This window comes from Leptosomus discolor, chromosome 2, assembly GCF_034619465.1.
Source record: "Leptosomus discolor isolate bLepDis1 chromosome 2, bLepDis1.hap2, whole genome shotgun sequence".
Taxonomy (NCBI): domain Eukaryota; kingdom Metazoa; phylum Chordata; class Aves; order Leptosomiformes; family Leptosomidae; genus Leptosomus; species Leptosomus discolor.
In genome coordinates, this window is record NC_141392.1 from 65,783,802 (window position 1) to 65,927,980 (window position 144,179).

At 40.2% G+C, this 144,179-nt stretch overlaps 2 protein-coding genes across 10 annotated transcripts; one reads left to right on the forward strand and one right to left on the reverse strand.

The window, feature by feature from the left end:
* Positions 1-1,370: 1,370 nt before the first annotated feature.
* Positions 1,371-45,809, reverse strand: ENPP3 (ectonucleotide pyrophosphatase/phosphodiesterase 3). Of its 3 annotated transcripts, none has more exons than XM_086482415.1 (25): positions 45,603-45,809; positions 41,448-41,526; positions 38,142-38,264; positions 36,519-36,644; positions 35,003-35,063; positions 31,890-31,987; positions 29,298-29,377; positions 28,644-28,763; positions 27,046-27,155; positions 25,615-25,680; positions 22,838-22,910; positions 21,337-21,445; positions 21,052-21,180; positions 19,637-19,668; positions 16,594-16,721; positions 14,720-14,786; positions 12,950-13,037; positions 12,027-12,196; positions 11,866-11,917; positions 10,813-10,967; positions 7,511-7,646; positions 6,923-7,000; positions 5,384-5,516; positions 3,561-3,717; positions 1,371-2,068 (listed from the first exon to the last, which is right to left on the reverse strand). In XM_086482415.1, exons 1-25 carry the CDS (start codon positions 45,717-45,719, stop codon positions 1,895-1,897), a joined length of 2,661 nt encoding a protein of 886 aa, XP_086338541.1. In that variant the 5' UTR covers positions 45,720-45,809; the 3' UTR covers positions 1,371-1,894. The 3 variants fall into 3 exon arrangements, with proteins under 3 accessions (XP_086338541.1, XP_086338542.1, XP_086338543.1); XM_086482416.1 differs by having other exon boundaries at positions 11,866-11,901; positions 12,008-12,196; XM_086482417.1 differs by having other exon boundaries at positions 38,142-38,260; positions 41,444-41,526.
* Positions 45,810-51,946: 6,137 nt separating this feature from the next.
* On the forward strand, positions 51,947-90,386 carry MED23 (mediator complex subunit 23). 7 transcript variants are annotated; one of them, XM_086482418.1, is made up of 30 exons: positions 51,947-52,008; positions 55,120-55,151; positions 55,261-55,348; positions 56,112-56,236; positions 56,382-56,493; positions 57,273-57,371; positions 57,943-58,044; positions 59,015-59,084; positions 60,715-60,827; positions 62,066-62,161; positions 62,755-62,772; positions 69,298-69,498; positions 70,951-71,094; positions 72,668-72,813; positions 73,359-73,604; positions 73,784-73,926; positions 74,487-74,661; positions 76,251-76,414; positions 77,559-77,683; positions 78,179-78,384; positions 79,506-79,686; positions 80,625-80,795; positions 81,817-82,033; positions 82,848-83,084; positions 84,467-84,632; positions 85,577-85,649; positions 86,751-86,965; positions 87,836-87,956; positions 88,447-88,578; positions 89,273-90,386. In XM_086482418.1, exons 1-30 carry the CDS (start codon positions 51,949-51,951, stop codon positions 89,444-89,446), a joined length of 4,152 nt encoding a protein of 1,383 aa, XP_086338544.1. In that variant the 5' UTR covers positions 51,947-51,948; the 3' UTR covers positions 89,447-90,386. The 7 variants fall into 7 exon arrangements, with proteins under 7 accessions (XP_086338544.1, XP_086338547.1, XP_086338545.1 ...); XM_086482421.1 differs by having other exon boundaries at positions 69,457-69,498; XM_086482419.1 differs by lacking the exon at positions 62,755-62,772.
* The last annotated feature ends 53,793 nt before the right edge of the window (positions 90,387-144,179 follow it).

Below are 144,179 nucleotides of genomic sequence, written 5' to 3' on the forward strand. Positions count from 1 at the left end.
TTAAGTCCAGTACCTGTCATGTGTGAGAGCATGGATGAAATTAATTTTTAGAAGTTTGTGCAAACCTCAAAGACATTATTTTGTCACGCAGGTACCCAGAGTTATACATAATTCAAACATGAATGTCACTGTTCACAAAAGCGTATCTACAGAAGAAAGTTACTTTCATAATTGAACTAGAGTATAGGCCTGAAGCTTGTATTGCTGCCATGGCTGGTGATACAGGGGTTAATTCAAATGTAAATATGTCAAGTCACGACAACATCACATCAGCCAAGCTAGTTCTGTTTTAAATTGCTAACATTGACATACCAACTATCATACTCTCAAGAAACTGTTTGTTCTTACCTCTGAAACTAATTTTATGATTGTAGACTCGTTAATTTACATACCTAAATTAGTATGTGTTATGTAGATTCGTTGGCTAGAGTTAGGGTATGATTTACTCTGCAGTGAAAAATCAGTTATATTCCTAATTGAGGCAGTTTAGCAGAAGTCTCTGATTTAGATGGACAGACTTAGATGCCACAGTGTTCCTGGGTGAGATACAATTCTATGTGCAAGGAGATGGTGTAATGGTTTAAGCAAACATACAAATCTTGACATTCAGATTGGTCCCACATCTTGATGTAAGATAAATATTGTACGCTATGTTTGGAGTGTATGTGCATACTCTGATCATTTAAGGCGTGGGGAAAAAAATGTTCTGTGGTGGTTTTGAGATTTTTATATAGGCTTTTAAGGCTTCCTTTTTTTAAACAGACTTATCTCCTTCAGTCCACAATACTTACAGATTGAAATACTCTTTAAACCCCCCCCACACACACACTGTGCTTATAAATCAGACAAATAGTCAATTGTCTGCTGTTATTCATCCCTGCACCTAGCCACATTTTCAGTGGAAAAAATCAGCTCAACATGCAATTAGCACGTGACATTTCTGTAACAGCAGAATCTGGGAATTTCCACTGCCTTGTCCCACTTACCTGTCCTCAGTAGCAACTTCTGTACAGCACAGCATGAGTTAGAGAGTTTCTGTGTGTAAAGTCACTAGGGAAAGGAGCACTATTTTTCAGATGCCACCACTAATTTTGTGCTCTAATCTCAGGTTTAACTATTTAAAAATAAACACAAACATTTAGGTATTGCGAGGCATTTTGAAATTGTTGTTGCAAATACAGGTAAATGTTCAGACAAAATTCTTCTGTCGAGAGTGTTTCCTTTACTTCTTCATGTTCAGAATGCTTTAAGATTTCTGAAGGGCACATTCAGAATATAGCTCTTTTACTCTAACTTCACTTCACTCGTTACTAGCATAATGAATTAACCCAAGTGGAAAACACAGGAGATGATCATAGAAGACACTTCCACCATATACAAACTTTTTATGAGTCTAAATATGTTTTTTAAATACATAGCAGTTTCCGTGTGAATTAGTAAGTGAGAAAGAGAAATTCAGAACATTTCAGGACATACTGGTATTAGATAACCATAATTTCTCTGATAAAAGCACGGGAAAACCCACACACTCTCCTGTTTCACTTTCCAACTCCATTATAGAAATATTTTCTACACAATTTACAATTCTGGGGTCTCTCTACTGTGAAATGGGTTCCTTTTGCAGGTTTTTTTCAAACCACTACTAATAAAATAATCTCCATTTTGAAAGCCTGGCTCAGGAATGATGATTTCATTTACTTTAGGTAATTTTTATTCAGTTGGCACAAAGCACTTGACCAAAGAACATGAATCTGAGCAAAGAAATTAGCTCCTCTAGGTGTGCTTTTGTACAGAAGAGCTGTAGTCATGTTTCCTGCATACTTTAGCACGGAAAAAAAAGTTGAATCACTTAAATCTGCTTTCTTCCAAGCACTGTCAATTTTTTAACAGATACTCAGTTAATTTCAGTCTCAAATACTGGCAAAAATGTCTTTAGCTGTAAGATCTCGGAGATAGATTCATTTCTTTCCTGGTAAAAGTCAAGCCCGGTTAGCAGCTCCACATCCCGAACACGTGCAGAATGAGCCTGAACTCTTTCTTCAACCCATTCAGAAAGTGACTTATTTTCCTGCCAAAACAGACAAGAACAATGTTCAAGCACATAAAAGGCACTCTGTTGTTTGGTGGTGGTGTTAGACAATAACCAGTGTTTGAACTGGTTTGACAGACAAAAGGCCTCCAGTTGGTAAGACTTCTTTCAGGTTTTCCTAGACATCTTTACAGCCTTGCATATAGGGATCTCATTTAAACAGAATCAGATGGATTTCCTCTCTCCCCACCTCCTAAGTAAAAGACAAGCAAAATTATGCTGAAATAACAAGTATGTCTTTTAACGACAAAGTACAGTTGAGTCATATTTTAAACATACATGTAAGGATAGGTTTAGTTACAGTATAAATTAGCTGCAGTGCTCAGGCTAGCCAAACAACAGCCACCTGACAACCTGAACAAAGTCCTTACAGTCTTGACTGTTGGACGGCAATAGCAATTGCTAGATAGACAGGGAAAACAATGGAAATGTAAGCACTAATCAATCAATCTTCTACTACGATGTTTTTTTTGCAAACAGGTGGTAATTTGCTTTTCTGTTAATATCTGCTTCTGACAGAAATGGTTCGCTAAATTTACATCACTGCAAGATACAACGAATATAAAGTCCAACAATATTTGGAGTTTGTCGCTAAATTTTAGAACTAACAGGTGTTAATTTCTAAAGTATAAAGACTAATTAATTCAAATTATTTACTCTGTATATTCAGTCAACTCTTAACCACACTAGGCAGTTGTGGATTATCCACACCACAAATGAGGAGACACCCAAGTTGTTTCTAAGCAGCACAAGCTTGCACCTGTCTGGAGTTATGAGTTCAAAGTTATAAATAAACTAAACAAACACAATTGTATTGCTTTGAGGTCCAGTTAAAGTCTGTGGAGCTACACTTGTGTGTGGGGAGACTCTGTAATACACTCACTGAGCTAAGGAACATTCTGCATCCCCATACATATTACACTCAGCTAATTGATTTTGTTTGCTACAAAACACGAGATTTATTTACACTGTTAGTGGTAAGCATAGATTTCATTTCATTCAAATATGAATTTCAACTGCAGAACATCCATCTAAATGCCTACTGTCTAATTTCTCATGAAGGTGGAACAAGGGAGTGAAGGAATTCTAGCTACCCTGAAGGGAGTAATAGTCAAAGTCCTCTGATACCTCTGGAGTAAGTTTATCCTGCCACTTTCCATAAAGGTATCTAATCATCCTGTTGGCTGTGCTGCTGTTCTTAGCCCTTCTCAGGTGACGGCATTTCCAAGTCCTCTTATCAAACCCTCCTTTCTTCTTCTTCCTTGCTTCCTATTAGCTCACTAATTTCCAGCTACCTCTCCTGGAGCTTCTTGCTCTCCTAGTCATTGGTTTATCTCTCAACTCACTCTCAACTCATGGGGAATGAATTAATTACACACTTAGACTTCTAAAGATTCTCCAGATGACTGGATCCCACTGGGAATCCGTTCACAAAGCTCATTGGCACACAGGAGCATAGAACTATACTTACAGCACAGCTTTCAGTGTTGTCAGGTCGATGAGGAATGATAAAAGACGAAACATCCAAGGAGCCTGAACAGTTCAGGGGAGTATAGGACTTGTTCTTGCAGCTAGTCAGAACCACAAAGTAATGGGTTGGGACAGGGATTTCTGTGTTGTTTACATGCCTACAAAACAAATGTTAATCGAGGGATTTACGTAGATATCAAGTATTAAAACCACTGATGCCATTAGTATTTTATAGAACTTATCTCAGCATAGATCTTTCACTACTGTATGACTTCTATTTATTTTATAATTGAAATAAATACCTGATGGGATAAACAGCCTCACTTTCTGTTTCACAAACAGCCAAACACGCATGGATTAGTCTTTTTGCTACAAGCAGTCCCACTGAAACCAGCAGGATTTCTTACATGGTCAACACTCTATTTTGCCAAAGCCAGAGAACTCCACATCTGGAAGAGGCAGGATAGAGCATCGTATTTGCCCTTCATTACATTAAGAATTTCAGCCATGTGAAACTGAATTGGAGAAAAATTATGAGAAAATTAGCCCCTGGTTCCTTGCCAGCATTTAAGAAATGCCAGAATGATGACTTGTGGCTATGTGCTATAGAAAGAGTTTAGGATACATGACTGAAAATGTCTTTGCCTCCCTTTTCCGGCTATTCCATGAACATAGTCACTTTTGTGTATAAACTTAGGACGAGCTGAAAGCTTCCCAGATTTGCTGTACATCTTCAGTATTCAACAAAACACCATCTCTGAAATCATTATACTGCTTTGTACCACTGACTAACCATGCTGAATAAAACATGCTTATTCCAAACTGTAGACAACATTATGTGGTCAACTGGGTATTACAGCATTCTGCTTGGAAGGAAGTTCTAGTCTCTCCTCCCTTCCACCCTCTTACTTCGTGGCAGAGCTGATTTTCCCATTCTCAAACCATTTTTGACAGATGTGGTATTAAGTCTAGCCTTGAATAAAACATCTCCAGTGACAGATTCAGCTGTGCAGATTTCCCAGCACTTTTCTACTACTTAAGTGTTCTTACTGTCACAAGGCGTTTCCCCTATATTTGGAAAAAATCTAAGTTGTTTGTTCTTACTCTTTTTTTTTTTTTTGGTCCTTCTGTCCTCATTCACTAACAAATAATTAGTCTTTATCTTTTATAGATTTTTTAATGTTAGTCTTCTCTTATTCCTGTTTTTACATACAGATCGTTTTTTAAATGTATTTTTTCATGCTACCAAAGCTCACTAGAAGGTCTGACAAGTTCTAGGTACGTTTAAGTGACCTGTGTAAGCCATAGCTATGCAAAGGTACTGCTCAAGAACATAACATTTTACATTCCCAGTTACATGATTCAGTGAAGGCAAACACAGAAATCTAATCTTTGAGAAAACGTATCAGCTTGAGACAACAGGGAGAAACAACAAACAGGTGGGTGAGCACACCATGAAAGTGAGGAAAATTATGCTTAAGCACATCTGCGTAGTTAGATGGCATATATTCTCCCAGTATTTCTGTTGCAGAGGCCCAAAAATCTAGGCATAAGCTTGGGAAACAAATTGGTCTGTATCAGTGCATGCGTACATAGATACACATGTAACTGCGAAGCTTTTTTCTCTTTACTGGAACTTCAATGTCTACTTGCAACTCTGTTTGCAAGAGTATTTGCTGTTCTGTGAGTAACAGTGGATGCAGTATTATAAAGGGAATACTCCATTCTCTTTGACACTTGTTCTTTTTAAATAGAAGTTTGTTTGTGTAGAAATACAGTGGGAAATAATCTGGAGTTTGACTCTCAGCTTTTCCATGTACTTACTGCTTAATTTCATCGAGAGTATCAAAATGGCCATCATAATTGTAATCAAACACGGGTCCGCTGATAACATTTACTCCATTCCTTTCTCTAGCATACTCCTGAAGAAGCACATTATGGAAATAGTCCCATATCTCTGTCATTAAAAGAAAATACAAGCATATTTAACACAGATTTGAAGTTATTTCAACACTAAAGAAAAAGAACGTATTTCCTTTTTTGCTATCGATGAATAACAAAATGTTCCAAACTAAGCTGCCTTTTTGTTACACAAAATTTGGATTTCATCAGAAGGAACAAATTCCCACTCACCATTGAAAGAGGCACGGCACAGCTTTGCAAGGCCCAAGGAGATAATGCACCTGATCTGAAGCTGAAGCTACAATTCTAGAGCTGAGAGGTCATTCATTTCTGGCCTATCTGCTAGCACCTGCAACTGTGCCAATTAGTAGAAACTGAGACAATGGCTTTGTGAGAGGAATATTCACCACCTGAGAGCTAGCCTATCTCTACAGAGCTCATGTCAAATAGCACTAGACAATTTGGCTTATTTCACAGATGTTATTTGAAAAAATACAATTTGTAGGATGAAAGATAGTGAGACTATTTGAATATTTACAGCTATCGTGGCAAAAAAACCCAGATGGATTTGGGGTATTGAGGGCATCCCCTGTTGATTTACTTCTTGCTTATGGTCTAAAGTAACTTCTTGTAAGTTTAAATCTCTTGTAGAGTTTTCCTTGGAAAACTGGATTTTTCATAATGTTTTTGATTTACTTGGAAGATTAAAGCCACTTAGATTTTCTGGATCTCTGTTTTTTATATGACATGAGTGAATAAATAAACAAGGTCTGAATGCATTAGAAAGGTAGTTACATCATTGCTTTTCCTCCAGTTTTTCCTCATGCAATTCCTCTTTCTATCCTTTTTCTAAGAAAACGAGTCTGAGCTTAAGAGTAAAACAGGACAACATGCAGTTGTAGAATGTTTCTTATCGGTGATTACAAACAAATGTGAGTCAGGCTGGATGGAAAGAGTTAATGTAGCTTACAGCACTTGTATAATAGAAACATCTGCCTGAAATAAATATTCCAATATTAATATTGTCTGGTTTGAGTTTCTACTTGATGAAACAGGCACTGTATCAGGGCATTGTCCACAAAGTTCATCCTGTCTTCTCTTGAGACCTTGCAAAAGGAAAGAAAACGTCCCATTTTCATTCACCTTGAGAATTTCCCTGAGGGGATATTTCCGTGACAGTTTCATAGCTAGCAGCACACAGGAGAATAAGAGAAAATTCAAAAGTGAACAGGTACATCTAAGTCAGACAGGACTACACACAGAAAAAAAATTATCTTGGATCATAGGTGCATTTTAAAATTTCGAACACCTACATTTAAAAAGTTTAAAATATATTTGCACAAGATCTGAAAATACTACAGGCCATGCATTAATGCTTTTAAGTCCTTGTCACAGCTTTATCAAATCCAGAACTATCATTACAGGAAATTGATCAAAATCTATCAAGACTTTGCAACCTACCTCTGAAAGCTGTATACATGGGGACAATATTGCTGGTGAGTAAGGCGTCATACTGTTCAGAAGCAGATGAGTTGAAGTCTACATAAAAGAACAAAGTGTAAATTAATGAAATACCATACAAAAATGTACTTGATTCATATTTCTCTATAAATTGCAGGTATAGGTAATTCAGTTACATTTTACATTTAAGAATTAGCATATGATCCTACTGCAAACATATCTCCAAATTTGTTTGTACAATCTGTTCAAGAAAGTATTTGTCTACTTTGACAATAGGAAATTAATATTCATACAGACGAAGAGAGACAGCCCTTCACTCCAACCCTTTACATCTTTCTAACTAGTTTTCATCACATTCAAGTTGTTCCATTTTTTAAAGAGAAACTTAAATGTTCTAAACTGAAAATATTTAGATACAAGTAGCAGTTGCCCTGCTTTGGTCAGTCTACAAACACTGGAAACCTTTTTCTGCCCAACATGCTGATCCGAAGAAGTTTGTTTTGGTGTTTGGGTATATGTTTAAACATAAACCCACATCCAGCTGATTAAGACTTTCTAAGCTCTAGCTATAAAAAGAACCATGCTCACTGGGAGGATAGAGGAAACTGCGGATGAAGGTCAGCCCTTCTGGGTAGTTGGAACAATTTTGGCTCCGAGCAACAGGGATTCTAACATCAGCCCGCAGACAGTCTGAAACAGTGGGAGGAAGAGGAGATGTGTTTTCCTGTGAAAAGGGAAAAAAAAAAAAGTATCACACCCACGGCTGTGGCTAAGCCAATGCTTTGCATGGTTTTAACTTTCTAGAACAGACTTCATTGAATCTTCTATTTTCATAGTGAATCAGGTCAATGCAAGTAATGGATGCTGACATTTTTTGCCTAGTGTTTTTCCTCTACTTCTGTTTTTAGGTAATTCAGGGAAATCCTTATGCAGCATGTAAAATTGTAGTAGCAAAATAAGGTTATACCTTAGGCAAAAACAGGTGACAAGTTTGGCTCATTCGTCACTTTTACATATTTCTGGAAACACAAACTTGATGTCACATCCTCCTGCAAAGCAGCTAGTATATAAAGATGACACTATCACCTCATCTTAGCACCTCAGGGTGGTATCTCCACAACAAGAGTCTGTGCCGCTGAAGAGTTAAAGCTAAATAAGCCCATAGTAAATTCAGTACATTTTACCAGCTCGCTTCACTAACTTCACTGAGACACGTTAACATGCACGCTAGCTAAGACCTGGCCAAAAGTGACTCTGATGAGTATGATTGTTTCTGTAACCTTTACTGTCTTTTCTATAACCTTTATCATCATTTGACAATAGCATTGACTAAAACATCAGAATATGCTTTTCTGTGTTTAACTACATTTTCTTTTTCATACTAATTTACATGTAATTTATGTTCCTTTTGGTAAGAACGGGCCATATTTATTTGCTTTATACCTTTATAAATGGTAATTAAACATCTAAATTGATTGTCAGTACATTGTTGATTTTGATTGGTTCAAACCAAGCGGAAATAAAGAACTAGAATGTTCTTCTTGTGCCTTTTTGTACTCCTTGATTTAATTTCTTTACTTACTTTTATGAGAATTCCTATAGATGCCCACTTTAAGGTCAGGTCGTATATCAATGGAAAATATATATACCACATGGAATGAAATATAAAAGACAAAAGATTGCCTTTGCTACCTGAGTAGATAAGTTGTCTCTTTGCTGTGTTCATCCCATTGCAGGATAGATTAGATTGTTATATATTTTAATATATCTTTATAGTAAAGTTCAGTGATTCTACATAGCAAAGCTTTTTAAATTCCACATGTGTCTGAAGGCAGGTGGAGGGATTATCTATTTGCAAGAAAATCTACCTTCCTCCCTGTCAGATGAGTATAAAACCTCAAGAAAACAAATGTCCTTCAATCTTAAATTTTCCTTTGGCTGAGAATACTAAGTAACTAAAACTCTATCTGATATAATTTAAGACTTCAACCTATATAATCTGATATCACATACAGGTGCAATAATGCTGTGCAGGCTTGATCAGCCAGCCCGGTTTCAAAACTTCCAAATCACACAAAACCAGCAAAACTCCAGCCTGCATCATCTATTTTATTGTTTAGGCCCTTCTTTATAGCTACCTAATGTCAAGAAATGCCCCTTACAAATTGTGTAAATCACTGCACAGGCTTTATCCACAAGATAAATAACCTAGGATGCAATAAAAACTGTAGAAATTGCAGTTTTCTGTCATTCCCAAGTATTGTAGTCAAAGCATACGGTCAAAGGCATTAGCTCTATCCCTCTATCCATCCACTGCTGTTATAATTTAGAACATTACAAATGTAATGAAGCAAAACCAATCTTTGCTGAAATGGACATTTGTTTCACTAGACTTTAAGACTTCTTAGGGCTGGATTTTTGACCCTTCGCCCAGATTGTGAAAAATCAATAGAAAGTATGGAGTAAAACTTTCTGAAATGCTAACATTCTAGCAGCATATATTTGATTAAAAAAATTTCCCCATATTTGTACTGACAGAATAAGAAATCATGCAGTCATCAATAACAGTTCTCTTCAGACAGAATAATCAACATAAAAGCTATTTCCTCAGAGCAACCTAGAAAAAGGGTCAAATTATAGGGTAAATTAAGCCCATGAATGTCCACTAGTTTACTGGCCTTGAAAATTCAAACAATTTTCAGGCCACACCTGGAATACTGTGTTCAGTTTTGGTCCCTGCTGTACAAAAAAGATGTGGACAGGCTGGAAAGGGTCCAGAAAAGGGCCACACAGACTGGGAAGCCTGCTATATGAGGAAAGGCTGACAGACTTGGGTTTGTTCGTCCTTGAGAAAAGAAGGCTTAGGGGGGACAGTGTTACCATGTTCCAGTATTTAAAGTGTGGCTACAAAGAAGATGGAGACTCCCTCTTTACAAGGAGTCACATGGAAAAGACAAGGGGTAATGTGTACAACTTACTCCTGAGCATATTCCAATTAGACACAAGAGGAAAATTTTTCACAAGAACAATCAGCCATTGGAATAATCTTCCCAGGGAAGTGGTGGAGTTCCCAATGCTGGACGCTTTTAAGATTCAACTGCACAGGGTGCTGGGCCATCTTGTCTAGAACGTGGTTTTCCCAAGCATGGTTGGACCAGATGATGGTTGGACCAGATGAAGGCTCCAGGTTGGATGGAGCCTTGAGCAACCTGGTCTAGTGGGAGGTGTCCCTGCCATGGCAGGGGGGTTGGAACTAGACGATCTTTGAGGTCCCTTCCAACCCAAACCATTCTGTGATTCTATGACCCTTCAGGTCCCTTTCAACCTGGTATTCTATGATTCTATGAATTTATTCCAGAGCCACATACCCTTGAATTCTCAGAAGTTCATTCATCTATAATTATATTTTTTAGGAATTATATAATGTAATAGAGAGCAAATAAACAGAACATACAGAAATATGCATTAGTACAAACTGTCTTGCAGAGTTGTACAAAGGTTTGTTAATAGGAGAAAGTTCATGATATTCATAGGAAAGCTTAAAAGCTTCTGATTTTGGAAATCACAGCCTGCTTTTCCTCAGGAACTGACAGGCAAGTTGCAGCACTGTTTTAACACCTTATCCTGTTTACAGAACAGGCTTAATGGAACCAGCTTACCCGCAGATCTATTCTTCCATATCCTTTGTGTCCCTAACAGATGGCCATTCCCAATTTTTAGAGTATTTTAAGATAGTTGAAATTTAAAAGATATCAGAGATGCTTTTTCTTTTTCAGACATAAGGGCCTTAGTCACATGATATCCATCAGTCCTTAACCAGGATTCCTGATGAATGAACCACATTTTCAATCTTACATGTTTAAGAACAGTACAGATATTTGATAACCTACAGGCTTATTCACAGTGTATGCAGTCCACAGCGGCATCCAGATATCATAGCTGTATCCACTCACATACTGATGATGGGAAAGGAGGCAGTAGACATTCTCCTTCTGAAGAACTCTGGGTCTCCCATATGGCAAATGATATGAGTTTGCCTTCATTACTAGAATTTAAACAATAATTATTGATTCCTTTTTCCGTAACATTTTGGATGGCACAAAGGTTTAAGAGAGCAGAGAAAAATGTAAATTAAAACATTAATAAATACAAATGAAACCAACAGTAAACATGGGCATGTGTTTCTTTAAGCTTTTAGCTCGTAAGTGGAATAAAAAATGTAGAAAATAGTTTTCACGTCACGCTTAACAAACAAAAGTGGATGTAATATATCAGACTTGCATTGTTTCTTTGCAGTTTCATACCAACATCAATCTTTCGAACTTACCTTGAAGGTGGAGTGAAATTTACATCTTATTTTCTAGGAAGAATTACAATGCTTCCTAAAATTCGCAGAAACCCCATAAAAAGCACTCAGAAATATAAATGGGAGGCTTTGATCAGAGAAAGGCAAAGTTATGGTTACAAGGTGGGGAACAAGAGTTATGGCATATAGCCTGCAAGTCTCTGAAGCCCACTAAAACCTGTACGGCTTTTTTCAAAGATTTTAATGGAATTCAGATCTGTTTCCTATGCATAAATGTTGCTGTAACAGTATCAATTAGCATTATTTAAAGAAACGCAATGAAAAAAGAAAGAACATTTCAGAGCAGTGGAACAGGCTGCCCAGGGAGGTTGTGAAGTCTCCTTCTCTGGAGACATTCAAACCCACCTGTGCAACCTGCTGTAGGTGAACCTGCATTATTGGGGGTTGGACCAAATGATCTTCAGGGGCCCTTCTACCATTCTGTGATTCTGTAATGTTATGCTTCTGACTTAGCTTTCCTACATCACTTTAAATTGTAATTAACACCGCAAAAATTCCCACTGAAACCAGTAATATAAAATCTAAACCAGGCATAGATTTAAAAATATTGCTGTCCTTTTCATTTCTTTCTACTTACTTTCTTCTGTGGTGAGATTTAACCTCTCATTTAGTACTGAAACATTTGTTATCTGTAAAATATAAGAGAATCACTCAGAATTAATCCATATTTTAGAAAAACAAAGAAAAGAAAACACACTTGACAAAGATGATTAAAAGACCCCAGAAGCCCCTACTTACATGTGTGCATGAGCATCCCAGGTTATCTATGGGAGTCAGATGGGAAACTGGACATGAAGAAGGAGATGAGTCTTCCTTTGCATGTGAAGGATTGTAAAAAGGATTTTTTAGGAGGTGATTCAAGCTGCCATGTGTTCCATTGTTTGGTGCTGGTGTAATATGCAGCAAATCTGTTGAAGCATTTGAAATTTGTAAACATATTTTAAGACTAAAATGGCATTTTTAAAAGCCCTTATCTTTCCAATTCTACGCATTTCCTATGTATTCATTCTAAATACAAAAGAAATAGCTTATTCTGTTATCTAAACTTGCCATCAACTTGCAATCTTGTAGGTATGAAGGTTCATTGCTCTCTTCCACTGCATCAAGATTCGGTAATTCTGTATTTGCATACTGTTGATACAATTTTATACATTGCCATAAAATTCGTAAGATATAGATGATTTAATGCAGAGTACAAATGTGATTGCAAATGCATCACATTATGCAGCGTACTAGCTTTTTGCATTTTTGTGTGATGCCTTAATCCATATTTGTGAGGCACATACTTCCTAATGCTTACTGCCAGGACTGCATTGGTCTGTCTCAAGCTGTGAGCAAGAACAGTAACTCTCTATAGATTCGTTTCCTGCAATTATTCCACAGGCATCATTTCAAGCCTACGTGGCAGGAATGCTTCTCTAATTCTTTAGTGGAATCCTTCTGCAATCGGAAACAACCTTCAAAGCAGAACCATTTTTGGCAGTGAATGTTTTAGCACTGTACAGAAGGCAAAAAAGCATGACTTCAGTGTTTTGTGTGAAAAACCTAGCTTCTGAACGAGTTCACTTAATTTTTAGTTATACTTCTTTTAGCTCTTACACCATTGGTATTTGAAAACACTGTTGGTTTGTCATCTAAAGTACTGGACTGTTTCTACTCACCACACATAAGGTTGTAAACCTCAATGTTTTCGAAAGCATCCACTTCTGTTTTCTCTTTAAAGCTTGGGCCATATGCTAAGAATATAGCCTAGATTGTAATAAAACAAAAGTTGTTATCTAAAGGAATTCAAACTCAGAAACAATTCAGTTGCATTTTATGGAAACAGGGACACTGAAACAAAATACAATCTTTTCACAGTCTTAAAAGTTAAAACACAGGATTGTTCGGGTAAAGAAGGCAAATTTTGCCCATTGCGGATAATTTGAAGAAAAATGCAAAACATAAATCCATTTCTCAGGATACGTTACATTATATAATGAATCAGGGTGGGGGGATGTTCTTTAATATTTTCATGCATACTTACAAAAATTATTGTTTGCTTTGTTTCAAATTCACACCTTTAAACGTTTTCATTGCAACAGCCAGTAACAATGTCATTTCAGCAAACACAGTTATGACACTCGCAGATCCTATATAAAGGCTAATATTGAGACAGAAGTATAAGCATTGGGGTGGGGGTGTGTGTGAGTGTGGGAGGGTGTTCGTACATTTGTGTGTTTGAATACATGTTGCATTCTCAAAAGTCTTTGGGTCAATTAAGAGCCGATAGCCATGGCTAAAGCAGGGACCGATCCCAAGCTGAGCAGAGACCTGCATCAGTACCACCTATGGTACAATGTAGTGCTGGGTGGCCCTCGCTGGGGTCTGCAAGCATTGTAGCACAACGTAGATACCAACAGTCTCACATTAGTCTCTGCTACTTTATAAGCCTCCTGAGCTTCCTGCCATAAGATACAGGAAACATGACTAAACAGGACAATGATCTGTTCTAAAATCATACTTTTATGTTCCCATAACAGAAAAGGAATTTTTAATTTATTTTTAAAAGACAACATTAAGACATTTTTCTCCTTTGAAGGAAAAAATTTTCCTGTCATTGTGCCACCAGCATGAGGTTTATCTTTGATTAACATTTGCGTGGTCACCAGAATTCATCTTTTCTTTCCATACAAATATTCAGCACCATTCTGATCAGTATATTGACATATGGTTTTAATATAGTTGTGAAGATCTGGAAGAATCTAATTCTTAGGCACAGAATATGGGACTAGTAGTGGCATGCTTGAACTTACTTAAAGGTTTACATCACAGAAAGTACATGAAAAACCAAAAGCTCAAGACCTCATAATATTTTCACTGTAACCAAAAGTGAAAATGAGATTAAACTGCAACATAGGCTATACTAACATACAGGTTATACTAATGACTTTTTTGCTCTGGTGATATGATTAAGTCTTGTAAGATAAGCAGAGACAATGAGATTTAGTTTATTCGAGCACAGATGCTCAACTGCACTCCCAGAGCCTATGGAGATTTTTCAGCCATTGCTTCAGTAGAAGAATGAAAGAATGAAAGAATGAAAGAATGAAAGAATGAAAGAATGAAAGAATGAAAGAATGAAAGAATGAAAGAATTCAGTGTCTCGTAGCTAAACATGGTATGCTTGGTTTGCTGTAGTCTATCTGGCTCCACAGAGTTAAGGTGAGCCCAGACAAGTTTTACTACAGGATCCCAAGGAAGCAGGCCTCGTACACATCGATGAAAGGCAATAGGAATATGTGGACCCAGTATGTACTCACAGTTTACATGTCTGGGTGACACAGAAGAAAAAGCACTCTGCTATATATATTTAGTGTTCTGATGGTTCACTTAGCACATCATGATTTTCTATATAAGAAGGTGCAAGACTTTGATCAAAATCATCTTACCTGCATACTTTTAAATTCATTGTTATAGCCATGGTTACCCCTATCGCAATACGTGTAAGTTCCGTCCCTAAGAAGAAACCATCATATGGTGTAAATAAAAATGGCACAAATAGAACCAGTTAAAACAGTCATCCTGACTCACTGGACTCTAGATCATATCATAAGAACAGACTCTGGCATAATATTGTAGTACATTTTGCTCATCCAGTGTTCCCTTTTATGAAGATTTCTTCTGTAACAGAGATTGCTATGGACAGAAATAAATTATCCTAGGTAGGTATAGAGTGTACAGCGAATCAGTGTTTTCAAAATAAAATGAAAAAATGGCTATGTTTTAAGTGAGGCCTTTACATACCTACAAGTTTCAGAACAAGTGTAATCTGCTTAGGAAGAATTCCTCAGTTATATTCTCTGGTATCTGCATTTTTATAGAAAACTTATAATGGGAGAACTCTGCTGTTAGCCTCTGTGGAACAATACAAATAAGATTGCAAGGTATTTTGCCTTACAAGACATGGATTCTGAAAGGTGAAGGAGAGATGTGGATGTGTGTGCGGGGGTTACAGAATTAATAACATGTCAGAATAGTCTGACTTATAATGACTAACATTTGTTTCAATTTACCCGTTGCTGAGATATACAGAAAGACAGAGAGATAGTCATCCCATACTGATTCAATGCACAGCTGACATGCACATGTATCCTGTTTTCAGAGGCACAAGAATATTTGAGCACAGTTAAAAATGGGTGAATATGAGATTTTTCAGTGGGCATTTATTTTTATATGTACAGGACAATTATTTGGTTGCATCAAAACAAAGAACCAAGTCATGTACTGATCGAGTACTTTCTATTATTTAAATGTCTTGAAATTCCAAGTCAGCTCATGCTTCTCCTACGGCAACACTGTAGCTCAGTAAATACAGTATTGCTACTAACACCGCAGGCTTTGTATTGAGTTTTCAAAGCCTCAGGACTAAGGCTTATCTGAACTGCTCTTGACTTGCTCAAAGCTATTGGTTTTGTTTAGCTCTTAGAACAATTTTTTACAATGACAAGGTGGTTGTGTCTAATCTGTTATCAGCTTATCTCTGCATGGCAAAGACATATTTTTTATACAGATAGCAGTAATAATTAGTTATTCTGCATAAAATGGAGACCCCAAAGCTATAAACAACTCTCCAATGGTCAATTAAGGAAATGCAGATCTGGAACTGAGCAAAACCAGACTTAGAAGAAAGAAAGAGAATAAAGAACAAATATCTAACACATGTAGAATGCACTCTGTCTATAGTGAACTGAGATGTAAAGTTAACTTGCAGGCCAGTGAAGAATGAACAAGCTGTAGTGTTAGCCACACGTATAGGAAGGAAAAAGTGAGGAAAAAGAAACATCACATTGTATTCCTCCTGGCAAAGGACTCATAATGCTGATTACTGGCCGTATCCACACATCCAGACTGAAGCCACCGACCTTAGGACCCAGAAAGGCAGCAGAGGAGTGACTGTAATACCAGATACTAGGAAGGCTTTGTATAAGAATTTTAACTGCATTATTTTTGAGACTTTTTCTGTGTAGTAGCATTCATTTATTTATTTTCTTTTTCCTTCCTTTTTTTTTTTCTGTAAAAATTTGATCTGGAGTAATGATGATTCTTTTATTAGACTGTTAAGATTTGAACTGTACTAATAATACATTCTTGGCTTTATGTATAAGGCTCATTTCCTTTTTATACATAGTGAGATCTTAAATGTAACAAACATGGAAATGTAACGAGTCTAAAGCCAAATAGGAAATGAGGCATCCGTGAGGGCAGTTAAAAGGATGAAAATGGAATGAAAAAGATAAGGTAACAGTCACACAGATTATGTTACCTCACAGCCAGCCACTGTTGATCCACCAAAAGATGAACTTTATCAATACGAATGTTGTTAGCATAGTGGAATCGTTTTGGCAAGTCAGGCGTCAGATAAGGCTTGAAGTGCTGAGGGGATCTTTTGCACTGTGCAAGAGGAAAGAGTCCAGTCATGAGTTTTGCTCAGTATCAAAAATAAACCCATAATTCAAAGTTATGACAGGCCCCTTAGTGACAGGAATGTAAGCACAAAGCACATTATTCACAGATATCTTCTGCGATACCCTGCAGATCTCATTTTTAGCCCAAGAAACAATGGAAGGAAAAGTGGCTTTTTTGGGGAACTGTTTGAAAATATACTGGTACACTATGCATAGCAAGTTTCACAAATACTGTGGTAAAAGTACTCCTAAGGCTGAAAGACATTTAGTAGTAATGCTTAGTCCATATATCCATACTAATGTCACTGGCATCTAGTACGTAAGATTGCACTCTACAAAAGAAAGTTCCCTGGCTGTTTATTTCTGCCATCTTCTATTACTTTACCATTCAATAAATAACAAAGAAAACCAAGTATACATAACGTAGCACAGTCTAGGGTTTTAGTAGTTAGACAGAACATGTACTCTCATGCCGTGTAAATGTCCAGTGCTCAGCTGTTAGCTGAAGGCCTTAGATTTTACATCCACATTAATACAACAATTAATATAACTGTTGTGTTAGCAGGCATGCCATGAACGAGTTTGGCATTGAGAGCCTAATGACAACCATATGACATACTGCAAAGATTTAACTACATATGGCCATCAGGAGCCATTCCAGCTGGCTGCAAGCATCATGGCAATGTTTCAGAAGTGTGGCTCCTGACAAGTAATTCAGCTCTGGGACAACACAGAACATCTAAAACGCTGAGGGAAGAGCTGCTAGGAGGCTGGGTAAGCCGAAGAAGTGGACCTGTTTTACCACACAGGGTGTGCACACTACAGCACGCTTTGAGTCTGATCTGACATCTTCACCTCTAAGTACTAGAACTGTATACTCTGCTCAGAATGACATTAATGTGTGAAATGAGAGTAAGTGTGCCTGGATAGTCATCAAAGAAGCATAGTGGAACCCAGGAACATGAAAAATAAGGATTCAGCAGGTTTGCTAGCCCAGGACAGGAGGTCTTTCTACAAAGGATAATCTAATTAAAGGGGAAAACAGAGTAGATCAACATATAATATGACTTTATGTCTATTGATTAGCAATTAATATACAACACACAACTCCCTTCTCTGCCCAAACCCCTCATTCTAAGAACCTGAAAGGGACAAAATACACTATTTATGAATAGAAAAGGCAAGAGGAATTGTCCTGTTACCAGGATATTCCTCTAAGGCAGAGATGTCACATCCCTGTAACTATTAGCAGCTGCAGTTTCAACTGGGGCTGCGAACATGCAGATTGTGCTATTCCCCTCACATTAATGCTCTTTGATATGACAGGCCCTACATCATACAATGGGATAGGGAATGTAGCACTGAAAAAGCTCCTTCTGCTGTTCAAAACCATTGATACCCTACTCCCGCATCTGCTTTGTATTCTGGGGAATAAAGGACGTGTTCTTAGGCATTCAGAATCAAGAAAAAATTAAAACGTAACGTTCACTGCCCTTTGGACTTCAATGGCAGGCTAAAGCTACATACAATAGTGCACAACGGTTGTTCAAAAGGTTAAAGGAAGACCTCTAGTGGTGAAGTGTGAGAAATACACCCAGCTGAGACGGCCCAGAATTTTTCCGAGCTGACAGCACTTATTCTAAAAGTATCAGAACATCTATGTGCTGCTTGGGCGAGTCACAGAATAGAAAACAAACTGGCAATGAAGGAAAGAAGGAAAAATTATGACAATACACAGAGAGCAAGAAGTTTAAATGTGTAACTCACTGTAAATTACAAATGCAAAGAAATACAAAAAAGACAACTTTCTTACAAGTATTTAGTTTGTCCACCATATTCATCTCACATGTATTAATATATACTAATGAACACTAAAAAGAAAAAAAGGCAGTGAATTATCTATGGAAAAACATGCACTGTCGTATCACCTTTCAGTAAAAGAAATAGGCTTGGTCTTCCTTTGTTTTGTGCTCTATTCCGTACTCCTTTGTCTGCACCCTTCAGAGCTCAGATGTCACAGAGCGTACCCACAAGGAGCAATGGTCTACATGGGAGACACAGACAAGCTTGGACCTGCCCTGAAGTGCTAAGTCCACACAGTATGGCAGAGATCCAAGCAGAACTATCACTATGGGGGCCAGTGGAAGTGCAGGATACCTAAAAGCACTGTCAGTACTTAAGCGATATGTCGTAAAAGATCCTGAAGGAGCTGTACGGCCTCACGCCAAAGGTCCACCTTGCCTAGTACTCTGTTTCCAATCAGATTTCTAGAACTTCTTGAATCAGATACTTAAGAGAAAGTGTGTAAAAACAAGTCACGTATTGAATGAACATTCTTTCTTGTACCTTCTCATTTTCCTCTAGGCTTCAGGGATTTCTTGAGTCAGAGGTTGCTTGTGGATCATGTTTAACAGGCCTTACAGGCCTGTCCTCCATAAATTTGTCTAAAATCCCCACTTCCTATTTATATTTCCAGCCTCTACAACGCTCTATGCCAATGTGCTCTACAAGGTCATTATCTGTTGCATGGAAAAGTTGCTTTAGCCTAGCCTGTGTGCAGCACTCATGGTCCAGAGCTAACAGATGCCTATTATCTAAAGCATCTCTGTGTTGTATCCTGTTTTAAAATGAAGATACACCCTGCTTTCTCCACATGAAGTCAGCCACTTTTTCTCTTTCGAAGTGAAGTACAGAAAACTCTTTTGCTCTGAACAGAGATCCCCCATGGCAAACCTTTGTGCACCATCTTTAAACAATTTCTAGAACTGCCTCCTACGATACACTGGAATCAGTACACTGTCTAAACTGGCACTGTAGTCTCAGTTTCTCACAAACTGTGCTTTTTGATCGGATTCCTATTAAGAAGAACTATGAGGAAAAATTATTAAAGTATTTACTCACTGTGAGGTTTTTAACAATTCCTTCTGAGTCAACTGTTAAAAAGAAAAGATGAATTAACATATAGTCAAACAGCTGAATGTTCAAAGCCTTATGAGAAAGATTTCAACATGCTTTTTGTCCATAAAATTGAATTTCTTTATCAGCCTGTGAAGATTATAGTAACTATAACCTTCCACAGGTAGGAATGTTGTGTTTCCAAGAGTAACTCTCTGTAAATGTGGTAGCCTGTGGAAGTACCTAGCACTTCAGGTGCATCAAGACAGACTGTAGAAAACTACCATGGTGATGACTGCCTACACCTAAACCTGACACATCATCAGAACCAAATTTTCTTCTCCCACCTAACCTCTGTTTGAAGTACAAGCTTTTTTACATTGAACTGGACCTGAAGCGCTTGTCTTGTATTCCACTTCCAGCGGCAGTCACAGAGAAAAATCCAGTCTTAGTACTCTCACCTTCTGCATTTTCAGAGAGTGACTTTAACCTTTAGACATTAGTGTTCTAAAAAACAAATCTGAGCACTTTACAGAAGGAAAATTCCTTCAGAAAAAAGTAAGACCATTAGCAGAAATCAGTCAACAATTATATTGAGATTGACACATACAAAATATCATTATTCTCTCCTCTGCTTATTACTCTTCTCCTGACTTAGACTGACTTCTATGTAAACCAAGTGAAGTCTGCTTTATGTTGTATAAATATTGTGCCTACAAATATAAATATAGTTAGAAAAGAGAAATAAAAAGTACAATGTGATCCCAGCTTTTATTTGAGATCTGCAAGAATTATGCCTTTTAGAATAAGTTATGAATTCTATAAACCCACTAAATAGAGCATATCCATGTTTTTACCTCTCTCCGTTCTTTTCCCTGATACAGAAAGTTTGGGGATGTTTTTTTTCCTTTCAGTACGGTAGCACAGTATCTACTCAAAGTCAGTCAGCTTACATGGTTTCAATTTTGTGTTCTTTCGTGATACTAGCTAAAGGGCTCAACCAAGGCTTAGATCCCTCTGTGCTAAGATTCAGATTCTGTAACTTTGTACACATAGTTAGAAATAGTCACTGCTTCAAAAAGACTGACTCTGCCAGTGTTGCACAAGAAATCTGTGAAGAGCAATGAGCTTACAGAAGACCTGAATTTCCAGTCCAAAACAATAAAACTATCTGTACTTCATCTTTCCACATGCCAAGAAAATGCAAACCAGAGTCTGCAACAAGCTTTTCTAACCTTCAATTTCAACTAAAGGTGTTGTTCTTGCAAAAAAACACCCCTGTTTAAACCAAGTTAAGTGAAACAGAAAGCTATTCACTCTGGCTATTACTACAGATGATCCATTTTCCCCTTTATTTATTTATTTATTTCCTATTATATTGGGTGTGCAAGCTCAAGATTGGTCGATTGGTCCACACTTACAGGTAAAATAGTCCTGTGGCACATTTCTTGCTCGAATCCGAGCTGCAGGCCCAGCATATATGTAGAAATCAATCTCATTGAAGTAATTAGTCATGTATTCTAACTGTCTGCAGTAGGTCATGTCCATCCCTAAAGGACAATATAGAAACAGTTATTTTTTTATCTACAATACATGGCAAGGAAGATAAAGTGAATTACAAAATACATTAAAGCTAGGAAGCACACATATTACACAGAGGAATAAACCAGTAAAATTTAGATTGAAAAAATAACTGTATACTTTACCATGATCAGCTAAAACAATGACGTTCACACATTTGTGCAGGTTTCTTTGTTTAAGTCCATCCATTAGCATCCCCAGTGCTTGATCTGCTATCTGTAAGGCTTTGATTACCTGTGAGATAAACTAGTTTAATTAGAATTTTTCTTTCTGATTTCAAGTTCTCACTTAAAAGTAGTCATCGAAGTCTGAAAAAAAGTGAGCTTTTCTGTCAGATTTCAGGTTCTTAATATTGCTGCTTCTTTTCTTTCTCCATCACCACTAGAGTATAGACGTGCAGGATTCCACTACCCTACCACACAATACGTGACTTAAAAAAAGACTCACAATTAATTTTTTTCTATTACCTTAGAAAAACTGAGCTTTAAAAATGTTTATTGAAAGAAAAAATTAACACATTTGAGCAAACTTGTTTCTTACCCCCAAATTTATGTAAAATACCAGATTTATAACATAAAATACAATTTTTGTTGTAGTATGACCATGTGGTTGTATTAGCAATAAGTAGTGTTCCAAAAATATTTACATATACATGTTATCTATAAAACTAGTGTAGCATCCAAAAAGGCATGGTGCCCTTCTCTTATATACACAGTCCCTTTAAACTTCCTACAGAACACCACTGACTGCCACTGAAGAAATATGGGAGAAATCCAGCACAACCCACTCTACAGACATTCACAGAGGATGGCTCTTCCCCAGCTGGAGCAGCTGACTTATAGTCTTCCTGTAAGTCCTACAGCAAGGATGATACCCGAGTGAGTCTGAGGACTCCACGTCTGAGCATTTGCAGTCTTCTTGTTCCCCTGACTCTGCAGCACTCTCTTGAATGTCTCGTGTGCATAGACAATGTACACACATACAATTACACGCACAATAACGGGGTTTTAAGCCCTTTATGTACAAAGAGAAATGGAGTTCCCTTTCCAATTAGGGAGCCTAAAACTATCCTACAAAGATCATTTTTTCTGTCCTTGTCCACTACAACAGGGCTTTTTGCTGAAGATCAATTTCAGATATATTAAACAAGACCGTTCCAGGAAGGAGCTGATATGATAAGTCCTAAGCTCCTTAAAGACTGACCTTTTTGCCCTCATGCAAGTAAAAATGTAATCTTTTGGGGTTACAAATTAAAAAACATTGAAGTACAGTGTTAGGAATAAATAAAAGACAGCTCTGAAGATTTGTGAGGCCACATGCTTACAAATATCACTTGGCAATAAAATTAAAGTTCAGTCTAAATACAAGCATTAATATTATTTCTAATAGTATGTCCTGAAATGATTTTCTGCCAGTCTGTTTGGTTTACAGCTCTTTTGATTCACAAACAGTGTTGGAATCATAACCAAAGGGTCAATCACAAGCAAGAGTTCTTAATAAAACTGGTAAAACAGTCATGGTAATTTTTGACCTACTATCCTTTCCAAGTTTATAAGTCGATTAAGTTCATAGTACAGCACCATCTTCAGTGTGGTTTAGTATAAGAAAAACACAAAAACTACTTACACCACCACTAACTGGTCCAAATGAATGTCCAGAAGAATCTGGTTCTTCAATATACAAAGTGTAGAAATCAGGCCTCAAGTTAGAAATAAATAAGAATGGTACATTATGAGAATTTGAAGACAGCGTTTCAAAAGAACACATACATTAAAAAAAATATATTAAATGAAACCTCAGATGGAATTATAAATAACTTCTTTAAACCTTAATAAAAGTCTATACAGCAAATATAATCATTCAACTTCCTGTGAGTTTTATAATTAATCAACATGGACTATTTGAAGTTACAGTTTCAGAACCAGTATCCAGTGTTTTTAATTGGTTTCCAGAAGAGAAGGAAAGCCAATGTCAACTCTAATCTTTAAAAAGGGCAAGAAGGAGGACCCAGGAAACTACAGGCCAGTCAGCCTCACCTCCATCCTTGGAAAGATGATGGAACAGTTCATTCTGGATGTCCTCTCTACACGTGTGGAGGAAAACAAGGTTATCAGGAGTAGTCAACATGGATTCATCACGGGGAAATCATGCTTGACCAACCTGATAGGCTTCTATGATGGCATGACTGGGTGAATGAGGGGAGAGCAGTGGATGTTGTCTATCTCAACTTCAGAAAGGCTTTTGAAATTGTCTCCTACAACATCCTCACAGATAAGCTTAGGAAGTGTGGGATAGATGAGTGGACAGTGAGGTGGACTGAGAACTGGTTGAAGAACAGAGCTCAGACGGTTGTGGTCAGTGGCACAGAGTCCAGATGGAGGCCTGTGGCTAGCAGTGTTCGTCAGGGGTCAGTACTGGGTCCGGTCTTGTTCAAGTTACCCATGAGCCAGCACTGTGCCCTTGTGGCCAAGAAGGCCAATGGTATCCTGGGGTGCATTAAGAAGAGTGTGGCCAGCAGGTCGTGGGAGGTTCTCCTCCCCCACTACTCTGCCCTGGTGAGGCCACATCTGGAGTCTTGTGTCCAGGCTCCCCAGCTCAAGAGGGACAGGGAACTACTGGAAAGAGTCCAGCAGAGGGCTATGAAGATGACTAGGGGACAGGAGTATCTCTCCTATGAGGAAAGACTGAGAGATCTGGGGCTCTTTAGCCTGGAGACAAGAAGACTGAGAGGAGATCTGGCCAATGCTTATAAATGGAGCAGTCCTGCAGGGAAGGACTTGGGGGTGCTAGTGGATGATAAGATGAACATGAGCCAACAGTGTGTACTTGCAGCCCAGAAAGCAAATCATATCCTGGGCTGCATCAAAAGATGTACGGCCATCAGGTCGAGGGAGGTGATTCTGCCCCTTTACTCTGTCCTCGTGAGACCCCACCTGGAATACTGTGTCCAGCTCTGTAGCCCCCAACACAAGAAAGACATGGAGCTGTTGGAGAGAGTTGAGAGGAGGGCTACCAAGATGGTCAGAGGGTTGGAACACTTTTTCTACAAGGACAGGCTGAGAGAGTTGGGCTCTAGGGAGACCTTACAGCAGCCTTCTAGTACCTGAAGGGGGCCTACAGGAAAGGTGGGAAGGGGCTTTTTACAAGGTCCTGCAGTGATAGGACAAGGGGTAATGTTAGGAAGCTGCGAGAGGGCAGGTTTAGACTAGGTATAAGGAAGAAGTTCTTCACCCTGAGGGTGGTGAGACACTGGAACAGGTTGTCTAAGGAAGCTGTGGATGCTCCATCCCTGGAAGTGTTCAAGGCCAGGTTAGATGGAGCCTTGAGCAACCTGGTCTAGTGGGAGGTGTCCTTACCATGGCAGGGGGGTTGGAACTAGATGATCTTTGAGATCCCTTCCAACCCAAACCATTCTGTGATTCTGTGATTCTATGATTCTATGAAATATCTAAAGGGCGGGTGTCAAGAGGATAGGGCCAGGCCCATTTCAGTGGCGCCCAGTGACAGGACAAGGGGCAATGGGCACAAACAGGAGCACAGGAAGTTCCCTCTCAACATGAGGAAAAACTTCTTTACTCTGAGGGTGGCAGAGCACTGGAACAGGCTTCCCAGGGAGGTTGTGGAGTCTCCTTCCCTGGAGGTATTCAAAACCTGCCTGGACGCCATCCTGTGCAACCTGCTCTAGATGAACCTGCTTGAGCAGGGGGGATAGACTAGATGATCTCCAGATGTCCCTTCTTCCAATCCCTACCATTCTGTGATTCTGTGAAATCACTCTGAGAAACTTCAAGATCTCAGACAGCAGAGTAAGTTGTTCCTTTTTGAGATGTATGTGGAGCTATCACCTAAAGGATTTCTTCCTGATTAAGCTGTGAGGTTCTAGAGAGCATCTCCTAACTGCAAATATATCACGAATTTGTTAACAAACTATCATATAAAAGATACCACTTTTTAAAATGTCAAAAAGTTGAGCACCATAATCAGTACTGACATCTACTTTTCATCCTAAATTACTGCCTGCAATTACTTTCAGATATTCAAACTTTTCTTGTGCAACATCTTTCGTATAAAATCTTTCATCCATACACTTAGACTAGAAATTGAGTGTTCTATGTTTCCTTTAGCCCATGTACCAAGAAAAAAGACACAACAATAAAAGAAAATTTATACAACAGTACATCCCATTCAGATATATGTTCATTTTTTTATCTTTTGTATCTACAGTCTCATCCTGAAAATGATTAGCTCTACTTACAGAATAGGCTAGTGTTCAGCAAGTTATCATTTGACATGGTAAGGAAGATTCCATGTTTCACAAACATCCACAGAAATTTCAATTGCTAAGCATTAAAACCTTTCTAAACTATAGTCCCACAAACCAGCTAGGTATTACTAAGTGTTACCTCTCAGATTTGGTATAATCAAGCCATTTCAATATTCCTGAAATTCTCTGTTCATATGAGACTGAACTGGGGGGAAAAAAAAAAAAAGATATGATGTTAACAAAGCTTTTCTGATAAGCCCTTCAAATACTAAGATACAGAGAAAGCGTCCACCTTCTAGTTGTCTAGTAAAGTCACAGACTGGGATTTCAGGAATGATGCATCTTAATAAGGTACCAGTGATCAGTTTTATTCTAATTCTTTATTGAATGTAACTGACTTTTAATGGTAAATTAGACAGATCCTGAATTTGCAAACACAAACATGTGATGTTGGTGGGAGTATATGAGTATATATTTACAATTAAATACATGCAAAAAAGAGATATCAAGTTCAAGACATAAACCTAAAGTCAGAATAATTTTTATTCTTTCCAGCATGTGTAAACGTTGGACTTTCATATTTCAAAAGCAAATAAAGCCCCCAGCAAAATCTTTGTGAGGTCACGCTTTGCCTCCTATAAAGGAATTCACTCATTCATAGCTTTGCTTTCCCCTGAAGTCACGCACAAGCTTTATGTTAGTTACCTGCAGTACTTGGATGTTTTCTGCGTACCAATCTTACACATCAACGCAAGATCTATGTTATTTATAGAGACTTAAAGTTGTATACCTGCTTTAGCTTATCTTTGTAAATGTGAAGAAATATAGGAGATTTACTGAAATTTTCATGAATATTTAGAAATAATTTACTAATACTGATGCCTTCCATAAAAAAAAAAGAAATACTATAAGGGTAATTGCCATATTTTCACATGTCTAACCTGTGACTTAGCTAGACAGAACATACAGAGCTATGATTCAGCAGCAGTGGGCACCTTATCACACACACAAGCAAGACCAGAGGGAATTGATCTAGAGCTCGTCTTCCTTCAGTAGCTTCCTGATCCAGCATCCTCTCTTCAATCAGCTTCTGCCTCCTATAGCCTTTTGCCATGGTTTCCATGTTTGTGTACATTATCTTAGGGTATAGGTTATCTGAAAGCTTATTCTCAAGTACAAGTGTTTTTAAAGGGGTATATAGTATGTATAGATTTTATGTGTGGAAATACAGCAATCATTGGTATAGCTTAGCAGTGGCTACTAATCAGCTACAGGATGATTTCCTAGCGGAGGCTCAGTGGTTTGCAGTTGGCTGAAACTTTCAAAACTGTCTAGGAGAACAGAATATACAGTACCTTTTGACTTTCTCATTGTGAAACTCCCTAAATAGCTTTGAAGATTTCAGCTATTATTGGCAGTTCTGTGGCAAAACTAGGATGATGTGACATGGCACTTATCTCTCAGACTGTTGTTTAAAAACCTTATGTTTCATTTCCTTCAACTGTCATATGGCAATTTGGATTTTGGAGTAATTTAGACAAATTTACTATAGAGCCCTATAAAAACTTACCCGTTGTATATATTGTACAAGGTGGGGTATGTTCCATTAATTGGAACATCTGAGCCCGGCCAAAAGAATGTGCCTGCTTTCAAATTTTGGTACATTGCTGTCAGCCAGACCTATGGGTAAAGATACAAACAAATGATTTTATGGCATATATACCACTAGAGGACCTCAGATCACCAAAGTAAAAATACATAATTGGATCAGAAACATGGGCTGCAAGCGTGCGTTTCTCGTCCTTCTTTCACACATCATGGAGTTGCCTAATGACCATATCTGATCTGAAGTTTATTTTCTATATACATATTCTGAAGAAAAATTAGTAGCACAGAACCCAAGATGTTGCCATTTCTTGAGTATTGCCAGCATAGAAAAAAATCATACAGGTATTTCCATAATTGGCAACAGGTAGTGATCTTGTTTCCTGTGGCAAATGCCAGTGGAATGGATCACGAAGATGGAAGAATGGTTCAGAGATGCATCAGGGATGCTCAGACTTGATGTTAGGAAACATTTGTTTATTGAGAGGGTGGTCAAACATTGGAACAGGCTTCCTAGAGAGGTGGTCAATGCCCCAAGCCTGTCAGTGTTCAAGAGGCATTTGGACAATGCCCTCAATAATATCCTTTTACTTTTGGTCAGCCCTGAAGTGGTCAGGCAGTTATACTAGATGGTTGTTGTAGGTCCCCTCGAACGGAAATTTCTTTTCTATTCTGTTCTGCTTTATTCTATTCTAAGATACGGATTCTAGTTATATGACTTTGTTATAAGACAGCATATTTCTTTTCATCTTAAAAAGCACATTGTGGTTCTGTCACAAACCTGATGAAATCCTTCCTGAAACTAAACACCAAAATGAAACTAAACACCTTCCTGAAAATAACACCAAAATTGAGTATACTATAAACATGACTACACAGACAATATATATACATATATATACACACACTTGTAAATAAATATATAAAAGTATATTAAGTAGATATACTACATACATGTGTATTTTTTATATTTTTGTACATTATTACAGATTGATATTTCTAGTGAATTAATAATATTAATCATAACTATAGGTACAATCAGGGTGGAGTTCTTTTATGAGATGTGCCATATGTAATATATAAGTGTTCATTTTGCTAGAAATTCGGCTCTTCACTATTCTCTCGCTTGCTTTTATATGCTTGGACTTTGTAAATGGGTATCATTTTGAGGTAGATTTTCAGATTTTATTTCGTAGCTAATTGTCAAAAGACAAACAAAAAAACAGCCCACAATAAAACCATACCAAAAATTTACTGTGGTTCCTGTGGCAAGAGATCCATTCCAATACTAGCCAAAATATGTAAGTCTTTTTTTACTAACTGCCACATTAAATAAAATTTTTAAGTCTCAGAATTAACATTTTAAAAGTTCTTTTTACTTTTATAAAAAGCAAACTGTTTTGTAGGCAACCTGTAACACGAAGGCTACAGGGTATTTAGCACGTACTGCAAATGTGTCACACAGCTTTGCATTTTATTTTCTTTTAATTTTGTTTTGGTTTATAATATGGCACATGAGCCACTCTAAACATAAAGGAATACCATGATGAAAAATAAACCTACCGGCTGCCCCTTCCACCATGAAGGTTTGAATTTTTCTGTTCCCGAAAGCGAGAAATGCTTGTTCAAGTCCACATCATACATGCTGTTATCAATAATACCATGGGATTCTGGATACAATCCCTGCAAAATGAAAATAAACAAAAAACCCACTGAATCTTGAAATCAAATGGAGCACTGCACACTCTTGCAGCATTGCAATTATTTTTAGGGCTGTTTTATCACAGATCAGAACACGCTTTCCTAACACAGATCATCAGATTTCTGCCAATGAATTCAGCGTGCCTGTCAAGTTCCCTCGAGTTTCCCTATTTTCTCCCCAGCCCAACTAAAACCTGATGTGCTATAGATTAAGTACCATATATGTCATGTGGCTGTATATCAGCTGCCAAACCCACCCTAACACACACTCTCATCAAACGGGTCTGTCCTCACCCATATTCCCCCATATCTAATTAGACTGACAAAAATCAGGAATAACCGGTTCACAGGTCAGAATCTGATACAATGCATACATAGCCACATGGACTATCTCAGTATCTCTCTCTTTTTACTCCTATAGCTTGAGTTCCCGTGTCCCACAAAAAGATTTGCACCACAAAAGCCTTTCTACGTCGTCCAGATTATGAAGAGGAAAAATAGCAAATTTGCACTTACTGTGACAATAGTATAGTGGTTTGGAAAGGTTTTTGTGGGGTAAGCAGCCCTCATGTATTTTGAATGTGTGCCACATGTTTCTGCAACAGATCATGGAATTAATATAAATTTGCTTATTTTTTTTTTTTTAAAGCGAAAATTCACAGTCTTAAAAACAAACAAAAAAAATCACCAATCAGAGGCGAAATGTGACTCCGAATTAAGACGCATACATTCCGGTGTCTCCTTGTGAGCTAGGCCTACTGTCCCATTGCAGTCAACGGACTCTGGACACGCAAATCATTTGCCTAAAGCCAAGACACCTAGGGCCGTTTGAGACATCCTTAATGATCCTTCTTGGTCTTCAGATGCTGCTCCTCCATCCTGACTGCCAACCTGAATGAGTGTCTCAGATACTTCTGAGATCCAAAATGGCACTAGACATACATGTTTAAGCAACGAGACTGAAGTCTCGGGTCAGCCCAGGCAAGATACTCTGCAGAGCTGTCTGGTGACCAGATGCATGGGAAGGACTCAGTTGCTTAAGCAATGGAGTCTGGTGCCATCTGAAATACTCTCAGATATCCAAGACATCTCCATGAAAATTGGCAGTTTTGATGCAGGAGATCAGTGTTCTCCTGACACAGCTGCTGAAGGCCACCTGAGACACACCACGGCACTCTGAAGTATACTAGAAATATAGCTTAAGGCAACAATTTGTCCTATGGCACCCTCTGTCTAGCTGTTGAGCTGACTTGCTTTCTAAACTCTTGCACTGCACTGTACAGCCTGTACTAACCATAAACGTGCTGACTACAATGAGCATGTAGACATCTCACAGGCAGACACCTCCAAGAACATATCTAAATGTTGGTGTCTTGCCCTGGAGTGAATCCCACCCCAGGTGTCTTACCTTTATCTCCAAACATTGCATCACTTTTCAGCGATCTAAGGCACTTACCGTGACGGAACATCTGTAATATCTAAATCCACTGTAGTATCCAACTTATTTACCCACAAAACAAAGGTGTGAAGACTGGAAGATGCCTTAATGCCATTTTTTAATCTAACTCACATGGAGAAACGATTCTGTATTATTAAGTTGTAGTCAGATGATTATTTGATTCACACTCAAACACACTTTATTCTTTGATGTACAGTGTTTCAGACAAAGAACAGAAATTGATTTTAACTAAGCAACCTCAACTAAACAATGAAAGCCTGAAATTATTCAACAAAACTGTTCCAGTATCTTACAGAAAAAAGGCTTAAAGAGTTTAAAGAAGGGCTGAATAATTGTCAAATACATGAGAAAATCAGCATAATTTTTTACGGATCTTTTCTTTTGCAAAGACAGGAATTTCCCTCAGCTTCCCACTATAGATTTCTGAGAAGCATAGGCATAAATGTGCATAAGCATTTGATAAAATTGACCGCAAGTATGAGTAATGCTGAATTAGATCTGTTCTTGTTTGAAAGGATTTCCTGGAAACATACACGTAGCATGGTTTTACATGCCTTTTACCAATTTAGCATTTCCTTTTTTCCCTGTTTCAACAGACTGGAACTGAACAATGACTTCTGCATGCATGATTTCATCACTGATTCAAGTTCTTTTCAAAGTCAGAATGACATCAAAGAAAAAAAATATTTGCACAAGAAGTCAGGTTTCCACACTGCTTCAAGTTCAGGCTTCTGGATACTCTCAGTATCCACAAACAAGATTGTTAACTATGCAGTAAAATGTAACATCCATGTGAAGTTTTCAAATGAGTACATTAGAATCAGAATATGATCTATTCGGAACAGATAGGAACACTGTCAATTTAGACCATCACTGCTGAGAAGAAATAAATAAATATGCAATCATTCTGTCCAAGTACAAAGTATCTTGAGAGCTGGGCTCTAAAGTACTCAGGAAATTTTAATGAAGTGTGCACTAATGGGTCTCACTTTTCAGAGCCCTTTACAGCACAAGCTAAAGGTCTTCAACTTACTGTTTCTCACAATACTCAGAAAAATGGGAAACAGTCACTTGAACCTTACTGCAATCATATCAGTATAGTCTACCAATATGTAAATTACATTGCATTTATGTCTAATACAATAATATTCACTGACATACTTTTAAATACGCAGCTTCTCTTTAGTATCTTAAAATACCTAACTGGAGAAAGTGCATCTTTGAGGAAAATTTTCCAGTAACCCAATGCATTTTCTCCTTCTTCTTTCATCTACTTTCTTCCAAACTATTATACTTTAATGATAATCTCCTTATCGGCTAGGATTTTTCAATAGAGTACAGAGAAAGCAAGAAATCCTTCTCTGGAACTTTTTTCAGTCTTAAACTGTATTTGAATATATATTTCAAACTATTTCTTTAATAACAAGCTGCTGACCAGTGTTAGAGGCCTTGTTAAAAAAAGTCATGTTTGCTGTGCACTCAAATAGAAGAATTAATGTAGAACATATAATAACAAAAACATAAAACTGATGAGGGAGACCTGAATCTTATTGCTGAGCGAAACACGTGCATGACAGCAGCAAAAGGGACTGGAGAGGTTGCATGCAGACTTTTTTAAAAACATAGTCAAAACACTCTTAGTTACTCACTGAGTTTTTCAATATTTGGCAGCAAAGAACTCCAGGTTTGCAAGTATTCTGCTCTAAACCCATCCATTGAAAAAAGGATAAGTGGTGGCAGATCAAACCTACAAGAAAATATGAGTTTGTCATGGTAAAGGAGTTTGGAGAGTTGGTGACTCGTTAAGATGTTTAACAATAAATTCTACTTTTAAAAGTAAGATCCAGAACTTCCATGTACTTCCCAGAATTAGTATCACAGTACGAGATAAACAAATAGTTCCATTCTGAGCAAATACACAATCCTGCTGAAAAAAAATACCAAACAAAACACTGGAGGAATAAAATACAAGCTACTCAGTATGTATAGAGCCTAGAAAAATAAATTGGTTTGTACATAGTAATGGGTTGAATACTGTCTCTTGTCTCTTAATGCATCTTAAAATATCTTTCAGGGTAACTGCACAAGGACTGTACAAGTACAGCAGCTACCCAGCAAGCAGTTAGGGTCAACTGGCCTCGGTGCTGAGAAAAGTAACCTCTTCACAACGCCAGGTTTGTGCTAACCTCTTACCTTACCACACTTCCCATGTGAAGACATCACTAAGCAGTCCCTGTTCTTTGTGGGTTACATCTTTCAAGTTTTCCAGCTCTCATGGAGCTGGAGAACACTTCTTTGCCTCAAGGCCTCTGACAAACTTAACTTAAAGGTACAAAAGGAATGCAGTAGCTGCTTATGTGCTTAGGGTAAGACTTTATGCAAAGAAACAAGGGCAAAAGCCTCAGATCTGACTTCATACAGTAGGTATGATAAAATAGGCACAAACTGCAGCTGATCTCTAGAGCAGTATTTAAATTCTTGTTATAAAAATTCTGAGTAGGGGGTGCTAGCTGTGAAAATAAACTTCACATTAAACATGCTTTCTCTTAACTGACCTAAACGGACTCCTAAAGAAAAATGCATTAGCAGTTATGAAGTGCTGGTGCTTTATCACCTTTTTTCATAACGCCAAGCGACAAAATCAGTAGGATCAAGTCATCTAGTTCTGCAAACTCAGTCTTTTTGTAACCATCATTATGTATTCCAGTCTCCTTAGAAACAGATAAAGAAACATGAAAGTCGTAAACATACAATTAAATTTAAAAAGTAGTTTGAAGTAGGCTCCACTACATGGAGTATCTAAAAAACCCATAACTATTTATAATTTATAGGAATGGCTCACTAAATAAGCCTGGAAAATGTTGGGGGCAAAAACGATTGATAATGATAAGTGACTCCAAACCAGTTTTTGGAGTAATACTTTGAGTGATAACTATTAAAAAAAAAAAAGTTACATATTCACATCAGCCAGTAATTACTATCCTAGCTCTCATTCACAGTGGTCCTTCCAAAACACAGAACTACGCTGGTCAACAGTTTGTATAAAAACAGTTTGTATAAAACAGCTTCCTGAACTGAATCTGAAGTTGAATCTTTACATAGCAGTGCTGTTTACAGCACTTAAATATGCCCTCTTCCATGAGTTTCCAAGCTTCAGCTTATGAAATTGTGTTAACTCAGCAAGTTATTTGTTAACCTAAAAAAGTATATTTTTATATCTATGTTGGGAGGTGCAGGCAGGAACTCATGAAGAGGACACAATACTAAAGGTATTATTGTTATAATTAAACTAAATTGTTAGTAAAATAGATAGAATAATGAATAACGTCATAAATACCATAACTGAACCAGGAAAGAATCCGTTTTACTTTGAAAACAACTCTTAAACTGTGTTTCTGCCTCACCTCTACCTATGATTCTGCAATGCTGCACAAATAGCAAAATATCTACAGGTAGACATGAGAATTACCATGTTTCAGTGTTTGTAGATGTATGGCTAATTTCATACCTTCCTGTTTAACACACCTTTCTTCCCGCAGATAATTCAAGTAAAAAAACCAAACCCTGTTACTTAGATAAAGAACTGCAGTCACAGACTCTTAACAGTTATTACAGCTTGCATAAAGTGATTTATCCAAATTATCACATACACAATATGGTAACATGAAATGGACTATGAGCAGTTTGTGACACATGAACTTTGAGATAACTCTAACAATTTTTCCAGATCTTTGCAAACTGACTTTCAATCTGGATCTGAACTCTTGTACTCTGCTTGTCCTGGGTTACAGTGTAAAATGTGCCAAAAGGAAAAAAAAAAGTATTCTATTACCATCTTCAGGAGCTGTTGAGACCAGGTGGGGCGGTGCTCCCTGCCTCCCCCCTCTGGACTATCTCCTGTTACTGGGCACAACAATTCCTTATCGCCTGACCCATCGATAACTCGCTCCTGGACTATCTCCTGTTAATGGCCCATCAAGGAACTGCCTCACGACTCCCCATCCCATTGTGAGATGCTCCGCCCGGGGGGAAGGAGCCAAGCAGTCCATGCCAAATAAAAACTGAGATTTCGAACACCCTAGCAGCCTTCTTCCACTGGATTCCCAGAGGAGCTTTTCCCCCCACTGGAGTTCCAGAGGACAAGAGCTACCTACCTACCACTGGACCTTCGGAGGAAGACCAGACTCTTTTACCTGATCGCTGCTTCCACAGAACTACATCCATCGCTTCAGGAGGACTGCAGCCAGCATCTTATCGGACTGCTACTGCCACCCTAACAGGGTGTCAGGTTGTATTTCTGACTCTGTCAGTGTAAACCAGTGGGTTGTTTTGGTTTTTTTTCCCTGCCTTGTGTTATATATGTATATATATATATTAGTAAAGAACTGTTATTCCTATTCCCCATATCTTTGCCTGAAGGCCCGTTAATTTCAAAATTATAATAATTTGGAGGGAAGGGGGTTGCACTTTCCATTTCAAGGGAGGTTCCTGCCTTCCTCCACAGACACCTGTCTTTCAAACCAAGACACTGCTCTAAACTGTAAATGATGAATGAATGTGCAAAAAAAAGATAGGTTTTAGAAAGAAAAAACGTTGCTAGCCACAAACTACTTCTATAGAATATTTTTCAGGGCAGGAGTGTATTCTCAGTGTATTCTCAGGAAAGATGAAAACCTCATAAAGACCTGCTTCAGGCCACTGGAGTATTTCTGACAGTCACAATGATTTTATTTGCTATGAAGACAAAATTATTTTATCCTACCCAGCTGGACACTGAGGAGTTTCAAGTGATATACATGGTTCTTCTGCCCAAGGTATTTCACCTAAAAGCACAAAAGAAAATATTGAGTCAGCATTAAAAAACCCCACACAAACAACGAAGCTGTTTCCTGGTTGATCTTTTTAGAGCTCTTCCTGGTACTTTTTCTGCTTCAATACAGAATTATAGAAATGTAGGGCTAAAGATACCTTTAGAAATCATTTAGTGCAACCTGTTAGGCCTTCAGACCCTGAAAGGGCTAATAATTACAATTGTAAGTTAAAAACAAAGCACATACACTATGCAGACAAGAAAAAAAAATACAAAATGGAGAAGAAAGCACTATAAAAGCTTAGCCTAAGTTTTATCTGGTTTTAAATAGAAAACATTTAAACTGTATCCAGTCCACATGGGATTACTGCCTTCTTTTTTGCAGATACATCTTACACATTTAGTGATGATTACCAGGGCTCCTTTTAGCCTTTTTTTTTTTTTTCTGTAAAGTGCCCAAACTCCTTCAGTATTTCCATGTTGACCATAGCTTCCAAATTTCAACTAATTCTTTCTGTTCTCCTTTAAATATTCTCCACCTGCTTCACTGCTATACTCATTTATGATAAAGTTTGCCCATCTCTTTGGAAGAAGTAAGGGAAGTCAATAAGAGAACAAAGAAGGAAAGCATCCAAAAAGGTATAGGAAAAAATATAAAGAAAAGAGAAGAAGCAGTGGTTGTTGAAGTTCTTGGCCCACCACAGAAAGCTTATCTCCCAGCACACAGCCAAACGCAGGGATGTACAGTGACCTTAACTACGTCAGCTCAATCAATTTTGCACCTAGTCAAACTCCTGACTGCTTTTAGCTTTAATTTGCATTTAGCTGACAAATACAATTTTGCAGGACTAGCCTTAAATCTCTGTCACTTCACAATATAATGGAATTCTGATAACAGATACCATGTTTTATGCAACTGGTATACTCCTCAGGTATCATTCCTGTAATCTAATTTTACCAGTGCTATTCTTTAAGTGTTTAGCCAGAGTCTATATAAAACAATCAGACATGAACAAAGATATTCAGAAATAAGTAAAACATAAGAAACCAAATCTGAAAATTAATGTCTAATAAAAAGGATGGGAATTTTAAAATTAAGGATGATTACTACAATATGTGCTTTGGATTGCATGAAGCTTTAAGCAGAAAACATGACTCCAACTATTTTTGAAAACAAAAAAAAGAAAAGAAATAACCCAAAAAACTCATATTCGATATATTGCTGCAATATTAAAACCAATCTGTATTTCTTAGGAATGACACACAGTCACATTGTTCTCCAGAAACCATCTTTTTCCTAGTCAAAAATACCAAAAGCTTCACCTCAAAACATCTTAATTTTCCAAAATGTCACTGTAAGACTCTAATGTTGAGAAACAAATGTATCTACCTTTGTATTTGCCATGTTTGCCCATCTATTTATTTCACAGGACAACTTACATATAAATCTTTTTGACTTTTGGTTTACCTTTGCAAACACTGTTGTAGTTTACACAGCAATCTTTGTTCTGCAAGCAGTCATCAGAACAAGAACAGTAACTTCCAGGTATCCGTGTCTCACCACAACGGAAATTAGTGCACCACCAAGATCGGGCTGAAAATTGGAAGGAAAACATTATGATTTGGTTCACAGAACCTTATGTAAACTCCTTTGCATGGAAATCCCCCAAAGAGATAAACAAAAAAAAGAGGTTTTGTTAAACTATAATTTACATGTCCTGCTTGAGTTGCTTTAAAAATTTTATCTGAAAGGTAAACTCAAGATTTCATTTAACACATAAAGCCTATTTCTGCAGCCATTGAATGGTAACACAGAGACATAGAATAATTTATTTTACAAAGGTGTCCCCAAAGTCACCCTCTTCAATGCTTTCCACCCTTCCAAGAAGATCATTTCTCATACAGAAGAGAAAGAGAAAGAAACAGATCTTTTGCTTGCTCTTGCAGGTGATTCCCAACAGACAGCAAACTAAGAGATGTAAGGGCTGAAGTGGGCAGAAAAAGTGATATAGATGAAGAAACCCCCAAGCAGCTGCTGGGAGAGCAGAGAGAGTAACTAGAGAGGAGTCTGGCCTCGATGCAGAGCCAGACCTGTCCTCTGCAAGACCACAGAATCACAGAATGACAGGGGTTGGAAGGGATCTCTGGAGACCACCTAGTCCAATCCCCTTGCTCAAGCAGGTTCACCTACAACAGGTTGCACAGGATGGCGCCCAGGCAGGTTTTGAATATCTCCAGGGAAGGAGACTCCACAACATCCCTGGGCAGCCTGTTCCAGGGCTCTGTCACCCTCAGAGTGAAGAAGTTCCTCCTCATGTTTAGACAGAACTTCCTATGTTCAAGTTTGTGCCCGTTGCCCCTTGTCCTGTCGCTGGGCACCACTGAAAAGGGCCTGGCTCCATCCTCTTAATACCCACCCTTTAGATATAATAAGCATTGATAAGGTCCCCTCTCAGCCTTCTCTTCTCCAGGCTAACGAGCCCCAGGTCTCTCAGCCTTTCCTCGTAGGAGAGATGCTCCAGTGCCCCAATCATCTTCTGTAGCCCTCTGCTGGACTCTCTCCAGTAGTTCCCTGTCTCTCTTGAACTGATATGACTGTTGACGAGTGCATCATTCCAATCCCAGGCCCCGCCCCCCCCTCCCCCCCTCCCCCAAGAGCTGCATGAGCCTGGAGGGTGCACCTGACCAGGAAACACCCATTCATTTTTGAAAGTGAAGGAGGTGCTGGCACAGTGTCATTGTTTCAGGGCCTTGGTCAAAGACAACCTGTGATTTCTGCTCACACTCATCCACGGCTTTATCTGGGCCAGGAAATACACAGTGCAAATGGTTTGGTTATCCATGGAGGACAAAAATACAAGGATCTGATTTGAGAAAGACACGGGAAAATTTTGTGTTTTGACAGGTCATCAAGTTATGGCCCTCTAGCCATCTGACTGCAGAAGCAGCTCGACACCGCCACGTCCTTCCCTCCCTGAGGGAACGTGACATAACTTCAGTATATCTGCATAAATACAAGAATTTATCCTTTTCCTATTACTATCACGTGAAAAAAACAAACCCAGCAAGCACTGCCTGTAGGGGAACATACTTGGCTCCACGCAGCTGTCCTCATAGTCCCAGCAGCAGTCCTGACGCTCCTGGCAGCCACTGTCACACCGGCAGCCTGGCACCTCTTTCCCACGCGGCTCATTGCACTTGTGTCTGCAGCTGACTGCAAGGAGAAGGCAGCGAGTGTGAGTGCTCAGACAACCCTGTCCCAGAGAGGTCAGTTAAATGGATCATGGACACAGGCTGTGGGGAGAAATGTGCTGAATAATTTCCCAGATCCATTTCTAGAGTCATTTTTTAACGCGGTCACTAGCACATGGGTCAGCAAGGCAAAACGAAAGCTGTAGGAAGTCCTCTGGACAACGAAGGTCCTGGTGGCCGTTTGGGCCGTGCTCACCCAGAGCCTGTGGCAGGGTTGGTTCTGCAGTGAGTCTCCCCAGGACCAGTGGCACAGGAGGCAATGCCTGGGTGTTCCACCCTCCCAGCATGAGGAGGGGGAAATTGGCATCTCCCTTGCTCATTTTTGGGTCCGGGATGAGTGACTCCCACTTTGGACGTTCCCTACTGTACCTGTCAGGGAGCTGCATGGGACAGGGCACCCAGAGCCATGGGGGCTCCCCAGGGATGGCTGGGCAGGGCCTGGCAGCCAGGGCCCATCCCACCACCCCAGCCAGGATCCGGGCAGGCAGCGGGGCACCAGGGCAGCCTCACCCCAGGCACTGGGCACCTCCCTGGGGTCAAGGACAGGACAAGGCCAGGCTGTTGGCCTATGGGTGGGCCTGGCTCAGCAGGACCCACGGCCAGGCAGGGCACAGCTGTGGCAACCTGGAGACCAGCCCTGCTGCGGCATTGCTGGGTCAGGGGCTGATGGCCCCGGGGGGCTGAAATGGGGTCCTGGGCTGTGGGCAGGGTGGGGGCAGCCCTTGGGGGCTGGGCAAGGCCCATGAGGCTTATTAGTGCACTCAGGACTCTGACCATACCTCTCCCACTTAACCATTACAACATCCCTTAAAAATCTTCAGTTTTGGTTGTCTTCATTGAAGGAAAGAAAAGGGTCCAAATGAGGGGCCTTGTGTTGGAAATGGAGACACGTATTTCCTCACCACAGCTCTGACACCTATGTTCAGGGTCAAGGGCCCTCTGGCACTCCCAAGGACACCGGAGGACAACCCGAAATCGCCAAACATCACCTGCAGCTCCACACTAGCCTCCACAAAGACAAGCCCTGTGTCCGCATTCTCTGTGCTGCAGAAATACTGTTTGAACAACTCTGAGAATCTACATTTCCAGCTTTCTTGTCTACTCACACCGTTAAACAGGGATCGGTATAACTACTTAGATTTGCCATTGCAATCCTATTATAGTTGCCACAAGATTCATACTTTTGCAGGGTACACTGCCTACAAAAATTGGGCTTTAATAACCACTATGCAGAAACCATGTAGAGCTAAAATGATCCTTTTCAAGCCAGCCAGCTTGTTTCACATGTAGAAAGTTCTCAACTTGTACCTTGCGCTTTAAGTGCCTACATCAACAACTGTTGTTCAATGCAAGAAAGTTTTGCAAATAATTAGAATAACAAACAATACATAAATTCATATGTAATGAGCATAGATGGATCTGTCAAAAGTAGAGATGGAATAAAGTAATTGAGGGTTAAGTGTTTTATGACTGGAATCTGTTCTGACACAAAAGAGCTATGATTTTTCACAAATGTACATAAACATATGCAAACAGTCTTCCTGTGTTTTTTTGGCTGAAGTTTAGAGTATTTAATTTAATTTTTCCTCTTTCCGTTAGCTCTAATTCAAAGTTGTTCAGATGGTCTACCTGATTTAAAAATATATAGAATGGTGAGTCTAAGTCATAAAAAAATAGAAATATAAAAATATAAACCTTTTCCTCTGTCTGTAATGGAACTGTTCATACCCCTCATAATTTGCAACCCATGCTTCTAATCTCTTTACAATATTTACATAACTGTGTGAGGTCAGGAATTTAGTATGTCGTTGATTTTTATTTGGACTAGTCAGTACAATTACAGGAGCTATAAGGAAATTTACCTTGAGTATATAAATAGAATAAATTGTACTATCAACAAACGTAAACTCTGTGCTAACCTTTAATCATATACAATGCCAGCTCCTCCTGACTCCTTTCCAGGCACCTTCTCCCGAGACCACAAGTGCCCAGCACCTGTCTTGACTGTGACTCCTTTTGCTCCTGAACAGCAACGCTCTTTCCCACTGCTCTCATAGCAAATGCAGCTGCACAAATGTGCATGCTGCTCAAGGCTGAGGCTTCACCTCCCATGTGTTGCTAATTCATCTTTCCCAAGTAGGTCTGGTTACAAAAGTAGCAAATAAAGTTAGTCAGTCCCTATTTAGGGTCCCTCTGTAACACCTGCAGTCAGAGGCACCAAAACGCTAACATCCTGGTTTGATGCCATCTTTCACTTACTACACTATGACCAAGTTCCTTAGGTAAATGTCAGTGAAGACTCAAGCTGGGGGTATCTGCATATTTTATACAGAAAGTTGCAATACAACATATGCATCGTCAAAAAGCAATTACAGTTCCATCTCTTCCTGTTTGCTAGGCTGGTAGTATTGAAAGATCTCAGAAGCAGCTAAGACTAGATGAGTAAGTAGGTAGACAAGTTCAATATGTGTTGATTAGGAACGAGAAAGAGATTGTGCTTCCTTGAACTCCTCCAATATGAGATTACTGTTGTTTCGATTCTAAAGGAAGTGTTTTATTTAATTCACCATGTTTGTTCTCATCTGGCTTGACCCTCTGATATCAAAATACTACTTTGTTTTTCTAATCAAAAGATAACATCCTGCGAATTCAAACCATTATCCCCTTTTTACCATAGGTTTACAGAAACTGAAGTTCTCAGAGAAAATTCATAATTGGTTTTAACATTAGCCACCTGAACTATGCCAGATTTACCCAAAGCATGAGTCCCAAAGATGGTCCAATGATATCTCTTCTACAAAACATATTGCTTAAATAATTGCAAGATATTATATGTAATAAGATAACTCCTATCTCAAATTTCCTAGAAGTATGAATATAATAAAATTCCCAAACTTTTTATGAACTAGGTTTAACACTTCTGGAAAGAGAAGAAAGGCACTCAGTGGTTTAGGATAGGATTTTCAAGTATAGATTGTGAGTGAACTGTTTTTATACAATCCAATTTGAAAAATGCAAGAACTTTATTTTCACAGGTGGTAATTTTTCACATAGCATTTACATTATGCTATAAAAGAGCCCCTGCTGAAGGCCTTCACCAGATCTAGCTTCAGCGGTAATTATGCTGAAAGTACCATAAACATACCTTGCTCTTGGTCCCCACGGTTCAGTCCCAGTCCTAAGCCTAGTCCCAGGGATACAATGACCAAAGTACACAGCAGAACCTGTCACATAGAAACAAGAAAATTCAAGTTCCCAATTGTGATAAACTGTTATGTTTATTAGAAATTAACTCTGTGATTTTTATTTCTATGAGTGTGTGATTTCTTATGAACTAATCATTTCTCCAAACTTGTCACTGAAAAATTGGAGACATTCTGAGCCTGAAGATAGGATAGGCACAAAAATTCCAATCTTGCGAAACTTTTACAAGCCAACACCTTAATACCACACTTTTAACCTATGGCCAGTCCCATGTTGTAATAGGGGAAGTCTTTGCCAGGAAAAAGATAGTAGGAAGTAATCAACATATTTACCTGTTTCGCAAACTCTTACTCTGTGTAAATAGAAGAAAATTGCTATTTAGCTTCTGTATTTTCCTGAAGTGCTTACAGGGATTTCTTAAGAGATTCAGCTGGATTGAGGCTGCAAGTGTCAAATTTTCAACCACGTGCCAGTTTGTCGTAACAAGTCACCCTGTTAGTGAGGTCAGAGGAAATTGGAAAGAGAAAAACTGCCCAAGGAAACCCCATAACAGAAAGCAGCATAATGTCTGGGAGACTGGGGAAGAGCTGAGGAGGCCTCTATCAGCTTAACAGACACTCAGGATGAATGGTGATATATGCTGGCTGAAAGGCACGGTGAGAAGTGACAACCCTCTCAGAGTATTTCATAGTCTATGCACTTTCCTCTTCACTAAGTGCAATAATGGAAAAGAAAACGCGTATCACAGAAAATCACCATAAACCAGCCCAGTTTACTTCCCGTTTTTGCCTCAGAGCCTTCTTTTGTCTCCTGCCATTCCAGGAACCACCAGGCACTAGCAAATCCTAGCATTCAAAATAAAATAGAAATGAGAGAGTCTTACTCTCATGCTCAGTATTACGGTAATGGAGCCTCTTAACTGAGACTACAGCAATTATAAGAAGCTGAGAAAAACCGTATGTGTGGATAGGATACAACCAAGTGCACATACACCATCCTGTTACTTTTTGCCCACCCCTGCTCACACAAGTACTCTATGCTCTTTGTTACTGCCCATCCTGCCTGGCAGGTGCTTGCCAGAAGCGTGGCAGCAGGGAGGGGTGCGCAGTTCTCAGGCATGGGTGTACAATTTGGCCACGGACCAGCTCCACACCAGGACAGTCTAAGCGCACGTACCTTCCCATAGACCAGAAAGATCCAGGCACACAAGCCAGAAAGTCAGGAGTGTGGCACACTGACAACTAGCCCTATCGCATGGACAACCAGGAGACACAACTGTGGGTTTGTCATGGCACATATGTCTTTCTCTGGACAGATACAGTCAGAGGGGCTCCTTCCAGACCCCACACTTTCTCCTCTTTCTGCTATGCTCTCTGTGACCGTGCTTAAGAATTTTCTGTTTCTCCCTTGCTGCCCACCCTCTCCAGCTTCATGTCACTGATTTTTTTCCAAAGCAACACCAAACACCAGCAATGCCAAAGTTACTTCCTTCACACTTTCGCTCTCCCACCTTATGCTCGGTTTGTGTCTGGTGGGGTTTTGGTAGCAGGTGAGGGGCTACAGGGGTGGCTCCTATAAGAAACTTATACAAGATCCCCTGGCTCCAATTTGGACCTCCCTCTGGCCAAGGCAAATCCTATCAGCACTTCTGTGATAAACATATTTAAGAGGGGAAAAACCTGTTGGGCAAGTCTTTGGGAGCAGAGGAGAGGAGGTGGATGTGAGAGAAACAACCATGCAGACATCCAGGTCAGTGAAGAAGGAGGCAGGGAACGTGCTGGAGCAGAGATGGTGAGATGGCAAGCTGACCACCTGCAGCCCGTGCAGAATAATGGTGGAGGACCCCATGCCACAGCAGGCGACTGTGCCTGAAGAAGGCCGTGCCTCCAAGGAAGTCTGCACTTGAGAAGTCCATTGCTGGGATGACGTGACAGCACCCCATGGAAGGGACTCACGCTGGAGCAGTTAGTGAAGAGCTGCAGCCCCATGGGAGGGATACCACACTGGAGCAGAGGAAGACTGCAAGGAGTCCTCCCCCTGAGGAGGAAGGAGCAGCAGAAACAACTTGTGACAAAACAACTGCAATCCCCATTCCCCATCCCCCTACACCGCTGGTGGGGAGGAGGCACAGAAATTAGGAGCCGAGCTGATTAGCCGAGTGAAGGAGAGGGGCAGAATCACCTCCCTTGACCTGCTGGCCATGCTTCTCTCGATGCAGCCCAGCATAAGGTTGGCCCTCTGGGCTGCAAGCGCACACTGCCAGCTCGTATTCAGCTTTTCATACACCAGCAACCCCAAGTCCTTCTTGGCAGGGCTGCTCTCAATCCCTTCGGCGCCTGTATTGATCCTGGGCATTGCCCCAACTCAGGTGCGGGACTTTGCCCTTGGCCTTGTTGAACCTCATCAGGTTCACATGGGCCCATTTCTCAAGCTTGTCCAGGTCCCTTTGCATGGCATCCCGTCCCTCAGGTGTATGTAAATAGATAGATGTAAATGAATAGATGATAAATGTAAATAAATATGTGATACTAAATTGAAAGTACAGCTATTACAGCAGCAGACATTCCCACGGCTGCAAGCAATGAGAGAGCTGAAGAGAAACCCATAAACTCATAGCAGGTATATAGATTAGACACTGCATTTATTACAGCATTCATACAAAGACCCTTGATTTTGAGACATTCATCTTTAAGGTGAAATAATGTTGGTAGCCAGTATTCAAATCCCCAGACGCTCCACAGCTAACTTCTATGTCTAAATTTAGGACTATGTCCACTTACTTATTCACAAAAAAGTTGTTCCTAAGGAATATGCTCTCTTCTCTACTTATTAGACAGTGTGACCGCTGTTTATGAGCACACAATTCTCTGCCTAAGCTTTCAGGAAAGAGTTGCCGAGGAAGCACTTCACACATATAGTTTATCAAAAACATAAATAAATGGTGTAGAATATTAACAGTTCACAGCTCAAATATTTAGATTTTGTTTCTTCATATAGGCAGCCATTTGAAACCTAGTGCATTTGAAGGAACGAATATGTTTTGGGATACTTAAATTTCTCACTTTATTCTTCTAAGTACCTCTTGAAAGTATAATTTCCTTCATAGGTAGGCATTTTTCCCACATTGTTTCTCATGATTCATTTACTTTTACTGAAGACTTAAGGAAAAACTGTTTATTATTTAATCCTCTCTTTTTTCCTCAATTTCCAATATTTCCCTCATATTTTATGCAATCCTTGCACAATGCAGCATTAAATAGGAAGTTGGTGTATGTGAAATTGTTCTGACGACATAGAGCTGGAGGGTATCATAACTGGACTATCTTTTTCATAGGGCTGTTTTAAAAACTAAGTTTTGAGTCTTTCTAAAATCAATACCTGTCACTTTCTCTAAATTCCAATTTATAGATGCAAGAGCTTGTTCAAACATATACACATACATATATATATATTTAATGTTTGTTTCTCTTGTGATCACAAACAGAAGCTTAAAACCAGGTTTTGTCTACAACAAAAGATTTAAAAAACATAACAAAACCCCTACACATTATTATTATTTACAAGGCAGATGCATGACTCTCAAAGCCCTGGCGAAGATGGAAAGAGTCGACACGATATTTGAGATGTGAGACTGAGAATACTGTACGAAACGGCTCATTAGTCTTTTCCCATGCCTTGCTTCCTGAGTGTTTTCCATCAATGCCTTGCCTACATGTTCGCTTTTGTTAATGACAAATCCAAAGATAAAAAAGTAAGCAAAAAGGAACGGTGGCTGCTTTGTCCACAAACACATCTGTTTTAAACAAATGTATAAAATACAGTATTGAAGCAATGACTTTGCTGTGCAAAAGAACTGTCAGTTTATCATAGTAAAATAAAAAGTGCAGTCAACTGCTAGAAAAAAACAAATTTGCTTGATAAGTGCCAGAAGAACTTTAGAAATCTGCCAGTGAAGTTAGTGCATTCATGAAGTAAAACTTTAAGCACCAATTACTAAGTTACCCTGAATGATTATATGAATACGATGAAACTTCTAAAAATTCCACAGATGTGAGAATTGTTAGACTAGTATTGCTGAACAACAGCACCTACTTACAGCACAGATGACTTTGTATTTCAGGAGGGTTTTTTTCTTCACATACTCTGTTGGTTTTAAAGACATCTCAACCAAATGTCCACTTTGATGCTCGATGATATCATCCTGAATCTCCATTTTGCCGAGATCTGCCTCTTGGCTGCACGTATGATGTGTTGTTCCTCAGCCTCCCCAGCTGGGTTAGCTGCGACTAAGATGCAGTTCCTGCTTCAAGTGTGTATGTACTTTGTTCTTCGGTTTTTTATGCGATCCTAGCTTTTGCATCAGTGGTAAGTTTGCAGGAAGCCAGAGTAAGCAGGGAAACGACTCAGAAAGGTCAAAGGCTGAAAAGCCTCTGTGTACAGAGAACCTGTTTGTCATGTTGCATTTCAAGATAAGGACGGTGTTAGGTAAACTCTTCTTAATGGGAGATTAGGAGTTAAGCAATAAAATGCAAAAATGACACATATTCAAGTACTCAACTATTTGGTTAAAAGCTTGTCATCCAGAGTATTTGTTATCTTCAAAGAAAGTGTTAAGTATATTAAACAAAACCGATACGAAAGTAGCCAGTTTCTTAACTCCTGCTCTGCACCACACCTGTTTTCAGGTGCCTTTCCTTATTTAGCAATCAGAAGATTCCTCCAATTTAGTTTCAATCCATCTTTTTCACATACTTATTTCAGCTTGTTACATGTTTTTTTACTAGTGATAGCTGTACTCCCTAAAAACAAGTGGTAAACATCCAAATCAAATTCAATAAAAAGTACAAAGGTTTTGTTTAAGTACAATTTGAAATCTATTTGTTTCTCAATTTGGTGGTTAACGGAAGGGTTGTTTGTTATGAAAATGTACCTTCATAGCCTACTAGGGCTATGCAAGTGTAACTATTCAAATGTTGATTTGATTCTAACATAAGCTGTAATTTATAATAAATAAATGTGTAATATTTATAATTACAAAACCAAATCCCAAACACAGTACTATATGAGCCGCTATGAAGAAAATTAATTCCATTGCAGCCCAAACCAGTACAATCTCTACCCCTTATTCTGTACCATTTGTGTCATGCTCAGGTCCCACATTATCCAATACATCCCCATTAATCACCCCCTCCCCTGCCACCCACCCTTTGATATATAGACAGATATCATTCCCTTAGTCTATGGGCCACCCCGGTAAAATGTCCATAAAATGTCCATTGAGTTCACTTCTTCCATGACTGGGGTTCTGTTTGTTACGGTGGTTGCTCAGGACAGGAGAGGCAGTGTGTTGTGTGGAGTTTTTGGTTGCCGAATCCTCTTCAGGTTGGGTCACACTTGCAGAGCTGGATGAACTCCTCCCCTTGCCCATGTTCCTGTATGGACTTATCAACAGTCTGCAGTCCCTTTCCTTGGCTTGAGAGCTGCCCAGCGGAAAAGGACCTGGGGGGGGGGGGGGGGGGGGGGCTGGTTGACAGCTGGCTGAATACAAGCCGTCCATATGCCCAGGTGGCCAAGAAAGCCAACAGCATCCTGGCCTGTATCAGAAATAGTGTGGCCAGCAGGAGCAGGGAGGTGATCGTGCCCCTGTACTCAGCACTGGTGAGACCACACCTCAAACCCTGTGTGCAGTTTTGGGCCCCTCACTACAAGAAGGACATTGAGGTGCTGGAGCGTGTCCAGAGAAGGGCAACGAAGCTGGTGAAGGGTCTGGAGAACAGGTCTTATGAGGAGTGGCTGAGGGAACTGGGGCTGTTTAGTCTGGAGAAGAGAAGGCTGAGGGGAGACCTTATGGCTCTCTACAACTATCTGAAAGGAGGTTGTAGTGAGGTGTGGGTTGGTCTCTTCTTCCGTGTCATAAGCAATAGGACAAGAGGAAATTACCTCAAATTGTGTCAAGAGAGGTTTAGATCGGCCATCAGGAAAAATTTCTTCACCAAAAGGGTTGTCAAGCATTGGAACAGGCTGCCCAGGGAAGTGATGGAGTCACCATCCCTGGAGATATTTAAAAGACATGTAGATGTGGTGCTTAGGGACATGGTTTAGTAATGGACTTGGCAGTGTTAGGTTTACATTTGGGCTCGATGATCTTAAGAGTCTTTTCCAACCTAAATGATTCTATGGTTTTATGATTCAGTGGTGTACCTGCTCAGCTGTGGACCTATCCACAGCCACAGACGCTTTGGCGTCTGTGTATCTGCTTCAGCGTGGAGTTACTCACAGGTCACAGTCCCTTCCACTGGAGTTCAGACTGTCATTACAGCATGCCTACTAGAGCACTACAGGAACATCCCTGGCCATATGCCAGCTCAGGCACGTGGCCAGTGCTGTTATCAAAATGTTCCCAGGCACAGCAAAGGAAGATGATAACCACTACAGGAAATAGCAGCCACTAACTATGACTGGACTCTAATATACAGCAAAGCAAGCAAGTCCCGTGGCAAGCACAGGAGCCTGCCAACTAACAGCTAAACAGCTGTACCAGCTATAAATACGGTCTAGCACATTCCGATGAAATCTGTCATTATCTCAAACCCCTCTGGTGCCGCACTGAGTGCCAAAAAGCACTCCTGTGGGTCAAACCCAGTAGGCAGCTCAGCCCCACCCGGCCCCTTGCTCAATCGCCCACAGTTGGATGGGGGCATGAATTGGAAGGGTAAAAGTGAGAAAGCTTTTGAGAAGTGAGTTGAGATAAAGATAGTTTTATAGGGAAAGCAAAGTTGTGCACACAAGCAAACAAAAATCAGGAATTCATCACCACTTCCCATCGGCAGGTGGGTGTTCAGACACCTCCAGGAAAGCAGGGCTCCACCATGTGTAACGGTTACTTCCTAAAACAAACTACGTAACACCAAGCGTCCCCCCTTCCTCCTTTTTTCCCCCCAAGGTTTTATTGCTGAGCATGATGTCATATAGTGTGGGATATCTGATTCATCAGTTGGGGTCAGCTGTCCCAGCTGTGCCCCCTCCCAACCTCTCGTGCACCCCCAGCCTATTTGCAGAGAAGGCCTTGAGGCTGTGTAAGCACTGCTCAGCAATAGCTAACACAAGGGGAGGTTATCAACACTGTTTTCATCACAAACCGAAAACATAGCACCACACAAGCTAATATGAAGAAAATTAACTCCATCCCAGTCAAAACCAATGCATAAATTTACAGAAGTAGATGATTTGACCTTTGAGAGTGTGGAATCATCAATATAGATACCTGGGGTGAATTTCTGCTCCTATTGATACAAAAGAAAATAATTTAACAAATGGAACAGGATGTGGTCTCGTATACTTGATGTTGCTACTTTTACCTAATCATTGCTCTAATTTCAGAAACCCATGATGAATTTCTCACTGATAAAATAAGAATATTAAACTTCATGAACATTGACCAAGAACCCAGACTTTTCTGTTTAAAGATCAAGCGCTTCACCTGTTTAAAAATACTTCTTTACATCCCTAGCAAAGGACAATTCACGTAAAAGAAGTGATCCATATGATCAATACTTAAAAGTAAAGAAAACAACAGGCAAGAGGAAATAATTATCAATTATCCCTTCTCAGTTATTGAATCTTACATTTAAGTGACCACTCTGCATGAGTCCAACACTATACAAATGCAGGGCTAGGGTACAGATAAACCCATTCCCCTATAGTCAAGTTGCAGTCCTCAGTTCATCTGGCACTTCCAGAAACAGGAAGACAGTTTCAAAGAACACAGGCAGGACATCTCTGCTGTATACATGTTAACAAGCACCTTGGGGACATTTCTGAACAGCATTGTGTTGTAGCCACTTTCAATTTTAATTACAATTCCTGTAGTTTTAAGCTACTAATATAAAGCAGCTGGAAGTCCTCTAAGGCCATCAAGACCTAGACAGGCCTTAAATATCATAAATTAAGACACCTTTATACTCATTTGTCATCCATCTTCTAAAATGAATGGCACTCACTCAGGAAAAAAACCCACAAAGCGCAACCATTTTTCTCATAAATGTTTATCATCCTTAAATGAACGGTCATTTTGATGAACGTTTTTTGCCAGAGTAACATGACTTATACAGTCATTTTGAAACGTGCATTTCCTTTTCTGCCTCTAGATGAACAGGGTAATTTCTTCCTTAAGCAATTGCTGCTTTTCTTCCTTGCTCGGTGAGGCTTGTGGCTCTGTCTTACCTAATACACAGAGTCTGACAGGGCTTCATGCCTTGGCAGAGACACCTGGGTGCAATCCCTGCACATAAGACCTGTACTGTTCCTCCTCTTGAACATTTGGTTCCCTTAGGCAAAGCAGGGTGGCCATCACTTAGGCCTGACCTGCTCCACCCCAATGACCGGATTCTCTGCCAAAGGTAGGCTCATTGGTAGTTCAGCTTTGCTAAAATGAGATCCAGTTAGATGAGGGGTTAATGTAGGAGATAAATCACTGTTGAGACCGCTTAGGGGGTTCAAGGTTATCGCACAGTCCAGTTTTAAAACGCAAAATTTGGTATAGTATTTGGTACAAGTTGTGGACCAGGACTCTACTTAAGGTTAGAAGAAGTCTGTTTAATAAAGGTAAACAGTTAGGTTTGGGCTGGCATGGTAAGTACAGTTTAGAATGAATGTTGACTAATGACATAAAATCAAGATAAAGCTGTATTAGGCACAAGGTTGTGGACAGATTGTGGCTTGGTACATATTAAGGGTGGATCAAGATCTGGAGCCCAAGGGACAGTTAGGAATGGCTGTTAGCCCGTGAGTGTGGCAGAGCAGTAAGGCAGGTAAAAGTAAGAATAGCAAACTGGTCCTCAAAGTAAGGATAAGACACAACAATGAGTAAAACAACTTCTTTTGCGCTCCATTTCCAATGCTGTTATGGGTCACTATGGGAATGGATTAGGATCTTGGCATAGAATTAGAGTAGGCACCTATCCTGGGCTTTGCTGTTTGAATAAAGTATGAGCCCATCTGCCCAGGGGGGGCAAGTACTGACACTAGATGTTGACAGGACATCCAAGGGCATGTCAGATTGTACTGCAACACACTTCAAATAAGCATACTGTGAAGAGTATAATGGGCATTTCTTACAGAATAAATAGCTTTGTGGGCAACTGAGACTGAGAGCAACCCAATTATACGAGGAATACAAGCAAGTACAAACGGACCTTCAATGATATCCTCTCTGTTTCCAATGATCAATCATTACATGTATATGTAGGTCAATAGCATACAGGTAAGCATTATTTGTTTCCCAATCAGGTATTTCCCATTACTGACAAGAATGCACTGACTTCATACTGTCGGTTGGCTACAGCACCTACCTTTGCCAGCTGCGCAAGTGCTGGTGCCCCGTGTATCACAATTTCCTGAGGTACTTTTTCAATTTATTCGTAACATTTCTCGTTGCTCATGTTATGTGTTCTTCTAGGCCTGTTTACACAAAAGCTGTTGGCATTTACAGCAAATGATCCTCTATCCAATTCCAGGTGAGCTTTTCCCCTATGGGCACAACCTGGGTTTTTCCACTCGACACCGAGCCTGGATATGTTAATTTCTCGCTGCTCTGAGGCCTTCATCTACCAGCTAGAATTTGGGATGATCAGATTTGTTTTTCTGCTGCAGACATAAGTTTGTATCTATTTACCAGCACTAGCTGAATGTAGGGTCACAACAGCCGCACAGCTCAGAAAACAGGGTTGGTGTCAGAGCCTGTTTTAAACCTGTCTTGACTTGGCATTTTACATTTAATTTTAATCTGAAAACCACTGCACATATATAATGTATCCTCAGATGTTTTCAGATAAATGTTTTCAGTTTATTCTATCTTAATATGGGAATGAGTAACTCTAACTTTATAGCAGTTACAGCAAACTAGTCTCCTAATAACGCAAGGGATCCTTATTGTAAGAGCCAGAACATGTATTTTGTCAAATTACTCTAAGAACAGATTACTCAAAAAACAAAGAAGCCTAAGCAAATTATTTTCGTAAAAAACAAACAAACAAACAAACAAACAGCAACAACACCCCCCAAACAACTCCCAAATTTTAAATGGTTGTTGCTTTTCCCCCTTGGCCATCGATTCTCGCTGTCCCCCGCCCTAGGACGCGCTCCCGGCCCGTCAGCGGCGGGCAGAGGGGTACAGGCAGGGGCATGGTCCGGGCACGGGGCACGGCGAAGGGACCGGGACAGGGGCAGGGGCAGGGCCCACCGCCGCCGAGCCCCGCAGCGGGGAGGGAGCGGCGGGCGGCGCCGCCCGGAACGCTGCGGCCCGGGGAAGAGCCGGGCCGAGCCGTCGCTTCCCGGGGAGCGGGATCAGGAACGGAACTTCCGGCGGGGGAGGGGGCGCCGCGCCGCCGTTTGCGCCTGACGAGGGTTCCGTCGGGGGCCGCTGCGGGGCCCGGGCCGGCCCCATGGCGATCCCCATGGTGCCGATGGAGACGCAGTTACAGAGCATCTTCGAGGAGGTGGTGGTGAGTGCGTGCGTCCCCGGCGGGGGCGGGGGGAGCGCCGTGGGCAGCCCGGCCCGGGCGCGGGGCCCTGCGGCCCGCCGCCTCCCCCTGCGGAGAGGGGCGGGGACATCCCGAAACAAAAATAAAAAAACGGGGAGGAAGAGAAAGAAGTGTTTGGTTTTCCTGGCCCCACTTTGTGTGAAAGGCCGCTGTCCTTCCGGGCGGTGGTTCGTGCTGTTGGCTTCGGCGGGCCCGGGAGGCGAGTGGCGGGAGGTGGTTCCTCCGAGCTGGGGTCCTCCCTCTGCCGAGGTTTTATAAGGAAGCTGACGCGGAGCAGGACTGGGCGTAAAACAGGGGGAGGCAGATTGCTTACCCCAAACCGAATTGTAGCGTGCTGAGTTTAGTGTGGAATAAGCAGTTTGAAGAGATGTTTCGAAGGAGATCCTGAGAAGATGAATGTCTTGAGGAGACGTTTTTCTTCAGCCAACGTAATGACATGAGCAAATCGTGGAAATATCCCTGCACGCTGGTACCTGCAAAACGAAGCATAGTTTGATGGGTCATTAGAATAGAATAGACTGTTTCAGTTGGAAGGGTTCTACAACAATCACCTAGTGTAACTGCCTGACCGATCCAGGGCTAACCAAAAGCGAAAGCATGTTATTCAGGGCATTGTCCAAATGACAGGCTTGAGGCATCAACCACGCCTCTAGGAAGCCTGCTCCAGCGTTTGACCACCCTCTTGGTAAAGAAATGCTTCCTCATGTCCAGTTGGAGCCTCCCCTGGCCCAGCTTTGAACCACTCCCATGTGTCCTATGGCTGGATCCCAGGGAGAAGAGATCAGGAAGCTGTAGAGAGCAACGAGGTCGCCCCTCAGCCTCCTTTTTTCTCCAGACTAGACAAGCCCAGAGTCCTCTGTTGCTCCTCACAGGACATGTCTTCCAGTCCCTTCACCAGCTTTGTTGCCCTTCTCTGCACACATTCAAGTAGCTCCACACCCTTCTTAAATTGTGGGGCCCAGAATGGTGCACAGCAGTTGAGGCGAGGGTGCACAAACACTGGACACAGCAGGATAATCACCTCTTTTGATCAGCTGATTCCTGTGTGTTTGATGCATCCCAGGATGTGGTTTGCCCTCTGGGCTGCCAGGGCACACTGCTGACTCCTATTGAGCCTGCTGCTGACCAGCACTCCCAGACCCCTTTCTACAGGGCTGCTCTCCAGCCACTCCTTTCCCAGTAATGCCCAGCATTACTCCATCTCAGGTGCAGGATCTGGCATTTGGCCTCGTTAAATTTCATCCCGTTAATCACTGCTCAGTGCTCCAGTCTGTCTTTTTCCCTCTACAAGGCCTCTTGTCTCTCCGGGTTTGGTATCATCAGCAAACTTGCTAACGATTTATTCAACTCCTGCATCCAGATCGTTGATAAATGTATTGAACAGGGCTGGCCCTAGAATTGATCCCTGAGGAACACCACTGGTGACTGGTCGCCAGCCAGGTGCGGCCCCATTTACTATAACCCTTTGAGCTCTGCCCTTCAGCCAGTTCTTGTGAACCCTCTCATCTCACAGCTGGAGAACTTGTCCAGAAGGATGCTGTGAGGGATGGTATCAAAAGCCTTAGTAAAATCCAGGAAAAACTACATCCACCGCTTTCCCTTCGTTCACTGGATGGATGACCTTATCATAGAAGGGTATCAGATTAGTTAAACAGGACTTTCCCTTTGTGAACCAAAGTCCTTGGGTCATTAAGTCTTTGGTTTGTAGAGCACAAATGAATGAGCTTCTTGGTAGATGTGAGCACTTCATGGTTGGAAACATGACGGTGACAGTAGCTGATAAGGTCTTGAACAGGAGCCAGACTGGTGTTTCGGGCAGAAGAGGCTGGTCGAATTGTCTGAAATGGAAAGAATATGTAGGCTCTCAGAGAAAATGAAAATTCTCAGATTGAAAATGGTGTCCGTATGATGAATTTCAGTAGACGGAAGGTTGGGTTTTTCTTTCTGTTTTAAGTTTGCCTTGTAAAATGCCTGATGTACCTTTCTTTGATTGGTGTTAAGTTGCTCAAAGCATATTAATTGCCCATAACCAATAGATTTCTCATTTTGGCACTGTCATTCAGATTATTTTTTTACATGTTCAACATTGTCATTTGACTGTGTTGTCGCATTGTCTGTTTTTAAGCAATGTTATTTGCCTGAAATTGTTATGGAACAAAAAAAAGACCTTTAGAAAATTTCATTGCATTTTTGAAGCCATAACTGAGAAAGTAGCAAGGTGTTACTTTCACTGCTGCTATTACCGACTTGGTGGACAGCAGTGAAATCTACCGATGTTTCTATGCCGAACAGATGAGTATTGGTTTCTCTTTTGCTTCTTGACAAAGCTATGAGTAGCACTGACAGGCAGTTCTAGGCTGTGTGATTGGAAAGGATCACCAGAAAGATTATTTTGTTACATGCTCTTATTTCTACAATATAAAAGTGAAAATTCATATTATATTAAATTCTTATAAAATAATTTTAGAAAAGTTGTAGGATAGTATTTTCCAGAACCTCTTTGCTGATGCATTAGAATAGCGATGTAGAAGCCTTTGAGCAAAATGGAGTTTAAAAAAAAAAAAAGAAAAAGGGATATTTTAGAGGAGATAAATTGGGTACTCACATGTAATCTTTCACCTAGTACAAGACCATATAATCATTCAGTGAAATTTAAAAAACAATGAATCTAAACTGAGATGAGAAAGTGACTGTATATAATGGATTTGTGTAACTGAGTGTCATGGCCCATAAGTGGAACAAAAACTTAATGGGATTCAAAAATACCGGTTATTTCAAACTATGAAAAAAGAGCTGCAGTAACAAAACCGAACAATTTCTCCAACTTTGGTAAGTAAATTAATCTCTAGGTGTTTAGAAGAAAAACAAAGAGGCTTAATCTGGATCTATAAGGTGTGTTGTTTATATGAAAACAAAGCCATCTCAACTTTGAGTCTAGCACAGGAGAAGAAATACATCTTTCCCTGATACAGTCCCGTAACACTACGACTTACTCTTTTGTGTTTCATCCTGGTGGTGTGATACTCAAGAAAACCTTTTCACAAAAGCTCATTTGCGGTTTTTCTATTACAGAAAACAGAAGTAATCGAAGAAGCTTTTCCTGGGTGAGTGTAATGCTGGTGTATTTGTACAAGACTTTCTGTATCAATGTATTTTTCTACTTGTGCTCTTCCATTGGGTACTGCTAATAACTCATGTTCTTGTTTGCGTTAGTATGTTTATGGACACTCCTGAAGATGAGAGAACCAAACTGATCAGCTGCCTGGGCGCTTTTAGACAGTTCTGGAGCAGTCTTTCCCAGGTTAACATTTAATTTATTGGTTACATGTACTTTATAACTTCTTTAATATAGTGATACCTTGTCTAGTAAACAAACACTGAAGCTGTAAGGTCCGTGTCCGGTCATTCAGAATCCGGTTTCAGCTATGACACAGTGAAGAATATAGGAAGACTTTGCAAGAAGATTAGTTTTGACATTTACAGATTATATAGCTGTTCAGCAGAGGTTGGTGTGCTGCGCAAATAAAGATAAGCAAATGGAAGTATAACAGTAAAGAAATTAACAGAAAAGGTAGTTTGTTACAGGATTTCTGGTGAAAGTAAGTAAGGAGGGGAAAAAAAGAAAATAGATGTTTATGTTCAAAAATTACCTTCCGAAAGTTAGATGCCTCTAGGCACTCTTCTGTAATTGGAGAACGGGTCATCTTTTTTTTCACTGAATTTGATTATAACTGTGAAAAGCAAAGAATAATATAGAACAGTTCTATTTTATTCTTCTTTTGTGCTAACTTATATGTGAAAAACGAAGTTGACTGTGTAAATCAATGTTTCAGCTAGGAGGTGTTTCCAGTACTGGACAACTTCTGTTGGACAACTGGACTTCTTCAAAATAAGATCAAAAGACTTGTAGAAAAAACTATGTGTTGAACAACTGGACAACTTTGACCATTTATAATCTTGTTCTTGTCTTAGTTTCGTTTCTTCATGGTAGGATACTATTTAAATCGTACGGTTTGTTTCACTACCTATAAATTCATTCTTTCTCTCCTCTGCTGCTTTTTCAGGAATCCCATGAACAGTGTGTCCAGTGGATTGTAAGATTCATTCACAGCCAACATAGTCCTAAAAGAATTTCTTTTCTTTACGACTGTTTAGCAATGGCAGTAGAAACTGGACTTTTGCCACCCAGGTGAGCTATGTTGGAATGAATCGATAAATAGGATATGTGGAAGTTGTGATATTGCGGGGTATTTTACACTGAAGTCGTAAAGTTGTTGTTGGGGAACACGTGCTTATTACCTGTCATTCATTCTTGCATTGTATCCTTCTGCTAGGATGGTGTGTGAATCTCTGATAAACTCTGATGCGCTTGAATGGGAAAGGACACAGTTGTGGGCATTAACATTTAAATTGGTCCGGAAGATTATCGGAGGTGTAGACTACAAGGTATCTTCCACCCATTCCTTTCTGTGTGCTGAGACATGTTATTTTCTGGCTTTGGTTTTTAATTTTGTGTCAGAGACATCCAGTGTTTCAAAGTCTGCTTTGATTATGAAAGAAAAATAATTCAGTGAGACCACTTCTGATGGTTTTTGGTAGTTGAGCTTTACCTTAATAGGTAATTCAGTATGGAGAATGTAACTCTTCCTACTCTTCTCTGTTACACAGTCATCTTTCATCCCTTTTTCAATTACGAGCTAAATAACCCCAGTGCAGTTGCAGAAGTGGTACACATGGGAAAGTAATAATATCGGGCATTAAGGCTGAAGTTCTGTCATCTGCTCTGACCCCTGTTGCTACACAGGAAAAAGGGCCTGAAAACTGGGTCTTTGGCAGGGTACAATTCTAACAGAAGAAGTAGGACACCATGCATCTCTTGCAGAGAATCACCTCATCAGCATTGGTGAGCGTGTTAGAGCAAAAACCATGAAGGACAACATTGTGCTTTGGTCAGCCTCCGCAAGCTGTTGTAGGCTGGACGTCTCTGGTTGCACGTTAATTTCAACAGTTACTTTCTTGTCTGGGCTATCCTAAGATTGAGAAATTCCTTGAGGAGTTTAATGTCATCAGTGTTCACATTCTCACTAGCAGTCTGTCTTCTGACTAGTTAGCAACAAACAACTAATTTGTCTTTCAGAATGTTGTCTGACTGTATTGATTGCGTAACCTTTCTGACAAGAATAAAAACTATCTGGGAATGTTAATTTTGCTGTGCCTTCTTTTAGGGCGTGCGTGATCTCTTGAAAGTGATCCTAGAGAAAATCTTAACAATTCCAAACACTGTGAGCTCAGCTGTTGTACAGCAGCTTTTAGCAGCAAGAGAGGTAACTATCTGAACTTTGTATGTTATCACTAGAGTGGAAGATAGGCCTCATTCTTCTGTTATTAGTGAGTTTCTAATAGCTGGGATGGCTCCCTCTGAGAATTGGTACAGTTCAACAGCAAAGACTTACTCTTTGTGCTGTAATTCTATTCTGTAATTGCATTTTATACAGTAAACAAAGAGCTTTTGGGGGATATAGATGAGCACTAAAATCCCTAACAAGAAAGTCAGGCCTAATGTTTGACTTGCCTAAGGTATGAGATATAATATTGAGTTTAATTTCTTTATTTTTTTTTCCTAGTGAATAAAAATAGTAATTGTTTTTAATATTTTGTAGGCAAACATAGAGGCATAGTTTTACGTAGGCTTGAGCAGTCTGACTTACACTTGAACAATTAAAACCAGGTTTTGAACTAATGTAGTGCTATCAGAATACAACTTAAGAAAAAGTGTTTCAATCCTTTTATCTGTTTTCATGGGCTGCGTCAGACTGCAGATAGACTACACCTTTGTTTACCTTATCCAAAGTCTTTTTACACTGATTTTTTTTTTTTTTTTTTTTTTGCTTATAGGTGGTAGCCTACATTTTGGAAAGAAATGCATGTTTGTTACCTGCCTACTTTGCAGTTACAGAAATCAGAAAGCTGTATCCTGAGGGAAAACTTCCTCATTGGGTAATGATATGGTATCAAATCATGTAATCTGGAGTTTTGTTCCACAAAAAAACAAAACTACTTTTATTTTTTTGAAACAAACTTTTAAAATGAAGATCTTAAATCTTCTATTTAACAGTAAGCTCTGTGTTTAGGCATGTAAATTAAGATACAGGCTTGATGTGACTGCAGCAGCAGCTCCCTGTGTTCTTGCATGAAATGGATGACATAGTTTTGACCTATGGCCTGATGTTTGAAACTCTTGAAGCAGTGAGTGGGTTTTGTTGAATACATTTGGAAATGCAGGTCATGCTTACCAGTTCATGCTTTATAGCTTTGAGATAAGAAAAATCACTTTAAAAGGCTGACCCGTGTTTTCTTTTTGTTTAAATTCAGTTGTGCAAAAATATTTAAGGCTCTGGTGCGTTGAAAATTGTCATTGTTTTAAAAAGAATGTAATATTGATCTAGTTTTTAATTTTGTATTCTGTTAAAATAGTTGTTGAGAAAAGGATAAAATCCCGACTCCCTTGAATTAGTGACAAAACTGTTACTGACTTCTTTTAAGCCAAGATTTAATCCACAGTGTGCTAATCTATGCCCTTTATCTTTGTGGAATTGTTATTCAGAGGCAAACAGATTTGTTATGAACAGAAATTCTAAAGCTTGTCTTAAATCATCTGTTACTAAATGGTGTTTACTGAAATAATATAGTACGCATAGGAGAAACAGTTATTATATAAACTCTTACCTGAGTGCAAACTGAGAAGAGTGCTTCCTGCCCCTTCTTTATAAGGTCACTTTTCTTCTTTTGTGGTTTTAGATTCTGGATTATTTTTCAGACTCGTTGAAATGTGTAGGAAGCTGGTTATTTTAGTAGATTCCTGTATATTTTTATTAAAATGTATAAACTATTTTTAAGTCTTAAATATTCAATATCAGTGTCTGGAACTTAAACCCTTAGTTTATGTTTTTCTCCTCTTCTCACCCAGTTACTAGGTAATTTAGTATCGGATTTTGTGGATACCTTCAGACCCACAGCAAGAATAAATTCCATTTGTGGTAAGAGAATGACTTCATGAATGACTTCAAAATAAATTAAAGTATTTTGAACTGTTTTGTTTTGTATAACCCTTTGGGACATACATTCATCTAAGCAAAGTGATTCAGAGGTTATGTTTTATGTAGCATCTTTACTCTTGTCAGTTTGTTCTCAGGCTTGCTTCTCTTCAGTTTTTGCTTTGAAGGGGAAAATTCATATTGATGAGTTCAAAATAATTTTTTGCTACAAGCTGGTAGTAGAAGTGTACTACCTGTTACATGGCCGTATAGTTTCTAACTACAGTAGACATTAAGAAAATCATAGGTTTTCTGTGATCAAGGATTTTGAGTTAATACAGATCCACTGTTATGCTAGTCATGGAGTGTTTTCTGACTTCAGTTTCCATTGAAGCTTTGGTGGCTGCTCAGCCTTATCCCTGATGTTGCTGGTTTCCATGTGAACATTTCCTAGCTCACATGAGTGCTGGCTCTCCTTTTCTGTGAAAGGAAAACTCACTTTTGTTTATTGCTAGAAGTCTGAAGATTAAAATTTGGCTGTTTTAATTGTGATGCCTGTTGCATTTTTCTTCAAAAAGATAAAAATGTCTCTGCTTTGAGAATTAAGTAGGTTAATAACAGCTGCATTATTTCTTAGGTCTGAGCAAGATTTATTGTAACTAAGCTTCTTCAGTGCAGAGATTAAGAATGTAAATTCATCTGTAATGCTCCAAAGCATTTTGTTTCAGAAGCATGTAGTTATTCTTCTATTGAAAGTGTGGCATAGCTTTTATGCGTATGACTTGCAGGGTTCACACACAAATTTTTACAAGTCTTGTATGTGTAGATGACCTGTATAGATATGGTTGAAGGGAAGAAAGAAATATTTATTTTCTTCGTGTTTTATCTGATAGTAATATGGCCAGTCTGGAGAGTAGAAGTCATGGAATTTGAACTGACAGTGAGATTTAGGTCAGAGTTGAGGCACCTAAATTTAGATGCTGATATACAGGTACACTAGGGGCTCAGTTCAGATGCCTGTGTTTAAGCAACTGAAATAAATACCAGGTGTCTAATCTACACTAATAAGTCTAAATTTACCCTACCAAAAACTCTTGTCATATGATCGGCTGAATCCCATTGGCTTACACTGACTGAATTGACTAGATCTCCGTTGGCTGTAGCTGGAGTACAGATGTTTGTATTTGACTAGTTTACTGAACAGAATCCTGCCCACAGTTTGTGTTACAGGGTGGATGAAGGAAAATCAAAAGACTAGATTATATCCTTGGATTAGTAATACCAGTGTCATTGTAGAAAGTGTTGATGTACCAAAATGAAATCATTAGGTCAAGCAATGTCAATGGTATGGTCTTCTGGTAACCTAAAAGGGCACTTTTAGATTAGTATTTGCAAATACTTCTATTTTTGCGGTACCCCATTTGAAGAAATGGGGATTTTACTCATTAGATATGTTATTAGTTGAGACTTAGTTGAACAAATAAAATCAGCCTGAAGCAGTCCTATGGGAAAAAGCTTTAAACAGTGGAAATTTAAGGAGAGCATGAAAGTGGCTGAGGCCAGCTTTTGCATCAGAGCGATTAAACAATAGACCAGTTTCACTATTTTAGAATTTATGTTTCATTGCATGTAGGTCGCTGTAGTCTTCTTCCTGTGGTAAATAACTCAGGTGCCATGTGTAACTCATGGAAGCTGGATCCCACAACCCTCCGTTTTCCTTTGAAAGGTCTCTTGCCATATGATAAGGTATGCCTTATTAAGCTTCTTAAATGTGTTATATTCAATAAATGTGAAGCTTTTATATCATTAAGGGGGAAAATCATTTCAACTAGTAATACCTGATTGTTCTAGCTAGGCTAACACTGAGTTAGCTGTTAGCCTAGCTAGCTAAACTAGCTGTTTTCACCGAGTTATGTATTTCAATGATTTCAAGCTCTATGTGCAGGACCTTTGAAGTAGCGTGTGGTATAACTGCTGCCTGGGATGCTGAAGAACATGAGATGTTTGATGTGCTTCGTGGGTGTGTGCATGTGAGAGAGCAAGGGAGAGCAGAGAGTTGATTGGAAAATTAGTTTAGCAGTGGGGAGATGAAAGAGAATGGGAAGGTAATTTCTTCTTTTCTGTGCTCTTTGTTATTCCATAGGAAAGATAATTTTACTCTTAAATATAAGTTAGCTTATTTAAACTTAAAACTCTTGAGTGTGAAATACTGTTGTACTGAAAGAATTTAGAAACTGTAAAGGATCAAGATAAAAATCCACATTGTCCAGCATCCCATTCTCCATATCCTATGTGTCTAAGGAAGGATATGAAGGTAGTGCATCTAATGACATACAGTGTTCACACTCTACAGCCATTGTCATTCGAGACAGATCTGGTTACTGTATATGTAGTAAACCTTCCTCTTCCGAATATTTGTTCAGTCTTCTCTTGAGCCTGTGTAGGCTTTTAGCATCCTCAACATCCCTTTGACAGGGAGCTCCGCATTTCAACTTCGTGTTGCATGAGGAATCGGCTCCTTCTGTTTGTTTTTAACTTAGCTTCAGATAACGTTTTTCTTTAAAGTAATTCAGCTATCGGAAGATACAGTGAGCAGTTGTTCTGTATCTACTTTCTTCACGCTACTCATGGTTTTTGTGCATCTTGGGTCATGTGCTTCCTCAGTTGTCTTACTTGGCTTCCTTTGAGTTCCTGATGGTCTTCCAGTATTTCAAGGCTGTTTCAAAAAAGTGTGCCATCATTTTATTGGATGAAGAATGTTCTTCTACTTGGTCCATACAAAATCTGTCACCTCTTAAGAGCTGTGATTATTTCCTCCTTTCTTTTCAGTATCAGAGAGAAAAAAGATTTGCCAGATAATACGTATCTGCATAAATTAAACATTCATTCTTACATTGTGTAACTCAGTTAAACATAAACTCAGTATTAAACATAATCTTGAGGCAATATGTGTTTGTATGTGATTGCTTTTGTTTTTTTTCAAGGATCTGTTTGAACCACAGACTGCTTTGTTGAGATATGTGCTGGAACAACCGTATTCAAGGGATATGGTCTGCAATATGCTAGGTCTGAATAAGCAGGTACTGTACTATGCTGTAACATGTAATTTAATTCTGCATAGAATCTGCACTATTCTTTTTCTCTTTTCTTTGCTATAGCTAACTAAGCAAAACAGTTTAGGTCCAGAGAGTGAAATTTTTATTTTGTTTTGTTTTGGTTTTTTATGAGATCATATTAGGTTAATTGGACACTGTTGTTCCTATCATTTGTATATTGCTTTACGAATGTTAAATTGAAAAGTAGAGATTTAAAATACGATTTTTTTTTTGCATTGCTTTTTTTTCCTATAAGGCCAGCCTCAAGTACACCTTTGACAGACAGTAGGAGCTAGCTCAAACAGTAAATATGGTTATGGTTCATTAGTTTTTAAAGCATTGTTGTATCTTGTTATATTGGTATTGGCATGTTATAGTACTAGAATAGTGAGAAGCTGGGTTTTGTTTGTTTTGTTACTTTTTTTTTTTTTTTTTTTTTAACACGTTAAAATGGGAGGGCTTAGTCTGACTTGGGGATCCTTGAGGCTGGCCTCATAGTCACTGTTTTGTCTTTTCTTTTTTTCTTCCTTTATTTTTGTTCTGTCCTGTCTTGTCCTGCCCATCCTCCAATGCTCTAGACCTTGAACATTGCTCAGGTATGTTCACAACCTTACTGTTGTATTGTGACTAACGATACGCTGGCCGCTTTGTAGCCACTGATTCCAGTTAGAGAATACATGTACAGTCAGGGCTTGAAATTGGCAGGACCAATAGTCAAGGGTAAATTCTCACTATGAATCTGTAGAGACATGAGAGGTGTAGCATAAAGCTTGACAGTCAGTGGTTCTTTGGTCCTAAAATTTTTGTTGGAATGGACTGCTACCACTTCCTTACCACTCATAAGAACTTTCACTTTGTCTGCTGGAATTTTCAGATGAGGAGAGATTCTTAGTTCAAAATTTCTTCCCTTATGCAGGTGGAAAAACATCCACAGCATTTGTAAAATTATAAAGCTGTAAATACATCTTTTTTTTTTTAAAAAAAAAAAAAAGGCAAAAGCTTTACTAGTGGAATTTCTTATCATTAGGAAGCCTCTGTAACAAACTTCCCAACAGGCAATTATAATATTCTCCAAGCTAGGTGAAAGAAAGGTAGTGCAGAATACCACATGAAAAGTAGTTCCCTAAAATTTGACTACTTGTTTAAATAAATAAATAAATAAACCCCTGAGCAAATCACCCAAGCGGACTTCTGCTTGAAATTTCAAATTATGGGTATTATATTTACAGTTGATCCCTTGTTACAATAATCGATTCCACACCTATTTTAAAAAGCATTGTTTAAGATTTATAAAATAGCGTTGCTGTTTGCAATACTATAGTGAAGGTTGTGTCAGTGTTTCCATTTAAGAAACTTTTTTCAGATTTGTAACTTGACTATAAAATTTACATGATCCTGAAACCTTGTGTATATTTCCCATTGTAAGTGAAATAACACCAGTGCTCTTTCTGGACTGGGACAATGTTTTTGGATGCGCAGATTCCTACATCTTGGCAAACAGTACTCTGTGTTGTATATGACAATCTTTTGTATTTGAGACTTAAAGCAGCTGGAATGTTAAACCTTGGAAACGAGCTGCTAGGTTTAGTGTTGAAATGAGTAGTATTTGTATTGCGTGTCTATTTCTGTGTCTACATTCGGTTATTAAATTAAACTATTCCTCTATGCATCTTGTAGCTGGTAAATAATACAAGATCTAGAAAAAAAACCATATTGAACCCATTTTACTCTTCTGACTATGGATGGTCTGTGCCTTCAGGTCAAAAATGCTGGTTTTTAACTTCTACTTTGCTGTCATCTAAAAGTAATGGAAGAAAATTTAAATCAAGTAATGCAGTATGTTGAACTATACTTCTTAAAGTTCGTTTACTAGTATAGGAATTCTTACACAAAGTTTCAACATGACGTGAATTTTTATAGCCAAGGAGCAAACTTGAAGAATGTAGCTTATAAAGGAAATGCTGACAGAACATGAACTATAGCTGTGCTACTACAGTTACACCAGCATAAAGATGTTTGGGCTGTTGAAAATTTGTGAGTTAAAAATATAAATATGGAGTAGGGTGGTGTAGTGGTATAGAACAGGAAATAATGTTCCATTTAATCGTTAATATATTCTGTTTAGAACTGGAAAACATTAAAATTTTACTCACTTTTAGGTACAAGTTAACTTCATGTTATAGTTGAATTTGTTAATGTAGCCACCTGACAAAAAATAATAGCATGCTTTTCAGAATTTGTGTAACTATATCGATGCTTCCAGTAAAATGGCTGATAATTTTGTATTTTATTATTAGAACTGAACTAACCTGCAGAAATGAATTGTCAGTATGATAGAAGACACTTAGAAATGCAAATAGTGCCAAGTTTATTTCAAAATAAATAGAGAAACACCTCAAAACCTCAAAGCAATGATCATTATTTGTTTATGATCATTAATTATTTATGTGAAGCTGCTTGTATGCCCTGTCAACTATTTACACAGATCCAGTTGCAGGATTGGAGCCTTCATTTGAATCTTTTGGCATCACAAACTAGGTATGGTTCAGCCAAATTTATCCTAGTTCTCAAATATTCTTGAAGACCAACAATGAAATTTTCCGGTTCAATCTTAACAAAGCAGATCTATGTTAGAAAACTGATCACTTAAGCCATCTCTGGGTTGTGTTAAAAAGAAAAAAAAAAAGTACAAATCCAGCTGTTCCGTGAACCTTGCAGAGAGAAAAATGAAGGTACAATTTGGTGTGTTTATAGATTCATATGTTCCTTTCAGGACTCTTTAAGTTTTGCTGTGGGATTTTGTTGTGGGATGAGGTTTTCTAATACCTTTATCAAGTATATGGCTTTAGGTCCAGATGTGATAATACGGACTTCCAAGTGTTCTTTTTGCTACTTGTACTGCTGTGTGGGACAGTACTTTCTCTTGTATATCTGTTTGAAATTGTCTGTAGGAAGTAGAGATTTAAATTGTATTTTATCATGTATGTTATCATGGTTCATGGTTTATGGTTGGACTCTATGTAATCCTAAGGATCTTTTCCAACCTAAATGATTCTGTGATTCTATGTCAATTTATATTCTGCTGTTAGCTGGGGTGATACTCCCAGTACTTAATTATCTTTTAAATAATGTGTTGAGATATTTAACAATCTGTTTTTTATAAAATTATTAACAGTTCAGAGTGTCTTAATACACTGATGCCAGATTAAGGTTCTTAAAATTGAGCTTTAGTAATGTCTTAAGGACATGAAGTCACTTGGAATGTTTTGGTTTATATATTTACCTTCTCTGTATGTACAGACTTGCATGAAGAATAAATGCCATTTTTGCTTGCGTAATTGCAGTCGGGATTGTATCGTGGTCCTCTAAGCAGTGAAAAGCTTTGTTAAATTTTGATTTCTTGGAGCTGGGGATTATTTGAAAAAAGAGGTAATTTTCAGTTGTCTGATTTCTGTAATGCTATACAAACTTTTAATTAACAGCTACTATATTAATGATTTTGCTCTTTAAACAGTGTGTTTGGCTGGTCACCTTTTAAACCAGCAGTGGTGACCTGCAGCTTTGAGTAGGAAATTATCTGTGCCGTACTCTGTTCAGGTGAATGTGTAGTTGTATTCTCTTCTAGCTATAAACCAGGATAGTTTGCTTGGGGAAGATGTTGCTTATTTCATGTCTGTCCATGCATTGTATGAGCGGAATCATTAAGTGAAAGGAAGGTCATAATGCAACATTAAACTTGACTTTCCTTTCCCTTTTGTTTTTAAAATACTGTAGGTTGATGCTGGGAACTTACTATTCAATATTACTAGTATTAACATGGCAAAGCGCTTACATTAAGGGGTGTGATTATTTTTTGTATATTTCTGATTGTAAGAATGCGCGTTGAGAACACTTGAGTGCCACTTCCTTGTTGAACTCCATTTTCTAATGAGGAAAACTTGACAATGCCCACTGAGTTTGGTAGAAGTAGAACCAGGCATAATATAAACAACAAGCTTTAAGGTTTTTGTGTCTTGGTAGCATACAGTTTTGGAAAATAGAAGTGAGAGAGAGACTGTAGTTCTGTCTTGTGTTAACTACTTCAGGCATTTAACTGCTGGATTTTGAATTGGACTTTTGCAGACGCCATTTACTGTTGCAGGGATCTTAGGCTCTGCAGTTTGGTCTTCTGAATTCATTTATGAAGCGTAGATAATTATTACATGTTTTTAAGCTAAATATTGTTTGCTTAAAATGTTAAAAAACTATTAATATCTTGCAGCTAGCCTTACTGGCTTCTTAAAATACTGTTCTTTTAGGGAACACTTTTAATGCTACCGCTGCCCCCCCGAAAAAACCCAGCCAAAACCAAACCAAACCAAACCCAACTGAAGCTGTGATCCACTTAAAAAAGTACCACTAGTCCATCAGAGGGCTGGTCTCAAGAAATGTTAGTATCAAGTTGTCATGGTAGCACTTTTTCCCCTCCTGAATTTCTTTATAGTTTAATAATGTTTTCAGTGAGATTATGTATTTTTCAGATCTTTAAATTTTATTTTCAGAGCAAAATGGAGAATATGTATTTATATAACCAAATTACAAAAATTTGAATATTGTTCTCTTTAGGAAGAAAGCATAGTGGTTTTGAATGCTGTATTTTTCCATATATAATAATCCAAAACAGTGTTTGGGGTTTTAATGTTGTTTGTTTTTCTTTCGTTTAAGCCATGCCAAAACATGAATTCCTACTTACTTGTCTCACTGTGTACCAAGATGCTCTTTCAGTTATGAGCAATCAATAAACCAAGGCCCCAATCCTGCAAATTCTTATGCAGTACAGTATTTTATTTGAGTGCTCCAAAGCTATAGATACAAAATTTGTGCAAAAATGTATATTCACTGAAAATACAGAAAAAAAAGCCAGAAAATTAAATTAATGAGGATAGAATGTGAAGTACTGCTATATTTCTTGTTGAAAATTGTTCTTAAAGCAACAAAAGCATGGTTTTCAGACTAGAAGAGTGGATTTATTTTTTTAATTTCATGGCTTCTGAACTTTTCCCAATCTTAGAATTATTCAGAATAGTCAAAATCCCTACTGGAAATTCTGGCTTTCTTTTTAACAGTAATATTTCTTGTTGTATTCTTTGAATAACTTTATTCTAAATTAATATAGCCTAACATGATTAGGCTTTTGGACATTAACCCAGTGCTTAGCAAACTATTAAATTTCAAGCCCTGTACGTAGTAGTTTTGCATGCTGGATTATAAACTAGTCTGTAGTGTTGTCTGTTGCACCCTGCTCTGCTTCATAATTAGTTGCTTTGGGAGGGGGAAAACCGAACCACAAAAACCCCGAAATATTCTCGACTGGTGGTGTTAATACTGCTCTCTGTAAACCTGTAACGTTGTTGATCTGCGATAATGGCATTACGTACTGGAAGAGAAGGTGAAACTGTAATCGATGCTTTCTGTTTTAGTTAGAGGTTTATGTTAAGCATGCTTCAAGAAAGCACAGCTGGAATTGTAGCTTTCTGCAGTTTTGAGCTGGCGAAGAGCATGCAACAGGGGATGCTGTTCTCTGTATTTCGTCAGCTTTTCCTGTTCTTGCCTTTTATTTGTAATTGAAGAAAGTATCTTTTTTTTTTCATGGCAAAAGACTACCATCGATGAAGGTAGAGCAAGCATCTCCTTTTAGCATCTCTCTTTCCTTTTGTTATTTCTTTCTTTATTAATTAAAAGGGTTTTTTTAGGCTGCCTGGCTAATAAGTCAAAGAACTCATCTAAGGCATCCCTAAAACGTTTTATGAGTGTTTGGGCGATCTTTTTACATACGCCTTTTTGCCTCTAGAAAGGGATACTGCATTTTCATGATTAGTGTTTGAGCAGCTCAGTTCCTTTTCTTTTGTATCATCAAAGTAATAATGTTTTCTTTAAGGCTGCATTATGTTACAGGCATCAGGTGTATTAAAAAAGAACAACAACAAAACCCCAAAAAAAGGTGACCATTCCTGCATAGACATTGTAATGAAACAAAGGTCAGATAATTTCTGAAGTGCCAGCACTGTCTGAAATAACTTAAACTCTACACAGCTTTTTGTCCTTAGTGATAGTACTTTGTACGAGTGAACGAATGCAGGGTAGTAACAGGTTGTTGCACTAAAGAACTTGTGATATGTGACATTACACTTGACTGTCTTAAATTGAAAATTTATAGTCCAAGTTGCAAATCACTGGTAGTGGGCCTGCTTTTCATGATGCATCTGTACTAACATATGTATCTGAATATGTAATGCATTCCTTACTTGATCATTATTAAAAGTCATTGAGGAAGGTGTGTATTTTAGATGATTTATATGTTTGCATAGCTCGCTGTGGAGATTGTGGGAGTCTAAATGTAAGATCGAACGAGCTCATCACTATGAAAGGTAGTGTCCTGTTCGCAGTATGTAGAATATACCACTTTCATCAGAATAATTTTCAACTCTATTTGATCTTGTCTTGTCACAGGTGGTGCTGTGTCAGTAGGACAGCACCTAATTATAGGGATATTAACTAGATGTTAGTTCTGCTGCTAGCTGTAGGGTGCAGGTGAGCCCAAAATTAGAGTGGAAAAGAGAATAGTCATTAAATGCCTATATTGTGTATTGGGACGTTTCCTCTGGGTTTGGTGGTATAATTGATATATCTTTTTTTTTTTTTTTTGTGGTGATCATTACTTTTGAAATGGACTTAAAAGAGAAAAGAAGGAAGGAAAAAAGCTCAAACCAAACTAAAAAAACCCCACCAGGATGTTAAAAGAATGGACTTTGTTTTCCATGAATGCAAAATCAGAGAAATAACTTTCTCCGTGAATTTATTAAAAAAAACCCACAAACAAATCCCCAGATGTTGTTTGTGCATTGATGATCTGTGTTTTGGAACTGAGTAGGGAATTATGTAATGTGTGATAAAATGTAAAAACCATTGTGACCTGTAACATAGTGCAGCTTTAATACACTGGCTTATCCTTAACTTGAGTTCAGACTTCATTTCATGCTTCCCAGCCTCCTGTCAAAATACTGTACTGTAACTGCAACTGTACAAGTTCTGAAGTTAATGGCAAGGCTTTTGGAATACTGTATTTGATCTCTGCCTTACAGCACAAGCAGCGCTGCCCTGTGCTGGAGGACCAGCTGGTGGATCTTGTGGTGTATGCCATGGAACGGTCTGAGACTGAAGAGAAGTTTGATGATGGTGGGACCAGTCAGCTTCTGTGGCAGCATCTTTCCAGCCAGCTCATTTTCTTTGTGCTCTTTCAGTTTGCAAGTTTTCCTCATATGGTCCTGTCACTCCATCAAAAGGTAAATTGCTTGTATCGCTCCCACATGATAAGAGAGATTTGAAAACCAAACCAAAACAAATTTTTTAAAAATAGTCACTCACCTGTGCAAGAAGTACCTTATGTGTAAGAAGTAAATTTGTGATCATTTTGCTCTGTAGAAGTAAGCCAAATTCTCAAGTTACATTGCTTTGAGCTAGGTCTGTTTCTAGTGTATTCAGTTACAGGATGTTGCATTATATTTGGATTCAAAATATGCTAGTAACTAGAATAAGGAGGTAAACTGGCCTGAGTCAGAAGATCCGAGTACTGTGCTGTTGCATCCAGTTTACAATGAAGCTTCAAACAGAGCAAACACCCTGTTCAGTTTGTGAGCTAAAGAAACATGGCATGTAAATGGACACAAGAACTTCCAGTTTGTTTGTCTAATCAAAGCATTCTAATCAAAGATCATTTGTCCAATTACAGTGATATTGGCTGTTGCAGTCCGGAGTTGTTATTACTTTCTAATAATAATTCCATTAAAACTGATACACTCCTAGTATTTACCCTTTTCTCTGGTGGTCAATGCCTCTCTGAACTCTAAGGGGGGTGGTGCTGGTCCTTCGTAGGAAAGGAGAAGAGGGGTTACAGTAAGTCAGCAACATCCTGAGCTCTTCGCTGAGAGAAGGTATGGTGTCATCCTTGGAAGGAGGGAGGTGTTCCTTCTCCTCACTGTAGGATTAGCTTGTGGCTATTTAGGTACAGTTACTAACATGCACTACACATTGCTCCATCTTTATTTGTCCACGGTTCCATGTTACATCAAAATTTACTATGTATATTATGTTTTGTTTGTGATGGATTCTAGTTCTCTGCTCTTCTTCGGTATCCCTGAAATTACTTTTACCAGGGTTGCGTTCCTTTAATTGTTGTTAATGAACTATTGAAACAATAGGCACTGTACAACACAGTTGCACAAATTAATCTAAAACTAAAGCAAGCTAGATGAGAGTAGAGGTTAAAAGTAGAGTACTGGTTATTAGAGAATTGCTGTTACAGATAAAAAAGTTAAATAACAATAAGTCCAGATGGGTCCAGATGAAGCAAGCCCAAGTTGTTCTGGTTCAGAAACTTTCTTTATAGATAGAGTTAATATAAAACCTGTGGCCTGCTTGGCTACAGGGCGGCAAGGTGACAATTGAAGTCCAATATTTAAGTGCTGCTAATTTTTCAAAATGGTGATTGTGAAGAGCTAAATACATTTTAAACCTTGCCGTTAATTGGTGTGGCCCTCCCGGAGTCTGTTTCTGTGTTACAATTAGTGTACCTGTTTGCCGTCTTTCTCTGAAAGCATGATGTACATATCTGCCTAAGTCCTGCTATAAAGTTCCCAGTAATCTCTGCTGGAACTGTTTTAGTTTTAGTCTGCCCTTTCATAGTAATCTTTGCAGTGATTTTTCTTCTGCATGCAGTTACTGAGTGTTTTTGACAGTTGGCAGGCCGTGGTCTCATTAAAGGAAGAGACCATCTGATGTGGGTGCTACTCCAGTTCATCTCTGGCAGCATCCAGAAGAATGCACTGGCTGACTTCCTCCCAGTTATGAAGCTTTTTGACCTTCTGTATCCCGAGAAAGAAGTAAGTCTTCTCTCTAAAATTAAAAGTTTTATTTTTAATTCAACTTGAGACCTTCATATGTCATTATTGCTATCATTCTTGAGTCACTGTTACAGCAGCGTGCTGCATAATTGGAGAGAGGTATTTCATAATTAAATGAAAATTATCAGGATTTCCTAGCTATGTTTTTCCAGTAACCATGTTTGTCCAGTGTTTTTAGGGGCGAAAAAGACTTCTGTTAACTCCTCTCTTCCTTGACTTTCGTTTGACTAAGGTTTTGAGGAATTTGTTGAAGCACCGAGGATACTATTAAGGAATAATGTGGAATTGTATTGTTATATATGGATCTAGCAGAATAATACACTGAAAGACACTGTCAGGTGCAAAGAACTGAATGAGACACTTTTAAGTAACCACTAATACAAACTAAATTTAAATTCATTCTATGGTAGCAAATCAAATCCTAGCCATGTTTGTCTAGAATGGAGGTTCAATCAAAACCTAGCTAGTACGTTTGTCTAGAATGGAGGTTCCTGAGGAAGGGGGCAGTTAGGGGAAGTTCTTAAATTTCCATCATGGGAACATTGTCAGCATGGAGTCCTGATTGCTTGCTCTTATCGTAGTGCCTTCTATTTTGGGTCAGTAGATAACGTTAACACAAATGTGTGGTGTACCAAACTGATATCTAGCAATTTTTCCTCCTCTTAAGTTAGTTTTAACCTGCAGAAATTCTTCAGTACAATTTGTTTCATGAGCCCGCAGTTGCTTTTGTCAGCACAAAAGAATGGGAAGAGCGACAGGACTATTTAGCTGTAGTGATGGGCTCTGAGTGACACTTGTATAAAGTGTTTGTGGGACTAGGGCATTTGTGAGGATTCAATTTCAGAAGCAGTTTAAATGCTATCTTTGGCTGTAGCTCTTAAGAAGATCTGTCTTGCTGTCCCCCTGATTATGCGTTGCTGCTGTCTCCCTTGTGTTATCAGTGGTGCTTGTGCAGTAGTAACTGTGCCAAAGGGAAAGAAGTGTGAGTGTGGGCAAAAGGAGAGAGCCAGAGTGCCTTTTCCAATGGCAGTCATGTACCTGAGTCTGTAGCCAAAACTTTTTCAATTTTGGGGTGCATCTGTTCCTTTTCATAGGAAGTGTATTAATCTTTAAGTATAACGGTGATGCTAGGCAAGTTAGATTTTTTAGAAAATGCTGGTGAACCACTAAGTACCTACTATGGAAGCACATACCATAACTGATTTCTCAATAATGTAGAAGTGTGAGGGTGAGAGTGGAAGTATATGCTTTGGAACTATATATGTCATGAATTTGTATACTCTAAGCATCAACCTCCATTTGCTGAGGTCTCAGATTATTTGTTTGTTCTGGTTTTGGGTTTTTTTTTCAGAATAATTACTGAGGCCCAGGTCTCTTCTAGAGCTCTTGATTTAAAATTGCATACACAGATGAGGGTAGAATCTGGTCTTTAAAAACATTACTTACGGTGTTTCAAGTCAGAAAAACTTGACCTTGTGAATGCTATCTATCTGAGTTGGTTTTCTGTACATTAATACATGCAATATGTCCCATTCATATGTTCTTTCTGTAGTGTATTCCTGTACCTGATATTAACAAACCCCAGTCAACCCATGCGTTTGCAATGACCTGTATTTGGATTCATCTGAATCGGAAGGCCCATAGTGACAACTCCAAGTTACAGATTCCCATTCCTCATTCTCTTAAACGTCACCATGAGTGAGTTTTGGGGGTTTTTGTTTTGTTTCGATTTGTCTCTAGACGTAATGGAATGGGAAGCTCCAAGTCTATATTCAGAATGTGTTGTGTGATGGGATGCTGTATAAGGGTTATCAAAGGAATGAAGCAGGACTAAGGAAGAGCTCAAAGTCAAAACATGCTGTTATCCTACAGCTAACAGAAATAATATGTTACATCTAAGATTAATAAATCTTTTTTACTGATGGAGAATCTGAAAGCAAACTGACTATTTTGTTTTATCACACTGTGGTTTGGAAAGGGTGGGTAAGTGGTACATTTGATTAAGTGTTGTTAGGAAGGGTGAATTTTAAATTGTATTTTTGTCCTGAGGTGTTTCTCTGATATGGGAAAATTGTGGCATAAGGTGTAGTCGTTCTGATGTGGTGCAATTAATAAATATTTTGTGTTGTCTACTACTTTACAATGGATTTTTGACTGGGGTTATTGTGGCTGTAATCCTGGAATGCATGTGTATTCTTCTGCTTGTTTCTTTCTGCTTAATGTTTAATCTCTTTGGCACACAGGTTTTTGCAACAGAGTTTGAGAAATAAAAACTTACAGATGAATGACTACAAGATTGCCTTGTTGTGCAATGCTTATTCAACCAATTCAGAGTGTTTCACTTTGCCAATGGGTGTACTAGTAGAGACTATTTATGGAAATGGCAACATGAGGATACCGCTTCCAGGGACTAATTGCATGGCATCAGGATCTATTACCCCGTTGCCAATGAACCTCTTGGACTCACTCACAGTTCATGCCAAAATGAGGTACAGTATGCAGCTAGCTTTTGTTTTTTTAACTTGTAAATTTGTAACTGATTATCATCAGGCAGGTTTTTATGTGTCTGGATATGTCACATATAGATCTGTTTGTTTATTTACTTCATAAATTTCTAAACTTTCAAGTCCTTGTTTTTGATTGAAAAATAATTTCTGTCTTTCCTCAGCCTGATTCATAGCATAGCTACAAGGGTAATTAAGTTGGCTCATGCAAAATCTAGTGTGGCCTTGGCTCCTGCTCTTGTGGAAACCTATAGTCGCCTGTTGGTTTATATGGAAATAGAGTCGTTGGGCATCAAAGGCTTTATCAGTAAGAAAAAACCTTTTATTTTTTTCCTCCCGTCTTCCTTTTGTTCAGTGATATTTTCTTTTAATGGCAACTAGAGACCATAGTAAAAATGGAAATCTAATGATGCAGCATGTTGAATACATGTATAAATTATTTTAATGTAAAATAAATTGCAATAATTATCTTAGTGCTGCAGTAAATTTCAGATGAGTGTGCTGCTGTCCCTTTATGCCATCACTTGTACGGTCAGGACCTTCCTAGTTATGCTGCATTGTGCAAAAATATGCCTAATGGAAAATCATAAGTAAAGTTACTTAGTTAGAGGCAAATGATATTTAATTGCACTCGTTAAAATAATTTGCATGTCTGCTGTATAAGTTCATTCAAAAGATTATTGAGCTCCACACATTTACAGCGTCGTCAGACAGCCCTTGTACACATGGCATTTGGGGGTCACACAGTTTTCAAATCAAATATCTGACTTGTAGCTAAATACAGCCATCTATGCATAGTGTATTCTGCAGTGCTATTTTAAAGTGTAATCACTCGGAAAACTTACTTTACAAACTCTTTTTCGTAAGGTCAGCTCCTGCCAACAGTGTTCAAATCTCACGCATGGGGAATTTTGCACACTCTGCTAGAAATGTTTAGCTATCGGATGCATCACATCCAGCCTCATTACAGAGTCCAGCTGCTCAGCCATCTTCATTCCTTGGCTGCTGTGCCACAGACGAATCAGAACCAGCTTCACCTGTGGTGAGTGATGCCTACCCTGTTTAACCATAATCTCAGATTCCTCCTTCATCATATGCTGAAAGCTGTGTGAGAACTGGGTTTTAAATGGGACACAAGTACTTCCCAGTCTTAGTTCTGTGGCTAAATTGTTTTGTGGTGTCTCGGCAGGCCATGTTTGAGAAACAGTTAGATGACAGTAGTAGTGCTCTGCAGAGTTGCAGGAGGCAGCCTCTGGCACGGACGTGACAGCAGTGTCACGGGTCGGAACACAGGAGTGCACACCAGCACCATCACGTCAGGAAGCGTCGGACAACTGTTGAGCTGCTTGCGCTGGAGATAAAGGGCAGTGTCTGCTCCCTGTGGTCACAGTGACTGGCTTGTCTGCCAGGGGGACAGCGCTTGCGTACTCCTGTAGAGGGTGTTTAATTCCATTACAAGAGTTAACTTGGTTCCGCTTAATTCTTTCGTGAAGTTAATTTTCAGTCAGGTCAGAGAAGTAATCTGATTCATCCTGCAGCTGTAAAGGGGTTTGCACAAAGCTATGGTGGCTGTATGTGAACCTGAGTGGAGAAAGAAGTGTCACTTCCACTGTATGCTGTGTGTATTGTATCAGTGTAAACCACATGTAAAACAATGGCTCACTTGGATACAAGAGAGATGGAGAAGCTGGTTGAAGAAGCTCTAGAGTTGATAATACAGAAAATTCTAGGGAAAAGCTTTGAGTTTTAACTTGCTATTAAAAAAAATTGGAGGGTATGAGGTTCAAAGAGTGTCCATTCACTCTTAGAAGATTTCTTGTGGGGGCGAGTGAGACAGAGCAACCTCATTATTATTAATTCATATTAAGGAAGTCTAATTACACAGTAATTTCTTAGTCCAAATTCAAATTGCTCAGTTGCTTATCCTTTACCAAGAACAAAGAGAGAACAAGTAAGACAAGTTTCATCTTAAATTCAAGGTCTTGCTCTTTTTATTCATCTAAACCTTGTTTTGTCATCTTAGTCTGTAAAATACGAATGTTAATCAGTCACTTTTGATAAGCACTGCGTGCAACTGGGTTGGAGTGAACAAAACCTATGGCTTTGGCATTTCAAAGACACAATGTTATAAAAGTCTTTAAATTACTTTGAACTACCTGATGTGAAAAGCATGGGAAAATAAAGTGCTTTTTCAAAAGCAGTACTTCCTTATTTCTTTCCCAAGGACAATTTAGTGTTGTCTGCTTCAAGGTGCCAGTTAGCTTTGAAACTTCCCATGCATTATTCATGCCTTTTTAATCTGTTTTTGCATATATTTATTCATATGTATCCTTGTTTAGACAGAGATGTTCAAAAGATGACAAAAGGGGGGGCTCTAAATTCTAGACACTTCAGGTTCTTTTTCGGGGACTCTGTGGCTGGGATTTTCACTAAATCAACTTTTGAGAGCATTATTTGAAAATAAAGTGCTTAGATAGTTGCTAAGTTTATGAAACGATGGAAAAAGCAAACTTTCAAAACAAATGTTTTTGTATATTTGAAGCAGAAAACGGAGGAAAAATAGGTATTTTTTGGGTATTAGAAGCAGCAGTATAAGCATTTTCTGCTAACTGGATTGTTTCCCTCTTACAGTGTTGAGAGTACTGCTCTGAGGCTAATCACAGCTTTGGGCAGCTCGGAAGTCCAACCACAGTTTACGCGATTCCTCAGCGATCCCAAAACAGTTCTTTCAGCAGAATCAGAAGAACTCAACAGGGCTTTGATCTTAACTCTAGCAAGGGCAACACATGTGACAGGTAATAGCAGTACTGTGAGGTAACATTGACGTGAAAGCTGTAGTCAAGGCGTTTCTCTAAAATACTGCTCAATAGAATATCCTGGAAATCACCCAGTCATAAGACATACTCCGTATGCTTCTGGTTTTGAAAAAAGTGTAATTTTAATTTCCAACTAGTTGTTTTTAGGCGAAATGTTATTATTGAAGCAGTAGTGAAATCAGACATTGTTTAAAAGTGTATTTTTATACAGAGATACTGTGTGACTAGTTGGGGTTTTTTACTGACTTATTTTCAGTTTCATGATTTTCGGTTTAAATGTTTGGATTGATTACTGATACATGCCATTTAAAGAAAACATGGGCCGTTCACAGCAAGTATGCTGCTCATGTGAAGCCACTCCCTCTGCAGCTTACCTTTAAGAAAAAGCAGTGCGTGTTTTGGGTTTGTTTTCTTGGGGAGGGGGGAGAGGAAAGCTTTTATTGTTTATTTTGGTGTTTTAACACTGTGCGATGACACGGGTCAGGTTTGTGTTAGCTTTGAGAGGTGTTTTTTCTATCTCCTTTTTTATGGCTGTAGTCTGGAGACTTGCTGGAGGGTGAGAACAACTGATTTCACAAAGACTGGTGGAGGCGATTTGAAAGGGAAAGGGCTTCTTTCTGTTAGGTTTTTTATTTTTTAACCTTTGCTCAACCCTTAATGTTAAATCAACACTGGGATGGCAGGGATGAGGCTTGTGTTTTATTTCTACAGCTTGATTGGGAAAGGTACTGCTGAGCATCCTTTTTGAAGCAATATAAAATGGAATCTGGCAATTTCATCATCATTATCTTCCTCAGGATTTTTTTTAAAGTCTAATCAGTTAATCAGCAAAAGCTTGTCTTAATGTCATTGCAGGAAATTAAAGATAAAATCTTAAAATAATGATTGCTTTATTTCTAGCTCATAATCTAAAATTAATTTTGTTATTGTTAATAGCGTAAAAAAGATAATACCCAGCTTGTTCTGTAGAGTAAATAAGATTCAGACAAAGGGGATGGGAAAAGTTGGCCAAAAAGGAAACGCTGTTGAACTAGCAAAGCCTTGATGCATATGACTACAAAAGGAATACCAATAAGAAATGGATTTTTGTGTGAAATTCTAATATCATCAATCCGTTTTCTAGACTTTTTCACAGGCTCTGATTCAATTCAGGGAACTTGGTGCAAGGATATATTGCAGACTATCATGAGTTTTACTCCACATAACTGGGCATCACATACACTAAGCTGTTTTCCAGCTCCTCTGCAGGTAATGGTTTCAAACTGATGATTTTATAGTTTGAAATACAGAGAATTTACTCTCCTCACAAGATGATTTGCCTTTTGCTACTTGATGCAATTCTTGTCCTGTTCAGACTGCATTAATCTCAAGTCCCTAAAGAATGCAGCATGACTGTAACATTGTTTTTTCTTCAGAAATGCATTAGCTTCTCCTGGAGTGTTCTAGGGCTAAGTTTGGCCGACTGGTGCTTCCGGTGGAAGGTAAATAGGATCTCTTAAAAATTAAAAAGTAAAATTTAAAAAAAATTGAAGAAGCCTTGTTTTCTTGTGGCAATGTGCCATGTAACTTTGCTAGTGACTAAAACAGTCACTGCAATGTCATGGTGAGGCAACATCCCTTCCTAGTAGGGTAGTAGTGTACAAGGAAGTAGGAACTCATAAGGTAGCTAAGTCAGGCAAAAGTTTGTCTGTTCATATGTTTTATTCCAGGCTCTCAGTCACAGCAAAGCCTGCTTTATTTCAGGTGTTCTTCAAGCAGAATAATGTACCTCAGGAAAGCCGTTTTAACTTGAAGAAGAATGTGGAAGAAGAATACCGAAAGTGGAAGTCTATGACCACTGAGAATGATATAATCACACACTTTGCTGTGCAAGGTTCGCCCCCACTTTTCCTTTGTCTCCTATGGAAGATGTTGTTAGAGACTGATCACATTAATCAGATTGGCTACAGGTGAGCTTAAAAGATGTGCTATTTCAAAGTTACTTAAATACTTAAGCTATTTCAAAGCCACATTCTCTGTTTCGAGGACATAGGCTTTGTGCATTAACAGCTTGATTTGTACTTTATTAATTCACAGCATGGAAAAAAGGAGTTACACTAGGTATTAGCAAGCATATTGTAATAATTGGGCAATGTTTAAGGCTGGTTACACCACACAGTGGTGTGCAATGTGTATTCTTCTGGTAAGAGACAAGGATGTGAGGTGTTTGAATTAAGCAGTTTACTTGTAATGGCAGTGTTTCACAGAATAGAATCATAGAATCATTCAGGTTGGAAAAGACCTTTGAGATCATCAAGTCCAACCATCAACCCTACTCTACCAAGTACTCTAAACCATATCGCCAAGGAATCATTTCAGGCAATCTGAAATAGTAAATAGAAAATATAAAGCATTTATTTACTTAGCTTTCATATATGAATAAAGACCAATTTTTTAAAAGAAACCCAAATGTTGGATTAAGATGAAAATTATTATAGGAGCAGTAGTCCTACAGTTTTTTTACCTGTTCTCATTAGTAACAGCATCAGCTCCAGATGTGAAAAATATTTTCTTTTCAGTCCTTGTTAGGACTGAAGCAGTTAATATTTATGATAGTGATGTTACTCTTCTGTGCAGTGAGGAAATACCACTGTTCTAATGCTATGGTTATGTTGAAACACGTACTGCAGGAAAATTAAAGCTCAGTTGCAGAAGATTGTTCTAAGTGGTGTAAAACTAAAAATGCGTAATTAAAGCATGAGTTCTGGGCAGAATACATAAGAATTGGTGAACATGAAGCATTTTTTCTGCTTAATATCCAGGCTTTGGAATTCCATTGCTCTTAAGGTTTTTTTTTACTTTGGGTTGGGGCTTTTTTCAGTTCACTTAGTAAATGACGTCTTCTGTCTTTTTTTCTTTTTGAAGACAATTGTATTAAAACCCTCTAACTCTTATAAAATAGACGAGTTAAAAATGTATTAAGAACATGACGATTACTTGTTGCTTTTTTAACCTGTGTGAGCATTCTTGTAACAAGAGTTCTTTTGGGTTTGTTGTTTGTTTCTTGATTGTTTTTCTTCTTCCCTGCTAGAGTGTTAGAAAGAATTGGGGCCAGAGCTCTGGTGGCACATGTCAGGACTTTTGCAGATTTCTTGGTGTATGAGTTCTCTACCTCGGCAGGAGGCCAACAGCTGAATAAATGTATTGAGATTCTCAATGACATGGTGTGGAAATACAACATTGTAACGCTGGATAGGTTGATACTGTGTTTGGTAAGTATTGCCTTAGAAGATAAGATACCAGTTCTTCATGCAGAGTCTGCTTTCTGAGTCACTTTTGTAGGAGCAATCTTTTAAAAAATGCATTGGTTTTAAATAATGACTGGTTGCTAACCCAATAATCAATTAAAATAATAGATTACTTCTGTAGGCAGCATAAAACTCAGTCGTACAGTTCTCTGAATCTTAAGGGGAAGCTTGTCTTGGTTATTTAATGGCAACCATTGAATTGGTATTATTAAATATTGTTATTGGTGCTTTGGGTCTCAGACCTAAGAGCTATGCAATTAATTCTGTAGCCTGAAAAGGTAGAAGGAATATGGCGTGCTGTCATTCAGAAGCAAATGGAAAATCTTGTACCCGTTAGAGTATGCTATCATTGCTTAGAATTCTGCCTGTTTCATCAGAAAAGGGGAGAAATGTCATTCTCATGTCTTTCCAGGTTATCCTACAAAATAAAGCAGGCCTTACTTGGAGAGAGTTAAATTTTCCTTCAGTAATTATCCTTACATTTTAAAATCTCATCTTAATCTAAAGTTGTTGTTTGAATTTTAGTTTGGTTTTCAAACTGAAGTCCAAACATATCAGAGCAGCCAGAAGTCTGAAGCAATCTTCAGTTCATTATCATTAATTGATTATTTTTAAGAAGAGAACTGACAGCAGAAAGCAAGCTAGAATTCTTGGAGAATGTGCTGTCACTGGGGAGTTTGTAAGACTTTCTGCTTATAGAATAAAAACTGTGGTGGGTACTTTTCACAGGAGGTGATTGAACCTGCCTCTGTTCTGTGTCTTCACTTGGAAAATACATTTGAGAGACTCTATGTTTAGTGTGAATTTATATGTGGCCAAATTTGCTAGCCAATGTTTAGGGCTTATAAAGCAGACAGCAGCATGAACTGTAATTCCATATTTTCTGATCCTTTTTGTTTAAGGCTATGCGTAGTCATGAAGGAAATGAAGCTCAAGTCTGTTACTTCATAATTCAGTTACTGTTACTGAAGCCTAATGATTTCAGAAACAGAGTGAGTGATTTTGTGAAGGAGAATTCTCCGGAGCACTGGCTGCAGAATGACTGGCATACAAAGCATATGAGTTATCATAAGGTATCAAAGCTAATAACATTCTTTTATTGCAATACTTTCTGTGGAGATGAGATCAACCAAAGAGTCTTTTGTCCTGTAAATGATGGGACAGCTCTACCAATTTTTTGAGTTACTTAGTAAGTAGTATTTTATTTAGGCTAGTATTAAAAATACCCAAAACGTTCACTATATTTATGTAATAATGTTAAAGTTGTAGTGCAGTGGTACTCAAAGATAGAAGCAGCTGAAAAGTTGGTTGGAGATTCATTCTTGCTCATCTAAATCCAATCATTTTGAAATCTTGGTTTTGCTGAAATTCATTTAGAACAGTTGTGCATCAGGGAGAAGGTATTTCCTTCCAGTGTTTTATGACTATAACAATAGTTAAACCTAGATTTTCTCCTAATTATTAAAGCTTCTTCCGCTTCCTGTGTGGCAAGAGCATGATATCCTGATATGGGTAGCGGGGAAGCAAATTATACAAGCCTGGGAAGTGCTCTGACATGGCTGCACAGTTACTAGACCCAATCTGGCATATAGAAATTTCAGTTGCAGGTAAAACACTGTAAGCTCAGCCTTCAGCTGTACTCATCTGGAATTTGAGTATACTCCAGTTCTTTCTTCACACGGTGAGCTATTACGTGCATATTATTTCTAGTGTTCTGATTCAGTGTGTGATGCGGAAACGTTCAGTGGTGCTGGTTTCCCCTAGGTCTTTGCTTAGAATACCTGACAAGGGACACGTAAGCACTGTTTGCTTTCAGCTTTACCTTGGGATGCTTAATGCTGTCTTAAGCCCACTTTGAGCAGTGTTGAAACTTTGTTTTGTTTGTTTTTTTTCTGATCTACTTGGTATCTACTGCATAATTTCACTCGGAGTGGAGTTTTCTTTGGTAAACTTTATGATGAAATTATCTCACTGCATTCATGTGTGATAATGAGGGTTGTGAGGTGTCCTTTTAAAGCAATCTAGATGCTGAATGTTTAATGCACTGCTTTTAAGGAAAGAATTTTTCATTTTGTTGGATTTCTTTCCCTCCAGAAATATCCTGAAAAGCTGTATTTTGAAGGCTTGGCAGAGCAAGTCAATCCCCCGGTTCAGATCCAGCCCCAGTACCTACCAATTTATTTTGGAAATGTATGCCTGCGCTTTCTGCCAGTGTTCGACATTGTAATCCATAGATTTCTGGAATTGCTTCCAGTGTCCAAATCACTAGAAACTTTATTGGATCATCTGGGAGGTTTATACAAATTCCATGGTAAGTTATCTGTGAATACAGGGGTTTATTCCTGTTGTGATCATTCTATTCTCCTTCATCCCCTTCATTCATAATTTCCATCTACTAGCACAGCAGTGTTTAATCCTTTCCTATTCTGTAAGCCCTGTGTGCATTTCCACAAAGAAGTACAATCCCTGTTTAGTGAATTTCAGCCTACTAACAGTGAACTTGCTTGTATTCAGGTAGATCTTGCTAATTCCTGCTTCCTTCACACCTTTCCCTTTCACTTCCTTCTAGCAGTAAGTACTTGCACCTGTGTCCTAACAAACTTTCTGTTACCAAGACTGAAGCAGCTAAAAAAGCAGTTCCTCCGTCTATCCTTGTTTAAGATTCAAATAATTTAACGTGGGTTTTTTTCACACTTTTATAACCAGTTTTTGTATAGATGTTATTGCTACGTTATGCCCAGACATTTTACAATATTCTGTATTTGCTGTGACTTTGTACCTGGATTCTTCCCGTTTAATACCTTTTACGTGAAGAGATGATTTAGGTGGTTTACTTACAAATATATTAGTATTATCATTAAGAGATGAACTGTCAGTAATACTGACTTTCTTTGGTTGACTTCTGCCCTTCTGCGTACACGTTAAAGTATGTGAACAAGATAAAGGATAATCAGTGTTGTGCAGTGTAGTGAAATAAAGAACGTGAATCAATTCCATGTGCACTGTTTTTAAGTACATACGACTTAGTTTTGTAGACCTCTTGATTTTAATTTTATGTTTGCCACCATAAACATAATAGTGATTCTAGAACTTATTTCTTGTTGTTTTCCTTTTCTTCTTGGCAGACCGTCCAGTGACTTACCTGTACAACACTCTTCACTATTATGAGGGGCATCTCAGAGAGCGCACAAACCTCAAGAGAAAACTTGTTCATGCCATAATTGGCTCTCTCAAAGATAATCGCCCACTAGGCTGGTGTCTAAGTGACACTTACCTCAAATGTGCAATGAATGCCCGAGAAGAAAATCCGTGGATTCCTGATGACACTTACTATTGCAAGCTCATTGGAAGACTAGTAGACAATATCCTTAAAGTTTGCATCAGGAAAGCTGTGCTAATGTCCTGTAGCTGCATTTCATCAAAATATAAAGTTCAATGACATAAAGCTTGGAGTATTTATTTAGCTGCATCTATCAGTCTAAATTCATATTAGTTTACTTCAATGTACTTTTTTAGTTATTCTACACAGGGACTAGGCTGCCGTAGTGAAAACATCTTGAAAGATGTGGTGAAAGCAAAGTATTTCACTGTTTGCGTCACCTATAAATACAAATACTGATGTTTATGCATTCTGAATTGCATTCTAATTGCCGCATAAAATCAGCTTGATACAAAGCATATTTAAAAAAAAACAGAAAATGAGATTACTCTTTTTTAATGCCATTATCAATATTACTAGGAATAAAATATTGTAAGCAGTGCAACATTTAAGGTGGTATGTAACTGGCTGTGTCTAGTTGAAGATCGGTGTATGTGCTGTTAGCAGCTGCTGAGAATCTGGAGGAAAAAACTAGAAGCTGTATTTTTAGCACAAACCTGTATTTTCTTAGTTGCTGCCTTTTATTGGTTTTTACAGTTATGACTATAGGTGATGTAAATTTCTGTGGAAATAGCTGGTGAAGCCATGCAGCTGTGTTCTAGAGAATAGCGCTGCTGGAATCTCCTGGACATAAACTTCTTTCTGGGTCAGCTTTATGGGAGTTAACCAGTTTTCGGGATGTTAACGTGTCTTCCTTCACTCCTCTTCCTGAACTTGCCGTTCTTTTATGAAAGAAGTTGAAAGAAGTTTATTAGATCTTATAACTTGAAAGAAGTTTGTTTTGTCTCTCTAAACAAAGCTAAAATTATATAAACCCCTGCTTTTATGCAAATGTTAACAGTGTGTCTGGAGATCTTTTCTGTATGCAGCTCAAATGAGTTAGTCTTGATTGGGAAAGTGGAGTATTTTCAGAGACTAAGCAGGTGCTCATTTTGCATAAACTGTCACCCCAGAAGTCTGCTAGAAGATCTTAATCTGAAACCATTAATTTGCTTCAGTATATGCAGAGTAGAAAATTCTTGTTATTTTCTTTTTCTTGTCTTGGAAGCAGATGGTGAATGAGGTGGTTGGTGTTGTTTTGTTCCACCTCTTAGGGAAATTTAACCTCTGCATGACCTTGTGTGTGTAGTATATTTATAGCTATGTATTCATGCGGTCCCTCAGTGATTGAGTGTCAGTGCCTTATATTCTTTCTCTTGTCCATATGTCTTATTTTTATGAAATGTGGTTGTTTTATTTCTTCTCAGCAACTTACCTTTCAGTTCAATTCAACTTAGTGTGTGTAGTAGACGTATTTTGAAGCAATGTGCTGCTTAGGCTAGTCTGTGTTGGAGCAGCTTTTTTTTTTTCCTTAATCATTGTCACCTATGGCAGGTAAATCACCTGGTCCGTTTCCAAATTGTGACTGGAGATTCAATGAGTTTCCTAACCCAGCTGCCCATGCTCTCCATGTTACCTGTGTTGAGCTCATGGCTCTGGCTGTTCCAGGGAAGGATGTGGGCAATGCGCTACTGAATGTTGTGCTGAAGAGGTATGTTGGATTTCTGAAGCTGTTTTCTGCAATATATAATACAAAATTAGAGATTTCTAAGGTAGTCTGTGATACTCATTTTCTTAGGGTTTCATAATTTTTTAATTAAGTATGAATGCTTTAAGTTTTATATATAAAGTATTTTTGGAGGACAAACAAGGCTGTAGGGATCAAGCAGAAAAATCATGTTGGATTTCTGTGCTGTAGAGGATTGTGTGTGCTTCAGGAACAGCTGATTCAGCATGATCCCATTAAAAGACAGAGGGAAGACCTTGCACAGGCAAAGATCTTGCGGCACAGAGGCTGGAAAAAGTCTGTCCTCCTTTCGGTTGTGCTGGGAGAGGACATTTCATCAGTTAATATCCCAGCATCTTTGAATGCAGAGAAAGGGGCGGGAAGCATTGGCAGGACTCTGAATCCTACTGATGCTAATGTAAAATCAGAGGTACTTTGAAACAGAGGGGTGTGCCAAGGCTAGCCTCTTGTCAGGGTGCATTAAGTTTGACCCATAGCTCTGTTTCATGCACACCAGCTGTGGAAAGAACTGAAGTGAAAGGAAGGGCCTGGTGTCCTTGCAGTGATTCAGATGTCATCTGTGAGCAATGACAAACTGAAATGATCGGTTTTCAGCCTCATTCAGCTTAGTAATACGTTATTGTTAGCTCTATTTGTGGCACATGGAGGGGTCAGTAAAACCTGTGAATAACAGTGTGATGACAGCCTTTGAAGGTACTAATGCAAAATCGTGCCTGAACAAAGTTTTGCAAGCAACGTCACAGTGGCGTTTATACCGTCTGTTGCCTCTCCCAAATACCTGTACGTGTATAGTTCTCTCAACTTGAGAAATATTCTTTGCATAAGTATACCTTGTCTTTAGGTGCACCAGAAGCACAGATTGCAATTGTGAATTTCAGAGCTTCAGTTTTCTTTTTCTCTGTCTCTAGTCAGCCCCTGGTGCCGAGAGAGAATATCACAGCTTGGATGAACGCGATTGGACTAATTATCACAGCCTTACCAGTGAGTCAATATGTTATATTTTAAAATTAAATAATTTCTTCTTCCATGTAAGGTTTATCATCTTTCTAGGGTATGTTGTAAAAACTTCCACAGTTTGCAATGTGATAGCCAACATCTGTAGATTCCATAGAGAGCTATTCAGAAGGCTACTTGCATGTTTGAGAAACACCTCCTCCTCCAGCATGGAAAAAATTACCAGGTTTTCTGTTTTACTGTCATGTTTTGAGGCTAGGATGGAAAGAAATCACTCCTATTTAAAACCATCGTTAATGCCACATGTGTAGTGTTAATTGAGAACTGGAACTATGAAATAAGAAGGTCTATAAGGTTTCCGATGCAAAGCTAATTTTCTGTTAACGCTTGCACTGCACGTCCTGTAATCTCTTAAACCATGTAAATGAGTTGTGCCTACAACTGCAAAAGCAAATGTATGCAGTATTAGAGTTCGTGTATTGGTAGAAATGTTGATCTTCTGAATATAATGACTCCTGCTTGGTACCTGACCAAGACTGCCTTGAATACTTTTGATCTTGCTTACCTGTTGCTTATATGTGCAACAGTTATCCTTTCCTTGAGACTTCTCTTCCCCCCCCAAAATGGTTACTTTTCTTGGAAGAAACGCAACATAGATTTAGTCCTTTTTATTTTTATGTTGCTTCTTATTCTTCTTCTCTTCCCTCTCCTTGCATTTTCACATCTATATTCTTTGACTTTTGTACCTTTTTTTGTTTACTGTTTCATTTTTGGATTTTAGGTCTATTTGTGCCTGTACTCAAAAAGCTCAGAAAACTCTCGATCTCATTCCATTAAGGCTTTTTGCGTCTACTCTGCTTCTTTTGGAGGCCTTTATATTAGCTAACTAAATAATTAAATTAATGAAATATGTCTTGGTAACACCACACCCTTGAGTGTGCCATGTCCACTAACATGAATGCTTTCTGTATTGTGCTTCTTAATTTTTGTGTTTGTCAGACAGGATTATAAACTACCATGTAGTTGAAAACATTTTGGAGATGCAGTAATAGTAGAAAGAGTTGAGGAAGCATTGTCTTAGATGGTATTCTTTTCAGAAACAGTTCTGACTTCTTTTGGTTTTTCCAGGAGCCATACTGGATTGTTCTCCATGATTGCATTGTGAGCGTTATTAACAGTCCCAGCTTGACATCAGAGACAGAGTGGGTTGGCTACCCATTCCAGCTGTTTGACTTCACAGCATGTCACCAGTCTTACTCTGAGATGAGCTGTAGCTACACTTTGGCTTTGGCACATGCTGTCTGGCATCATTCTAGCATTGGGCAGCTTTCTCTCATTCCGAAGTAGGTGTAATGATATTTGATTATTTAATTTGTCTTTTAAATTCCATGCATACTGTAGATAACAAAGCTGTACCTGTAGCGCTTACACCAGCAAATATGTACAGGGGAGCTCCAAAACTCACTGGATAGATGACTTTTTTTTTTTTCCAGCTCCCCCTTCCACTGACATAACGCTTGTTATCTGTAAGCTTCGGGGCTTTTGTCTGGAGTGTGACTGCCTGTCATGAGCCTTTTTAATCTTGATTAGCTTTTATGCTTTTATTAATTTAAATTTTTCTTAAATCATTGATTGTAGCATATTCCTAAAGCATCAACTGTAATCAGTAAATGTATCCTTAATTCTAGCAAGTACCCTCTAGCTGCAAGTTGAGATGCCTTGCTGATTGAAGGATGTGTTAGTGGTCCATTTAATCATTAAAGCAAGTGAAAAATACCACTGCATTAAAAGTTGATTAGACTTTCCACAGTGCTGTGTTGAGGAGAGAACTAACAGACTTCACTTACTAAGTCTTAAAATATTGGACAGAAGTGAAGGTGGTATGATATATTCCTCTCAACTAATCCTGAACCTTGATTTAAGGCTAGTATTAAAATGCCAGAGGTCAGCTTTTTGACTGTGTGTAGCATTCTGCTGAGCTGAGAATTGTTGCCTGTTCTAGTCCAGTAATAGTGCCTGGAAATGTTCTAGAGCTTCACTGAAATAACTAACATTTGGAATAACTAATATTTGCGGAACTACACTGTATTTTCTAAAATGAAGGCCCAAATCTGTGAGAGAGACTGTGATGCTATGGCTAGAATTTGGGGTAGGGGAAAGAAGGAAAAAAAAAAAAATCCAGCTGAAGTAGTAAGTGTCTTGAAATACCACAGGTTCCTCACGGAAGTATTGATACCCATAGTGAAAACAGAGTTCCAGTTACTCTACGTTTACCACCTTGTTGGTCCTTTTCTACAACGGTTCCAGCAGGAGAGGACACGATGCATGATAGAGGTAAAGAGAAGCTCTTGGTCGACTTTATACATTATATATAAAATGCACTGTATGCATTTCCTGAAGACCTTGCTGGAGTCTAGATACAAGCTGAATGTGGCAAACTGTAACGTCTTCTCTTTAGAAGACTCAAATCGTGTGCTAAGCTTTTCCTAGTGTTTTACTAAGGTCTACTTTTGCAAACTTTGGAGGCACTTACTCAAGCCGTGTTGCAGTCAGCGATGTTTAAGCACTAATTACGTAGCGTGTACCAAAACACCACCATCGTTGCACTCACTAGAAGTTAACTCGGGAAAATGGGATCACTTAGTTAAGCATGACGGGACAAGTGAGACCTGCCCATTTGCTCTGGTAAGAAAGTAAATAGTTAGGAATCACAGATACTTAAGAAACAGTACGTATATTTATTGCACTGTTTAACTGTATCTCTACTGTAAAGCGCTTTAAAACCTGTTTTCATTTGGGGTGCTCTTTGTGTCTGTGGGAACAGATTGGAGTGGCGTTTTATGAAATGCTCCTGAATGCAGATCGGTACAGCTCACACCTGAACTACATGGATCCTATATGTGACTTCTTATATCATATGAAGTATATGTTTACAGGTGACAGTGTGAAAGACCAAGTAAGTAAGCAGTAGGTACTGATACCGTAATTATCTTTCTTCCCACATAGCAATTTACTCTTTTTATGAATTACTTTTGTATGACAAAATGCTTAGTCTCTATATGCAAATTAGGAAGTTGGTACACGTCTACACATTTCAAAGCTCCTGGTGCAGTAGGCCAAGTATCTCAGATTTCAAGATTAATTTCTGTAGCCTGAAATTTAAGATGTAGCTTGAGGGTGCTTTAAGTACTCTTATTAAAGCAATCACTAGAAATAAAGCTATTGGATGTTTCATAACTTTTCCTCATTTCAATCTGTATCTCGTTTTAAGGTTTTACATAATTTCTGATTCATTAATATAACTTGACGTGTGACAAAAGCAAGAATGCATCCGTGGTCAGTAAAAAATCGTTCTCCCAATTCAAGTTTAGTTTGTAACAGTATGCACTTTTAAAAGTGTCACTTGTGTGAATTGTTTTGCAAAGCTTTGGGGTACAACTGTTACACCGGGGAGGGTTTCTTTTAAGGTTAGTTATCAGAAGAGGTCCAAAAGTTAACATGATAAATAAAATATTAGCATAAATACCACTACTTACTGTATCTGTTTCCTCTTTTCGTTGTGCTAATGGGATGTTTGTGTACAGTAGTGGCATACATCAAAATACACCTGTTTTACCAAATGCATTTCTGTCTTGTTTGTTTTTAAATAGGTCGAGAAAATAATTTGTAACTTAAGACCAGCTTTGAAACTTCGGTTACGCTTCATAACACACATCAGCAAAATGGAACCAGCTGCTGTCCCACAACAGCCTCTCAGTAATGGGTCACCAGCACAACAGCCCAGCCAAGTGCCTGTTAATGTTGCTTTGCCAGTAACACAGTGAAATGAAGTGTTCGGCTGGCCTTGGTGTGAAGGCTTCCTTTTGTTGCTGGTCAAGCGAAACATCCTCTGATCTGGTACCTGGTATGCTGTATAACAGGAAGGAGAGCCACGTGCAGATTTCTGCTTCGTTTTCTTTTGCATAAGGAAGCTGTCTGACTCTGCATGCCAGTCTTCTTACCTACTTGTATCAGACGCTAGGTGAGGTATGTGTTGCCTTTCTCTGAAAGCACTGGGTAAAGATTCTCTGCAAGCAAATACATGGATTTCTGAAGAGTTTACAGCTCCCTATCCTGGTTTGAGTCATCTGGATTTTTCCTTTCTTTCTGTCTGTGATATGAAAGGAACAGTCAATGTATGTAGCCTGGTAGAAAATGGCCTTAAATTTGGATTCTGTCATATTAAAAATTTCTATTTTTTTTGTCCAACAGAAGAATTTAAAATTCTTTTTGTCTTTTTGGGCAGACAAGTTAAGCTCTTATGCAGAAACGCTTCTAGACAGAGAGATTGCGTCAATTGTATTGAGTTAATTATGACATCTTTACAAAGACTAAAGAATGAGCCTTTGAAAATATTTGTAAATTTTTTATGTACAGTTCACATTCAACAGATGAGCAATGAGTTTGATCTAGCATCAGTTGCTAGACTGTTAGATTACTACCCAGAGGCTATCTCTAATGAATCTGTTGGAAGTCTGTGTATTCAGTCCAAGCTGTGCTGGTTCATATTTTACCTTTCCTATTTGGGAAGTGGTGTAGTTTTTAAGTCAGTCACATGCATTTTATTGATATCTTATTATACTTTAGATTTGTATAATATTCTACTTTAAGTTTTATGTGTACTGTGTTCAGCAGGATTTGATAACAGAACTGAAAGGCTCAATGTTTTGTAAATACTCATCTTGTTTGGCAAACTTTTTTAATTAAAAAAACACTTTAAATGACTGTATTAGTATTCTTAAGCTTCGTTATTTTCCATACCCATTATATAGAATCACAGAATCACACAGAATGTCAGGGGTTGGAAGAGACCTCGAAAGATCATCTAGTCCAACCACCCTGCCAGAGCAGGACCACCTAGAGTGGGTCACACAGGAATGTGTCCAGGTGGGTTTTGAACATCTCCAGAGAAGGAGACTCCGCAGCCTCTCTGGGCAGCCTGTTCCAGTGCTCTGCCACCCTCACAGTGAAAAACTTTTTCCTTATGTTCATGTGGAACCTCCTATGCTCCATCTTGCGCCTGTTGCCCCTTGTCCTGTCATTGGCCATCACCGAGAAGAGCCCGGCTTCATCCTCCTGACACTCGCCCTTTACGTATTTGTAAACATTGATGAAGTCACCCCTCAGTCTCCTCCAAGCTAAAGAGACCCAGCTCCCTCAGCCTTTCATCATCAGGGAGATGTTCCACCCCCTTCATCATTTCTGTGGCTCTGCACTGGACTCTTTCAAGCAGTTCCCTGCCCTTCTTGAACTGAGGGGCCCAGAACAGGACACACTATTCCAGATGGGGTCTCACCAGGGCAGAGGAGAGGGGGAGGAGAACCTCTCTCGACCTACTGACCACACCCCTTCTAATACACCCCAGGCTGCCTTTGGTCTTCTTGGCCATGAGAGGATATTGTTGGCTCATGGTCCTCCTGCTGTCCACCAGGACCCCCAGGTCCCCTTCCCCTACGCTACTCTCTAACAGCTCAGTCCCCAGCCTATACTGGTCCATGGGGTTGTTCTTTCCCAGATGCAAGACTCTACACTTGCCCTTGTTGTATCTCATTAAATTTCTCCCCGCCCAGCTCTCCAGCCTGTCCAGGTCTCACTGAATGGCAGCACAGGCTTAAAAGTACCTTAAAAGTAAGGATTGACCATAGCATGTATACGTCCATGTCCCAAGTTCCCTATCAGCTTTACAATAACGCCAGTTTTAACCTGTAACAGATAGAGTCCAGATTAGTAAGGTCGGGTCTGATTTATATGTCTCTGTAAAAATGGGTGGAAGTTTTTTTTTTTGTCTTTATGTTTTTGAAAGACAGCAAGCCTGGATTGCTGGAAACTGCTGTCATTTGTATTTTACTTGGAGCCTAAGTTCTGCCACATCTAATGTGAGTAACGGAGAACTGTGAGTGCTCTTCAGTGAATTTGTGGTCTGATAGAAAAACATGTTTGCCTGTTGTATGCTGTGTTTGGTTTAAAAGGTTTTGTATTCCATTCCGGAGTCAAGTGACTCTAATACCGTTGGGCTTCGTTTTGATAACAAGATGAACACAGTTGGTCTCTGTACAGGCCTTCCCATAGGCTTTCTGGGTCAGACCTGAGAAGCAAAATCGTGGTTGTGGGTTTGCAAAGTTCTGTCTGTGTTAAGACTTCTTCTCTTCCCAAACAATTTCTGAAGGACGTGAACAGAAAAGCCTGTAGAAGCAGCATGTTTCATGGCTGTCCTGCATGCATGTTCTCCCTGAGCTAATGCTGTACGCCGCAGGCATCTTTCTGAATGGTCTTATTTCGTATTGAAGTAGGTTTGGTGCTTGATGTGGGACCCAGAGTGTCCCTTCTAATATTTGAAGTAGCACCTGTTTTCAGTCACTGGCATTTCCGAGATAGTATGGAGGAAGTCGGACGGCTGTCTTCAGACAGAAATCGTGACAGCTGTTGGAATTCTTTAAAGCTTTGGGTGTTTTTAGATTTGGTTTGTTTTTTTTCCTTTCTCTTGTAGGTCTGGAAGATTAAATTCTTTAGTGCTATGGTAGGCAACAGTGGTGTACACAAACAGCTCCCTCGTTCAGCTTTGTGTCTTTCTAATGTGTACAGTTACGTTAGGAAGTTGGCTGCAACTTGCAGTATGTGAAGGTGACTTGCCACAGCTGGGCTGGCACCAACAAATCACTGCAAAAACGTTGTGCTTACAGCTTAGAGGCAGTATATCCCACTAACAGGGCTATGGATCGGGACCCCGAGCCCTTGCTTGCCTAGCAGAATTAGTGATTTACAGGGTTTACATATTACAGAATGCAAAGGGAAGACTGTCTCACCCTCTGAGCATGGACACTTGTTCTTTGCAAAACTTGCCAGGTTTCTGAAGGTGCTAAACCCTTGATAGTTGGAATAGGGTATCTCTTCTGCTAAAATCTACACATGCAACTTCAACAGTACTGATCTGAAAATTAATTCTGAACGATGCTTACTTTGAGTTAAATAACTTTAAACCCCAGCTAACCAAATTCACTTTCTAAAGTAGTTAGTAGTTCATTATGGCCGTCATACGGCTGGTTTTTAAAGCTCAAAATACTGCATTTGGCCCTCTGCTGGAACTTGCAGCCGTTCTGAGTAGTGAGGGGAAACATAAGTCTGAGGTTTTGGTTTTGGAGCTTTTTTAATATTCCAAATTACAGGTAGCCAGTATAGAATAGACACAATAGTACTAGGCTTCCCCCGCCTCATCTGACTTTTATAAAGAATTTATATTTATGAAGAGTTGAACAGTTTGTTATAATATGGGTGGGTGAGTCGACAGAGGGTTAGAAAAAAATTCAATTCCCTCTTTAACCACCAGAGGGAGATTTCTTCAAAAAATGTAGTCTGATCTTCAGCTGATGGTGCGTATAATGCAACATCCTGAACGCTCGGATCTTCCTTGAATCTACCAACATTTTGATCCAAGATTTAACAGCTTAGAAGCCATATTACGCTGTTGTCTTTGATGTTTAAAATATGCTTTGTTATTTCTCTTCCTCATAGTTTGCTGGAGGACTCTCTAGAGCAATGGGATTTGCAAAATCTTCCAAACAGATACAAAGATTTTTAATCTTTCAAAGTTGTCACAGATTATTCTTTTTAAAAAAGCCAATAATTTGATGCATGCAACAGTTACCAGAGTTGATGAGAGATTTTTGTACTTAATCACCTCAAAAAATAAGCAATAGAGAAGAACAGTGTATTTTGACTTTTATTTTTAACACTAAGACTTTTTAGGACATAAATGATAGTTTACATACTTGTGGCTTGGCAGACTATACCTGAAATCATGCAGACTTTTCTGAAGTGCAACAAACGGGGATAGTATCGCTGTAAATGGCTGCTTTGACCGTTCAGTTCACTTATTCCTGTGACTCTCCACAAGGTGGGTTTACCCCTACCATGCCTACTGCTGAAAGTGATCTTACAATAGTGAACGAATATCTGAATAAAATGATTGTGCAGTATTTAACTTGCAGTACCCTCTGCAACTCCAAAAGGTGGAGAATGGTTTTGGTTTCCCCTGTGCCTTTGTGCCTTCAGCAAATACAAGTGCAGTAAAAAGTAAAAACTTTCTTTTTTCTGGTTTAGGATCCAGAAGCCCCACATGGAGAGGTTCCTGTCCAACCCCCCTATTTCTTCACTTACGCATCTGCTATTAGCAGCGCTCAGAGAGACACCACTGTGTTTCTACATCCTTTCTTCTAACCTTTTGAATTGGAAGAAAGGTCTTTTTTGTTTTTTTTTTTTTATTATTATTATTTTTGTCTCCTCCTTTTTGCTTCCCTCCTCCATATGTCTGTTCTATATAAGCTCTTGTGAGCTGTAATGCTGGCCAGGCCTGGTCCTTCACCTCATTAGTGTTTTACACACAGACTGCTCTAGGACTTGGTGGTGTGCATCTGATGTCAGATTTCACAGGAGTGAGTTGTTTTAAAGATAAGTGGACACCTTCTGATATTTTTCTCCTGAAATGCGAAGGAATCCTGGCTGTGTCCTGGTGAGAGGAACGCGCTGGGGTTCTGTCAGCCATCAAAGGCAGAGGATCTGTAGTTCTGCCCTACCCCTTTTTTGGCACTGAGTGGGCACAGGCTGCTTTACAGTTTAGCTTTTAATTAAACAGCTGAAATGCCCCCACACCTAATTGCCACCCCGTCGGTGCTGCATGGAAAAGTTTCAAAGCAACACAGATGCTTTTGAAGCAAAAGGCTGAGCTGCATGAAGGAGAGACGGAGGGAGGCCATGCAGGCACAGGGAAAAAACCCAACATTATTAAATAGTTCCCAGGTATATAATTCCATCCACATTATGCTGGGCTCTGGTCCCTTCATATCATTGTTCTATAAAAAAGTTGGAAGTTCGACATTCCACATTTAAGATGGGACTCCATTAACGATTCTTGCTCATGAGAAGAGCTACATAAACTAACATAAAGCTTTGTTTGAGTTAGAATTGTTTATTGTGGTGAAGACTTGAGGGGATGAGATTTATGTTTGGAAAGTGAAAGCAGAAAATATTGATGCGATTGCAAATCGCTGTTGGGTGACACTAGGATTCAGATTTGAAAAGAAAGAAAAAATCATTTCACTGTAGTAAAGCTGCTGCTTTTTTGTTTAGAGTTGCATCTGTAAGCCCTGCCTGGGGACTTACACACAGCTGTGGTGTGGTAAGCCCACAAACGCAAGGTGATCCTCTTTCATCGTAGGCTGAGCTGAGTCAAATCAGCCTGCACATCAACAAGAGCTGTTCTCACAGTTACTGTCTCTTGGATGCAATTTCTTCATCACATGTATGAACAAAGATTCATATGCTTTATATTTTTGTGGTCACCATGAGTATGCATTTTGGACACCTCCACCTCTTTAATGCATGTCTTCATAACGAGGGCAGGCTGGGACAGAATATTGTTCTACCTGTGTCACTGGGGATAGGCTAAGGCTTGCATTTCATTCCCTGCAAAATACGTGATAAAACAAGGCTGCAGATGACCTCACCCTTGGATTAGCCATTAGAGCATCCATCCATCCTCTCCGGTACTGGGCACAAGGCAGATGAATGACAGCGAATTGGTTAGTTGGTTGGTGTTGTATTAACGAGGCAATCAGGAAGTCGAGTAACGTTGGTGTCCCTCTGGAGCCGGAGAAGAGGCGGTTGCAAACCTCTGCAGTTCAGTTCTTGCTCTGAATGGCCTCTGGGAAGGAGCCCGCCACTTCTCATCGACTGCTCATCGAGTCAAGAGAGACTGGCTGGCCAAGCTGGGGCCTGGTGTGAATACCATCCAGTCTAGTGCTGATAGCATGTAATACCTAGTGATCTCTAGGACATCCAAAATACAGCAAAACAAGCAAGGAGAGGACATACAATTCTTGGTGAGGTCCATGATTCACGTCATTACAAATAGATGACTGATAGCTCCAAACAGTGAAAAACGAGCAGACAAAGAACAGTCTGACAGTCCTGTATAACACTCGTACTGAGATACACAACTTGCAGGATCCTCTTCCACACTAACGTGAAGAACTGTGTCATAGAATCATAGAATCGTTAGGTTGGAACAGACCTCTGAGACCATCCATCATGACATTTCCTTTTTTTTTTTTTTCTTTTTGAGATGAAGCACATTTTCCTAATGCTGCTCTTGAAAGCAATGGCAGGTACATTTAAAATTAGTAAAGATCGACTGAAAGTTGTATAAAATACAATTAGCATGTTCAGTGTGAAATGACAGCATAGCATTATCTGTATGATTGCACTGGAGCTGAGAAATTCAGTGCTGATTCCCACTGCAGCTCTAACTCGGGCATGCCATTATTTATTAAATACTGCCAAAGAAAAGAGCACAAAACAAGGTCCTGAATGAGCCAGTCCCTGCACTGAAGGACTTAAAACCTATAAATGAAGGTGTGCAGAAAGAGGAAAAATTGTATAGTTGAGAAAAAAGTAACAACAACTTGTTGGGTTTCCTTATTAGCATACCAGTTTTCCTGTGAGTGCTGCAAAAGCAGGATGCATGTGTGATATCTTTGAATGAATTTATGGAGGTGTTTGGCAAATGGAGAAAGGCCTTAAGAGGTGAGGGTGAGATAAACAGATGGGAATGGAAACTGTTGACGGGCTCCGAAGGGTTGTGAGGTTGAATTCTGTAAGAAAATCCCCATAGGCTCTTTCCTTCCTTGATGCTGTTTCTGCTAAGATGTAATTTAGCAGAAAGGAAACCTGGCTGTAGCTTATCACATCAGTAACTTTTCTGTTGGTTTTTTTTTTGTATTCTCAAGCCCCAGCTGAACCAGCCTTTAAGGCCCTTCAGAGGAGTAAATCCACCTCACGCCTCTTTTTTTTTTTTTTTTTACGTGCTATCCTTAAAAGCCTAGGTGAAATGATTAAAGGAGTGTATATTGACTCCACACATGGCAGTAGAGGCAGATTGTCACCTGCCTTCAGCTGGCGTGTAGCCTCTTTTAATCAATGTCAGTGCTCTGACTATGGATAGAAAGGGGAAAGACAGAGAATATATCTCCTCTACCACTGCAGAATTAGCATTGCTCTGGGAGCAAAAGCCATGTTAGAATTTATGACAGAAAGAGTTCAGCAGCAATACTAGCTTCCACTTCTCCCTTCCCACCTATTCTACTTGTTCTTGCCCCCACTGACTCCCCTTCTCCCTAACTGCAGAACCGCTCTGTGAAAATAAAAATAACTTTTCCCCTACGGGAGCAGATCCCGACTGGGAGCAAGCATGGGAGAGGCTGGGTGGGCACCAGGGTCCAGGGGAAGCTTGGCGTCATCAGCATCTCCCAGCCTCCACGCTGCAGGTAGCTGATGCAGCTTGTGGTAAACGTGCTAGTGGAGGGCTATCGGCATGAAATGTAGTCACAAGTGTTGAATGTGGGCTATTTTGGGCTATTTAGTATCTTGAGAAGTAGATCAGTGATGGGGGAAGCTCTGTGAGGTTGGAAAGGAGGATGGGGTCCTCCCATTAGTTCTCATCTAACTAAGCCATGGCACAAGCTGTTACTGCTGGTTGAACTGCAAAGGACCGAGCCCATGCTGGTAATGCGTCTCTAGGCCTGGATGCTCCCGCACTTTGGAAGTGCAGGTCACACAGCAGCCATGTCACCTCCTCTTCCTTGGTGGCGTTGTGCCCACTTCCTCATGAGAGCTTGGCTGGAGAATCAGATTTTTGCGAAGAAGTGCCTTTTTTTGGAGACATTGAGTGCAAATGCTTAGAGCAGGTGAAAACAGAGACATTACACTCTCCTTCCTACCTATGATCTCAGATTAAGACCTGTGTTGCCTTGGGAGTATCCTGGCCCTCCTGAGGGCAGGATGGAGAGGATTTCACCTCTCCTGCTACCTCCTGGCTGTTGGCCTGTGATCCTCAGTGGCGGGGGATCCTCACTGTAGGTGCAGGGAGGGGGGTGCTGAAGGCTCACATGCTGCAGGTCAAGCTGAATTTTGACAGTGTGCAAATCAGCACGCACAATAAAGCTTTCTGAGCCTTCCACCAATTAAAGGAGCAACTGAGAGAAGTCTGAACATCACCCAGACATCAGCATTGTGGTCTGGAGTCCTGTGGGCCTCAAATTTAACATGTCAGGATTACTGTATGTGCTGTATCTAGTTGAAGAAGTAACCTCAAATAAGTTTAGTTTGCTATATTAAGGCAACTGTGTGCCAGGGTCTCCGCTCTTCAGGACAGCATTAGGATGAGTAAAGCTTCCACGCTACAGATGCAAGAGACAATTGCCATTGTAATTTAATTTTAACTCACTCTTATTCTGAATAAAAAGTCACCTTTTAATATTTAGACTCAGTTTTACACATTTTAATGCTGGTTTTGAGCTCTGCAAAGTTTGGGGTTTGGAGAAATAGGCCAAAAGAGGGGAGTGAGATGAGATGCTGCTGTGGGGCCAATTGCTCCGAACACCGGACAAAATTAACTTCTGGTTTTCCCCAAACAACTTCTGTGCTAAGTTCAAAACAAAGACAATAAATGTCAATCCTGAAAGCAACATTTATGAAAACACTTTTTCCTCCCCAGTTTAAAAAAATGTGGCTAAGAGTTTTCCATATTTTCTTCAAAGCTCCTTTTTTTGCACAAAAGGAATAAAAAGACTTGAAGAAGGGTCACAGTCGGTGTCGACTTCATCATTTGCAGCCTTGCACATTCTGAGCAAAAGTGTTTCTAGATCGGTCTGACAAAAGCCAGAGATGCTGTTTGCCCGTCCCTTTGAAAGTGGAGCTCCAATTATTCCAGCTCGCAGCTTCAACTTGACACTCATTATGACACCTGCAACAGAGGTGAAGTTACTGTCAGGAGGGGATTTGGTTTTCTTTCCACCCACAGGAAAAAACAAATACACACACCCAGGAGCAGCAGTTACTGTTTTCTCGTCCTTGAGCCTCTTGCAAGGCAGTAATTGTTTTATGGTTTTCTTAGACTGTTAATTTGCAGTCTTTCATGTGACTGAAATGTCACTTTAGCAGTTTTTAAGAAATACACGTACAATACTGGGCAGCATCTGTTGAGCATCTTTGAAGGACAAAGCTTTCACAGAATACATCCTATCTCATGTTGCTATTTATAATTTAGGTAATTTTTTTTTTTTTTTTCCCAACAGCTTCATTGTAAACAAAGGTATTTGCCTTAAAAGGATGGATAACCCCGACCGATAACAACTCCATCACCTCTGCAGTCTGGCAACTATTTCAAATTCCCTTTGAGATTTCCTTGGGGTTTTTTTCTATCATCTTTTTTTATTCAGCGTTTTCTGAAGGAAAAGACGGACAAATCAAGGCAAGAGGATTTTCATAGAATCATAGAATCATTTTGGTTGGAAAAGACCTTTAACATCATCAGGTCCAACCATTATCCTAACACTACCAAGCCATCACTAAACCATGTCCCAAAGCACCACATCTATATGTCTTTTGAACACCTCCAGGGATGGTGACTCCATCACTTCCCTGGGCAGCCTTTTCCAATGCTTGAAAACCCTTTTGGTGAAGAAATTCTTCCTAATATCCAATCTAAATCTCCCCTGGCAGAGCTTGAGGCCATTTCCTCTCATCCTATTTCTTGTTACTTGGGAGAAGAGACCAACCCCCACCTCACTACAACCTCCTTTCAGGTAGTTGTAGAGAGTAATAAGGTCTCCCCTCAGCCTCCTCTTCTCCAGACTAAACAGCCCCAGTTCCCTCAGACGCTCCTCATAAGACCTGTTCTCCAGGCCCTTTACCAGCTTCGTTGCCCTTCTCTGGACACGCTCCAGCACCTCAATGTCCTTCTTGTAGTGAGGGGCCCAAAACCACACACATGACATTCAAGGTGCGGCCTCATCAGTGCCAAGTACAGGGGCACGATCACCTCCCTACTCCTGCTGGCCACACTATTTCTGACACAGGCCAGGATGCTGTTGGCCTTCTTGGCCACCTGGGCACACTGATGGCTCATGTTCAGCCAGCTGTCGACCAGCACCCCCAGGTCCTTTTCCGCTGGGCAGCTCTCTGGCCACTCATCCCCAAGCCTGTGGCGCTGCATGGGGTTGTTGTGACCCAAGTGCAGGATCCAGCACTTGGCCGTGTTGAAGCTCACATGACTGACCTCGGCCCATGGATCCAGCTTGTCCAGGTCCCTCTGCAGAGCCTTCCTACCCTCGAGCAGATCAACATTCCCTCTTAATTTCATGTCATCTGCAAACTTGCTGAGTGTGCAATCGATACCCTCATCCAGGTCGTTGATAAAGATATCAAACAAGACCGGACGATTCCCCACACTGCATTGCCACATTTCAGAGAAAAATTCCTGTGCTTCAGCATTTGCAAGAAACCCTACCCCAGATGCAGGGCACAGCTGGGCAAGCACGTACTGGGAAGGCTGTTCAGAGAGGGGGACCCAGAACATTTCCACGCCTGCCTTCCCAGGCTCCACTGCATTTGACTCCTGCAACCTTGAGCTTTCTCCTGTCTCACCCAGTGAACAAATGGAGAGATATCAGATTAGCCCATGAAGGATGGCCCCATCATGAACCACTGCAATGCAGTTTTGTGAGTCTCCATGCTGGCATTATCCCATGTCCCGTTTTCCATGCTCCTGTTTTCACTGCTGTCATCACAGCTTTCCTCTGCAGAACCTCAGTGGCCACCAGCCACGAATTCCACTGGATTCAATCTCCCCCGGTTCTGAGCTCCTCACCCCTGAGAGCACATGAAGCAGCCAAGAGCTGAGCATGCATATCACAAACAGAAGTAACCATTTGGTGAAAACATGAGACTTTTTGTCTTTAAAGAGAACAAGAGAAATTATAATCATCAAGAAAATAATAAGCACATTCACTGTAATTTCTCATTATTATTTTCGGTTGAAATCTAAAAAAGCCCTTGGGAATTCTGGAAAATGGAGTGAACCACATTTGCCAGGCAGCTTTGATAGAAAATTATTTATTTAGGGTTTTTTTTTCCTCTCAGTCACTCTAACACATGACCATGATTAGGATATTTGCCACCTGCAAAGGAGTATTACTATGTAATTTTATTTTCCATAGCTTTGTGAGAGATAGGCTATCACATAAGCTGTGGCAACAGTCCAACCTCCCAGCTCGCAAAGAGTTTTATTGAGCTTGTTGATGGTGCTTTTGCCTCTGAGAGAGACAGTTTGGGCCACCACTTTCTTCTCTTCAAAATGAGCGCTCTAGCCAAAATGAAAATAACAGGGTGCTATAATTATTTTCTCTTGGTGCATGAAATAAACACTCAAGATGTTGGCTTGATAATGTTTACAGCCAGCCTGCAAGCAGAACCTGCAGTACTGCAAGCTGTGAAACAGATTTTTATATACACATTCCTCATCTGGGCCTTATTTACTGTATGTAGTGTATTCAAGCTGTCATGCACAGGAGGTTTTCTGGTGTTGTATCCTGAAATACGGTTACAGCCCTTAGGATAGTCCCTGCTCTAGGCACCTTCCCAATGTTTTGGGTCATGTAAGAAAGCCTTAAAGCAGAGAGGTTGCTCAGACATGTTCCTTCGGGTCTTCTGTCAAATCTCAGTGAAGCCCAGGTGACCTTGTCATCACTTCACTGCGATTTGGATCTGGGATTTGGCCTTTTTCTGTGATTGGCACTCACACCCCAGCCACCAGGTTTCCCCGGTGGGGATGTTCAACAGCCAGCTGCAAGCAAGTGATGGCCCAAAGCAGGTTGCATGACATCAGCCCTAAACATTTAACTTGTGTGTGTGTAAACATTTATTTTTTCAGATTAAGACATTGGAACATATGGCGTTCAGCTAATTTGAGGAAAACGCGGGATGGACAGTTGTATGAATTTGAAACAGAGACGGTCCTCTGGAGCACGTGCAATACTTCTGGAGTGGCATCCTGTGTCAACCCTGTCAGAGAAAAGAAAGCCCTTTGAGACGGATGGGACACCATAAAAATCCAATCTCTGTGATCCATCAGCAAACTGTATCTTCTGCTCCAGTAGATGACAAGCTGACAAAGCTTGTTTCAAAGAACATTTTCAACTTGCTTAATAAATTAGAAAAGGCAGCTTGCAAATGGCATATTTCATTTGCAGTGACATAAATCCCAAACAGATTTTTCAGTAGTGTTACGAATTAAATAAAGTGATTTATGGTTTTCCTTGGCATCAGTTGTCTGTCTTTCTCCCTGAAATTAGATGAACTAAAAGACAGAAAAGTAGGACAGAGTTAAAAAAGCATTAGGTTGAAACATTACAGAGTAAGAGTATTTAAGAAATTAAAATATAAAATGCTGACCACCAAGGAATGATGGGTGTGGCGGATTAAGGGCGCGGACTCCGATTGGGGATAAACTGAAGACCTTTATTGTTTGCTACAGCATCATTATATACTTTTCTCTACTAGTACACGCGCCACTAAGTAAGCTGTGATTAATGTACAGGCATTGTCCACGCGCCACTACGGCCGACCCCATTGGCTGCAGGCTTGTGTTCCTCTCCTGTCTAACAGTCTGCACCTGTTTACTTCCCTGTTATCTTCCTTTACTCTTGTTCAAGGCTTAGGGCAGGAGCTGCCTGAATCCTGTTAACTCTTCCCATTCCTTCTTTCCTTGTTCCTCCTCAGATGGGCTCATGGCTGAGGTACAAGAAGGGACTTCAAGAACCTAGACTCATTCTTCTCTGACACGGTCTTCCCAAAGCTCTGAGATTCATTGTGACTTTATTGTCCATCAATAAAACATGGCAAATAAGGCTCCCCTACCTCCTGGTTGGGCCATGAAGACTGTAAAGTACTCATACATACATAGTGACAATCAGGGCCATGTGATGGCCATAGGGAAACAACAGGAAAAATCACAAACTAAACTGCTAAGAGCATCCTTTCTCTTGAACCTGGGACTGTCTGCTTTGTCTTCTGCAGAGGTTCCCAAGCTTGTTGTGCTCCTATTCTGTCACCATCATCACTGTCATCAGCTGCTACCCTGTTTTCTGTGTGTTACAGAAAATTTTCAGTCATTTGGTCAGCATCTGTAGGATCTGAAATAATAGCTTATGTGCCCCATACCAAATCTTCCACAATTCGGGAGTCCCAGGTCAAAATGCAGAATGATCATTAAGATGGAGGTGGATTTTGTTTTCCCCAGAGAAAGGAGGGTAGAAAAGGAAGTTTCAGATAGAGACATAAGCACTCACAGGACAGGATCATATTTATCCTGTAGATATTTTTTTTTATGAGCTGTTCTACACACACACACATCCCCCTTATTTATCTGGGTGGGTAACATTTCCTGCTGAAAGGTCCTGTCCACAGCCCTGGTTATCACCCCAGGACACATGCCACCCTCCCTGGACTTGGACCATGACAAGGACATATGCCTTCCTCAGCAAGAGGAGCAGCACGACAGCTCTTTTACTCTGGTGTTCTTCATCCTGCAGCCAGGTGAGAGAGGGAGGACAAAAAAAAAGTATTAACGAAGGTATGGGAAGACTGTTGACAATCCCCCTACAGCCAAACAATTAAATTAATCCCTGTAGTAACTTAGTCAAGCCTCCCAATTTGAAACCGTCAGAAAGTACTAGTCTAGAAGAGATCTAAGAGCTTGTTTACAGCAGAGCTTGTATCGTTCAGCCAGGCTTGTGTGTTAGAGTGGTGCAACTCCATAGCATATGTGGTGGCCGATATGTGGTGCCCCTCATTAACCTCTTCCACCTTGCAGCAAGGTTTCTGTGCTCGTTGTTCTATGCATTGTCCCAAGGTGTTTTTAAGCTTCTTTCACCCTCTTGTCTACAAAGCGGTGAAGCAACATCACAGCTGTAAATGAGGAAAAATTGGACTCTCATCGTTTTCTCGGCTGTGTATCAAGCTGTTTTTCCTGTAAACAGCACCCCTGCGGTACTACCAGGCGTTGAACAAGATAGACAAAAGAGCAGATATGAACTGAGAGCACGGGCAGGCTGTGAGTTAACACCTCTCTGTAATCCCTGCCTAGTGTTAGGTGTGGGGATGATGTGGCAGCTCCTGCTGCCATTAAACCAGGCACAACTGGGCCACATGGAAAGCTAGTTTTCTTTCAACAGAAAAATACTCTTTTATGGATAATAAAAGTCCTTGTTTTCTCATCTTAAATACATGATGTGGAAGAAGCTGTTACAGAGAAGGATTTCTCCACCTCAACCTAAGAGGCAGCAGGGATCACTCTTAGGTTGCAATTTTCCTGTTTCTCAAACCAGCTTTTTTTCTGGGCAAGTATTTCCCAGCTGAGCTCTGGAAAAAGAGAAGGCAAACTTAGGCAGTTACTTACTCCTTCAAGTGAAAGGTGGGATGGGGCGGTCTTCCCTTTCCCTTCCCCTCCCCCTTCCCCTTCCCCTTCCCCTTCCCCTTCCCCTTCCCCTTCCCCTTCCCCTTCCCCTTCCCCTTCCCCTTCCCCTTCCCCTTCCCCTTCCCCTGCCCCTGCCCCTGCCCCTGCCCCTGCCCCTGCCCCTGCCCCTGCCCCTGCCCCTGCCCCTGCCCCCTCCCCACTGCCCCATAGGGTGTGTAAGGCCCTGGGCTGCACACTCTCTGATCCCCAGAGACCCAAGGACAGCCACTGCAGTGCTGCTTGCACTCAGCACACTGAATTTTGGGATGCCCCTTCATGTTCCCGTCCTGGCCCTCGCTCATCTGACAGGCTTCACGTGAGGCCAGTGAGGGTGCAAGGAGGAGGGCAGGACAGGGGACCCCATGCCCACTGCCCCCCACAATGTCAGCGCCCTGAGCTCTTCTCTCAGGAGCCTGATGCTCTGAGGAAAAGGCAATCCAGACAAATAGGAGACAGCAGGAATACAGCCCTGACTTTTGTTGTCATGAGGAGGTTTTAATGGAATAAAATGAAAGCTGAGATGTTTCTCCATCCTTTCTGAGTCCCAAGAGTGCTGAGAGCAGTGCTCAACTGAGATGTGGGGAACCCGGGCTTTCACTCAGAAGCGTACGTAAATCCAGCTACTGTAGGTTTATACATACAGACCCTAAGCTTGCGATGGTGTGCCTAACAATGCATTGCAGCTCATCTCATTGCCTTCAGCATTTCAGATTAATATATTGAGTTTATGCAGCCATAATTGAGAACCAAAAGCAACAGTTGTATCAGTGACAGCAAATTTCAAACTTTCAGGCAGCTAGAGATTGTGTTTTTCCCACATGCAAATATGCAAGCCCACAGCGACCTGAAACCTTCTCTCTTGACTGCATGAAGAGGTGAGACATGATTTCCCCCATGTTTACAAGTCACCTTCTCATCTCACTGTTACCAGCTGTTCAGAAACAGGTATCGATGGGAATTTGTTGTGTCAGACACTCTGGTGCAGAGAAACTTTCTCTTCTATCGTGTTAGCTCTCCTCCTCCTCTTTTTCTCCTCTCCCTCTCATAACAGACATTTCCATTATTTTTCTGACCATTCAGAAGAGCTCAAACACTGAGTGCAGCAGAGCCTTACCAAAGTTACTGCTTCCAAACTAGCGGCTTCTTGTTTCAGCAGGTAGTGCAGGGAAAAGAGGTTTGGGTGGTGTCATGAAAACTTTGTGTGGAGGTTCTGGAGTGTGTGAAGGAAGACAGATAACATACCAATGCTTTAGAAATCCCAGTAGTCACACAGAAAAATTACACTCAGCTTTGCTATCCCCCTCAGTTTTCAAGTGAGATATTAAACTATCTTTCAACTTCAACTGATGCTCATACTAAACTTGTTCATTTTACATTGGCCAAATTCCCTACATATTTGGTGTTTTCGTCTATTGTGTCTCATCACATATGAGGTCTAAAGTTCCCTGGGGCAGAAACTCTCTTTCCTATTGCATCTGTTCTCAGTAACTTATAAAACAGAGCTTTAACTCCACTCAGAAGGGCTTTTAGGCACAGCTATGCTGCAGCATTAGGTGCCCTCAAGCCCTGGAACTTCAAAGGTGTAGAAATCTGCAGATTCTGACATTTACTGTTCCTTGAGATGTCTACACAGCATCTCTCAAGAGCTTTGCTTGTCCTGCTGGGAATGCTGTGAAGTAGTCCTCTGCTGTTCATATTTTTTGGTTAAGATCCTTGAAACCAAACCAATAAATTGCAATTTAGAAGAATCTTTAGTAACCTACTCAGAGGGGGAACTAAATGCATGTATTTATACTGGTGTTGCAACCTTCATCATAATTGTAATGCTGCTACTTCAATAAAAATTCCTGACTTCCAGGGGAACTGGATTTTGCCTCACTAAGAATATTTTAAAGAATGAAATTGGGTACCTGCTCCATCTCAGAATGCATGCTCTTTCAAAGAGTGATACCCTTGTCATATAAACTCCCACCAGATTATAGGTGGCAATTCAGTCATGTTTTCTTTTATGTATTCCAAAAATCGCTAATCCAGACTTGGGTGTTCACCTTTACAACATGTAGTGCCGTAGCTGTAATAAACCTTGATGACAGTGCTTCAAAGCCACGTGGAATTGATTTTAGCAAAGCAGAAATGTATTGCAAGGTATTCAGTAATATGCAGAATTGTAATTTTGTGCGTCGGATTAAACGAGAGAATGAAAAAACCACACAGAAGTAACAAATGCAAACCTGGAGTTTGCTCAAACAATGCAATTACAAAGGAAGAAAGTCAGACGTGTGTATTGGACAGCAGTCAAATTGTGACACAAATGCAATTCCTACATTAAAGATAAAAAAAGTATATACCATGCAAGATTTTATACTCATCAGTGTTTTTTCTTGGTTTTATTTTAGCAATAGAGATCAGTGATGTTCCTTCATTATTTGTCAGCTAGGGAAAGACTATTGTAATTTTTCCAGCTTCTAAAATGCTGTGATAGCACCATGGGGGATTCACAAGTGCTTTGATTAGGACATAAAATCGCAAGGAAAGTGAAAAAAAAAAAAAAAGAAGAAATTAAAGAAAAGGGTAAGGCAGCTTTTTGTAAGTGTGGTTTGAAATGAAACAGAAAGGAGGGTAAGATACGCTCCAGTGTTCCCTTGCTGTGCAGAGACCTTCCCTGCAGTGGCTGGGGGTCAGGAGAACAAGGTGAGTAGAGCAGACCTTGCAGTGCACTGGAGATGCCAGGGGTTAGTATTCAGCTCACCTGAACAATGTCTGGTCTATGTGGTCTAAATAATTCCTCAGGCCCAATGGGCTGTTAGTAGGCAGAAACATGTCTTCAGGTGACACAGGCAGAGGGATAGGCAGGGTCTACCAGTCTCCCCAACCTAAGACAAGCACAGTGAGATGGCACCAGGGGACCTGGGGTGAGGAGTCACCCCAGGGAGGCTTAAAAAGAGCTGAGCTTGCTGCTGGCTGCCCCTGATGCTGTTCCTCGCAGATCTAACCTGCCTCTGAGAGGCAGGCTGAAACACCGTTGTCTCACACGGTAGTGCAGGACAGGCAAATGTGAGCCGCAGCAAACGCAGAGGCAGTGTCCATTCGTGTCCCTGTGACCGCTACACCGAGAGTCAGTCAACGAGCACATTGCCTAGTGCCGCCAGAGCGCTGCGCTCAGCCTACGCTGCGCGAGTTTAACCCGGCGCATCTTCCCTGCCATGTCTCCTGCGTGAACCCCGAACTTTGCCCCTTTGCTGTGACAAATGCCATACGGCTTTACCAGGAGCCTTTTCTGCTACAGTGCCACTGCGACATCTCCCACTTCTGCAAACGCTTCAGTTCCCCGTCAACGGAAAAGCTGTGGAAGGCAGAATACGGAAAAGATTTTGGAGGGCAAGAGAAATTCCTGGGTTTTGAAGATCTTGTGGTAATATAGCAGGCCACAAGACGGAGCCAGAGTAGTAAAAGCCATCTCTAGAAGGGCTTTTTTTTCCCCCACCAACAGATGGACCAAAGTCAGAGGTTTTAATGTAAGCTTCTATCAGGGGAAAAAGTGTCATAATCTTAGTAGAACTGAAATACTGTTTAAATATTGCATACTTGCATTTAAATAATTTAATAAGTACATATTTAATATGCAACATTAACTTAATAATTCAATGTAAGTCAATAATTTAATATATAAATCTAAAATACTTAAAAATATGTGTTCTATGATGTTGCTGTGCAGAATGACAGCATGAATAGATAAACATGTTTGAGTTTTATTTACATTTTTGAATGTATAAATAGTGGACTTGGGAGGATAAAGTATTTCTCTGTGTCCTCTTCTCCAGGACTGCTACTGGCACATCATAGAAACAGAAACTTAGAACCAAACTCTAAGAAACAGTAAAACAAAACATGCTCTTTTCCTTAGCATATCCTCCCAGCATTCATAATCTGCAGTTTAAGAATTTGCTGTTGAAAGTCGTGTTCATAGGGTCCCGTATAGTAATGATTAATGAACCTTGTCTGCTTCGTCTCTGAATCTATTTGTATGTCATATATACGTATTTATATAGCCCTCAGTGCTATAGCATACTAGCACCTCAGAAACAACCCCAGATGCACCTCAGAAAACTCATATGTAAATGGGTCAGTTCTACTCGTACTCTTTCCACCTGCAGCATAGGTCTGTAAAATGCCTCAACAGTAAAAATAAAAGAGGACAGGAAACAAAGTCTTGGTTTGAAAAATGTCAAAAAGTGCTTCATTTTAATGCTGTTGGACTAGAATGGTTTGATGTTTCATTCAAAACAACAGGTTTTGGTATAGAAAGGAAGAAAAACTAGAAAACAAAATTGAAGGGCGTTTAATTACGCGCAACATATTTTGTTTTACTTGAATGAATCATCGAATTATTACGTTGTTTTAATCTGAGAGGATAATATTTGTTTTAGCTTGTTCAAAGCTTTTTGTTTCCAAGAGTGGGGAAGGACAAGGTAATTCCTACTGCTTACCTGTGGACCCAAACCCCTGCATTTATACACCTGGTCCACTCTCACTCTGTGCTCTTTCTGAAACCTTTCAAACAAGCCTGGTTTTGGCCTCCTGGCCCTCTGGATCCCAATACCTCCCTGTGGTCCCTCCCTTCACTTTGACTCTGCCATGCTTCCCCTGAGTTTTGCATTTCACCAGGATGTTCCCACAGCCCTTGCCTTCAGCTGATGGGCAGTTGCAGATGTGGCAAGTGTCCTTGGACTAACCAATGGTCATTGCCTATGCAGCTTGAAAGCAGCCAAGGAGTTTATTTTAGCAAGTTTGTTTGCACAAAACTAATTCTTTAACAATGGTTTCTGTGCATTTTCCTCATCTGAGCAAGGTCAACCCCTCTTAAACCTGCCTGGGGACATGATTTTACCATGTTGCTTTCACTATGGTGCAACACTTTTTCAGTAGGACCTTTGTTTGGCTTTTGGCAAGGAGGAGTAGGACAACAAAAGCACTAGTATCAACTCAGTTTTGAAAAAATATGAATAGGAAACTGCCTTATTTTTATCCTTGAATAATTTAGATCACAAACAGAGTGAATTGTGTCAACAAGCAGCTACCTAGTGAGTTAATTAGCTGTGAATTTTCTAGTTTGAATTCATCAGCAGTCATACCACTATAAGCCAAAGACAGAAATTAATACGTTATTGTCCTAATATTCACAGCTTTTACTTTAAATGAGAGAGTGAGAGAGGTTGATTGACTGACTAACTGACTACACCATAGTCTGGTGGTGAAGAAAAGCTACAAGGCTTTTACTGCTGCTTGGGAGTTGACACCAGATGATGATGGTGTCATTCCTGTTTGAGCTGGAAAACCCAACCACGTCACACACGCAGGTACAGAGAGGCAGACTTTTGCTTACTTGTTCATAAGCTCCAGCAAAGGCAGGTGACACTGGAGCTGTGAGTGTGAAAACATGTAACATTCTCAGGAAATAAAGCTTTAGTGACCTAAATGCTCCTAGAAATACTGCATCTGAATAAAGAAAAAAGGAATTGATGAGGAATGTGTCCTACACAATTCTCATAAGGGTTCCTCTTTCTAAATAGACTTTTTAAAAAAAATTATTCTAAAGTGACTTAATAATGTGTAAGACTTGCTTTGTTGCAGGAAGCATACATATGTATTTTTAAAGACTGTTCAAAAGGCTCTGCTTGTTCAAGAGGCTGCTCTGTCAACAAGCCCCTCAGTGTTTGGGTTCTTTTATTTTGCAAGATTCAATAAGACCAAAGGCTAGTTAATGAAAAAGATTTTCTATGGAAGTTCAAACAGAATTGAGTGATAAAAAATGATTTACACTTTCTTACAAACAGTAACTCTCTCTCTATATATGTTTACTCAGTACCCCTGAGATCGGTGAAACCAGGTGCAAATTGCCTGCTGTCCTGGTTTGGTTGGGACAGAATCACAGCCCAGCCACGCCAGGCCGGCCGTTAGCAGCTTCGAGTCAGCCAGGGCAACTGACCTGAGTTAGCTATAGGGGTAGCCCATACCATAGTGTCATGGTCATTGTAAAGGGGGAAGGTTGGCTGAGGAGAGGGAGTTCCTGTGGGGTTTCTGTTGAGGTTCCTTCTGCTCTCCCTCTGGCTTCTCCCAAGGACTGCTCTCTGGTTGATTGTGGGAACTGGGTATTCATTTAGCTGAGTATATTTCTGTTGGTATTGATGGTGTTTCATGAAATCTGTTTTCACTTCAACTCATGGGTCTGCTCTCTTTTTTTTCCCTGATTGCCCTCCCTGGCTGGTGAGGGGTTGTCAGGTGATGGAGCAGCTGTCTGCATTTAGCCCTGGGTACAGGCTAAAAGTAGACACCTTCTTTCCTAAAGAACTTTAATTCTCTTGTGCCTTCTGTTGAAGGTATTGCAGAAGTTGAGGACTTTTGTTGCATTAACCTTGCTTGCATAAAACACTAAGGATCTCCTTCAATACCTGTGTGGTAAGACTATTTAGTGCTTTGTTAGTGGTGTGCGTCTAAATGACATCAAGCCTGATAGGAAGACAATAGCTTCACTGTGAAAGCTTTTGTGCTACAGATTGAAGGAAGTGGATCATCTTGCGTTAAGCCACTAGATCAAAGCTCAGAAGAGATAGCTTACATTGTTTACTCTCTCTGAAGCTGTGATCTTGCCTCTTACACCTCTGTTCTACAAGGCTGTTGTCAGGAGGGATGCTTTGCATGTTTGATCAGGTACTGTATGTGGACTGTAAATTAAACTGAGTAAAAATTGTAACTTCAGGTAATTATCCTAGCAAATTCAAGGGGGTCTTCCTATAATCTTTCCTTATACCTTCTAGTCCAGGCCAACCAAAAATAATTAAAACAGAGGAGTTCTAGTTGATGTGCTGATATTCTCCCTCAGCTGAGAGGCTAAACTACCTTTCTCTTTCCTTTCAGGACAAACATTGAAGTTTGATTTATTTCCACTATATTTCTTTTACCCTTATGTTAGCTAAATAGCTTCTGCCTTCATAATTGTCAAGGCAGGTCTTCAATAAAGACCCAGTCTGATAACTGATGAAGTTCATGGGAATCTTGCCACTGGCTCTGATAAGAGATACTGATTGAAATGAAAAACCTCCTAAAAAGTTTCTGTATCCTCCAGCCCAGTGTCCTTACTCATGGACAATCTGTCTTGCTGCCTCAGCTTGGGGTTAAAAGAAAGAGATTTTGATGGGAGAAGACATGTGTGAGAGGTCGAGCACAAAGCATCCAAAACAGAGCAACAGAGTGTAAAACCAAAAATAAAATCTGAAATAAGCAACAATGATGAGTAGTACTCAGAATGGCAAATTTATGTGGCTGAGTAAACTGAATCTGAATTAATCCAGCCTGTTACAAGAAGGAGGATTTACTTTTCAAGCTGGAATTACTTTTCTTGCTCTGGAGTTCAATTTTAAATGACTTGGAAAACACAAGAAAAGGGAAGCACTGCAACAGTTGGCATTTATACCTAGTGTGCTTTGTGAGTACGCTGGAAACGCACTTCTCTGAAATTCTGGTGTATGCCTTACAAAGACAAAATGCTCATGAGTGTACTTCTCAAATTTTTGTGTTTATGCCCTCCTTCCAGAGGAAGAGCAACTTGTAGTACTTCCTCCTAGGCACATCTCAGATCTGGGGTCACAAGTGCAATGATTCCTTCCCTGAACATCCCAAGCATCCCTTTTTCTTCTCCTCCAGATACTCTTTTTCCTTAAAGGGCATAGCACAGAGCCTGGGGAACACTAGAGCAGTGCTATGGCTGCCACTTATTTTTATTTTCTCCTTGACACTGAGTGTCTCTACTTTCAGTGTTGAATGTGAGTCCCCTTTTGCTCCCTGGTATCAATGACTTCTTGACAATCTACCTATAGAAATAATAACAAGCAAACCAAATGGTAAAGGTTCAGTCAGATCTTCAATAATTAGTGTTTTTGTTTCACATGCTCTGTTTACCTTTATAGTGAGCCAAGGTGTAAGTACCTGTCATTTGTCCCCACTAAATTCAGCCAGAGGAAGAAAACTTCGAAATTGACAGGAGGGTTGTCTGGGCCTCTTGCAATCTGAAACCAATATTCTACTCATATTTACAAAAGATAAATTATTGTAAAAATAGATACCTAAACTATAGCAAAAACCAGAGAATATCAAGATCAGGATCCCTAGTTCTAGCCATTGAAGTTTGAAAATACTGCTATGTAAATGGATAATTCCTCAAAAGTTTCTACTGTAGCCTATTTCCTTGCATGTCCTATATAATCTTTAGATAAATTATTCAACTGAGAATGTTTTCTTTCCATTTTATAGAGGGTTAGATTCCTTTTAAATTGTGTAACTGTTCCCCTCTGCAGATGAGAAAATGCAAAGGAATTTATTATTTATGGAGGACAAATATTAATAGTTCATGATGAATTTGGTATGGTGGTGGCAACAGAAAGGTATCTGGGTAAAAGCTACTTTATGACACCTTTTGTTGTGAATGCTTTCACTGATTAACATTTACTGTGTGAATACGCTCGATGGGAGATGAGGAGGTTGGTTTCATTTTGACACTGGCTGTGACTGCTAGCGCACTGATTAACCAAAAGCAATGGCATCATTACTGAATGAGTCATTAGCATCCTCAGAGAAAAGCATTAATGAGGAGGGGAAAAAAAACACATTTGATTCGAAAAAAAGCACGAAGCACATGATGGAGTACTTTAATTTGTTAAAAAATAATTACTGTTCCCCTGCTCCTATAATTAAGATTTTATTAATTTAGGATGGGAACAGATGAGAACATGAAGCTTTGTGTGTCTGTATCAGCTCAGGCACAGTTCAAAACCCTGAAGAGAGAAGCCAGTGAATCTCAAGCACCATAGCCACTTCCAGAGGCAGAGGTTCATCTGTTCTACAGACTGTGGGAGAAATGAGTACCAGCCTTCTCTGTATTGATACCTATTTCTACACCAGCTTTTTGCAGCGTGCCCATATGGACAATGAACAGACCTCAAAAGCTTGACAGCTGAATCATGTTCAGTGTAATTTATTTACCACAGGCTCCTAACAACAACCTACAAGTAACAGGCAAAAGAGGCAAAATCCTACGTCTCTGCATGTAAATGGGAATGAGCATTGGAGTATAACCAGGAGTTCAGCCATAATGTAGTGATCTGCTAACACCATTTTGAGTATCTGTGTTGCAATTACCTCCAGAAAGTCCTTGGGCAAAAAGCCACTGAAACTAAGGATGAACCACTGTATGTCAATTAATGAAGCTCAAAGCCTGGGTCTGGCAAAGTGATTTTTTTTTTTTTCTTCCCAAAAAGTCTAGATTGGCATCCCAAGGTTCTCTGCTGAACCACTGTACAGAAGTTCAGAAATCTTCCTGGTTAATTCCACTGAGTGTATTTAAAGGAAATAAAGCATGACATTGTCTAGGTTGTCCACTTCTATGTGTGGACACTGAAAACAACTCACATGTTGAACATATCCAGAGAGGGATCATAGCAACGAGTGAGCAAAGATTGAAGGCTCGTCCCTGACAGGTTCTGTGTGTCTTCAATCAAGGATTCAGAAAATCACAAAATAATTTAAGTGGGAAATGATGTCCCAAGGTCCTATGTACCCTGACCTCCTGCTTAGAGCAGTTCTGGTTGGATTACCTTTCTCAGGACTGTGCCCAGTCAGATCTCCAAGGCTGGAGGTTCCCCTTGCAACCCTGAGCCTTGTTCTAGTATCGAACCAACCTCATGGTCAAAAAAAAAAAAAGTTTTACTAATATCTAACAAGAATTTCACATGTCTTCTGTCCTCTCAGATCCTCTGATCTGGCAACTGCAGACGGCCATAACCTCTCCCTTGAGCTGCCTTTTCTTCCTCATAGGCCTTTAAAGAAAAGTGCAGTGTGTTCAACTCCTACAGATTCAGGCTCTGCACTGCTGCCTTATATCAGGCAGCGATCCTTGTTGTAGGTAGCCAGACTGTGACATTACTCATTTCTACCCACTTTTCTCCTCTGTTTGTACCAGATACCCTGTCGCTTTCAGAAATGCTATTTTAAGGGAATCATGACTTTTAATCTAGTTGCTGGCATACCTCCCTCTACCCACAGGAAAGCACAGCAGCAACTGAGACAAGCACAGAAAAGCTGTGCCTGCTATTCTCATCCTATATTCCCCTGTGTCACGGTGGTCTGCTCCTGTGCACATGGGATTAATCTCTGCAGAAAGACTCCTGTGAACCAAGGTGGGATTTGAGTCCAGCACTTTAGGTCCAGATTTAATAAGCTGAAAATCCATGTAAATCCTCAGGTCAAGACTTTCCTATTGGCTTACTCTGCACTGTCAGGGCAAATATTAAGCATGGGGGATTTGGCTGAAAATAAGTTGTGATTTAGGATTTTGGTCTTTTTGTGGCTGGGGCTTGTTATGGGCTGTCCTTTCTGCTCAGTGTTGTGCCATGCATTTTAGCAGCCAGAAATGGGAGTGATTTCACAGAATCATAGAATCGTTCAGGTTGGAAAAGACCTTTGCGATCATCAAGTCCAACCACCAACCCTACTCTATCAAGTACATCTCTAAACCATATCTCCAAGCACCACATCTAAACGACCTTTAAACACATTAAGGGGTGGTGACATCTCAGAATTTCTGCATATTAACTACCACGCTGTCTGAGTCTACATGTGTTGAAATCTCAGCGCCGAGGATGTATTTCAATGGTTTTTGTGCATGCAACACAAAACAAAAATGAGAGAGAAATAGGAAGAACGACAAACCAGCTGGAGGCTTGCATCTGTGGAACCCACTTGTTTTTTTGCATTCTCTTTACTAAACAACAGCTGGAGCCAAACGGTTGGATAGCCTAACTATTTACTCACTGATCTTTAATATAAATCAATTTTTACTCATTTTTACTCATATTCCAGCTTAATACTTTAATAATAATTTCAAGGTGATTTGCATGAGACTCCAAGCAGAGCACTTTTCAACATCTGTGTGGGCTTGGTTATCGAAGGCAATAGAGTAATGTGGCCAGTGGGATTCATGCAGACTACTCAGGTAGGGCCTTAAAGCAGCATGGCTGATGCTAGAACAACATAGAAGCCAAGCATTGCTTCAGTGATCCAGGTCTGGGCCAGCACAGCTGACTTGCATGGCTGGTCTGTGTGAGTACAACAGCAACTGGGGGACCTCCAAGCTTCACTGTGTAGCATAGGTGTGCCTTAGGATCCTTTTCCTGGTGCTAGTGTTGTGATTACGTGACAAGTAGTTAAGCTTTGTGCAGGAGATTGGAGTAGATGACCTTCAATCTAAATTTTTATGTGATTCTGTGAATTGCCAGAGTAAATTTTGAGACTTTTCCCTGCCCTCTAGCTGAGGTTTTCCATAACTTGGTATCACAAGGGCCAAAGATTTAAGGATGTTGAAGGAAAGTTTTAGGTCAAACCGCTCCTGAAGCCCTCGAGGCTTTCATGTCTGATCCAATATCCAGATCCATGTAGCTTTCATGAGTCTTTTGTAAAGCAGCAGTATCATACTTTTAAGAACAGTTCTTTGTAAGAACCCCAGTCAGTAGAGGTGGGCACCTACAAGTATTCCTGGAAAACAGGACATTGCAATATCTAATTTTTAGTCATGTTTCTCTCTAGGCCATTAAATTCCTTATTAAATTCACAGGCATACTTAAATATCTGAGACCTAGTTAAATAAAATACAGGGAGTAAGAAGGGAGCTATCTAGAATAGCTAATAAGTCATAGTTATCATTCCTTATCCCATGCAAAATGGTACAGTCCAAACCAGAAGGCCTGACCCCAGAGTATCTCACAGCTGCATTGTCCACGAGTACATTGGACATGTGAGTCTAACACCATGCAAACAGCAAAGAGAGTAACCCTGGTCTTCCCATCTCAGGTGAGACTTATAGTAAGTGGTTAAGGCAGTAAACGATCCCAGCTGTGCCATGGCTTTTGTTCACCAGATGTGGCAGTGTGGTGGGCATTCTGTACCAACCCCAGCAGGGCTCAGAGCAGGAGTGAGGAGGGAAGTGACCTCCCTGAGAAGAGGGCTTTGCAGGGCTTTGATGCCACAAGCAGGAACCCACAGAGCTTGTTAGAGGGAGCACCAAAACCCAGCAATGTGAGGTTCTTTGAAGGTTGCAGAGATGAAGGTTTTTAAGAGCATCTACATTTTGGGGACAAGTAGGTAGCGAAATCCATCTGTGAAGTCAGTCTCCTTGTTTGGAATGGGCCCTCTTTGTGATATAAATCAACAGATAAGTAAACACAATGTTACTCTTAAATTACACCAAGTAACATACAGGGCTTCAGGGGAGAAAAAGAATAATTTATCTCATAGTCTTTAAAACTTGCATAATTTTAGTTGAATCATATTTAAAATCCATTAATCATGTAATTGCATGTTTGTCTTTTAAACTGATGGATATTTTCCAACATGTTGTCATGTAGTACTTTTTTATATTTTTGATACAAGAAAAAAGCCCTTAAGTACTGGAAGCAATTATTTTAGAGAGAGAAAGAGAAAGAAAGGGAAAGTAAAACATCTCATCACTTCTCTCCCTGAACAGGAAAGTAGTTCAAAACGATTATAATTTTTTCTGAGTGTTGAAGAATTCTGGTTACCGTGAACCCTGGAAATACTGTGCATTTGCACATCAGTTTAGCAAACAGAAGTCTTGCTGTGCTCTTTGTTCAGAAAGGTTTAGTTCAGAATTAATAAAGAGATCAAATACTTCGCTATAAATTTTTATAACCATTCACAATGGGTCACATCGCTACGTTATCACGGTGATGAGAAGTGCAGATGTCAAATTAGAAAGTGGTATATACAATGGTTTGATTTTGAAAAAGATTTTATTAAAGCAGCTTTCAGGGTGTTCAGATGTTCTTTCTTCCAACAGATTACTCAGACTTCTGTAGCTAGAGGCCCAGTCCAGAGACCACCACACCCAGTAACCCCCAGGCTGTTGGTTTCAGTGGACTGTGGACATGGCCATTAGGAAGGTATTGATGTGAGACAAATGCATTAGTTTCCTCTTTGCACAGAGACAAATCCCTCCTACAGACTGAGGCCCTACAGCTGCTTGAAGTACATGTAAGCTTAATAAGGATTATTTTTAGATGGTTGTGTTTGATATATGGCAAATGGAGTGTTACTCTTGGTAAAGCTTGCTGTTATCTGAAGGGTATATTAGAATTAAATTAGAATTCAAATTCTAATTTATTTAACCCAAGTGTTGAGTAAAAATATAACCTCACATAGAAATTGCCAACATAGTACAAAATATGATGAGTGGCAATTTAAAAAACAGCATTGACTCTACTGAAGGCAAGGGAGACCAGCTGCAGGTAAGTCGTGGCGCTGATCAGGGATGGAGTCCTTAACAAGGATGACAATATCAAAGCTATTCTTGTCTTTCTGTTCTGCCTTTGTTCACATTTTTTTGTACCTTCTTGTAATTTCCATTGTGCTTTCGTACATGTGTTTGATATATGTTCCTTGTCTCCTTTGTTGTGACCTAAAATTTATTCTGTTCAGCTCTCAAGGTTGTATCCTTTCGTCGACCTGTACTTTTCTGACCAATTTATATTTATACCCTGGGGCCCTCTGCTGTGAGGCCTCTCGAGGCCTCCACCATCAACCTTTGCTTATACCATTGGGGCCTAAGGCCTACAGGTTTCTTGGTGGTATTATGTGTTCACAGAGTGAGCTGTCCCTCCAGGGCCCTCCGAGATGAACACCCAAAGCACTTGCTCCTGGTGCAAGCCCTCACAGCTCTGCTGGACCTAAGGAGGAGCTTGGTCTGTGTCAGCATCTTATGTGTTGACGCCAGGTTGTCTTGACTCACCTTCTCAAGAACCACATCAGCTGATGACTAGTTGTGGAGGAGTGCCAACCATGCCTACCACTAAAATCCAGATAGGGCATCAAAGCCTTCTGTTATGTTTAAGGATTGACTTTTTACCTTCTAGGACATGCTCAGCTTCAGAGCAGAAGCTGCAAGATGCAAACAGTAGATGACTACCTGATTTATCCAAGTTACCATCAGGAGGTCACATGCCTCTTACGCCTGGAATAAGCAAGGAATAAATGCGAAGCTGAATTATTTCTTTACCTACTCTGTTTTTCTTACGAAAATATAACAAGAGGATTACTGAGAAGATACGCTTCATGTTTTTCCATCATTTGACTAGATGAACTTCCCCACCTGCATCACCTTTCTGTGTGCAAACACACAACAAATTATTAATGTTGCACGCAACAATCCTATGGCAAATTTATGCAGGACTTCATCCTTCCACCACCTTTTTTTTTTCCAGACACCGGGTCCTAGGTCTGCTCCCAGTTCTTGTGAAGAGAAGCAGACATGGTGAATGCTGGCTCTGAGGCCCAAGGTGAAGAGGAGAGGTGCCTGGCTACTGCACACCTTGGTCCTGGCTGTCAAGGGGAAAGGCTTGGGTGGGAGCAGACACATACTGTGGGTCAGTACCTAGCTGAGTGCCTGGTGTCACAGGAGGGTTTTAGTGTCTGCGCCTAGTCTCAGGATGAGGCTCCTGAGCAAAGACAGGATCCACCTGAGAAAGCATCTTTGCCAATAGCCTTGCTAATGTAGGGAGGAGGGCTTTAAACAAGGTTCACCAGGAAATGAGACCAAAGCCAGCAGATGTGGGGGGAAATTGAGTATGGCAGCAGTGTGCTTGGGACAGGGCAATGGACACTCCCCTTGAGAAAGCAAGGTATCAAGAGCCCAGATAGGTGCCTGTATCTGGACACAAACAACATGGGAAACACAGAAAGCGGGAAGTTGAAGTCAAACAAGAGCCTGCTCTGCCTCCATGTGAGATTACCTCCTGAAAGTTAGATGACAATATATTAACCAGAGCATAAGGAGCAAGCTGATGGAAATGGTTAATTTGTGTCTAACTGGCATTTGTGAATCTACACCTAGAGCATTGTGTTCAGCTTTGGACCCCCCTATTACAGGACAGATGTAGACACCTTGGCCTCCAGAGGAGGATCACCAGGAAAGGTTTGGGATGAAAACATGAGCATGTGTAGGAGGAGAGGCTGAGGGAGATGGGTTTGTTGAGCCAGGAGAAGAGATGGCTTTGTAGGGAACTAACTACAACCTTCAACCACCTTATGGTTAGTATCAGAAAAGACAGAGACATTCTCTTCTTAGAGGTGCACACTGAAAGGACAGGATACAACAAACACAAGATGCAACAAGAAAAATTATGATTGAGCATAGGGAGGAAAAAGGTTCACAACAAGATTGGTCAGGCCCCAGGACAGGAGCCCGAGAGGCTGTCTGTCCTTGGATGTATTGAAACTCAGAGGGATGCAGCTCTGAGAAGTCTGCTTTAACTTTGAAGATAGCCTTGCTCTGAGTGGAAATTAGGACCAAATGACCTCTAGGAGTCCTTTCCAACCTAAGTTATTTTATGATTCTGTGTTTTTGTGATTTAAATTGGAGATATAAAGGATCGTTGTGATAAAAGAAACTAGGCTTCTCCTATGCAGTGTAATTGCCCTGAACTTCCTGCTTTGCTTTTCTGTTCAGATTTAGTGGCATTTTTGAGCCCCTTTGTGTTGAATGGTCAGTAACTCTAAGACCACACTTCACAGAAATGTCAGTGCATTTAGCTTTAAATGTTCCCCCTTTCCCCTTTTAGGTCTGTGAAACGGTTGTTACTCAGCCAGAGACCAATCAGCAACATAGGCATTTCTGCTGTAGTCAGAGGCTTCTGTGTGGAACCACTAGCCTAAAGCTAAATTCATTTGGACAGCTCAAAACCAGCAGTGAGTCAATGGTTGCAAAGTTTGGGACCAGTTGCCATAAAGACCACCCCAACGCCCGCTGGCCGTCGGCTGCTTTGTTTTCCCAATGAGATCCACCCTGTCAAAAGGCCAAAATCTGGGAACAGCTCGAAGACCAGTAGCCAGTATACCTACATGACACACAACTGTGATGACAGTTCAAGTGAGGGTGCCAGCCTTCTCCACCCTGTGGCCTATACTCCCTGCCCAGACACACCAAGTTCACATCCCTTGGCATCAGCTGAAACATCTCTGACTCCTAATACTGACTGCAGCCACCATGAGCCTTCTCAGATTGTGCAGCACCTTTTCTGACTCTTGGATGTTATTTTCTAGGTACAAAAATAAAAATTCCTGGAAACATCTGCCTCAAGTACAGTTGTGATGTTGGGCTACTCCCAGTGCAATGTGGACACCACTGACAGGCATCTTATAGCCAATGAGAGGGACATGTGGAGTCATGTTAGTGTGAGCTGGGTTTTTGAGCTCCAACCTGCTGAGATTGCATTGGGGGTTTTTTTGCCCTGCCCAAGAGGTGAGTCCCTAACTGTGACATAATCAATTCTACGTGGTTGGTTTTCTGAACAGAGTGGCTGTTTTTGCCATCATCAGATCTTTCATATTTATTGGCATCTGTGTAGTGGTAAGAGAAGGAGCAGAGTCAAGACCAGAGGGATTTAGTTGAAGTACTAGTAGCGAATGATGAAATGTCTAAATAATTTAAAAGAGCTACAGTCCTCAATGTTTTCCAGAGTTTCCAGCTCCAGTGCTCTTTGGCTGAGAATACATCTGATTAGATAGTAGTTCAAAATGGTCCATTCTGGCTGCAGACATTTCTTTCCCCCAACAATGATAGTATTTTATGTGGGCTGTGTTGTCCTGCCACAACACAGAGCATGGAGATCTGAGTTTCTTTTACAGAGTTGTGTTTCCAAAAAATGTGGTGAACACTGAGAATGGAAGAAAGAGAGGAAACATGTATTTTTCAGCAGAAATCTCTGAGATAAAGAGTGTGGTTGAAAAGCTCTTACAACAACTGTATGAACCAGAGTAACATGTTTTGCATTAACCTGTGCTGCTGTGAAAAAAATAAGTGGCCTGAGCCTTCTCAGAAGCCCATGGAGATACCTGCAGGGGCAGCCCAGATCCAGCTAGGCTGATGCTTGGACAAAAACCCAGTGACCAAAAATAATCTAATTGGGCAGGTGCACCAAAAGGAACTGAAAAGGACTTTAGAGATCAGAGCCAATAAGTGGAAATCTCATACATTAATTCAAGCATGTTGTCCTCTGCCACATTATTTCTAGATAAATAGAAATCTGACTCATTTCCAAGATATAAAATTCATTTACTAGAATCGCAAAGGGAGTTTTCAAAAAAGCAACTTGACTCTAAGTGCTCTGATGACATTATTAAAAACGTAGTTAGCTGACAATCTGAATGAACTTCTCTGCATACAAAATGACATATTGCTACATCCAAACACTACTTTTAGTAACCCAGCTTTTTGCCTAGCCCTTTCAGACAACATTTGGTCAAAGGCCTTAAATGATACGACAATCACAGGGATTTTAGTTTAGATCATTTCACATGTAGGGGATAGTAGTAAGGCTATAATTATTTGTTAGCTATGGGGTGATGCTCAGCTTCTGAAATGAAGGGAAACCTTTGGCTGAGAGTACAAGCACTGCAGTAGAATCAGCAATGATGCGATGTGACGTCCATTTTCTGTAATTGTTGCAGCTGCTACCACAATTATGATTGTTATTCCATCAGGAGATAATGCTCCTGCTATGGAAGGAAAGGGAGAATTTTTGGCTAGTCATTTGGTGATGGCTTAACTTTGGAGACTTGTTCAGAGATCATAAGTTCTGTTACAGCTCTGATACTTCTGCTGCTGGGTGAAAATCGTTATTCAACCACTCATGTCTGTTAATGGTCTGTGTGAAAGAGTAAACCTGTTCTGCAATGGATTTTTGCATCCATATTTTACGATTCAACATGTTTGTTAGAGGGATTAACAGAAATGAAAATGAACATCTGCTAAGGGCCGTAGTCTGGAAGGTGCAAGAGATTTTCGCTGATGTCAGTGGAAATTTAAACCAGCAAATCCTTAATGTTCTTGAAGACTTTTTTTCATAAGAAACAGCTTGAGTTTTGCACTCAATGCAAACACAAGAAGAAGAAATTAATTATTGAAGCAAGTGTTCTACATTGAATAGTAACATCCAGCTCACCCATAATAATTTGTTTCATGAATAATCAAAGATGGATCTGCAGTACACTGTATACACTGTATTCATTAGGAAACAGGTTAAGGTCAGCTGGTTGCATAACTGTACTACCAACTTCGTCTGTACACCATAAATCTCATTTTGAAATACATAATTCAATAAGTTATATCAAGTTTACAAGAAAGTGCTTTTAAAAAGACATATTAGTGAAAACTAACTCAAGTTACAACTCACACTCCTGTGTAATACAAAAACCTTCTGATCTGTAAGAAACACCTCAAAAACATTCATAAGGACCTATTCAGAGAACAGGAGTAGAATCACATGATCTTTTTTTCTTGATATCTTCAGAGTGGAAGTGTGTTCCCCACTATACTATTGCAGCAGAGGTTGTTTCTGCCTAGCATGAGCTACGGAATCACAGAAGGTTTGAGGTTGGAAGGGACCTCTGAAGGTTATTTGGTCTAACACCCTGCTCAAGCAGGGTCACCTAGAGCTGGTTGCCCAGGGCTACGTCCAGACAGCTTTCGAATATCTCCCATGATGGAGATTCCACAACCTCTATGGGTAACCTCTGTCAGTGCTCAGTGACCCTCACAGTAAAAAAGTGCTTCCTGATGTTCAGATGAAATCTCCTGTGTTTCAAGTTTTGCCCGGTGCCTCTCATCCTGACACTGGTCACCAGTGAAAATAACCTTGCTCCATCCTCTTTGCACCTTCACTTTGGATATTTGTACACATTTATAAGACCCCCTTGAGAGTTCTCTTCTTCAAGATGACCAGTCTCAGCTATCTCAGCCTTTCCTTGTAAAGTAGATGCTCCAGTCCTTTAATCATCTTTGTGGCCCTTCACTGGACTGGCTGCAGTATGTTCATGTCTCTTTTGTACTCCTAGGACTCCAGGTGTGGCCACACAAGCGCCATGTAGAGGGGAAGGATCCTCTCCCTTGACCTGCTGGCAATGCTCCTCCTGATGCAGCCCAGGGTGCCATTAGCCATCTTTGCCCCAAGGGCACATTGTTGGCTCATGTTCAACTTGTCCCTGGACACTGAGGTCCTTTTCTAACAAGCTGATTTCCAGCCAGTCAGCCCATAGTCTGTCCTGGTCCCCAGGTGCAGAACATTGCAATTCCCCTTGTTGAACTTTATGAGGTTCCTGTCAGCCCATTTCTCCAGCCTGTTGAGGTCCCTCTGGATGGCAATACGATGCTCCAGCATATCAGCCACTCCTTCTGGTTTGCTGTCATCAGCAAACTTTCTGAATGTATACTCTGCCCCACCATCCAGATCATTAATGAAGATGTTGAATGGGACCAGACCTGATATTGACCCCTGGGGTACACTGCTAGTGGCCAACCAGACTTTGTGTCTCTGATCACCACTCTCTGGGCCTGGCTGTTTAGCCAGTTTTCAGTCTACCTCACTGTCTCTCATCCAACCCATACATCAACAGCTTCTCTATTAGGATCTTATGGGAGACAGTGTCAAATGCCTTAGTGAAGTCCAGGTAGACAATATCCACTGCTCTCCCCTCATCTACCAGGCCAGTCATTTCATCATACAAGCTTATCAAGTTCTGCAAGAATGACTTCCCCTTGGTGAATCCATGCTGACTACTGCTGATGATTTTCTTGTCCTTAACATGCCTGTTTTCCACGATTAGATGCTCCATCACCTTGCCAGGGATCAAGGACTGGCCTGTAATTCCCTGGGTCCTCTTTCTTGCCCTTCTTGAAGATAAGATTGTCCTTTACTTTCCTCCAGCCTTCAGGCACTTCTCCCAGTCACCATGATGGATCAAAGATTGTCAAGAGTAGCCTTGCGATGACATCAACCAGCTCCCTCAGCAATCATGGGTGCATCCCATCAGGTCCTATGGACTTATGTTTGTCCAGTTTGCTTAAGTATTCCCTGACCTGAGCCTCTACTACCAAGGGTACATGTTCCTTGCTCCAGACGTTCTCCCTGTTCTTTGGTGCCTTAGATATCTAAAGGCCAGTCTTAATAGCAACAACTGAGGTGAAGAAAGCAGTTAGTATGTCAGCCTTTTCCACGTCTTTTGTCAACAGGGCCCCTGTCTTATTCAGCAATGGGCTCATGTTTTTCCCCTACTTCCTTTTATCACTTAAGTACTTAAGCTTTTCTTGTTGTCTTTGACATCCCTCACCAGCTGGGCTTTGGCTTTCCTAACCAAGTCTCTGCATGCTCTGGCAGTGTCTCTGTATTCCTCCCAGATGACCTGCTCCTGCTTCCAACTTCCACCTGCTCCCCCTTCCACCAAAAGGTGTTGCTTCCTCTCAGAGACTGAGTTAACAACTCTCAAATTAGTCCATACAGCATTTCAGAGGCACCTCCAAAGCCCTCTGAATATCTAGGAAAATAGGTGCAGGCGTGCTGGTTATTGTAAAAGAGTCAAGTACGCAGATTTTTAGACTTTCTACCCCAACAGAAGGGCATACTCTGGAATTAGACCCATTTCAGCTGCATCAACAGGGAGGAATTAAAACTCAAAGAATCTACTTAAAGACAGAGTTTTATATAAAGGTAAAACATTGAAGTGTGTCATTGTATGTTGCAAAAATTATTTTCATCTAATGCTCAAGTGTCTCAGCTTGTAAGCCTCTGCAACTTTCCTCAGTGCTAGCCTGCCTAGAAGGCTTTTAGAGCTTCAGCTTTCCTGCCCTTGTTGTTAAAAGGAACAACTGTAGCACTTGTTCTATGAAAAGCATCCTTCTGTCCTCCAAGACTGAAAGATTTTTCCTCTCCCTCTCTTCTAGTATGGATGGACACTAGGTAACATACAGTACTGAAGAGAAGTGTCTTTTCATACATTACTCCTTCAAAAAGTTAGAAATTAACATTTAAATCTTACTTGATATATTATACATCTCAGCAAACATGTTTCAAATCTGAAATTCCATGCTGATTTCTCTTTATCTGATGTCCAATAAAACACAGTGGTATATCTGCAAACTGTATGTCATGAAAAATAGTTAAGGTTCAAGCTTCCTTTATTATTTATAATGCATAATCTTGTGCAAGCTTTGCACAGAGCTTACATGTAGTATATGAAGAGAATAAAAGCTTGATTTAAGGATGGACTTGCTGGCTGAACACAACCTACTCTGCCTGCTTTATAATACTGATGGGATGCATTCACGGAGAAGCCACATTTCTTAACCAGTTGACAGCTATCCCTTTTGCACCTAATACACTCCTTCAGATCTACATCTTTCAGGGAGGCCTCAAAACACGGTAGCGCATTTAAGGATCATTTCCTCACAAAGAATAATTTTTCTTCCCTAGAAGGAAAAGTAGTGTTTCTGGGCTTACTTGTGTTAACAGTTATCGCTTTAGATTCAACTCCCTGCTGTCTCATTAAGTCATGTCTTCATCTCACTTGCAGAACGTGAGACATGAATGGGCCCAGATGCCAGCACTGCCAGTGGCCCTGCCGGCTTCACTGAGGCCAGCGTGCAGCTTCAACAGCACTTTCTTGGGTCGCCTTTTTTCCTCAGTTCTTGTGCATGGGCAGGGCTTTTCAAATCAGAGTACAGTCTGCAAATCAGTATGAGCAAAATTTGTGGGCTATTTCCTACACACACCAGTTAGCCTTCTAGAACCTGTACTTCTAAAATTGTTTGTGGTGAACAGGTAGCTATGCTGGGTTTCACACAAAAAGACAAGTTTTTTTCTTTGTAAGGTGCATAAGAAGTCAGGCTCCAAAAGAAGCTGGGCTAGCTGAGTGTTCTTCTTCACTGACTTCTGCTGCTGAAGCGTGTGTGTCTTGTGTGTTCAGGCTCCTGAGACACCAGCTGGCACAGCTCAGCTCTTTTGCTAGACAGGAATGGCCTTGGGCAAGGCTGGTCACTCTTAGAAAGATCTCCACTTTCCAGCAAAGACTGTTGCTATGTGTTCAGCACCGAGACCAGGTTGGGGGGTTGTGCCCCTCTGTAATCCCCACGGCCATGAGTCACTTGAGTGAGGGTTGCACTGCCTCTGTATCCTGAGTGCTCTCGGGGAATCTCATGCTGTAACATCCATGCTGGTTCTACCACATTTGTGTTATTTCAGGTCACCGGCAACCAAGGAAAGCTTCATTGTAACAGAGGGCTCCTGAATGTTTTAAGCCACAGTTTAATCACAAAAAACAAAACAAAAAAAACCAAAAAAAAAACCCAACCCAGCTGTGGCTAAACTGAGGTGTAAAAAAAATCAGACCATGTCACAGTGGGAGGATGCTAAAGCGAAGTGGCTGTTGTACATATCGATCATCACCCATGTCTATTCTGACCTGGCATACTCTTCTGCCAGGTCATAGAAGATTAATTGCTGCCTCTTTCACGAAGAGATATAACAGTGAAGGCATTTCACTCATTTTCCAGACTTTGACTTCAAAGGCCTTAATTTTCTTTATACAGCAAGCAAATTACTCACTTCACTGAATTGTTCTTGGCAATCACCTTTTAGAACACTGGCAGCATTAGCAGTGACATGCCATATGTGTCTGTGTCTGCCTAGTCTGTGGATGCACATTTAACAAAATCAGCACGGTGGCAATGAACAGCAAGGAGAGCATCTCCCTGTAAGAATTTCATTGCTGTGATGTAGCTTCACCTAGTTACATAGTGAAAGGCAGCACTAACTCCTCAGAAACAGATGACCATTTCCTTCAGCTTTATGATCAGTCTTTCAGTGCACCTGTCAGCGTAATGGACGGGAAATTTCAACAGGGATATTCTGTGCCTGTAGCAAAGAGCATGTAGTAGAGATATGAATGAGAAATATTACTGTATCAATTTCAGAGCTTCACAGTCCTTATTTGATGGTTTAATGTTTATCTTTTTTCTCCTTGATGCAATTTACTGCTTGCCTTCTCTGCAGTGAATGTTGTGAGCAAATTATTGCCTTTTTCCTAGCAGCTACTCTTCTGAAGTACATGAAGACTTGAGTCGTATCCTTTCTGTTTCTTTTATTATCTAACAAAAAATTTTGGATCCCTCCAACTTTCTTTGTAGATTGTGCTTTCTAGACCATTGACAATTCATATTGCTCTTTGGCAGACTTTCTCCTGATGCTCAGTGGTTATATCAAAACTGGACTTGGTTCTGCAGTACTGAGTAAATCAAAGGAATTATGTATTACTATGGTACAATTGATACTCCCTTTTTTACATTCTGGGATGATGCTCCTTTTTTTCCCTAAGGATGATGATTATTTTTTAACTTGTGGTCGGGCTGTGATCAACTCTAGGACATTGTGTTTTCTGCAGGGCTGTTGCTAGCCGTTGTCCCTTACTCTGTACTTGGGCAACTGCTCTCTTGTACAGAAGTTTTTGCTTGTTAAATTGCAGTTAGTTTTGTTTTTCTAAAAAGTATCTCCAATTTGCAGAGTTCATTGCAGTTCTCCTTTTGTACTCAAGTGTGTTTCAGCCCTCCTAGTGCTGGAGTTGCTATATCTATCCCATCACATAGTCCTGAGTTTGCAGGGGATAGGTCTGTTTAGCTTCCCACAAGTGAAGAAAACTGGTGCGGGTGCCAACACAGAAAGGTCAGCTTCAACAGGACAAAGTTAATCACCATCCTTTCCCATACTGTGGAAACCAGAATATCACAAGTGTCCACCCCTGTTCTCTGAGTGAAACCACTAAGGCCTTGGGTCTTTACCTTCTCTGAGGTGAAACTGAGCAACATTCCAAGTCCCAGGTCAGGAACTACGTGTCATTTCTAGCATGATCTTCACCAGTGATACCAATAAGAGTTCCGCACAGCTAAGGAACGGATTAAAGGTAAGGTGACTCAGAGGCCCTTCCAAAGGAAGAATACAATGCTCTTCCAGAAGTTCAAGACATATAGAGCCCTCATATAAAGTTAGGTATATCTCCTTAAGTGTAACCTCTCCACAACAGCTCAGGCATGCCTGCCCCTTCTGCAAGGAGCAGGCTTCATTGCCCCAGGGTGTTCCCTGTGCTGATCTTCCCCTGCCTGTCAGTGTTTTCATTGGCACATCCTTGGTGCCCTCTCAGAAGTTTTGCTTCTCTTTGACCCTGGAATTACCTGGATCATGATATCTGGAAATACCCAGGTAGTGTCCAGTCCTAGCCTGGCTTGAGCCAGCTCTTGTTAGCTTAGCACTGTTGAAGCTGTTCACCTGAAACACAATTTCCTTATTCTTCTTTTTCCTTCTTGTTCTTCTCCACCTTTTCACAGCCCTCATGGACTCAGTTCTGGGCATTCAGCCAGGCAATAGTGCAAAATTAGGGAAGAAAACAGAACTGCAAGTACCTTGAGACAAAAATACTACAGAATTGCCAATCTGACACCCATCATTTGCCACTTCTGTGACTATCAAGGGTTTATCAAGCATGAAGAATTTGAAGCTTTGGGGATTTGGTGAGCAGAAGACTGTAGCTAAGCCTGAGAAAGTAAAGGCTGCTGAAGAACTTCCAAAGGAAGGGGAAGTTGAGACAACATTGTCTTCTTAGCTTTCAAAAAACCCTCTTGATCCTTCTCTGAGGCTCCAGCAGGAGCTGCTGAGTCTGCACCTGCACCTCCCAGAGAAGTTCATGGCACTCCCACAAGCCTAGCCTATTCCAGAGTGAAATCTCATGAGCTAGAACTCTTCAGTCTGCAGTCCAGTGGCTTGTATGTACTACTGTTCCCAGGAAATTAACACACAAGAAAATGCAGTCTGGTATTCACTGTTTCTACCAAAGGCTGCATATGTACTGCCATGAAACCTAAGCCCAGAGCATCATAGGTTGCAAAGCATAAGTTTTACGTTCTTCTGGCTCCATATTTTGCTACCAGAAAACCAGACCCCAAACCCCTCACTTCACTGTCACATTAAATATTTCTGTGGAGAACTGCTGCTTTTAATGTAGTTCATCAGTTTTACAGAAGGCCATGTCAGGAGGAGTGTCTACGTCTGCATCATGACCTTCTGCAGATCACAACCCATAAAGATCACTCCGTATCCCTCTAAGGAGCTCAGAGGCATGACCTGATACTTCAGTCTTCCAAAAATAAAATGGTATGTGCTAAGCTGAGACCCAGGAAGACCAGATGGTACCTGTGCCCAAAGGCACCTACAATGGCAGGGGTTCACTGTGTCCAGAGATCCCACAGCAATGTGCCATGCTGTAGAGGTTAATTGTGTTAATCTGATCCAGAGAAAAATGTGACACTAAAGCCATCGGCAGCAGTTTGTAAGGACAGGTTTTGTGCATCACCTCAGAGACCTTGTCCACATGAGGACATTTGCTGTCACCTTGACAGTAGAGTTGCTGTGTGTGAGACAGACTGTAGAAGTGCATGGTACCCAGCAGTACATGATCAGGGAGATCACAGCCAATTGCAGTCAGACAGCTCTGAAGAAGGTTGCTTTTCCGTCAAAACTTGGTAATTTCTCAAGAGTATTTTGCACTGCATTGATTTCAACAAAAAGAATAGAAATTATTCACCATCAGTTTGTTTTTTCCTTTCAAAATGAGTTTTTGTTACAGTTTTTAAAATGTTGTGTACTTGTTAGACAAAATAAAAATTGAATATTGTGTTAAAAACAAAATCACTGATAACCTTAGTTTTTTAAAAACTAATTTCTTGGAAATTTTGATTGATTGGAGTTTATTCTACCTTTGGTCAGACTTGTGTTCTGATTTTGTGGCAATCTTTGTGAAAAGGGAAATCCATTCACCATCCAAACTTGAATTGACCAGCTGATCAGTTCCTGGTTTGTCTATAAAACTTAACCTGATGTGTTTCTGTACTTTTTAATAAATTACATGAATTTTATTTCTGAAAGGCAGAACTTTGATGTGACCCTACCATTATTTCCTGGTATGTTTTATATTGGCAAAGCTACTTCCAAGTAAAAGAAGAAAAATAGTGTTGTCGTGTCAGATATCGATTTCATTTGGATAATAGCATGAGTGTATCAGAAGCCATAACGTAATTTTGGCAACATATTTAGCGAAGAATCAGAAGCTAAGGAAGCATGGAGGTGGGACTTTCAATGTGATTATGCTGTCTTTGGCAGTGGTTGTGTTGTGGAGAGTGGCATTTCCCACTCTGCAAGTAATACATGCAGATCAGATTTTCTTTTAAATACGATGACTGCATCTCCAGTTCAAGACCTGTTATTCCTTTTCCCGGAGTCGATAAAGCTGTGCTTGGTGATCTGGCTAGGGTTTAGAAGTGAATCTTCAAGAAGGCTATATCTTTCAAAAATTGAATCAAAATAGTGAGATGATCTCGAGTTTCCTTGTAAAGGGGCAATTTTGTCAAAAGACATGGTGATGTGAACATTCAGTGTGTCCTGAGACAAGAACCGAGCTCTCAGAGTGTCTTCCCATTTTTTTTTTTTTGTAGCTCTTCTCTTCCTTTTTAGTCTATTTTAGGAGCCCCAGTGAACAGTTCCCACCCCGTGACAGCGAAGGAGTCTTTATGTGGTGTAGGCTAGAACAGACTGCAGTGTAGGAGGACACTGGATTACTGTAGCCTCATATTACAAGCAAATTTAGCAAATGCTTTAAAAAGCCAACATAAGAAATAACATCAATAAGATCATGACCAAAAAAATTCTAGAAATATAAAACTGAGGCTTATTTTATTCTAAAAGCATATATAAGTGGAGAGAAAGGGACTGGGGATGGGGAAGAAGAGCACATTATTACAGCAGCAGGAAAGAAGGTCAACCCAAATGAGTGATTTCCTGGCTGACTCACCATCTATTACATTAATAGGATCATTGATTAATCTTTAACTAAATCCTCTTTTGTCTTTGTTTTAATTTTAAACTTTTTTTAAAGTTTAATGAGTTAGGTTATCTAGATAAACATGTAGTTAATAGACAGCAGGATGAGGAAGAGATTCAGACATTATTTATGACTATTGTGAATATCGAAGTTCTAGGAAGGGCTTTAAGGTTTGAGAGGGATATAATCCTTTCATTCGCTGATATGATCCAGCCAATTGTTAATGCAGGTTAAGTAACTTCCCCAGTGACCCATAACTCCCCAGTAACTGCTGGCTTGTCTGTGAATGAGCAACCTCTACTGAAAGAGTAAGAAAAGCAAAACATGTCTTTGTCATTCAGTAGATGGTGCTCTTCCCTTCTCCTGATGTCATGGCTCATGCTGCTGATGCCTTAGGTGCCATACTTCAGAAGTGATTTAAGGCTACAGTTCTTCTACCTCTTGCACCACCACTGGTTGCTACGTGTTTTGCCAAGATTTGAGTGTTAACCCCTGTGCCCAGGCCAAGTCAGATTTTATCTTGTTTACTGCATTTATCTAAAATGTCCCACCTTCTTGCCTGAAGGACTAGTTGACAATATATGAGGCTTGGGTCTACCAACACTTTGCTGTCAGTCCCCAGGAAAGAACCAGTATATGCATTGTGCACGGACTAGGTATCTCCCCAGAAGTGAAGCTGCTGGTATTCCACTGGGGTGCTGTACTGTTCTGAAATGTCTCTTCCACTCAGGGCTAGTACAGAATTTTCTCAGCTATCTGGCTTTGAAGGACCTATATCTACATTGGTGGACTCCAAAGGGTGAGTGCCCATGTCCTGGCACCCAACTTGACTAACCTTATTCCTGACTTGTGCTGAGGCAAGAACTGGCCATGCTCCAACCTCCGCCTGTCATTTTATACCTTGGTTCCACTAGAAGAAAACCTGAAAATAGCTGATCCTGCCAAGCCCTTGGTTTGGATTTTGCAGAAATGCTGAAAGCATGCAAAAGCATGCGCCTCCTGCTCAGTCTCACACAACACGAGGATGACGTTTAAAGACTCGGAAAAGTTACAACCAAAACACCAAGATGGAAGATTAAGCTCAAGGATCAGGATGTAGCTGGAACTGCTATCAGGGCTTCCTAATAGCACCTGGTGGACAGGGTGGATTCCTAGAAGCCTTTATTGAAAATACAAAGAGACATTTACTGCTTTTTGAAGGAAGAGTTGCTTGTTATATTTAAGTTTATTTAATTCTGGAACACATTTCTAGGCACATGAAGGAGAAGATGACTGGGAAAAGCCAGCATGGATTTACCAATGATAAATCATGCCTAAGCAACCTGATTGCCTTGCAGATAAGGCAAGAGCGGTGAATGTCATTTACAATTCCTTCAGCAAGACTTTCAACTCCCACAGTGGCCTTGCATCCAAGTTAGGCTATGAATGTCTGGATCAGCAGACAACTAAATGAGTAAAAAAGTAGTTGGATGATTGTGCTCGAATGGTAGGAAGTAACAGGTTATATTTTACCTGGAGTCAGGTTCCAAGTGCAGAATTGCAAAAGTCTCTCCTGAGACCTGTCCTGTTTAACACCTTTATCACCTGGAAGAGGTGTTTGAGTGCACGCTCATCAAATCCACAGATGAACTCAGACTGGGGGCACCATCAATACTCACAAGGGGAGGGCTGCCCCGCAGTGACACCTAGACAGGCAGGAGAAATGGGCTGACAGGGATCTCATGAAGTTGATCAAGGACGAAGTCCTCACATGGAAATGAAGAGCCCTTGGCAGTGGTGTAGGCTAGGGACAGACTGGCTGAGGAGCAGCTCTATGGGGAAGACCCTGGGGTCCTGGTGACAGTGAGCTCAACACAAGCCAGCAGTGTGCCCTGGCAGGAAAGGAAATTGAGAGAAGGGATCTCTACTCAGCACTCACTGAACCACCTGTAGATACAGTGTCCAGTTTTGGACCTGTGATGACAAGACAGACATCATTAAACTGGACTGAGTTCAGTAGGGGGACCCCAAGGTGGTTGGGTTTGCAGCACTTGTGCTGTGTGTGTGAGTTGAGGGATGGGGTTGGTTAAGCCTGAGGAAGAGATGGGTTTTGAGGGGACCTAACCACATTCCTCTCAGTACCTACGGGGATGGGTGAGAGAAGGGATCTAGGCTGTTCCCACCAGTGCATGACAAGGGCCTGAGAGAAAATGGGCATATGCTGAAAAGAGTTTTCACCATGAGGACAGTTATGCAGGGGTGCAGTGCTCACTGGACCAGAGACCTCCTGCAGTCCCTTCCAGCCCTAACCGTCCTGTGAGCCTGTTATTATAATTCCCTGTTACATTACAGTTTGCTTTAAAAGCAGAAGCAATCCTGAAAGATTGCTGTGGCTGTTGGTGACCTAAGGTGGGATTTTATTTCAGTTTGCTTTACAGAGTCAGGAGACGCTCGGAGAAATGTGCACATGGGTGGCTTGCTCATTTGCTCTCTCCACTGGGGGAGGAAGAGATTGGAGATTTGCATTTGGGCTGGTGATGAGCCCCACGTGGGGAAGAGTGAACCTGAGGGACCTCCCTTGTTCACAGGTTAGCCCTGGCTTCATTTACTTTGTTCTGTTACTCAGAGATGCAAGAATCCACCAGTGAATTCATTATGAAGATGAAAGAGGGGTGCATCAGGGGAAGGAGAAAGATCAGTCTGGGTAGATGCCAACTTCAGCAGTAGACCTTGGGTTTTCCTTTGAGAGGCCATTACATAGCACGTAGCTGGAAGAAGAGCCCATCATAGAAACTGAAAATTGCTGTAAGTGTATAAAATGCTAATCGGACACTTCAGCTGGGAGCAAATGCTGATGGTTGTTCATTTTCCTGAAAAAAATGGCTGCACTTTGTAATAAGGAAGTCATTATGGACATTCAAATTACAAGAAAACTTTCTAAATCATGGAGAATCAAGTCTGATAAAAGAAACCATATCTCCCCATCAGTTCATTATAGATTAACATAATCTCTGTTTTAGCAGACTAAAGGATACTGCTCCATTGCACATCACGATACCACGCCATAAAGAGATGGGTGGTTTAATAAGTACTAACTACATGTTTTAACAGTATTGCTAGCAAATTAAACTGGTGCTTATGCTTGTAAAAATGCAAAATATATTAGGTTAATTTGATTTAAAGTAACTAAGAAAGAGTGGCTCTTTTTACCTTCCCACTGGATTCCCCAGCTTGCTGCTGGTTTCTGCCACAGAGTGCCTGCTAGCAGCACCTACTCCCAGCTGAACCTGCAGAAATGTTTCTGACACACGCTTGTCTTCTATCACAATCTGGGATCTGCACAACAACCCAAGTGCGGGGGCCCTCAGTCAGCACTACAGAAAAAAAGCCAGAAAGTCTATGGCAATATTTTTTGAGTGATTGCCTTGCAAAAGTAATGATATATTTGAACTCTGTCTTTGACGCACTGCACAACAACACTGCAATAGAGAAAAGTCTCACTGAAGGTGGGGTGCCTCCATCACCACTGCAGATCAGACAACAGATGCTGGAACTATCCCATCTCAATCTTTCAGGACATATTTACACACTTATTACAGTCTTCAGCACCAACTAGATTACAGACAGTGGACCCACTGTTACTGTAGCACAGCATACTTCGTGAAGGGGCCACCACCCCAGAAGAGAGGTGGATCTAGTTTATACGGGGACTAAGTCAGAAGCTCCCATGGATGCTGTAGTTCAGACTCTCAGGCTGGTTGCAGTCTGGGTTTCAACCTGTCAGTGAGCAAGCGTTCAGAGAATGCTTGGGGAAGCAAACACATCTTTTTCCAAGCTGTTTCTCATCCCTATTCACAGGTGAACATTGGATACAGTTCTTAGTCTAGCAAAAATAGTAATGAAAATAAATATTTATTATGAGATATTTAATACTCAAAACAAAATGCAGAGTTGATTTTAAAATGATTCCTTAAGTTAATCACTTTTAATTTTTATTTTCTCTTTGTCTGTTATTTGACACATGCCATACCATTCTTTTCTAGTTGGATTTAACTGAACAGGATTTTTAAGAGCTCTGACTAATCTTTATAACATGGGAAAAAATTCTTCTGTGAACAAGGGGAAAGCAGGCAGCACCAATTATCTCCAGCACAGAAAAACTCCATGTCAAAGAAATCCAAGCTTTGAAACATATTTTTCTGTCAAAGCTTAGCTCATTAATATGTTTATCAGTCATGGACGTATTCAGTGTGTCATATAAAACAAATCTGAATGCGTTAGTGTCATGTGGAAGAAATATACAACCTTTTTGGTTTTTTTTAATTAAGAGCCTTTTCAGAAGTGTGTTTATGCTGTTGCGTCGTTGTTCTGTGCATCTCTCTCTCCTGCCAAGCCAGCAGGTGGGGGAGGGCTTCCTGTGCACTACGAGGTTCTGGTCTTCCCAGCAGGAAAACTCAAGTAACTACTAATTTTTTCGATCCTGAGTTCAAAGCTCAGTAAGGGCTGATGTTCATCTGTGTGGACAAAACCCGTGGCAATAAAATGTTTCCCTTTTATTTTTCTTCCTTCCCCTCCCTTGTATTTTTGTGTAAATGTTCAAAAATCAGACACCATAAACCATCTCACAAGACTGGCCATTTGAAATAAGTATTTTCTCAATGTGTATACTTCTGCCAGCTGGGTGCACCTTCAGGCAGAACCTTTGCTGCAGCCTGGGCCAGGACCACCTATACAGTCCCTGCAGCAAAGCAGGAACATGTGTCTTACCCACAAGTCTCTGACTTTCATCTCCTATTTCTCTCCCTGCCCCAGAACAGGGAGTGGCTGATGTAGCTGAAGGAAGTGACTGTGGCTAGCAAGCTGTCCTGTCCCTGGGTGGTCAGGCGTGCATGTGTCCAACACACACACAGTGCGCACTGAAGGGATTGATGCCCTGAAGACCTTGGCAGTAGGAAGGGCTCTTGGACATCTGGAAGTAAGTGGCCTCCCCTACTTCACATCTGTTACCAGGACCTCCACAGGCGCACCTTGAACAGCATACATATAAGAAACCTTCTCCTCCACCACGTAGAGAAGAGCAAACAAACAGGATTTACCACCATCAGAAAGCTTTTGGGCAGGTGGAAGGCACCGATTCCTCTTTGAAGGCTGAAGAAAATGAGCAGCTCTGCTTGGTGTTTTTTAAAGGTCTGTAACATGGTTAATAATCTTTTTCTTTATGACCTCTCTTTGCCAGCCCCCATACGTAATTTTATACAGAGACTGAAGTTTTGCCTGATGCCACCAAGATTCTCCCAGCTGGTCTTGAAGCAGTGGGTCAGCAAACACTCCTGGCATAGGTGCCAAAAAGGGAATGCAAGTATGTGTAGCCTAAGTCACGTCTGTCCCGGGGGACAGAGGGCAGAACTACAGCACATTTCCCCTGAAGCCTCCTGCTCCTGGAGCCCTCCTTGTACTTGGCAAATGAACATACTTCACAAAAGGAAAAAAGAGGAATACGTGTTTTTCCCCGCGTATGTTCTCATGGCATCGTTGAAAGCTATCCAACAAGCACAGACCAGGGTTGCTTGAAATTACCTGAACTTCTGCAGATAATTCAGCTTTTGCATACATTTAGTAAAAAGGTGGTTAAAGTCATGCTCATATGAACTGCAGTAGTTTAGTCCCCTTTCTTCTTCTCGTTTCTTATAATGAAGGAGTAGAGTCACTATTGAAAATACTATGGAGCTTTTTTTTAAAAAACAACAATACGTCAAGGCAGAGCAACTTATTCCAACATTACGGGTTCTATCCAACTTTATATAATTTTGTCACTGCGAAGCAAGGCTTGTTATTTTGGGCCTACATTTCTGTAAACATATTACTTGTTTCTTCTAACTTGCAGGTCCTTGGTTTTAGCTTCCATACTCCAGCTAAAGCAGTCCTGGTGCAAAGGCTGGTGATGTCTTCTACCCTCCGCAGGGCCTGTCTGTCTGCACTGCTTTCTGTGCAAAGCCTCAAACCCAAAGCAGACTAATTTGTTGCCCTGACAACTTATTTCTTGGGGGGTTTTTTGCCCTCCTTGTTGTTATAGCTACTCACAAGAACACATATACTCTTTGCTCTACCTTCTGTCTGAACAGGTATAACTTCCTGTCAAGGGCAGTGTCTACACTGAGAGTACAAGGGCTACACAGTTTTAATTAAACTCTATTTAAAAATATGTTAGTGGCCACAAAAGACAGATGTTACAACACCAAGAGGCATTTGTTGTTTATGGTCATCCCGATGGCCCACCTGACTGATGTACTTCTTAATATTTTAGGTGGCTAACGTTAAAAGCTAAGACAGTACTTACTTAAAATGTGTAAAATTTCATTTTTTGAGCAAACTCTAATCCAGTAATTGATGGGGTTTGTGTAAGACAACTGTCCTTCCACCATCCACAGTTCTGAATATGCAATTGTCAGACTACTTGAAGTTGAAATCTTCTCCTGATAGCCAGGCTTTCAAGACAGAACAACATTGTTGTTGATATTATTTTCAGCTAGATAAATTAGTTACATGGGACATACTGATAAATGCACTTCCTCTTCCCTCCTAAATTCCTGACTTCTCAGATTAAAATGAATCTGGCTGAAACTTCTTTTTCAGTTAAGACATACCCATCCTGCATATTTTTCATGCTTGTCTTTCACATATTAGCCTTCAACAATCCAGCCCTACTTTCTTTGAATTCCCTGGATATGTGCAGAAGGAATTCCCTTCTTTCCATGTTTAGACTAAACATTGGCAGTGCAGGTCAGGATCCTGGATTACTTTTTTTTTATGTTAAACCTGCACTGAACTGAGACCAGAAGCTTATTTGGGAAGCAAAAGTGTAGAATATTCTGCCAGCAACACTCAAATCTCAGCCACCCACTGCCTCGAGCCCTGGGGTGAGTTATCCCAGACGGAGGGTGGAAAAGGCCATGTGCCCCAGACGGAACACAGAGTGTGAACCTGCTGCTTCCCCAGCCAGCCTGTGCGCAGCAGCGCAGGAGGTGATCCCATCAGACAGCGGGCTAAGGCCTCGCTCCACCAGACTGAGTCAGGAGATGCTATCAGGTGCTGCTTTGCTGTCCTTGCCACACAAGTCACACTGAGTATTTTGTCACTTGGGCTATTTCAACTTTTAATTACCCCAAGTAATAGGGAGCAGAGGGTATTTAACATATTAGAAAAGAAATCTCTGAGTCTGAGTTATTGAACGTCTGTAGAAAGCAGTATCCCTTAGGAGCAATGAAGTGCCTTGGGTCTCTAGAAATTTATGTCTTTATTGATTATTGTCTTAATTTTTGTAATCCATAAACTAACAAAACAGAGCCAGTTTTGTCCTCCAGACTTTTATTTCTAATTAGAGCTAATGAATAATCAAGAGAACACAGAGGAGTCACTGATTGAGTCATATAACAGATTTCTAAATAAATAATCTACTTGGTTCCCTCTGGGAAAGAAGTCAGCAGCATGTCACTCACAGAGGGTGTTATGCTGACAGGTGACAGGGATGTTTTGTTATGTAATATTTAATCCTAAAAATGTTTCTTAAGGCACTGTCAGAGCAGAAGTTGAAATCTGTGTAATGTCATATTTCCTCTGAATTCAGAGAGAGAAAACTTTGCCACCATTTAAGTTCGCAATTTGAAACCCAGTAATGATAGGCTTTGGTCAAGAAAGATATATGACTTTTCCTCAGAAAGTGGAAATGAAAACTGTTTCGCAAGATACCAGAGATTTGTTCTTGTGACTGGTTTGGATGATACTGAGACTGCTTTTTGAACTTAAGTTGCTTTGGTTGTTTGGGATTTTTTTAACACCCTTTGGTTTACACACATCTTGCAGACTCCTGCCCTGTGTCCTACCTGCTGATCCTTCAGAAAGAGAAAATGGTATAAATAGCTGTCAGGGGGGCAGGACAAATAAGTGTGCTATCTGAAATTTCCACAGATCCTAATGCCAGGCCAATCCTGTGGCACTGATTCAAGGGAAAAAAAAGTATCATTGGTGTCAAAATTATTTTTTACTCAGTAAGGTCTAGTCTGGCTGTATTTTCAAATCTGTGAAATAAGACTAACGGTCAAAAAGGAAAAAAAAAGCAAAACAAAAAACCCACACAGCTTCAAAGACCTTGAAGTAATAATCAGTTCTACACACTCTGACAAAATCCATTCAGGGTTTTATGCAAAGATGTACTTAACATTGATCTCTCATGACAAATTCCTGAACTAGAAGGACTAGAGCAGGGGTACAAGAGAGGCATCAGTCATGAACTCCGAGGCCAAAGGAGTTCTCTGCTCATCGTTTGTGGCTAGATTGCAATGTCGCTGGCACCACCAGAGTCATGACACAGTTTAAAAATTCCATCTCATTGCAGTAAAGATGAAGGGTTGTGGGGCAAGAAATCATCTTTAGTACGTATGGGCGTTCCTTATGGCACACATTCTCAACGAATGTTTGCTTTGAACTTTAGTATACAATTCTGCATCAGAAAAGAGTGGAGTCCACCGTGAATTGTTGGCCATTAACAGCATGAGGTTTTAGGCACAAGTTCTGCTTGCATTTCTTGATGAGTACAACTGTTACCTAATGCAGTATTTTAAATGAAAAGCTGGAAACCTCAGTGGGGCACACAGCTTTTGCACTAAGAATCTAAATAGTCTTTATTTTCTTGGGTACAGAGACATTTTTTTCCTGTTTTTTTTTTTTTTCTGGTTAATTTATTTTGTGAGAGTTTTATACATTTCTGTGTCCTAATGGTCCTTGCAGAGATCTTTTGGGTTTGCTTCCTACTATATTCATTTTCCACTTTCCCTCTTCTCTGTATCTGCTGTTTCTTAATCTTTAGCTTTGCTGCTGCTGCTGTAACTGATAGAGAGATTTTGGAAGGGCGCATCCATACGGTCCTGTACTGCAGATAAAAGGATAAAGAAATACATCAGACACAGGGAAAAGGATACAGTGTCTATGAAATCCTCAGACTGGAAGAAGAAATGCAAATAAAATAGCAAGAGAAAAATTCTTGTTCTCGGGTGGAAAGTTCTTCATATAACAGGGCATAAAACTGTAAGATACCATGTGATATTTTAAGATAATTGTGTCTATTTTGAGATTTCTCACCCCAAAAGCATTGTCAGAATTCTCTGCCCTTAGTACCTAAATGTCACTGCTGCTATTCAGCTACACAAATTTAAAGCTGACAATATATGTTTCCCATTAACAAAACCACGACCTGGGTGCATTCATTACTCATGGTTGTGATACAGCCGTGAAAAGAGTTATTGAAGCTAAATGATGGCATCATCACAAGAATATACAGGTAGGAACCAGCCATTTATAACCATGACCTGGAAACTAGCATTGAAGCTGTGAAGTGCTGCTATGCCTTCACTATTGTGAGGGATAAAACTCAAATTCCACTTAAAGACAACACTTTAATACTTTGAGGGAGGCATTGCACAGTAGTAGCAGGACCTACACCCTATGGCCCAGGAAGATCCGCATGTCCTGAGCACCTTAAAGTAGGTGCGATCTAAGTCCACAGGACATAGGACACAGGGACTAAATTCCTGCCCTTTTGTGGTTTCCTCCTCTTTCCTTTTCCTCCATTTCTTTTCATCCCAGTCTGACCTTTCATTCACTTTTTACCCCTTCTTTCCCTCCCTATAAGGCAAGAATACGCATGCCTTGAGGAAAATGAAAATATGGAGTCAGCACCAGGAGAACAAATAGGGAGATGGAAAGATGAAGAACAGACTTAATGAAAATGATCAAGGTCTGTATCTTAGTGCACTTGGTGATCGCTTTTTGCTGTTTCAGTCTCGAAGTTTGGGGGCATTGATTTTTTTTTATTTTTCAGTCTCAACACTATACTAAGAAACTTCGGTATCAATTCTCTTCCCCCCAAGAAAGCTTGAGTGTTTCTGAGACTTAAAAGTTGAGTTTATATGGCAGGAATCTACCTGGAAAAGCCCCATGAATCCTTTCCTGTCACTGAAGTCATCTCCCTCCAAGATGGAAAGACTTTTCTCCTCCTGCAAACACTTGCTAAAAATCATCTGTGAAGAATGGTTGTAGAAATGTCTGCGGGACAAATCCTATCTCAGCTTTGGCTGTAAATGCAGTCCCTGAATGTAGCAACCTTCCTGTTTCGGAGCCTGCTGTCCTCCACGAGGGACTGCAGAGCAACTGGAAGCAGTGGTGAGCATGACAGTGTCAGAAGATTTCATAGACTTTGCTTATAATTCCTTAAACAGAAATTTTACTATGAGGAAGTCAATGCAATTTCCTCCTATCACACTTTGATTTGTCGAAAGCTCGTGACTTGCCTTTGCACACCAGTGGTAGCTAGTATTTATGGATTAATGGTGCAAGATGCATGGATGTCTGGCATAGTGGCATGCCCCAGAGTGCCCAGAAAGCACAGATCGATGTGGCATTCAGCTGCATGGCTGCACCAGCACTGGGCTCTCTCTGTTCTTTCTTTCCTAGATGGCAGGGAGCCATGGCCTACCACAATGCTTCCATTGTTGAAACATAAAGAACCAAACACGCATGTTTAGCCTGATCAGTACTGGAACAAATCACTTGTACTTATCAGATTGCAAGGCCTTTTCTGGGAACAGATATTCGAGGTCCTCCAAAACTCCAGCAACAAAAAAAGGTCAAGGAAAATAGAAACAGTCAGGCAAGTCAAAATACAGCGAGATATCTTCACCTTTGAGTCATGGTGTTTCACTAGCTGATGGCTCAAACTCGTTTGTGTAACTAAGTATAATAGAGCTGGGGTGACACTTACACATCCTGAACCAGTGGAAAGCAACTTCCTTATCATTAAATGTGTACCTGAAATACTAATTCCTGCTGCCTAAAAACAGATTTCTCCCTGTTAGAAAGGCAGGTATGAACTAAAAAAATTAGGAATTACAAGACTAGTCCAGTGTGCTCTCTTGCACCACTTCATGCCAGAGAAGTTGCCAAAAGGCTATTTGTGGGTAAATACTCCCCAGGAAGTTTCTTCCTCTCCCAGCACTTCAGTTATAATGCTGATGCCACACACTTCAAGACAAAATACTCTAACACATCAAACCATTGCACAGGTAAGAACTGAGTGTATATCATCTGTGTAAATGGTTGTCCCTTATTTGAATTTTTTCTGGAATTCACAGAGGGACAATAAACAGGGAATGGCCAACGTGCGTATTAGTCCTGAACCTAACTAGACTTAAAACAAAGCACTTAAGAAGAGGATCACCTGATGCAGTTGCTGGGATCTGCAGTTCAGTGACCTTGGCAGTCTCCTTCAGTCTTGTATTATTTCCAAGTCTCTGCAAACAGCTGTTTGATTGTTAATAAATATCTTCTACATCTCTTTCATGCTTTATTCCATAAGTTGTAATACTACCAAGTTTGGTGCCAAAGAGCCCTCATGGGTGGAAAGTGGTCAAATATGTTCCTTGTTGAGCTCCAGAAACAATCTATTTATACCCACAGCCTGTCCAAACATTTTGATTTTCTTGGAGTATAGTTTATTTAGTGTAACATGCTCCCTAAAATGAGTGGAGTCAAGACTTCACAGCCTTCCTCCCAGTGTTGTATTTCTAACCCTGTCTTTCCCAGCCCGACAACTCTGCCTTTATGCTTAGGCTCTCCACAACTTGTCTCCTTATGGCTTTCTTCCTTCCTCCAGAAATGGCTTTTTCTGAGTCATCCAGCCAGATCTAACCTTGGTTTTCTCTTTGCAGGTAAACCAAAGGATCCTAAATGCCTGACTGATTTAGCTGGAAGAGAGAGGAGATTTCATTTTTCTACTGCACCCTAAATAAGTCAGATACCTTAACGCAAACAGGCCACTGTATTTGGAGTGCATATTTTGGTATTATCTGTAGTGTTCACAAAAATTCTGTTCAGTAAATACATCTAATTTTGCTCTTCAGCTGACGAAATAAGTAAAATAAGCTAGTAATTCTTTTCTGTTCTTCTTTCTATTTTCTGTTCTTTTCCTCATTGCTAATTCTCTTTTGTGATAATTCTGTAAAATTTCTCCAGTGCCATTCACAGCCTCCCTTCAGCATGCAAAAGAATGCTGTGTTTGGCTATGTCTCCATTGACATATGCATGAAGAGTGACACTCCCCTGGCTTCCGAATGACTGGGTTAGGTCCCGCAGACAGCAACTCCCTTTGACTGTGATGTCTGAAACACCCTTTACCTTTTTTACCACCCTGGAAAAAAAGTGTTCTTTACTGGTTGTCCCACTATACTAACTGGTTCCCTTCTGTTAGTTCCACAAAAATAGCTAAGGGAAGGGATTAAACCTGACAGATACTGTTTTCTTTGGAGGTCTTCTCATTCCTAGCAGCTGGACAACTGGAAAATGAGATTTGTGAGCAGATAGCAGCACTGTCTACTAAAGCCTGAAAGTTTTACTATTGCTTTTTATAGGATTTTGTAGCATATATATCTCAGGCAGACAGAAGCTGCTCTGTGCATGTTTGTAGATGTGTCTAAAAATACCAAAAAGTACAAATCTGATCAAATGCATTCCCATGATCCCATTCTTTCTCCCCCGTCTTCGTCCTTAAGGCTTTTCTTCTGTGATTCACACTGGTAAAGTAGCACCAGTTATTATTTTGTTATTATTTTGTAGAACATACAAAGGAAATGCCAATTTTGCAGCTGCAGTTTAATTTTTCCTTGTTTTCCTCTATAGTGTGAAAGATATCTTTTATGTATTTATGGATCCTTCATAACAAAAAGGTATAACTGGATGAAATAGGTGTTGATTTGCCCATCTGCACCTGACCGTTTGACAATGTTTCCCTCATTAGCACAGAAGTGCTGGGGCCAGAGGAAGCATTTAAGGAGGACTCACAGACCATGTAAGCCATTGGGTTTGATGAAGGAGCCCCAGGCAACACCTGTGCTCCCCTTCTGCTTTTATCAGTACACTCACCTGCCCGGCGTATAGGAGAAATAGGAAAAGCAGTACCGCAGCAGTGTGACCCAGATACGCTGCCCAGTCTGTACTGCTCTGTACTGCAACAGATTCTGGCATGCTGCACCGAAGCACTCCAGTTTCCAGAAAAAAGGAGAAAGGAAATGAGATGGGAAGTCAGCCAGGGTTGCCAAGCTGCTGGGATGCTGCTGCAGAGCTGTGCCTTGGGCAGCTCTTCTCGTCTCCATGTCCTTTCCACGATCTATTGACTGCATCCATGTGGGACATGAGGGCTGTGGAAGCCATCCTGGGAACATTAAGATGAAACATCTGGAATATCGATGGATCAAAATGTTGGAGGTGAACAATAGAGGCATTGAGAATGATTATGTTCAATGTCTGAAAGCTAGGAAGGGAAAAAAGTGCTT

Excerpts from the sequence above, each read along its gene's own strand:
- MED23 (XM_086482418.1), top strand. The coding sequence starts at position 51,949 with ATGGCGATCCCCATGGTGCCGATGGAGACGCAGTTACAGAGCATCTTC. Across the intron at positions 55,349-56,111 it reads TCTGGAGCAGTCTTTCCCAG|GAATCCCATGAACAGTGTGT; the intron begins GTTAACATTTAA and ends CTGCTTTTTCAG. Across the intron at positions 78,385-79,505 it reads ATTAATCAGATTGGCTACAG|AGTGTTAGAAAGAATTGGGG; the intron begins GTGAGCTTAAAA and ends CTTCCCTGCTAG.
- ENPP3 (XM_086482416.1), bottom strand. The coding sequence starts at position 45,719 with ATGGAGATTCAGGATGATATCATCGAGCATCAAAGTGGACATTTGGTT. Across the intron at positions 28,764-29,297 it reads ACCACTATACTATTGTCACA|GGATTGTATCCAGAATCCCA; the intron begins GTAAGTGCAAAT and ends TTCATTTTGCAG. Across the intron at positions 16,722-19,636 it reads GAATTGTTAAAAACCTCACA|TGCAAAAGATCCCCTCAGCA; the intron begins GTGAGTAAATAC and ends CCTCTTGCACAG.